The sequence below is a fragment of the Mytilus californianus genome, unplaced genomic scaffold (assembly GCF_021869535.1).
Source record: "Mytilus californianus isolate M0D057914Y unplaced genomic scaffold, xbMytCali1.0.p SCAF_1, whole genome shotgun sequence".
Lineage (NCBI taxonomy): Eukaryota > Metazoa > Mollusca > Bivalvia > Mytilida > Mytilidae > Mytilus > Mytilus californianus.
Genome location: NW_026262581.1, coordinates 64,978,546 through 65,096,379, shown reverse-complemented (window position 1 = coordinate 65,096,379; position 117,834 = coordinate 64,978,546). Strand labels below are relative to the sequence as shown.

Sequence of the window (117,834 nt, the reverse complement as noted above, 5' to 3'; positions counted from 1 at the left end):
ACCACCTATTCAGTTTCAATTTATTGAAACTTTCTCACAGCCTTAACCATACAATGCTATTATGCACCTCCTGCGTTTTTTGTTCTAACATTTAGATACAGTCTAGGGTAAAAGTTTTTACACCAATAACTTTGTCAAATCTTCATTGAATTTTACAAAGCATTGACAAAATCTTCTTCATAGTCAAGAGATAGCAACATGAGCAAAACATTCAAATTTTATATTAATCATTTTTACTGGGTTTTACAAAGGAAAAAATCCAGTTATTAAAATATTGAAGTATGGCGGTAGGGCAGGGTGTGGGCGAGGTGCGACAGCCAACAGCTTCTGTGCTAATTTACGTACAGTGTTACCAATGCCTTTCAAATTTCAATAGATTATTACTGATGCCAACATAGAGGTCAAGATTGCTTTTGACAATTTTCACTTTTATGGTTGAGAAGTTATGGCACTTGATAGATTGGAAATGACACTTGATGTCGTTTTCATGCAATGACTTGTGAACTGTTCAACCAATGATTTACATAGTTAGACTTCTATATAAACCCTTGGTTCAAACAATGGATTTCACATTCCAATATGTTGTTATGGATGACAAAATAGAGGTCACGTTTGATATTGGCGATTTTCACTTTTGCTATTCAGGAGTTTTAGTCCTTGATAGATTGGAAAATTACACTTTCTGTCATTTCTGTGCAATAACTTATTACCCATTTAACCAATGTTTTTTTTTCAAATTTGAATATGTTTTTACTGGTGACAAAATGGAAGTCAAGTTCAATATTGACAATTTCATTTTTCCTGTTTAGGAGTTATGGTCCTTGATAGATTGGAAAATTGCACTTTGTGTAATATCCGTGCAATAATTTATAAACTCTTTAGCCAATGCTTTCAAATGTTGATATGTTCTTACTGATGACATAATGGAGGTCAAGTTTGATATTGACTATTTTCACTTTTATCGTTCAGAACATATGGTTTTTGATAGAAAATAATGGAAAATAGGCACAGAACGTAGCAGGTCAAACAATCATAAAAGCACCAGACATAACAATACATCAATTTCATTGGTACTCGTTGCCCTCTTAAGTTTAAGAATGGATACCTTCAAAATACAGAAAACCTGGTTTGCTGTCAATGACGGCTCTTTTCTTGTTCTGTAATAGTGAATTCATTTTTTTCCATCCATAGAGTAGAAAATATATATGTCTCATGATTTTGTTATTACTTCACTCATCTTTAATGCTGTAGGGCATTCTAAGGGAAAATCTTTTAAGCAAGCACAACTAACATTTTTTTAAGTAGCCCCTGTTAGTTAACATTTACATGTGCCAAGGCACTAATCATATTTAAGTGAAAGGGAAAACCGAGAACCTTGACTCTTTTTGAAAATTTAGTGGATTTAGACATATTTTTATACGACCGCAAAAAATTTTTGCGGTCGTATATTGGTATGACGTTGGCGTCGTCGTCGCCTGAAGACACATTGGTTTTCGCACTCTAACTTTAGTTTAAGTGAATGGATCTTTAAAATTTACCATAAGGTTCAATACCACAAAAGGAAGGTTGGGATTGGTTTTGGGGGTTATAGCATCAACAGTTAAGGAATTAGGGGCCAAAAAGGGGCCAAAAATAAGCATTTTTGTAACTTCCAGACATAACTTGTGTGTTAGTATATGGATCTCTCTGACTTTGTACCACAAGGTTCCATATCACAAAGGGAATGCTGGGATTGATTTTGGGGGTAATTGCCTCAAAATTTTAGGAATTGGGGGCCAAAAAAACAAGCATTTTTCTAGTTTCATGACAATAACTTGTGTGTACGTGCATGGATCTTTCTTAAATTGTACTACAAGTTTCCATATCACAAAGGGAAAGCTGGAATTTAGTTTGGAGGTAATTGCCCTAAACTTTTAGGAATAAGGGGCCAAAAATAAGCATTTTTCTAGTTTCCAGACATTCACTTGTGTTCAAGTGTATGGATCTTTCTCTGAAATTGTACTGCAAGGTACCATACCACAAATGGAAGGCTGGGATTGATTTTTGGGGTAATTGCTTCAAAATTGTAGGAATTAGGGGCCAAAAATGGGCAAAAAACAAGCATTTTTCTAGTTTCATGACAATAACTTGTGTGTACGTCTATGGATCTTTCTTAAATTGTACTACAAGCTTCCATATCACAAAGGGAAAGCTAGGTTTGAGTTTGGGGGTAATTGCCCTAAACGTTTAGGAATTTGGGGCCAAAAAGGGGCAAAAAAAACCAAGCATTTTTCTAGTTTCCAGACAATAACTTCTGTTCAAGTGTATGGATCTCTCTGAAATTGTACTGAAAGGTACCATACCACAAAGGGAAGGCTGGGATTGAGTTTGGGGGTGATGAATCATAAGGGGGTTCAAAAAATGGGGGGGGAGGGTTTCCTTTTTTTTTCTTTAAAATTTTCCATTTTAAATTGGTTATTTCTGATTTATATATAAAAGCAAATAATAATTATATTGTTTGAATAGGTAAATTAAAATTTTTTAAGTTCTTAGACCTCATTCATTCTGTGTCAGAAACCTATGCTGTGTCAAATATTTAATCACAATCCAAATTCAGTGCTGTATCAAGCTTGAATGTTGTGTCCATACTTGCCCCAACTGTTCAGGGTTCGACCTCTGCGGTCGTATCAAGCTGCGCCCAGCGGAGCATTTTATTATCAGTCATAGAGAAGAAGAATTATTTAGTCTCAACCTTTATCAGTATATAATGCAGTTCTATAACAAACTTATATTTTCATACTTTGGTTTGCAACTTTTATAAGATTACACATACAAATTCGTTAATGAATAAATAAAAAAATTTAAAAATTCAATACTTGTTAAACAATGATTATGAATAAAATAAAAAATAAAATGCATGTACATCAAACTAAATATCACTTAACAAAAACTATCTCACATTCAATTAATGATAAACGAGACAGATTTCCTTTAAATTTTGGCAAAAGTAATACATTTTCCTGACGCTAGACTCTACTGAACTTGATGCAACCAGTACTGACTTGACCACAAGTACGGAGTTTCTGATTTGAACATTGAATATTTTAACAAGACCGAACGATTCTTAAACCGCTGCAGTCGCATAGCACGCGTATGTTTACTTAACACGCACTGAACGACTGAAAAGGGTCTGTATCAGTTTTGCTCGCTGTCAGTTCAAGGATTAAAGAGTTGTTAACATTAAAGTGACCGTTTTCAGTATTGGAAGTCGTTACTAGTGTATATGACCAAAAGGGACTTTAATAGAATAGCCAAAACCATATTAGTTTAACTTTTCCTGAGTGGGTTTAAGAGATATGTGTTATAAATCTAGTCAGAGGTGATGCACATATTACTGGTCTGATGTTACCCCGCGAGTTAACAGTTCACCGGCAGTAGTATTATCCCAATGCTAGATAATAAGAATATCACTTGGTGCATCCGAACGCTTTTCTGGATTTACGTTCATCAAGCTCAAAACAAAAAATGTAAAACGCGGTATACATGAATACTTAAGCGTTATGAACAAAGAGGGTTTGAATAGATTGGCCATGTAAAAGATGGTGTTTTTTCGCCATACAAATGCTCAATAACTTTTTTAAAACTGTCTAAATAGAGAATATGAGAAACTTAATTGCCAAATGGATTTCTTTGAAAGCTCAATTACCCACATACTACAACACGAAAGGTTTTGTTTCTGCAAACGAATGGTAATCGCATGATTTTTTGGAGAACTGATATCATAATAAAATAATCATTATTCATAGTTGAAATTTTTTTTTATTTCAAAATGGTAAAAGATAATTGTTTTTTTTTCAAATTGATTGCTTAATTATGCAACTTTGTAGAATCAAGATAAGTTCTTTTCCCACATACTAATTGCATGGTGCTATACGAGAAAGGAAGCTATTTTGATCAATATAAATTTTATCTTTCTTATTCCAAAATTTGGTCGCCTATGAAGTGATGTTTTTTTGGGGGGGGTTTTCTCCAATGTTTTTTAATGGTCGCATTGTTCATTAAAGGAAATTTTAGTGGAGTGAATCGTTCATCATCAGGAAATGTTCTTTATTTAGCAATACCGGATACCATTTTGTACTGAATAATGCACTGACAGAATGTGTTTACATTTATTTGTTTACACATGTTATCATAGATTTGATATTGATATATAACAACTTTATATTAAACATATATAATATTATGTCAAAGTTCAGTATGTTAGTATGATGGCTATGAAACAAAATGTCCAAATACAGAAAGGTATTTACATAATTTATATTTTATTGGGTTGAAATTTACAATAGATATAGGAAGATGTGGTATGAGTGCCAATGAGACAACTCTCCATCCAAGTTACAATTTATAAAAGTAAACCATTAGATTAGTATGAAGATATTTACATATATTCATGCAATTCAAATAAAATTTACAACATGACATTTATGCAAATATACTGGAAAGAATGTTTTTTTATGCTCCGTACTAGGATTCAGAATTTCTGCGGACTTTTTTGTTGAGTTTAGTTTGTCTTTTCGTCTTAATACTTTTGGCCACGAAGTTCTTTTTCCTTCTGCGGGTTATGATTTCCCATCTATATTTCTTGTATTTTTCAAAGAGATTATAATCTTTATTTTGTTGCAACTTTAATTTACGAAAAAAACCGGTGAGTTAGTCATATTTTTTTATTTTAGTTTTGTCATTTTCTCATTCTTCAACAGGTTTCGATTATAAATTTAACTTATTTTGGTGAACTTGATTTCTATCTGACAATGAATTATACGGTTCCTTGTTGATCATATTAAGGATTGGTTATCGCTCACGAGAATGATTATCATCAATTGTCTATTTTTGAGTTGTGAAATGACAAGTTTCCAACAAAATTAATATTTCATATTTGATAACAAAAAAATTAAGCAATTTTGGCGAATTTAAAAGTTTTGAATACATGACTAAATATTTTTAACTTAAAGTAATAATACATAAAACAGTTTTTCAAAATATTTCTGTGTGCAATTTCATAATAGTAACTGAGAAATACACTAAAGCTTAGTCATTACACCAAGAAATCATGTGGCACTGATTAATAAGTAACTTCCAAAGAAAAAGAAAAATAACAATGGCAAAAAAAATAATAATATAACGTTTTTGATACGAGTCTTTGAAACTGTTAACGACATCTTTAAAACTGCAATTTGCTTTATTAGAATTAAACACAAAATATTCAACTGTACAGGATAGTGATTATTTTTCGGTGATAATCTTCTTTCCAATATTATCAATATAAACAAATGGAAACATCTAAACCTGAAGAAGATATTAAAAACCCCAATACAAGACAATGTATATTTACATGCAGAGCCAAGATGGGGACGATGCATTGGTTGTCCTGATACAAGATGATAATGTTATCGAATATCGACTTCCAGTGTGGAGGAAAATATGCTTCGCCATAGGTGGAGTACCATACCAAATGACAAACGCTGTTGTTAGCTTCTTTTTCAGTATCTTTCTCCTGGAAGTAGCAGAGGTATGTTGTGTAGTGAGATTTAATAAGGCATACACTACTATCACTATGGCAGATTCAAAAGAATCTGTGTTTTCAATTTACATAAAAAAAAAAATATTTTCCTATCGTGTGCAGTAGATTTGTAAACATTGCCAAACATCGCTGAATCAGGTTCAGTTGAAGCGGCTCTAAGCAATAAGAAATAAAAAATGTTTCCAGAACCATCTATCAAATTGTCCATCAATTGGTCAATTTACAATTAGGAGGGAACACTAATTGAAAATCCGATTTAATTTCAGATATATCTTAACTCGCTTACTAGGCTCTTATGGACATAGCGAAATCGCGTACATATATTTTAATTAAATTGCTATAATTGACAGTTTGATATTTTAGATGGCATCCATACTTTTTAAAATGGATGTAATGTATATAATAGTAATAATAATATATATTATATAATGAATAAAATGGATATACATGCCATTTCTTTCTAAAGATTAGGCCAACTTATGCTTCAATCATCGTCTTTGGAGGAAGAGTCTGGGATGCTTTTACTGATCCTATGTGTGGCTTTCTTGTTAGCAAAACGAACACTCGTTTTGGAAAATTTAGACCCTGGTGAGTTAAAAATACTACATACAGTTCTACATGTACCAGAGGTGGATCATACTTTTAACATAGAACTGTGATAATACAGTTCTTCATATCGTACTGCAGCCCCAAAAATCAGAACCGGACTGAGGGAGAGCTACTATAAGAATCTATTTGACAAACATAGTCGAGAAAGAATTATTGTTCAGTTTAAAAAATGTACTTACGATTTGAGCAATAAAATCAAATGAATTATAAAAAAATAAAGCACAGTAAATGAATAGAATGATTACAGTGATTAAAGTACATTTAAACAAAAACATGTATATACATTTAAACAAAGTAATATATTAACAATGTCATTGACAATTATGTAACATATGATGTATGCAGTTTTCGTCCCTTTTGGTCCCAAACGACACAAAAGGCTTTTATCAGTTTCAAAAAAAATTTAATAAAATGGGGAATGCAAAATAATACAGTTCTAAGAATGGAAAAAATTTTAGAGCTAAAAAGGTCAAATTTCTAGGATAAAGATTCCCCATTTCCATTCTCAATTTTAAGTATACATAAAAGAGAGGCGAAATATCCCAAAAGGACAATCAAACTCAAAAGTCGAAAACGAACTGACAATGTCATGACAAGAAACAAAAAAAGAAGATCAATGACAACCATGAGTATACAAAACACAACATAGAAAAGTACAGACTGAGCAACACGAACCATACAAAAAACCGGGCGTGATCTCAGGTGTTAACCGTACATGCATCTAATGGCGATTCACTTAATACTTGACATATATTACAACGGTAGGTAAAATGACATTTACCAGATGGGAATATGTGCAAAACTTATAATATGATCGCTGTTGAAACAAAGGAATTAAGAAGATACCAAGATGTCAATCAAAAATCATAAATGAAAAGAAACTTCCGGCCTAAGAGACTTGTCAACCCAAGTTAAGTCATGCACTGCAAACAAAGAAAAGTCTGGAATAACTTGAATTTTGACTGTACTGTTTACTTCATTATTTACAGGATATTGTTTACTGCACCATTTGCCTGTATTTCCTACTTCTTACTGTGGTACGTACCAGACTTTTCAGAGGAGGGCAAGCTTGGATGGTACTTTGTTTTCTATTGTTTATTCCAGTGTCTAATGTCCGTAAGTACTTTTGATTTTTTTTTATAAAAAAATCTATGATATTCAGATTCAGCAATTTACCAAGTGGTAAGAGTTCCATATGGCACCCCACCATACTAAAAGAACACAATAATGTATTACAGTTTATTTCGTGGGGTGCCATATGGAACTCTTTCCCGACTTTTTAACACTATGCTAATCCATAGAAAACATGAACCCAAATTGATTACAAGTTTAACATATCACCTGTTCTTTTGTTACCCGTATAATACTGATATCAGCTTATAATTTTCTGATTTCAGGGTCTTCATGTACCATACACATCACTGACCATGGTGATCAGTAATAATCAAAAAGACAGAGACTCGGCTACAGCTTACAGCAAGTACATTTCATTTGTAGCTTCAACGTATTATTTCTTTTTGAAATGCTTTAGAATCGGAATAACAACTTACTGTAGTTGAACACTGAGTTGCCGCCAGTAAAACTGTCATTTGACGGCGACAACTCTTCAACTACAGTACTGTTATTCTTTCTTTATCGCGTTTAGTCTAAAAACGTTGCGGTCAAATGGTTAATTATACGAACCGAAAATTTGATTTACACCGGTTGTAAAAAACTCTGATATTTTTTTGGATATTCGAACGGCAAAGCCGGGATATTTTTTGCTTTTATTTCCCAAGAAATAAATCATTCCATTGTACAACGATGTTGCAAACGTAAATTACACGGACCAGAGGTAACCAAAAGAAATTCCATTTTTATAGTAAAAATAATTTGCATAATTAGTTCCAAAAGGTTGGGCTAACTACATTCGGGTCTTAATGGAATTCTTCATTGTGTTCTTCGTAACTGATTAACAGAAAAATAGTCCGGGTATTGTTAATATGTTAGTATACATTTCTTATAACAATTGTATGTGACATGTTGGGAGAAATTGCATGTTTTTACGTCTGAAATTTTTTTTTTATATCGAGACAATCGATTCTACATTTTATTCCTCAAGTCATTTTGAGGTAGAAATTATCTTTCATACATTTTACGCTTTCAGAACCATTTTGAGCTTCTGTCATGTGCAAGAAGAATGTTTTTGTTCATGATGATTTTTTTATTAAAAAAAAATGAAATAGCTTAAACAAATTTAAGTCTATTTTTTTTCTACATCCGTTCATTTAGAGATATAAATAAACTTTCAAACTTGCGTTATCAAAGCCTTCATTTTTTTTTAAATTTAAATAATGTATATTTTTACAAAAACATTTTAAATTGTGAAGGAATGGGAGCTGAAGCCATAGGTGTATTAGCTGCCTCTGTCATACAAGGTTTGTTTGTGAACAAGTATCGCATAGCTGGTGAATGTGATGAGAACAGCAAAATAACTGCCGAAGAACTTAAAAACCAAGTAAGACTTATTACAACACCTTATTTGGTATCATTATCACGACTTATTTAAGGATGTATTCTTCTTCGTTCAGTATCGTTGAAATCTCGTTCTGGGATTATTTCCAAAACATGTGATTCAAGTGGAAATTATCAATGAATTTAAAAAAATATTATAATCAAACTTAACTCTATGCAAAAATTGTGTATTTACAATAAGTAGTTTTTGAGTAATGACATTTTTAAATTTTATAACCAATCAAGTCAGTCAATCTAGCCAAAATGTCGAGAAAACGGGTGAGGGGTATAAGAAATTATTTTAGCAATGTATTGTGGAATAACACATAGTCATAACAAATAATATCAATAAAAGAAAGTTCGCCTTTGTCAATTGCGTCGACTAGGTCGTTTAATTATAGATTGTTTAACACCCCCATTATTGCCCAGAGCACAACTATAATTGGCGCAGTGTATATTATAACCAATCAATCCTATTGTAGAAATAATCTTACAACATTGGCGCAGTGTATAGTATAACTAATCAAGTCTTACACTATTGGCGCAGTGTATCGTATAATTAATCAACCCTTTTGTAGAAATGGTCTTCCATCATGGGCACAGCGTATAGAATAACTTATCAATCCTATTATAGAAATGGTCTTAACACATTGGCGCAGTGTATATTATAACTAATCAATCCTATTGTAGAAATGGTCTTACCACATTGGCGCAGTGTATAGTATAACTAATCAATCCTATTGTAGAAATGGTCTTACACCATTGGCGCAGTGTATAGAATAACTAATCGGGTCTCACACTATTGGCGCAGTGTATGGAATAACCAATCAATCTTATTGTAAAAATTTTCTTACAACATTGGCGCAGTGTATAGCATAACTCATCAATCCTATTGTAGAAATGGTCTTACAACATTGGCGCAGTGTAGATTATATCAAATTAATCCTGTTGTAGAAATGGTCTTACACCATTGGCGTAGTGTATATTATAACTAATCAGGTCTTACACCATTGGCGCAGTGTATGTTATAACTAATCAATCCTATTGTAGAAATGGTCTTACATCTTTGGCGCAGTGTATCGTATAATTAATCAATCCTATTGTAGACATGGTCTTACAACATGGGCGCAGTGTATAGTATAATTAATCAATCCTAGGGTAGAAATGGTCTTACACCTTTGGCACAGTGTATAATATAATTAATCAATCCTATTGTAGTAATGGTCTTACACCTATGGCGCAGTGTTTAGTATAACTAATCAGGTCTTACACCTTTGACAAAGTGTATATTATAACCCTATTGAAGATATGGTCTTACACCTTTGGCGCAGTGTATAGTATAATTAATCAATCCTATTGTAGAAATGGTCTTACAACATGGGAGCAGTTGTTATAATTAGTGTTTATATGTTGTCATCTATCATTGTGTTCTTTGGTACCAAGGAGAGAATAGGTAAACCTTATAGTATTTTGATAAATAATCAGTATGCAATATAGTACTATATTCCATAAAAGGAATTCAATAAACAAATTATATCACGTACGAGGTAAAATAATTCTCAAAACAGTATGAACTATTGCTTAAATAAATCGGGTTTGAATGTCTAATGCAATTTTTATTTGTGAAATCTTGAACAAATCGTACAGGGAGGTATACTTCTCCCCTAAGTTACCAGTTCTATAGACACTAGGTCATACTTATTTTTTTCAGGTGTAATCAGTGAAAGCCATGGAGGATTTATGAGAGGCCTAAAATTGACTCTTTCTTTTAGACCATATAAACTTTTATCGTTTTCTTTCTTGTTCTTATCATTAGGAATCGCAGTAAGTTGTATATAATATGTAAAACACTTATATACATATGATTAAAGAAGACGTGGGATATACGCCAATGATACAGAAACCAAACTCCAAAGATAACTAAAAGACATCTTAAGGGTAGCATAGATCAGTCTTCAACAATACACAAGTGTTACGGTATTACCATATGTCACTGAAGCTCTTAACCGTCAATAGTCTATAAAAATTGTGAATAAATTAAACAGAATTAACAACAGAATTGCCATTTGCACCCGATTTCCTAAAATAACAAAAAACATTAAGATATAAATGTTTACCACTTTTAGCTTTGTAAAGATGTATTTTATTGTAGCATCTTTCTAATGAAAGTTTGTCAGAAACATAACGATTCTTTTTTCGATTGATTTGCATGAGATCTTTTTCGTATGTATGTCAATGAGACAGCAAACCAAAGACATATAATTAAAAGACATTTAAACGGCAACATACAGGCTTCAACAATAGACAGATGGCCATGCAATATGACCAACTATAAATCACTACGAATATAAATCAAATTGAATAAATTAAACAAAAACGACCACTAATCTGCCGTCAACACTTCATTAACTAACATAACAACAAAAAAAAAACCATAACGATATTAATATTTCCACAATTAAATCTGTAAAGATGATTTTAACTTGCTATAGATATTTTAAAAGTACGACAAGCAAGGAATATGGTTTCAAAATTGCTAAAGTTGATATGAAATTTAAAATCTATGGTTGAATTAAGAGCTACCTTTGTGTACAATCATCATTGGCTTTATTTGGATTTTAGTGCTCTTGTTGTAGTTCATCATGAGAAACGCTTCAAGCACTGTATACCGGTATTTGTTTAATGTACTTATACTATCTATTTTTATAGATTGTGCAAGGGAATCTCGCTCTGTTCTGCACACATAGTTTAGATTTAGGAGAACACTTCTCAACATTCATCACCATATTATTGGTAGGTAAAACTCTAAATGACGATTTCTTTTTATGAATATTCCGTGAAAAAATCTGAACACCTCGCTATTATAAACCCGTATTTATATCCTCCGTGTTTCTTAGGACGGTTTGTTACTGATCGTTTAAACAAGTCCATAATACGGCGTGTTACTGATCGGTTGAACAAGTCAACAATAAGGATTGTTACTGATCGGTTTAACAATTCATAAGTACGAGTTGTTACTGATCAGTTGAACAAGTCAAAAGTATGGTTTGTTACTGATCGATTAAACAAGTCAAAAGTACGGTTTGTTACTTATCGGTTAAACAAGTCAAAAGTACGGTTTGTTACTGATCAGTTAAACAAGTCAAAAGTACGGTTTGTTACTGATCGATTAAACAAATCAAAAGTACGGATTGGTTACTAATCGGTTAAACAAGTCAAAAGTAAGGTTTGTTAACTTACTGATCGATTTAACACGTCAACAGTACGGTTTGTTACTGATCGGTTAAACAAGTCAAAAATATGGGTTGTTACTGGTCGGTTAAACAAGTTAATAATACGGTTTGTTACTGATCCGTTTAACAAGCAAGTTAAACAGTTTGTTACTTGTCGGTTCAACTTGTCAGTCGTACGGGTCGTACTGATCTGTCAAACAAGTCAAGAAATATTTGAGAGGAAATCATATCAAAATTACCCTTTGCAGATTCATTGCCAAACATGAGTTATAAGAGACACGTATATATATGATCATCTACAGTAATATTTAACTTTGATGAACATATCAGTAGGAAGCAGTCTAATAATTTGAAATTTCCAACATTTGTCCCAGAGATATGTGTTTTATTTGTCTAAGATATACTTGTATTTGCCGCTTGATAACTTTATATTAACTGTATCTACATTGAAATAATTGAATTATTGAAGTATAAGTATTTTGAAGATGTATCACAAAATGTAATAGATTCTCTATGCATCAGAATTTTTACCATAGATGGGTGTACTTGCATCCGCAGGGTTAAATCCCCCACAGTCTGTCAAGTGAATCTGCCTGGGGTTCTCATTCTAAGGAATACACATATCTTGCATAAATACATGTACATGTAGAAAGAAATGTATGCAAAATTTAGTTAGAAGACCCATTACTACATTGATGATACCCAACAAAAATCACATTTACATTTTTAATTTAAATTCATGTAAGCATACAAAAGGATTTAAAACACTCATGTGCCGGTAGAAGTTTAAACAAATAAGAACGGACAGGCTCTATCATAGATGAGCGTCGTGAAAAAATTCTTTTTCAATGGAAAATGTGAAAATAACTAAAATGAAATGTTTTTCTCCTTTTTTGAGCTCCTTTGTCATTTTAAATTTCAAACCCTCGTTAAACGGCTGAATCGTGCTTCAGCCATTTGTTTTACAAATTTTGCAAATTTTACACAAGTTCAGATGTATATAAACGTACAAATGCAGAACTTACATCGATCAACTATAAATGGGATTTGTTTATTTCATGCAAGAAATTATACCACAGTTAGTGTTGTTATACCTGCACGTTTCCTATGGACTTAAAGTCGTATGAAACGAGTTTCTTGTAATTTTTATGTTATCGAAATTATTGAACCAATGCATGCATATATACTAAATAATCCTGTATGCACGTTTTTTTAATACTTATCATGAATCTATAACGTACTGATTATCGACAAATGATATTTCATTCAGTGATTGTTGATCGCAAGCTTATTAATTTTCGAGTTTGTTGCTGAAGTGTACCGGATCGTGACATTGATAAACAATCATCACAGTACGTGACAAATAAGGGAATTGATAGAGCCATGATATTCATTTTATTTTTTTCCAGGCGTTCCCATTTGTTAATTAAACTTTCTTTAGTTGTTGTTACATGATTGGTTGTGTTAAATTTGTTCTTTAAGACTCAGTTATTACTATTTACCTTCCAGTGCTCGTTAATTTACATTCTTTCATCACGCCTTTTTACACAAATGTGCATCTATTTTGAAAAAAAATATAATTGAGTAATATTTCAGAAAATAAAACAGATAAATGCATTTTTTTTCGATTTTCAGTTATAGTTCAACGAGCCAAAGTTGTATGCATCTGTAGCCCATTTTCTGTACCTTGACCTGAACGACCGAAATTTATATCTTTAATGTAATTTTTAATGAATTAGTGTTTATACATTCCAGGTTTCTGCAATATTATTCATTCCCATTTGGCAAGTTGTATTAATAAAAATTGGCAAAAAGAAATCTTTTGCAATAGGAATGATTGTAAGTGTATTTCATTTTATTCATAGTACTAACATTCAATGTAGACATGCCAGTAGATTGTTACTATTGACGTGTACTGTTTTGCTCCCCGTGCATCATGGTGACAATAAAATAATGATTCACTTTTTCGAATGAATCAAAGGGGAGGAAATACAAAGGAGATAGTAAAACCATAAATGGAAGTGAAACAGATACCACTATGGCAAAAGACGAACCGACAAAAGAACATTTCACTAAAAATTACACATAAAACTAAAGGTTAAGCAACGCAAACCTGACCAAAACTGTACAGTATTAATTGTAACTTGTTTTCATTTATACAAATGTTTAAAATTTGCATGATGAAAGAAGGTTAATAGCTTATATTTTTCCATACATATCAAATTAGTCAGTACTTCTCTTTAAATGTTGCTTCCAAATGTGATATGTGACTGTATTAATTCTCAAAATGTGTACTTAATCTTTCGATTGATTAAAACCATAAAGCTTTATTTCTGTTTTACAACTACTGAGTTATATATACGAACAAAAAGAGATGCGAGGTATACGTCAGTGAGACAGCAACCCAAATGCCTTAAAGACCGTGAATGTTCAACATAGGATGTCGGCTCTATTCATAAACCAAGTTGCCAAATAACTAAAATTTCCTTGCTTGGTCTCTTTTTTTGTGTCTGAAAATTTTAATCAAAAGCAAGTTTCTCATGCGATTTTGACATTTGCACTTTTGTTATAGAACTTCATATACCGGTAAAAAGTGTTTCACCATTTGAAAATTCCGCTATATATTTCATATAGTAACACATTTTCAATAAATATTCTTCTTAAGATATTTCTTTTCCGAATTGAATGAAATATTTCCACTAAATACAAAAAATTCTCCAGTTTCTTGCTAAATATACTACGAGCACACAAGGTTGCCAATAGGTTTTTCAGAGCTTACATAAAACAACTACACGTAATCATTTGGCTAATTTTTGAAGTAGAAAACTGTGTAAGGAATAACCAAAATAAAAAAAAACAACACCAACATGTCATTCATATTCCTCTGATATGAGAGTTCATAAAGTATCCAAAACTGATTTTTTTATAGAAATATATGAAATGTTGTTACAATTTTGCTTGTCTTGTATTTAGAAGGCCCTTTTCGCGAATTAAACTTGTATATCAAGTCGCTTATCACTTTTATAGTTGTGATTTATGTTGACAGATATTCATTCCAGTTTTGATATCTCAACTGTATATACCAGGGAATGTGTATGCATACTATCCTATACTTGTACTGGCTGGTATTAGTATCGCTGTTGCTTTATTACTTCCATGGTAAGACCATTTGTGTTTTACTGATATAAATGTGTTGAACTGTGCCATTTGTATCTACTAATCTTAAAAGAATATTTGATCAACACTGAAATTTGAAATCGTCTTACATAAATTTAGGAATAGGGAACGACATGATATAGAGATGGATGCATGCGAAACAATAACCTCATGAAATACTAAATAAGAAGTTTACATTGGAGTATCAACGCTCAATTTGCTCTTCTTTAACTTGACAGTTGTTGGAAAAGTCTTAATTTATGAGCACATATAACACACATGAAAATCAAGACGAACATTGGGGTATAGTCAAACAAACAGCAACCAAACGACACAACAACCAGAAGACATCTTTGTCATCTATTTGGTACGGTTTGATATTCACTAGTAAGTTTTTTTTTTGCCTTAGAAGTCTCAATGAACTAAATGTCTAAATAAAAATTGAGTTTCTGCTTAGCTTCCATGTAGAAAACTGTAGATGATCATATCTGCATTTTTTATGTTTATTTTCGGATTCTGCAATTAAGATTATGAATGTCCATCTTTCCTAGGTCAATGTTGCCAGACGTATTAGATGAATTCATGCTTCAGACAGGAACCAGACAGGACGCCATATTTTATTCTTTTTATGTATTCTTTAATAAATTAGCTGTAGGAGTAGGTCTAGGATTATCTCAGCTCGCATTAGGGTTAGTAAAGTATAACATTATATGTGGGTACGAAACCTCATCACATAACATAAATTTCTTGGAATACTTTATGATTACAACTTAATATGTGTAAATTAATAAAAAATGTTGCAAAATATTTAAACTACGTTCAAACATTACATACAACAATATTTTCAATGACAAGCTTTTTAAAAAAAAAGAAACTAGAAAGATTTTAATCGTTTCCTAACAGAAGACGCCATTGCCATTCAGTATTATCTAATTTAAAACTGTTTAAAAAACTTTGAAATGTTCGAAATACAACAGTAAGGCAAAACCTTTCGAAATTTTGGGTCCTAAATGCTCTTCAACGTCGTACTTATTTACCCTTTTAACTTTTTTGATTCGAGCGTCACTGATGAGTATTTTGTAGACGAAGCGCGCGTCTAGCGTACAAAATTATAAGCCTGCTATCTTTGATGACTTTTTTTATTCGGATTCTCCGTAATCTTTACCTTTTCGAATAATGTTTTTACTGCTTTTTCATACTTCAGTATAGGAGGCTACAAAACGGGGGAATGTGATCAACCAGCATCAGTAGGACTGGCTTTACGTTACTTAGTAGTACCGGGTCCTGTTATATTCACGCTTATAGCCTTGTTGATTCTATGGCGCTACCCTATTGATGAAAACAGAAGAAAACAAATTAAAAAAGAGCTTGAACAATTAAAGTAAGAAGTACTTTTTATTTTTTGTTTTATTTTCTCGCAATCATTAATATTATTATATTGTATTACATCCGTTTGTACCTACAGAATTTTCCGATCTGCATTTTAATTAATAAGTCTAAATTATCGAGAAAGAGAGAGATATTACAAAAGAACAATGTGCGCAAATTTTTGTATGTTATATTTTCAAGTCTGCAGAATGATTCGAATTTTAAACTTCAAAAGTATTCAATCTTACATTCGTGATGTACAGTCGAACCTCGCTGTGTCGAAGTAGGTTGTTGTCGAAAACTCGGATGAGTCGAAGTAATTTCTCAGTCCCGGTAAAATTCCCGTTTGATCAATGCATAATTACCTTTGATGAGTCGAACTCGGTTGATTCGAATACTCGATTAAGTCGAGTTAATTTTATAGTCCCATCGATGTAAAATTAATGTAAATTGATCCCGATGTCTCGAAGTTCGAAAGTAAGAATTTGTATGTCAAAACTTTCGCTAATGAATGCTTTCGTGGAAAACAATATTTCTGTTTTTTTAGCATTTAAATTTAGTACCAGAAATGGAAAATTGTCATAAAAAAGATTTTATATATGACTAAATGAAACTTGGAGTAAATGTCATTGAGCAACTCAACAAATGAAAACAATTAAAAGACATGCATTAAAGAGAAGAGATTGCACATCATCCAAGCATACTTATGTTAAGGCTACAAATTCGGAAATCATAACTTTCAGACTTAATACAAAATATTCACTCAAGCATGCTCATGATAATTTATGAATATAATGGGAGGAAAACTCACCACGACGCCATTTTTTATTTCGTTATGTCTTACTTATAATCGATTTTCTATAACTTGCTATCTAAATTTCTACATCGAAGTCAATATGGTTAAATTAAGCCTCCTTTTAAGCGAACAAATAATCCTGACTTGCTTGGTTCATATATTCTTTTTTTCAGAGCAGATCGAAAACCTAGTTCTAAAGAAGTGGATCAAGTAGAAGATCCTCCCCCGCCAGATGAGATGTATCAATCATCACGTAGTTATCAAACTACTGGAGAAAATCTCACCACTGATAGTTGATCTTCACATCTTGAATATCCAGAAACTTTTACTTGAAGGTGTACTCTGAACTTTTTTTTATATAATTGTGGATTATTCAATTGATGCGGCTCAGTCTTATTGTAAAAATAATTTTCCGTTATGAATTATAGGTATTTTTTGCACATATCTTTAAAGGAAAGTTTTGACCTCTAATAAGCAAATTTAACCTTAAATTAACATTGCATGATAAGATTTATTATTAATATTTTGACTGGAGAAACTTCTGGGTTTTGGGAAAAGGAAGGCTATATTGTTTGGACAGAGACATACACAAATTAAATTTTAAAAGTTATGACATTACTAACCTCAGATATAGATTATTGAATATTGTTTAAGAATAAAGCACATATATCATAAACTAATTTCACTCTTTGTTTTTATAATGTATATGTGTCATACTTGTAATCTAGAGTTTGTGTTTATGGTATTCTTCAAGTTTAGTTTATGAACCTTCTTTCTTTGATGTATTAGAAAAGTTTCACTTACAAGCGTCGTTAGTATTTACATTTATAGTAAATCATAAAATTTAATAAATTACATTAATGAAATGTACAAAAAACTGTTGAGTCATTTATTTTCAATTTTATGAGAAGTTACAAAAATGAGATATAGCTAGATTTATTGTATATTTTATTTCAGATGATCAAAGACACGAATGTTTCTCAAAATCTAATATTGCAATGTTGCTTTGAAGAATGACACAATATGATACGAATATATGGTTTAATATGAAAACATGACTATTTTCTGAGTGTTTCTTTTATGAACTTAGGAAAACAGCAAATGATTAGCGTTGTTATCAAAATATACGTTATTAGCACCTGCTAATAATTCATGTTGTGACCTACATTCTGAAATTTCGAGACGGCACTCATCCCTGGTTAATTACGTGAAACTGTGACATAACTACGTTTAGCATGTTCAAGAAAAGAAGTTTGTGAAGCTATACTCTTAAAATTTAGTCGTGTATCAAAACCAAAAACACATATTTAAAGTATTATCTTCGTCGTCTTTTGTAGATTCAATAGATTGTATGATTTTACAATAAACAAATTATCATTAAAATCATGTCGGTATCGAAGAACTGTCTAACTAAGAATGTTGTACCCTCTAAGACAGACAATCCACCTGCAGAAACCCTACAGGTTGACTGGGGTATATGGTCATTCCTGCAATTCTCCCGTCGGGGAGTAAACCAATGCTCCAGTGATGCGTCCGTTTTGCTCTAAGGATGTATAAATACGCAGCCATGTCCGTTAGGAAAGGAGACATTAAATTCGATGCCCCGGGTGAAGTGTGAGTGCGACGTTCTCTGAAAGTTAAAAGAACCTTTGCTTCATGTCTATGAGGGGTTCGAAGATGACCTGTTGTAAAGCATCCTCTACCCATTCTCAGTTTCAAGAGGTAGATCAACATTCCGCCCTCCATCCCGGTCGACCTACTTTGCAGAACTATATACTAGTATTTTTTTGTAAATTTGTTTTCATGCATGAAATATTTGCCACTGCATGTTAATAAACAACAATTCATCAACCTGAAGCAGAACCCACCAAATGGTAGTATGTATAAAGCTAAAGAAGCGTTTTCTATATTGTCGAATCGAATGATCAAAGGCAATCGCGCAGATAAACATTTGCAGACAATTTTTGCTGTTGGAAGTCTTAACTGAAATATTCTTCCGTTGTGAAAACAGTCAACATTTTTTTTTCTTGAACTCGGCTAATAAACATGTCATTGTTATACACAGATTTTTATTGGAAAAGGAATACCATTCTATAATTACACAAACACATAGAAAACACACTCATAAAATGAGAACTACGCCTAGTTCATCTCTTTCGGGTTTATTAAAAACCAAACTACAGTGCAAAATTGTATACCTACACGATAGTGCTGTGTGTATTTAACTTGTCCACCCTCATATCGTTATTTCTTCACATGTGGCTTAGTCAGTTCAGGGAATAAAAAAAACAAGAAGTTCTTCGTCCAAATGTATCTGATGATAGTTACTTACGAAAGTACGCAAAAATGAAGAACGGTCTTTCGTCAAACAAATAGACGAGTTGATTCCATTTGCTCCATCATGTGTTTGAAATTACATATCAATTTTTAACATATCAAGTCGCCCCCTAACAGTGTGTCTTTTTATGAGGTAATGTTATACCACTCTTTCAGGTTAGGGTGAAGGTTGGCGCCTGATAAAATGTTTAAACCCGCTGCATTTTTATGCACCTGTCTTAAGTCAGGAGCCTGTTGTTCAGTGGTTGTCGTTTGTTGGTGTGGTTCATAAGTGTTTTTCGTTTCTCGTTTTTTTATATAGGTAAGACCGTTGGTTTTCCTATTTGAATTGTTTTACACTAGTCTTTTTGGTGCCCTTTATAGCTTGCTGTTCGGTGCGAGCCAAGGCTCCGTGTTGAAGCCGTACTTTGACCTACAATTGTTTATTTTTTGCACGTTGTGTCTTGAATGGATAGTTGCCTCTTTGGCACTCATACCACATCTTCATATTTATATTACAAAACTAATCAGATTTGGTAAGATTGCCACCGAAACAACTACCCCGGCATAGATCAAAGGACAAAGATGTGAACAATTACAGGTCACTTTACGCCTTCAACAACCAGCAGCAAGCATACCGTTTAGTAAGTTATAAAAGCCCCGGTAATACAAAATGCGGAACAATTCAAAAGTGAAAACAACGGCCTAATTTATACTCATCAATGAACAACTAAAGACAAAAAGGTCAAGACAACAACAAACGGCAAAATCTTTACATGGATTTGGCTATTTATTAGGTCCTTTTTGGTTTATAGTTCTTCAACGTTTTCGGTCCTTATGCATCCTTGGCTTTCAAATATTCGTCTTTGAGCGTTCCTGATGAAGGTAAATCCAGAAAAGAGCTTCGGACGAATGAAATTTATAACGTGTTGTTTTAATTTTTTACAGGTTCGTGTATAGGGACTGGCACACAAATAATGCGATGGAGTTTAACATGTTTGTTAGCGCTCAACAACACAACATTAGAATAGAGCAAACTGGGAGTTGACTCATCAGATTGATTTGTTAAAACCTGGAAAACAATTCATGCTTAGTCATGGAAAATTATTAGAAATAAAGTCACTATGAGAACCGATAAAGACAATATTTAAAGATCTTACTAAAATGCCAAACATGACATCATTTAAGAATGAGTTTACTCAAAGTAACATAAGTATGCTAGGGTTGATATCTTTACTTACGAGCTCTATGAACAACATCCAGACAGAAATTAGGTACGTGAAAATTGTTCGTTTGTCATACGTATTAATGGATATATGCTATCTTCTTCGGGCGTATGACATTTACACCAATTTTGAAAATAAAAGTTTTCTTCATTTGCGCCAATTATTATTTTTTCATTTGCGCCAATTTAATTTGAACAGGTAAGATCTGATACTTATTAGATAATGTTGATCTCATTGATTTATGATAAGATAGGTCTTTTCACACAGAAATAAATCGGAGAAATAAGTCGATAATCTTTGATGGACATTCTTATACCCAATCAACCTTCAAAACAGAGATTTAAAGAATGCTTCATTAGCTATCTACTGGGAGAGCCGTAAATATACCCTAATTTGCCCAAGACTAGATAGAATGCACACACAGCCATCAGCTTGATGACCATCAAAACTAATAATTGGCGCTAATGAAGTGCAGATTGGCGCAAATGCAAAACGCCGTCTTCTTCAGGATTATTTATTAGGGAATATATATTTCGCACCTTAATGTATTCTTATAGTTTTGGCTTTACTTTGATTCCCGGTGTATATATACTTGCAAGTTGTTTGAAGCCCAGAATGTACTACTCACATAACCTTCGAGTATTCCATGTACATTAAAACAAATTCCACTACCCCTCTTTTCCGACAAATTTAAGAAAAACATTTATATAAAATCAGGGGTTCTATAATATTTAGTTAACTCTCAGTAATGGGCTATTTGAACTCTGGTGGATAGTTGTTTAATTGGAAATCATTCCATTTTAAATAACTGTTCTAAATTTTGGACAAAAGTTAAAGTTTAAATTTCAGGACGACATATATTTTTATGTTCAATGTTTACAACATTCGATGATCGTCATTGGATATAACACTCCTACTTACTGTATACGTAATGAAGTAAATACTCTATCACCTACAACTTCCTAATTTTCAGAGGCCATTCAGTTCCTTCAGTAAATACTAAAAATGTAAGTTAAAATATACTATTATTAATTCCTATTTGATTTCACACACAAAAAATCAGACCGTTATATTTATTCATTATTTTGTCGAAGTCAGACGGTTGTTTATTATTCCTGAAGATCCGATGCCGTGTTGATGTAATTACGTAGATGACATGTTATAATTCTATTTTATAGACAATAGACACTATTTATTTGCACGAACACATTACAGCCATTACAATAGACAAAATAAACAATAATATGTAACTACTAATCATAGTTTATTATCAAAACAAAGTGATGTGAAATTTTACAATACATTATATTATGAAACAATATTTTGTAGACAAATTAACGGAAGTAGTATCTTATTATTGCAGAAATTTTCAGTAAATATGGAAAACAGAAAAAAGTCTCAAGATGGAGCAATTGTTATGACATCTTTAGAACTGGATGGGTTTGTTTTGTTTATTTCAAATCTCACTACAAATAATGATCTTATGAAGTTTTCAGAAACTATATCTTCTAATCCTCTTCATCTTTATGCAAAATTACAAAAGATAAAAAATTCAATGGAGGCTGAAACAATACTTGTTGATACCATTTTGTCAAAACTAAGATTTTCGGAGATTGTTGCGACACTGTACAATAGTGAATATAGCTATATTGCAGAGATATTGTTCTGTTGTTATCTACACTGTCAACGGAAAGCATCTATTATTCGTATGAACAAGACACAAACAGAAAACCGAAGAAAAATAAGTTTATATTTCAGAGATATCAAGAAACTTGTACATGATATAGCATTCAAAAATCCACATGCAGATGTAAACAGACTCAGTAATATAATGAAACAGAACATTGAAACAGAAACAAATCCCGTCCGAAAGATGTATCTCTGTGACAAATATACTGCTCTTAAAGCAGCTGAAATGGATGCTCTAATCAATATCAGGGGTCGTGTATCTCCTGATCATGAAGGTTATGTTGAAATGGAGTCTTACATAACCAGTACATCTACTCCATCTATTTCCCAAGTTATACTGTATGGTCGTAAAGCAGACGTTCTTTCAACGGATGGTCGTTTTACAGAGGGAGAGGATTTACTTAGAGCAGCATACGTAGCCGCCGATAACAGTCTTCCATGTGTCGAAATCACGGACATGATATATAAAAATGTTGTTTTTAAGCTGTCTCAGTTTGAACAATCTCCAACTGAAGAACTTCAAAAATCTTTATTTTTAGAAGCCAGTCGGGGTATTTGGTCTTTAAACGAGGAATCAGATGACATGAGAGTATTTTGGAAACGTTTGTTTATTCTGAGAATGTCATTCTGTCTGTTAGGAATAGGCAAACTTTGTGAAATGATTAGTAGCTATGTGCCAACTGCTAAATCTATTACAGAGGCAGAACGGCTTTTAGAATCTGAAGATTTAAAAGATATGGAGCATAGACGAATGATGTTTTATTATATAGCCAAATCTCGACTCAATCAATTTAAGACTGATGTTAAGGAGTCACGAAAATGTCTCCAAATGGCACGGATAATAGCAAAAGAAGGAAATTACGCCGAAGACAAAGCGCTAGAAAAATATCAAGAGAAAATAGGATGTTTCCAAGAAAGATCGTATTCATCTAATTGCAGTTCTTTTGATTCTGTTTCTGAGACATCACCAATTGTTGACCATGTTCCATCAGTTTCAATAAGCTTTAATTCGTTGGAATTTATTGATGATTAATCATAAATTTTATCTATAGTCTATACGAATGGTAAATATAAAAAAGTTAATTTGTTAAAGGTTTATAAAGTAAGCGTTTCATATAATAAATGAAGTATGCGAATGCATATACGTTTCAAAAAATTATAAAGGCATGATCCAAGTTATCAAACGAGATAACAGACATCCTACAGCTACAAAGAAATAGGAATAAGAGATAAATATCCATTTGATTAATAAGTTAAATAATTTAATTCTTCGTGATACCGTCATAAGAAACTAGCTATATAAATATAATAGGATGTGGAATAATTGCCAATGAGACAACTCTCCACAAGAGAACAAATGACATAGAAATTAACAACATTACTTGTATTATAGGTCGACGTACGGCCTACAACAATGAGCAAAACCCATTCCGCATAGTCGGCTATAAAAAGCCCCGAAATGACAAATGTCAAAAAATTCAAACGAGAAAACTAACGGCCTAATTCATATACAAAATAATGAACGAAAAACAAATAGGATACACATAATGTATATATAGAAAACAGTAGTTTAACCGATGTTCAAAATTCATAAATCGATATAAAAAAAGAGAAAAGCCAAGATAACAAACATGCGTCCGTGTCGTATAGTTTTCTTTTCCCATGTTTGATATCTGATTCCTTGCCCGTATTTGGCTTTACTCTGGGTTTCATCAACTCTTTCAGGTTTGTATTAAATTTTAGACTTTCAAATATTTTGGCCTCGAACATCACTGTAGAGACAATGATTGTCGAAATGCGTATCTGGTGCAATTACATTAGTACCGTTAAGGATATTTGCTAAGTTCGTTTTTCATATACTGTCCTCTTAATGGTGTACTTAAGTGAAATAAAAAAAATCTAGAATCTAAATTTGATACTTTAAGTCGGAAGAGCATTAGTTAAGGAACAAAATAAGCTAAAAATATTGATAGGTTATGGAGCTCTTTTCGAGATATTTATTTTTTTAATGGCGAGACTTGGATTTTTAGGTTATATTTGCATTGATATTATTTGGGTCTCAAATCGAAAGAAAAAAAATCTAGAATCTGCTAAAATTTTGTAAATGACATTTTATGAGCTATTGAAGTCTTATATAAAAAGAAAAATGGGTGTTATGGGGCAAAATATTTCAACCTGTATCGTAAGGAAAAAACAAGGTGTTCGAACATCTGACACAAATTCCTAAACCTAACCTAAGTACACCCTTAATAGATAAGAAGCACACGCACTTGTCTCAGGAAAAAAATCCTATATACCTTAATATAACACAAGGTACTTAACTCGCATTTTTGAAAAATGTCACCCGGTCGAGAACTTCCGTTATATTTCGATTTCACGATTGTCAACCCCACTAAAACTTATTATGCCGTAAATCTAAATTGATTTATCTGCACAATGGTGTATAACACGTCTACCTTTGTTGTCGGAATCATTCGTAGCAGGCCTCCCAAAGTATGTCAACCGTAATTATTTCGTCTACCAACAACCGATTGGAAATATAAGACTCGCAGTAAATGGTTAATTATAAAAAGTGTTTCCAAAAAACCTGTTAGTTTTTGTCTGAATAGAAATTATCATCCAGATAGTAAATTTGTAAAAGATTCCGTGAAAAAAAATCTAATTAGTGTTATATGAGGTATGTCTAATGAGTTACGAGTTTCTATTTTAAGACTCAAATTTTCCCATTCCATCATTCCATCAATGTCATTCAGACTCTCTATGGACTTTACATATAAAATGAGATAACTTCAAGAAACATTTATTTTTAGCAATAGACCTTTCCATAAATTTTGACCAATCGGAAACCAAGATATATATAAGAGAGGGGTAAGATACCAAAAGGACAATTATAATTAACCATTTACTGCGGGTCTCAGTATATCCGAAACTCAGTACATCCGGAAGTACTGAGTGTCGAATTCATTCAACACATTGGAAGAAAAGCTGATGAAGGTAAGACTAGAAAAGCACGTACTTCTGCTGGTAGACTGCTAGCCCCGACCGTCATCAGCTCAGTAGTCATTGCTTCGTAACTGACACGATTTAAAACAGACTTTTCTTATTTTCTCCGTTTATGAAATGAATTAAGACATTATCAATAATATAAGGTTCCAACTCCCTTAGGAAAAATTTACTCTAGAAGAATTTTACTAGTCCTCATAGGTTTGGTCAAGTTGTCAGGTATTTTTGTAAATTGTCAGGTCTGTGCGTTTCTGTTGAATTCAGACCAAGAAAAACACTTCTGACGCATAGAAGTGTAGTGCTGTATTCATTTGGAGAATACCAAAAAGAGAACAGACAATAACAAGTATCAAACACAAAATACTTGTATTAATATTTTATATGGTTTTACTAAAGCTATACAACCGAAATGGCTAAAATAACCTTGATTATTAAGAAAATGAGGTACAAATATCGTTTTTGCAAGTACAAAATGAAAACAACACTTTATAAATTCCATGCGTCCGAATCGCTGTTCTTGATTTACCTTCACCAGGATCGCTCGATGCCGAATATTTGAAAGGCAAAGATGTATAAGATAAGTAAATCTGAAAAATAAGTCCAGCATTGTAAGGATATACATGTAATAAACTACTATTGATTCTAGTTTACGCATATAGTTAATAAATTCAACCTATTGTTTTTGAAACGATATGAAAAATATACCCTGGTTAAATTTGGCGTCTGCAAAGATGTTTAACTCCGCCCCATTCTATATGTGCATGTCCCGTGTCAGGAGTTTGTACATTAATCAGGCCGTTAGTTTTCTTGTTTGAACTATTTTACATTTATCATATCGGGTCTGTTATAGCTTGTTACGCAGTATGGGTGTTGCTCATTGTTGAAGGACGAACGGTAACCTATAGTTACTTACTTCTACGTGATTTGGTTTCTGGTGGAGAGCTGTCACATTTGCAATCATACCACATCTCCTTCATCTTCGCTAGCCAAGGGTTACGATCCACTTCCCTCCTCTCCACCCTTGGCAGATTGAGATAGAATTTCGGAGACACAAGGTAATGATTTTCATTGGTTGCAGTCGAAACTCGCTGCATCCAATCAAAAAGCGCCTATAACATGATCACGTGTAAATGTAGAAAGTGTATGTAAACAATTGCCACGTGCTTATTGTTCAACAAGTCTTTACATCCCTAAACATACGACTATATTTAGTGACAATTTGAATGTTTTTAATCAACTAATAGAAGTTCCTGTGTATGCTTCTTGTACAAATGCATGAATGTCAACGTATATTTTCGTTTCCTGCTTTACCAAGCGTGTAGAATCTAGACGCTACCGTGTTTTACCTCCAAATTGAAGAGTTCAAGTGTTACCATTGGTCAAGAATAATGTATTCGGAATGGGCGTGACTTTAATTTTCCGACAGATGACGCAACATTGTTATCACAAATGTTGGCTTAATCTGCCAAGGTTGGAGAGGAGGGAAGTGGATCGTAACCCTTGGCTAGCGAAGATGCATCTCCTTATAAAATAATAAACAATTTGTTTAAAAATTCAATTTAAAATCACATGATTCCCATAATGTTTACGTTTGCAATTGTGTTTATAGGATGTTTCGCGTTGTTTTTACAAATAAGATGTATACAGGTGTTCCAATGAAAAATATGAATCATCGTCTGAAGATGTTTCGTATTGGCTGAATACCTCATATGAATTTCGATCAACATTTTCAAATCTTGCATGTCGTGCGCCCGTTTCAACCGATGATGGTTCCGAAACAATTTAATCTAAAGAGAGTGGGCCGAAATTTTCCAAACTGTCACTTGTGGGTTTATTCGAGACAATTGATCCGAAATCATTAAGTAATAGAGACTGTGGTTCGAGATGCTTTAAACTTCTGTTTAATGGTGTATCACTTACAGTCCTTATAATTTGCAAATGCACATTTCTGCTTGATATACATTGGTTGTCGTTGCTTGAGGAAAAATAAGTTTTCGGATCAGTTAAATCGTCTATTGGCATTGACAAAGTTGAAGACTCTGAATCCAAACAAGACTGGTTCGTTCTTCTATTCCATGTTTGTGTCTGTGACACTGATAAATATATGTTTGCCATGAATTCTTTTTAAGGAGGATTTCGTAATCTGCAAGTGCTCTATCTCCGGCATACTTTTCCTCTTTGGCAAGTTTCCTGGCTTTCTGTATATATTTCAGTGCAGCTTCATTATTACCTTTCCAATCTTCCAGCCTAGATCTGGAAACTGCAAGGATCATTTGTCTCCGATGTTCAAGATCTTTAAGGGTATCAAGTTGTAGAATTTTTTTTGTTTCAACAGTAGAATGCATATTTGGTATATAATTCTGTACAATATCGCAAAACTTTCCGATACCGAGATGAGCAAATGTCATTTGTAAAAGACATAGTTTCATCCAAAATATGCGCAAGTCATCAGATTCGTCCTGTAATGTCCAAATTCCGCGATTGTCTTCAAACAAAATCGAATTGATTAGCCCCTCGTCATGGGGATCTTTCTCAAATTTCGAAAGTTTCACAGACATATTTTTATAAATCATATCTGTCACTTCTACACATGGACCAATGTTATCTGCACTTACTAATGCTTGTCTAATTAAATCTTCCGCTTGTTGAAAGTCGCCAATTGTTGAAAGAACATCCGATTGTCTTCCATACAGAATGACCTCTGAAAGTGCCTCTGATGTGCCGGGTTAGATGTTCTTGAAACATATCGCTCAATTTCCAAAAAACTTGGATGATCCTTGCTAATTATTCCATCAATGTTTGTCAGCTCATCTATTTCTGCAGCTTTCAAAGCAACAAATTTATCACATTTATTCATTTTCTCCACGGGATCATCAGTATTGGAGATTCGCTGCTTCATTATTTCTCCTATTCTGTGAACATCAAAATAAGCATCATTGAAAGCCATTGCATCAACAAGTTGTTTGATATGCTTAAAAAAACAACTTTCCAATCTTACGCCTATTGCTAGTGTCTAGTCGATGAACACGACAAATAGGCACTTCAATTGTACTTTCTTTGTAACAAAGGAATAATTCTTTGGCAAGATCTCTGAGTCCATTAAAATATAACACTTTTATAAGCTCAGGAGTGTTACAGTTATTTGTTGTCTCATCAACTAGTGCTTCGCAAACAACTCTATGGGGAGCATGATTTCTTTGCATCTGAAAAATTTCATCGTAAAATTGTTTGTTGATTATGCAGGTTTTTGTAAGAACATTAATTAATTCGGTCTACAAATTTTCTACCAAATTTCCTTACAACATCCGCTTCTAGTCTGGTCATCTTCATAGGCTACCACCCATACGGCGTTTAGACTGCATTGTAGTTGTCTGAAAAAGTAACATGGATTGCTGTGTGTTTGTCCTCTATATAAATAACCCCATCTTCTCTATGTTTGATTTTTAACGTCTGACATTCCCAATATAACAATTATTGCTAATAGAAAACATTACGGGTTTAAAAATAGCAATGTAATTTGAATTAACCAGGTATAAGGACATTGTTTTTCTGATTTTTTTTCGGTTTGATTTATTTATTTGTTCACTTGCTTAAAAGAAGATTGAATAATTGAAATGACAAGAGTCATATAACATGTGCGCAGGATATCTTAGCCAATATTTTTTACTGCGAGTGGACATTAAACTGAAACATGATAGGAGATTGTCTCAAGAGAAATGTATTAGTAAAATAGGGATTTTTTGTCATGGGTAACAATTTCATAACTGTAACAGTTTGACAATTTAAATGAACAATTAAGCAATGTAAGTAAATGAATTTGCTAAGTAAAAACTGACATAATTAAATGTTATTGCTATTTTAAACTAATTTCTAGTGGTTCAAAAGTTTTTTTTTTTTTTTTTATAGATGCACATGTACTATTGTTCTCGTTTGTTTTGGTGTTATGTTTGTTTATTTTCTCTCAGATTATTATCTGAAAGAAGTAAAGAAATGCACAGATACAAGAGATGTAGAATGTTTGTTAACTTTGTAAAATTCTTAAGCCTCCTTGTACATGTAGTCATGTTTTTAGTTTATGATTTTTCAACGTTTGATATTTTTTGTATTCCCAAAATAAAAATAAGGAGATGTGGTATGATTATCAATGAGACAACTCTCGACCAGAGACCAAATGACGTAGACCTTAAAAGCTATAGGTCACAGCCTTCAACAATGAGTAAAAAAATACCGCACAGTAAGCTATAAAAGGCATCGAAATGACAAATGTAAACAATTAACACAAGAAAAATGTCTTTGGTTGAAGGTATGGTTGAGCGCTGACAAATATTTTCAACCCCACCGCATTCTTTTTGTGCCTGACCCATTTTTTCTTAAAATGTCCTGTACCAAGTCAGGAATATGGCAGTTGTTATCAAATCGTCCATTTCTATGTATGTTGGCGTTTGTTTTTGTAGCAGTTCAGTGTTTCTGTTGTTCCGTTGTTTTCCTCTTATAGTCGATGTGTTTTCCTCGGTATTGGTTTGTGACCCGAATTTGTTTTCGCTTAATCGATTTATGACTATTGAACAGCGGAATACTACTGTTGCCTTTATTTATTTACCCAAGTAGTACAGTGGTTGTTGTCGATTCATATCTGTCATATTTGTTTCGTGTAAATTGTTTCACAATTTTCATGTTGAAGCCTTTTATAGCTGACTACTTTGGTTTTTATTATTATTTCTTGTATACTAGTTTTCGTGGATTTCGTGGGTATAGATCAACCACGAATTTAAATGTCCAACAAATAAAACATTTCTATAGGCCTGTTTGTGGACTATGGCAAACCACGAAATCAAATATCCACGAAAATGTATTGTTTCCTCAATTCATGAAAATTGGTACTAGTATCCACGAACATAAATGAATCCACGGTTACGGTATTGGTTGTTATCGTTGTTGAAGAACGAACGGTAGCCTATAATTCAGAACAGATTGTATAACAGATTTGAGAGTACTCACAGTTACAGAAAACACAAGTTGAAAGCCCATAACAACTAATAAAAATATAGTATCTAAGACTAGAATATCAATCAGTTCATATCCAACATCCAATGGATTTAGTGAAATGAACCTGCACATCTTTAGCTCAGATGGATAGACATTCATTTGTCTACGAACATGCAGTTAGACATACAGAACATTCCCCCTTGAGATGAAGATAGACATATACTAGTCGATGGACAAACAGTAAGACATACAGAACATTCTCCCTTGAGATGAAGATATAAACATATCTACTGACGGACTTACATTTAGGCAAACAGAACATTCTCCCTTGAGATGAAGATAGATACATATTTGCCGATGGACAAACATTTAGGCATACAGAACATTCCTCTTGGGAGTGAAAAAAGACATATTTTTGTCGATGAACATGCAGTTGGGCATACAGAACATTCCTCTTGAGAAGAAGATAGACATACATATATTTACTGAAGGACATACATTTAGGCAAACATAACATTCTCCCTTCAGATGATAGACACTCATATTAATAAAATAATTTGTTCGAAATACAATGAGACAACAACCCATGGAAACAAAAACCAAAATTTATTCAGAAATCGCATACCAGTACCGGTATTAAACGTTGTAACAATAGATAAGTGTCTATACATAATATTAAGCTCTAAATTTGGCAGAGTCTAGATAAGTTGAGACTAAGAGACAAGCATATATCTGTCTTTTATATCAAATTCCCTACTGGGCCATAATTACACTATCATATTAAAAAAGACAACCACTGCCAAGGTTCCAATAATTTTCGGGATTAGTATAAAGTGATCGGTATTAACATAATATTTGCACAATATCTGTGTGTGATTATTTGTCATACTTTTAATGGATACTCACCAAGTCCGTTATCTATAATTTCCTCATTATCAGAATCTGGAAACTATTAACAGAATGTGACATCGCCGTCTTTAAGTAATGATGTATTCATTTCGCCACATTGTAAGCAATCCACATAGTCAAGGAAGTATATTATACTGGCATTTCGATTTATGTTTGGATACATAGTATATTTATCAAATGACCTTGTTTTAATAAAAAAAAATTGAAATAAAGCCAACAGATATGGTAGAATATTTGAAGTGACATGTGACAAACATTATATTTTCCAGCTTTATTTATTTCTGCCTTTAGATATGATAGAAGCTGAAATATGTCATTAGGTCCTTGGCTATCAAATGTTTGGGTTTGACAGGTCATGATGAAAGTTAATCCAGAAAAGCGCTTCGGAAGCACGAAATTAATAAGTGTTATTTTCAGTTATACCGTAAAAAATGTGCTTCGTGTTTTTCTCTGACTGTTAATGACGTCTTTATACTAAACAATTGGATGTTGGATGTATACTGATAGATATTTTAGTCTTTCGTTTTCTTTATGTTTGTTGTTATTGGCGTTGAACTAGCTAGATGTCAGTAACTGCGAGTACTCTCAGATCTGTATTTAGTTTCCTTTTTGTTATGGGGATTTATAAGTACCCTGCCACGTCTGGTATGTGTTTCTGTTAGATGTATTTTTCCATTGTAATGATTTGATGTATTAAGCCTTTTCAACTGATTTTTAAAGTTTGTTCTTATGTTGTACTGTTACACCACTGTCCCAGGTTAGGGGGAGGGATAGCGCCTTCAAACTAGTTTAATCCCGTCACATTCTGTACGTGCCTGTCCCAAGTCAGGAGCCAGTAATTAAGTGGTTGTCGTTTGTTGCTGTATATCATATTTGTTTTTCGTTCATTATTTTGTACATAAATCAGGCCGTTAGTTTTTCTCGTTTGAATTGTTTTACATTTGTCATTTCGGCTGACTATGCAGTGTGGATATAACTCATTTTTGAAGGCCGTACGGTGACCTATAGTTGTTAGTTTATGTGTCATTTTGGTCCCTTGTGGAGAGTTCTCTCATTGGTATCATACCACATCTTCTTTTTTTCACATAAAGTAGCGTTTCATTTATAAAATGAGTATGCGACTGCGTTTACACTACAGAAAAATGAAAAGGGCGTGATCCAAAAATATCGAATGAAAAAAAAACCCAGAGTCATAATTTTCATTTAAAATAGGTTATATTCAGCAAACTATTTTCCTAAAGCAATCGAAATGTCATCGAAAAGTAATCGATGATTACATGATAATTTTTGCTGTAATCGGTTAAACAATTACATGTAATCGAATATGTCTTCGATTACAGATAACTGTCGATTACTGGAAAAAATGTAATCACAAATACAAATTACGATTACCCCATCCCTGACCCAGACAACCTATACATTCAGCAGATGTAAGAAAAATAGATACATAACACTTGGAATAAGAGTTCCATTAATATAAAATTGATTGAGAAGTTAAAAAATTTCTGTCTGCATACTACTTTCACAAGAAACTGGGTGTGAATATGCGTCAGATGTGTACAGTTTTTATTCAACCATGTTTAATAAGTTCGTTATTCATATACTATCCCCTTAATTCGTAGATAATATAGTTTAAAGTTTTCAAACATCAATGGTACCAGTTTGATTGCACCAGATGCGCAATGTATGTCTTTTCAGATATGTAAACTTCTTCGTGAATGGTGTCATCACAAAGCATTGAATTCGGAACTTATTTAACATATTGGAAGTTAAGGTGATAGATGTAAAACGGAAAAGCGTTTTCATTATCGATTTAAACTGGTTAAGGGTGGCCGTCTACCATACTGATTCGTTTGAATTATATTAATTTATAGTGTTATCATTGTGATTATAGGACGGTAATGATTTACGTTTGAGCTGCGGAGTGGGGTGGTGGGTTGGGGTAATGGGGTGGGGGATATTGGCTGAAAAGCCAAAATGGCTACTCGCATAAGCGAAGAAAAAACTATAGCCAGAACCAGAAAAGAAACCCAACAAAAATTATCATAATAAAAAAAAAGAAAGTACAAATTTATCTTATTTTCGAAAAAAATACAAAGAAAAACTGAAAAATTCATGCCCAAATACAAAAATCAGGAGAAGATCATAATCTCAATGTCATTCCCGTAAACGACCAACTAATATAAAGTACCAAAGGGCAAAGCATTCCAATCGATCTAGATCACAAAATCTTAATTTCCTTTTTTAGGAGTATGTTTAAATAAACGATGAATCAACACCATTTTACACAGAAAAGGTGATGAGACGGATGCATCTATTGTACGGAATAAATCAACGATCAAGCCAAAGTCGTCAAAAACCTTTATGTATACCGTTATATTGAATAAACTTTAAAGGTTCCACTTCTCACTAAAAATATGGATACAGTAAAACAAAACATTCCCAAATCACAACAACGAGCTTAGTTTATATATCCCTTTGGTTTCTTCCGCCTCTTGTTTTAATACACTACAAAAAGACGAAACCATTATTACGAAAAGAGGCGCAATTGTTATAATTGACACATAATATTATGAAAACAAGATCTGGGATCAATTACAATGACAGTATGTATTATAAAGAAAGAGAGGTAAATATTGACCATCTACCATACTGGTTCATTTGAAGTATATTCATTTATAGTGTAATTATTATGATTATAGGACGGTAATGATAAATTTACGTTAGAGCTGCGGGGTGGGTGGGGGTTTGGGGGTAATAGAAAAGGGCGATATTGCAAGTATGCTCTCTATTTTTACTTGCTGTGTTATTTGAACTCATCTAAAGGTTAAAACGTTCTCGTCAGCAATTTAGCAAACACAAAATGCAATATAAAAACACGATAAAACAATATTCGAGAGAATTACTTGATATTGGGTTTATTAGAAAAAGAAGAAAATACTGAACAATATGAATTGTTATATTAGACTTACACTGTTGGTGGTTATTTCTATAACCATTGAAAACCATTTTAGAGACACTTTCGGTACGATATGGAAAATAGAAAAGCAATCTATTAATACACAGTAAGAAAAATTATAAAGTTTTGTTTTTGCACACCACCTTATATTTCACGGGAAACATGCTTAAAGTTGTTTCGAGACCTTTTCTAAATCGCCAAAAAATCCTTTTGAACATGGTAATAGAAGAAACAAAATATTTCACCATCCATCAAAAAATGTTTCAATACTTCCTTTATGACATTATTAAGATTGCTATGTATAATATGTTATTCTAAAAGTATTGATTGTTTTGATTTGCTTACAAAGAGGGTGTTTTAAACTATTTATAATACTTTTATTTAATTTTGCAATTTCAAAATTCGACATATTTTGAAAATTACACATATTATAGAACGGTTTTGAAAATGGGAAATTATAGTGTCAAAATATTACCTCCACTGTAAAAAAAAGTTTGAACAATTTAAGTTTTTTGTGATAATTGGCAATTAAGTGTAAATGTAAATAAAACTAAAACTACGATTATAAAGCAATATTATTAAAATATCCTTCTAGTATCTTTCACCTCTCTTTTTTATGTTAAAAGGTCCGTCGCTATAGTTTTAAAATTCGAAAATTAAAAATACCAAGTACATAAACATAAAACAAAGGATTCTTTCACGAGACGATAATTATACTTGCATTATATGACACCAATCCAAAAAATCTGACCTCAAGTGAAAGCACAGTTTTTGGTGGGGTTCGTGTTGCTCATTCTTTAGTTTTCTATGTTGTGTTTTGTGTACTATTGTTTGTCTATTGGTCTTTTTCGTTTTTAGCCATGGCGTTGTCAGTTTTTTTCGACTGATGAGTTTAAATATCCCTCTAGTATCTTTCGCCTCTCTTTTTTAAGTTAAAAGGTCCGTCGCTATAGTTTTAACATTCGAAAATTAAAAATACCAAGTACATAAACATAAAACATAGGATTCTCTCACGAGAGGATAAATGTCATCAGAATATAATCTAATAAGATACAATATAGATTGAAAATTAGTATTTAGTTCCAGAGGAAGTCTCCCCTGATCAGCTTCTGCGCCTAAATTTGATGAAGTTTTTCTTATACCCAGTGTATATTTACAAAACTGTAGATGTAACTTTTCTAAAGGTGTTTTATCAGTCAAATAAAAAGGGTCCATATGTTTTCCAGAATTATTTGCTCTTTTTTGTCTCTAAAATATGTTATATAGGAATCCCAAAATGTTACTTCTGAATTATATGGAGCTATAGGTTTAACTAATGAATCAAAGAGATTATTTACGACTTAAACTGGTATATTATTCAATGAACTAATATATGACTTCATAGCAAATAGAACTTTTTTTTAGATTTTTTGGTTAGATCTATAGTACTGTGAGAAAATTTTCCATTATTTTTTATCAACACTCCTAAAAATTTATACTCATTTGTGTCTGATATTGGAATATCTTTGTATGTTACAAATGAGTAAGCTGTTTTGGAACAGTTTTGCTTTATAATCGTAGTTTTAGTTTTATTTACATTTACGCTTAATTGCCAATTATCACAAAACACTCAAATTGTTTAAACTATTTTCACGGTGGAAGTAATATTTTGACACTATAACTTCCCACTCCACTGAACTGCCATTTCTTGATATAGTGATAACTAAACGCAACGGAGAAATCTCAACAGACATTTACTACAATTGACTGGTGTATACGATAATAAGTAATACAGAAAAAGATAGCAACACTTAAAGGAACTATCATACTTTTTAGGGTGACAGATTTATCTAAAACATTTAGTATTACGTGGTATTGAAAAGGCCAAGACTATACAACTTTCGGAATTAAGGAAACCAGTAGGAAAAGATGAGGATAAGTATATACCACATAGTCAGTCAACTCTAACATGTACACAGTAATATAAATACATTTGCCTATACTACACAAAAAGGAAAATATACAGTAACGTTTTGCTACAAGTCAGTGCTTAAAAGTAAAAGACACCCTCGAAATCTTAAGAGCATGAGCACGATTTGATAGGGGGAAATGTGTAAAAATGGATATTCCGCAAAACAGTGCAATGCTGAAAGGTGTGGTTTGTGCAAGTATAATCATGTTAGTTCCAAAACTAGAATTATCAAATGGAAAAAAAAATAACGTCAAACAGAAATCTAAACTGTGGTTCAGAAAACCTCATATGTAGTTTGCAACAAATACAAAGATTGAATATTGGACAAACGGGAATGCATAGCGCGAACGAGTCAGAGTGCATAAACAACAAACAAAGGATACTAGCACAAGAATGATCATGCTAAGCGACTATGTAGAAATGTTTATTAACGGACAATATTCAGTGTAAATGTCTTACAAAATGAGTTTAACAAATGAATTCTAAAGACTTGCTAAGGAATCTCGTTTCATTAATATGTTTAAACCAAAACTAAACAGTACTGCTTAGTTTTCAATGTATTCAATATTATTAAGAATGCAAATTACTGCACTCTTTTAATTATCATAACGTCATTATCAGTCATAAATCATAAGTCAAAGTAGTGATCTGATCTTCTCTATTTTTTTTTACTATTTTTACATTTCCCAACCGATTGTAAAAAATGTGTTCTCCTCACTAGTGAAATAACTGTTCTCGGCTAAAGTTTGGTCGAAATTTAATTATGACGTCAAATTTTCTTGGTTTCTTCTGAATTTCCTATTGTCACGTCATGAAAAAAGGCGACCATTCGTGATGACGTCACATATAAAGAACACAACTCTCAACAGTTTAATTTTGACCATTTAAAAAGCTCGGTAAGCCTCGCGCTTTAAATATTAAAATTTTACTGTCTCGATTGGAGAAATATCGTAACACACTTGTTGCAGTGGTGGAATCTATATATAACTCATTGTTTTATCACATTTTAAAAAGGACCGACACTGATGAAGGTCATTTATTGTGCCAAAATATCTATTGATACGATTTCGTTTCATATTGTTCGTAAAGTTTAATCTTTTATCAGCTCATCAGCATCGTTGCACACATTATATTGAAAAATAGTATCACCCGCTATGCACAAAATAATATATACTGACGGACTTTAGAAACGCAACACACATTTTGGTATTTTTTTTAACCAAATCATGATTGATCCTCATAGAACTACTATTCATGCTTACCATACTTCTTTATGCTTAGAAAAATTCAATATCTGACTTACCTGAGGTTATTGAATATACCGGATTATTGAAATCGCACGAATTTCTTAAAGTAAACATTTTAAACCCATAAATGATTTTATAAGGATTTTTTTTTCGTGAAACAATTCTTTCAATCTATACCACACTTGAATCATTAAAAAAATTGCACCTCCATTTTGCCGAGACTAAGCAATGAAAATCTGAATCAGGCCATAAGAATATTGCTGGCAGGAATACGTGAACTTGCTGTTTTCAGACAATTTCACGTCAGAAACACCTTTTACTGTCCTTACAACAACGGTACAGGCAGACGGGATTTGTTGATGACCATCCATGGCCAGATCAATATGTAGTGACAACGCAACATGAATAAAATTTGATTATGCAACGTCATTTGCGAGACATGTTTACGGCCGCAACGTCAACTGCTAATCAAGTCGACGAATGCAATGGCAGACAGATTCATGTCAAAAATGTTTCCAATATACTAAAATGCCAAAGAATCGACTACAGAAAAACATTTGAAGCAATAAAGTTTAAACCACTTAATTGCTAAAAAGTAAAATAACAAAAATACCGACTCCGAGGAAAATTTTAAACGGAAAGTCCATAAACAAATGGCCAAAATAAAAAAAACACACTGTAATGCATGGGACAGAGGCAAAATCAGAAGGTACAAAACAGAACTCAAAACATGCCCAACAGAATTGGATGACCTTTCTGACAATCATTTTGGAGTTGGTTCCATTTATAGAATGTGAAAATTTTGAATTTATTGTGTTCACATAGTAACTGTTCAAGTTCTTCACTCACGCTATTTGTCGCGTACTTTTTTCATGATTACGTTGCTTGTGGATTCCTACTCTCTCACGAAGGTAAATTTCTGTATCTTTAATATATATATACAATAATAATAGGCCCCTGTTAATCGTTTCTTTTTGTTGCTAGGTTGATGTCGACTATGGATAATACGATTTTCTTTTAAGACATTTTCACTTTCACTTCGAAACAAAATTGGAAAATTTTCCTTTGTTGCAATATAAATTTACGTTATTCTTGGGTCATGCGTAGTAACACACGGCATTAGAAGATACTCTCTATACTTCCGCATGTTGTACAGAGTTGTGATAGTGTCTCAGGATAATGTATCTTGTGAAGCTTGTATAATGCCGTTTTCTAATAATTTAGTGAGATATTTTTTTCTTGTTAAACGAATTGTTCTTCATTCACAACAATGCCAGACAATAAGGAATGCTCAGCTTTGTATGCGACGGATGATATGAGTGGAAATATAAATATTGGTGTATGTCTGTTTTCTTATAGTTTTATCTTGCACTTTACTACTTGGTCGACTATTAGGAATGCACAGTTATCACACATTAGAATACTGACATTCCATCTACTCGACAAATACGTTTTCGATCGAAGTCTAGCAATTTCATGATATAATAAATAATAAATTGATTGATGAGATTTGAACATCGGTAAGCTAATATTGTCTCGAATTTACGAATAAATTTATAAATTCTACCTCTTGTTGGTAAACGCATATTTTGAAGTACGACAATCTGCAATGTCTGAATAATAATTATATTTGAATATACATTTTTTTCAGTTCATTAATCTGTAATGTCTGAAAAACAAACATATACATCTTAATAATAAAACTTTAGTGGTAAAGTGTAATTTTTTGGTAGTGATAGCAGTTATTCCACAGTCGGAGACAGAAAAAAGAATACAGTAACAAATTAGTTGGAACTCAGTTTGAAGTTACACGACGTTTAAGCAAGCAATTCTTGTTTATAAGATGATTCATTTTAGCTTTCAAATGAAGATGTATGTAAATGTTCCAAAGAAGGATAAGAATCATCGTGGGAGTCTAAAGATGTCTCAGATTGGCTGGATACCACATTCGAAGTTGGACAAAAATTCTCATATATTTCATGTGGTGCTCCTGTATTACCCAATGATGGTTGAGAATAATTTGCCTGCATAGAGATTGGATCGAGATGTTCCAAACTCTCATTTGTAGAAATATTAGAGAAAACTGATTCAACATTATTTGCTAACGGAGACTGGGGATCAAGATGCTCTAGACTTCTTGTTAAGGTTGTAACACTAACAGTCCTTTCAGTTTCTAATTGTATTCTTCTTCTTGATTGACATTGGCTGTCGTTGTTTGTGGTGAAATAATTCTTTTGATCAGTTGAATCGTCTATTGATGAAGGCGAAATAATAGATTTCAAATTCGAAACAAGGCCGTATTGTTCTTCTATTCCATAGTCGTGTCTATTGTGTTGATTGGGATATGTTTCACTTTGATTCTTTTTAAGAAGGATATCATAAACTGCAAGTGCTCGGTCTTCAGCATAATTTCCCTCTTTCGCCAGTTCCCTTGCTCTCTGTAAATGATTCATAGCAGCTTCCATATCATATTTTCATTCTTCCAACCTAGCTCTAGCAACAGCAATGAACATTTGTCTACGATGTTCTAGATCTTTTAGTTCATCAAGTTGTAGAATTCGTTCAGCTTCTATAATAGACTCCCTGCTTGGAACATAATTCTGCACAATATCACAAAACTTTCCGATACCGAGATGGGCAAACACCATTCGCAAAAGAAATAATTTCGTCCAAAATATTCGCAAATCGTCTGATTCGCCCTCTAATGTCCAAAGTCCGCGGTCAGCTTCTAACAGAATTGATTTTCTTAGTTCTTCGTCATATGGATGTTTTTCAAATTTCGATAGTTTTACAACCACATTTTTATAAATCATATCTGTTACTTCTACACATGAACAACTGGTATCAGCACTTACTAATGCTTGTCGCATAAAATCTTCTGCTTCTTGAAACTCGCCGATAGTAGAAAGAACATCCGATTGTCTTCCATAAAGAATTACCTCTGAAAGTGCGGGGTTAGTTGTACTTGAAATATATCGTCCCATTTCCAAATAACCAGGGTGATTTTTGCTTACTATTCCTGCAATATTTGTCAGTGCATCCATTTCTGCAGCTTTCAATGCAACAAATTTATCGCATTTAATCATTCTTTCCACAGGATCATCGGTATTGGAGATTCGTTTTTTAATTGTTTCTCCCATTTCCTGAACATCAGAATAAGCATCATTGAATGCCATTGCATGAACAAGCTGTTTGATATGCTTAAAAAAATTACCAATTTTACGCCTATTACTAGTGTCTGCTCGATTAAAACGGTAAACGGCCACTTCGTTTCTACTTTCTTGGTAACAAAGGAATAATTCTTTTGCAAGATCCTTGAATCCGTTATAATATAATACTTGTATAAGCTGAGTAAGGTTACAGTTCTTTGTTGTCTCATTAACTAGTGTTTCGCACACATATCTACGGGGAGCATGATTACTTTGCATCTGAAGAATTTCTCGGTAAAATGGTTCGTCGATTATGCAGTTTTTTCTAAGAACATTTGCCATTGGAATAGGATAAATGTTGTCTACAAACTTCGCACCAAATTTCCTTACAGCATTTATCTCTGCTATATCCATCTCCATACGCTCTACACCCATGTGTCGTTGAGATTGCATGACGGTTGTCTGAAATAATAACATAATGAACCGCGTCTTTTCTTTATATCATGTTAAACAACAGACATAAGTAATATATTGAAATCACAAACAAGTATGAAGATTGTATTGTAATTTAAAATGGTAAATTGTCAGGCAAGGGTGTGCATGTTTTATCTGCTTACCCCCTGTGGATCACATGGGAGCACCCGAGATTTTAGTGGAGTTTTCATAGCTCACTCGTCAGTTTTCTACAGAGAAGTTATTGGACATATTTTATTTCTTTGTGAGCTTTGGGATGTGTTTTGTACAAATACACCGAAGACGAGATCATCAAAATACTAGACCTTTTGATCGACATCATTTTAGTTGGAGTTGATGGATTGATATTTCAGCACACTGTCGGTATTCCAATGGGTACTAATTGTGCAACCCTACTGGCCGACTTGTTTCAAAGCAGAATTCATACAAAACCTTTTCAAAGACAAAAGGACCAAAATCCAGCAACGATTTGAAATGTGTTACATTTGTTTAATTCTAAGCTCGTTTTCTATTACATAATTTGTCGTCCTATTTGTGTTAATGGCTTTTCAATGTATGATATTCTCTGACATGTGTATATTCCGTATAAAATTAACTTTTGTATTTGGCAATTAATTGTAAGTTATACATTGTATAGTTGTAGGAGAATATTAAAAGTGTCTGAGCAGAAAGTTGATGAAGCAGGTTTATGTCAATGAACGTCTTGTCCTTTTTCTAAAAATGTTCATCGTTAGATACCAAGACCTTGTTGATAAATATTCCGTATTAACTTCACAAATAATACACGATGGTCTTGAAGTATAGATTCTAGGTACTGACGTTGTTTATCATCTAAAATACGTGTTATAGTGTTATTTTATTCGTCTGTGAAAATTATTACTTTACTGTTTAGTCTATTTTTGGTGATGTCCATTTGAAGTGGCTCGGTACTTATACATCCCGTCATTGTGTAATTGTGCTATGGTACATTTTTGTGTTCTTGTCTTCCGTTTTTGCTGGTGTGCTTTGTCTACATGCCTTTTTGTTTTTCTGTGTTTATATATTTGTTTGATTTTATAGTGATTAAGATTATAACACAATGTTGACTGTTGTACCCCTATTTTGACATTTTTACCTATTATGTCTGTTTATTTTGTTCACACATTGTTGTCAATATAATGGAATTTTATGCGACTGTCATACAAGTGAGAGGCTTAGCTAGCTATAAAACCAGGTTTAATCCACCATTTTCTACATCAGAAAATGCCTGTACCATTCGTTTGAAGTGTTTGAGCTTTTGATTTTGCCATTTGATTATGGACTTTCCGTTTTGAATTTTCCTCGGAGTTCGGTATTTTTGTTATTTTACTTTTTCCATAGGATCACAAAGAAGAAAAACAAGGAAAAGCAAAACAAAACAAAGCGCCTGACCTAATTGACTCATGAATCTCCTTCAAATCAAAAGTGAACTACTTCAGGTCAATAACCCTGTTTTTTTTCTCTCTCGCACAGATGGGTAGATATATCTGCCAATGAACATATAGTTAGGTGTACAGAATATTCTACTTAGAGAAAGATTTGTGAAAATATACAAAAAAAAAGATATTGCGTAGGTATAATTCAGTGAAAAATCATCAGATAATAGGCTTATGATTTAGTACGCTAGATGCGAGTTTCGTCTGCATATAAGACTCATCAGTGAAATAGTTGAAAGGCCAAATCAAATACGAGCATGAGCAATGAGGTGGTAACTCAACAACATAAAACACAATATATCTCGAAGTCAATATATACTCTCTTCAACAATAAACACATATCTATACAATGTGTCAAGCACTTGTCGCCCCTAGAGTAGAAAAGTAATAAACACATTTAATAGAGACTATAACAGATCTGCCACCAAAACAAAATTCCCTAAACACAAAATACACTATGATACAACTTCAGACAACCAGTATTTACCAAGTGATCGTTAGTATCTTTGTGCGCAGTATCTGTGGGTGCGTTAAATCATGATACTTACCAAGTCGTTTTTTATACTTCCATATATTAGTCAATGTGTAAATTATATATCCTCATGTTATATATGTTTAAGTATTGCAAAATTCATTCAGTCACAATGAAGAGTAATGTACATGGTCTTTTAAAGGAGGTAATTTCTACTGGCATTCAATTCATTTTTGGATAAACATTGTTTTGATTAAATGGCCTTGTTGTTATCAGTTTATATTTTTAAATAAAGTCAGCACACACGGTCAAACAGTCACATGTCATAAAGTTACATAATACTTATTCGTGTAATGTATTTCCTTTACCGTGAGTTTAAGTGAAGTTGAAAATGACAAACACAAAGATATGATCTCTATATAGGGAGCAAAGAATACATCACCAGGAAATAAATACACTTTGAATCAATGAACCTAACATTATATAATAATTTCATATAAATTCAAATTATAAAATATTCATGTTGCTTGAAGGTAACATCAATTTTGTAGTCAGGGCTTCGGTACTGACACGATTTGTTAACATATTTTTCTAAAATTCAAAGTCAAAATACACCTCAGCTGAATTTATCTATTCTTTAAGGTCACTTTCAGTGATATGGCTCCTTATGTTTCTACATACTTATACCTCCGTGGCTTTCAAATGTTTGGGTTTGAGAGTTCCTGGTGAACTTCAATGCAGAAAAGCGTTCCAAGAGATCCAAATGGTGAAGTTGAGATCATCCCTTTTTGAAAATTTGGCGGACGCTATCACAAGTTGGTTGACTGTTATGGAATATTTGTTTCACAGATGACGACAGATATGTTCCAATTCTTGTTACCACAATTCCGTCCACTTTACCTCGAATGTGACCTACCGAATTAGACTTATCACCGGGTTTGTTGTTACATGAGCAACGCTACATGTGGAGCAGGATCTGCTTACTCTTCCGGAGCATTTGCGATCACCCCAGACTTTTGGTAGGGTTCTTGTTGCTTAGTCTTTAGTTTTCTATGTAGTATTTTGTGTTTTCTTTCGTAGTTTTTCGTTTTTTGCCATGGCATTGTCAGTTTGTTTTCGAATTATCGGTTTGAATATCCCTTTAGTATTTATTGCCTTTTTCATTTACTAGCACTGTGTTGATATTATTGCTGGTGGAATGTTTGTCCCCGAGGGTAAAACAGCTCAGTAGTCAGTGATTTAGTGCTAACATGATTTTTCTTAAATTCTCAGTTCATGAATTAGAAATTGGTATGAAACTAAGATTCCAACTCCCTCAGGCAAAGATGACCTTAGCTGATTTTGGCTATTCTTTTAGATCCCTTTCGGCCATAGAGCTCTTAAAGTATCTACGTTTTTATACATCCCTGGCTTTCAAATGTTTGGCTTTGAGCTTTCCTGGTGAAATATGTTGAGAAAACCGATTGGAAAGTATTATTTTCATTTGCCACCTAACGGGTCTTGTAATAAATGAGTTCTGAAATTGTCTTTATGTCTAGATACTTTTTTTAAAATTAATACAGATGGACAATTCAAAACAAAAATCTATGACAAGCTCAATGATTTCAGTTTTTCAATTTTCATCTTCCTATTATTGAGTAGTTGAATACTGTCTGTTTCCACAATTTTCAAAATCAGATAGCAATTCAAATAAGTACATAGATTGTTTAACGTACGCACAAAAAATAGATTAAGGCCGAGAAGATGAATCTAACAAATATATAATCACATCGGTATTCATCAATCTCTTAACTTTTAACAATTATTTATAACGATACGAAAAAAAATGGATTCAATAAAAACAGGGGTGGTCTAAAGTTATCCGGAAAGGTAAGCAGATCCTGCTCTACAACCTAACCCTCACACACAAATAAAATAAGTCCACAAAATACTATATAGACAAACTAAAAACTGAGCTTGAAAAACCCCACCCAAACTAGGGTGATCTCAGAAACTAATCAACTACGGTTATTCCCGGAAGAGGTTGGTGGAATCATAATAGACAGTTTATGGTTGCAATGACCGGTGAAAAATGAAAACAACACGTCATAACTTTCATGCGTCCGAAGCGCTTTTCTGGATTTACCTTCATCAGGAACGCTCAATGCCAAATATTTGAAAGCCAAGGATGTATAAAAACCGAAACAGTTGAAGAGCTATACGACCAAAAAGGACCTAAGAAAATTAAATCATACATCAATACAAAGCATTATCCATTCCGAGAACGATATGTTTACCCTTCCTGATAACACTGTAGGTTTTTATAGGTTTGTTAAAGTTTTTGAACAGCGGTATACTATTGTTGCCTTTATTTACCATGTCTGCAATGCGTAAAAAATTTGAAATTTAGATAAATTCCTGTCGCCATGTTGTTTCAGCAGAATTAGCATCGTCTAAGATTTGTGATTTTTTTTAAACGGAACAAAAATACTGTCAACATTATAAAATCAATTGAAAAAAAAAATGTTGTTAATCCCTAGCAGCGTCTTTTCTCCTTACATCAGATCTTGATGAAGAGGAGAAAAAGGAAACCTATTAAGGCATTCTTTTTGTAGTCTTCTGATTGATAATAATATAAAGGACATTCGATACAGTTACAAGGGAAGTAATAACGTCGGTAACTTAATATGTTACTTTTCGCGACGTCAAAATGTGACATATTGGGGAAAGTTGTATTTTCTCACCGATTTTAATCATAAGCTTGGAAATGAATACTAGTACATGGACCTCTGCTTTTTAGAATGGCACTTGACATAATTATGTAAGATTAGGTGAACCAATTTTTCATCGAAAAAATCCCCCTTGAATTGATTTTCAAATTAGATAAAAATGCAGCAAAAATCCGGTTTTTTCCTTACTTAAATCATTAAAATTTGATAGATATGAAGCATACAAATTTAGAGCATACTTATGCCAACAAAATATTCCAAAGTTATACTTGCACGTTCAGATATATTGATGATGTTTTGTTACTTAATTAACCAAATTTCAGCGAGTGCTCGCATTTCATATATCCCGATGAACTTGAAACTGGAATATAACGAAACTAAGTTCTGCTTCGTATTTAGATCTTTTTCTTGAAATTGAAACAGATTGACGATATATTATGACAAACGAGACGATTTACGATTTTCCATTTTCAACTTAGAATATCTCATTAGTAACATAACCTCTTTCCCATCGTATGGTGTTTACATCGCAAGTGATACGTTTCGCGAGTGCATGTTCTCATTATACAGACAATTCATTTACGCAAAAAAAAAATCCCCAAGCAAGGCTACCTATGATGAGGAATACATGAAATCGCCACTATATAAGTTTTACGGTCACTTCGCGAATTGGTTAACCGTTACAATTGAATGTGTTTGTCTGAACTCACAAACGGTACGTTTTAGAAGTCTCAAATCTTAAGAACGTCATTCTGTTAAAGTCCAGATTCGCATTGCGAGTGGTGCATTCATATGAGGATATTTTTGTCTCGTCGAAGTATCCCGTTTCGTTTGGAGTACATGCTAATCTCTCACCATTTTTCTCTTGGTTTGTTCATTCAAAATGGATTTCCAGGTGTTAAACATCGGCAAATCACTGTTGCCTCTCAAAGACTTGTATGCTCCAATCATCTCTTTTACCTTATTTTGTCATCTCAATCGATTTGTGAGATTTGAACATTGCTAAACTACTGTCGCCTATACCACACTACTTGAAAACCATTGCAGGATCGATGACTTCTAAACCTGATTGTACTTATGTATGTTCCCAATTTATATATAATCCGACTGGTTGCGTTATCACGAGTGACTTCTAGATTGTCATTCTTTTAAACAAAATTCGTTTTATTAAGTCTGTTAAATTATCTACGAATATTCTTTCAAACATAATTACATATATTCTATTAGCAATAAAATTCAGGTCTCAGAGTTAATGTAAAGTTACCTAATTTAAGGGTAATGTGTATTAGATGTTGGTACTATCTGTCAGAGTACATAAAACCAAGTATTACGTACCTTGTGTGTCATATATGTGTGTCACATAGTATTCATTGAATAATAATACATTGCTACTATTTTGTTGAGTGTATTTTCTGTATTATATTATTCTATTTTATTGTTTTTATAACACAGGTTACATATCTATTGTCTGTGTATTGCATATGTTATTGTTTATGTATGCTATATGCCCTCCTGGGGCCCTAATTTGGTAAATAAAAATATTCTATTCTATATTCTATTCTATATGAAAATATTTCACTTTCACGCCTTTCGCACGAATAGTCCTCATTATCAACAATCATACCACACCTGTTTTTTTCTTATTATTAGAGGCAACTCTGTTATATAAACATAAAAGACCAATGTAGATACAAATATTTTGTTTGAGGAAGGAAAAAATGATACTTTGTAATTATATTATGTTCTAACAAACCGTCAGATTTCCAAACCAGTAAAAAGTTTGAAATCTATATTAAAATCAAACAAATCAATTGTTATTTGGAGATGTATTAGTGAAATTTTCTACAATTTATGTTGCAAATGAAAGATGAAAACCTAGGCCAGTAGAATAGACAAAATATGTTATAAGTAGATTGTTGTAAAATTTAACCATCTATAATGCTCTCTACCGATCATCAATGTGTTTTCCTTACTTTTAGAACAGGTGTTCCTGAAAGGGGAAAGGGATATTGAAAGATTAACTTTATTTTTGTAAAAGATGAAAAATACCAAAATCTAATCAATAATCGTACCCTTATGAATAAAAAAAATATTGTCTGTCAAATATTGTATAGGAATAAGAGAGGTAATAAAGTATAGTGTTAAAATACAACAAAGGCAAACAGAGAGCTAGGTCCTGAACTTGAAAAAAAAACTGGAAGAGTGACATAGGTTAAGATCTTGGAGAACATGATTTAGTCATTAGTTGTTATTGGCTTTGAACTAGACTTCGGTCACTGCTAGTACTCTGAGATGGGCACTTTCCGTCTTTTTGTTGATTGTTTAACTTTTTTGTTGTGTAATATGCCGATCGGACGAGTATTTAATCCATTTCAAGCAGATTTTCAGTTTGTTCAAATGTTGTGCTGTTACACCACTGTGCCAGGTTAAGGGGATATTTGATCAATTACAAGCATGTTTAACCTACCACATTTTATATGTGCTTATCCCAAGTCAGGAGCCTGTTATTCAGTGGTTTTCGTTGCTTGCTGTCTGTCATATTTGTTTTTGTTTGTTTATTGTTTTTCATAAATTAGGTCTCTGCTTTTTTAGTTTTAATTGTTTCTCAGCTTTGGTCATGTCGAGGCCTTTTATATCTGATTATACGGTGTGAAAAAAAATTAAATAATAACAAAAATACCGAACTCCAAGGAAAATTCAAAACAGAAAGTCCCTTATCAAATGGCAAAATCAAAAGTTCGATACCCCAAAGAATGTCTTGGGTATAGAAATATGATCGAGATGTATAAATACGAAGACACGTTCAGTTGGAATATGAATCTGATGCCTCGTGCACAGAGAATTCCAAGCTCTGCACGTATAAGAACCCTTGCAATAACGGTTTAGGGTCCACAAGTGAACAGTTGCATGGATAAATCTCTGTCTGCATCTAACATACATTTGTACTTTTTTTTTATCCAGTGGCAGTGGATTTACAGAACCAACTTATTTGCTTTATTGCTAATGTGTCATCGTTCTAAATATGCATGAAATATTCGGATGTTAAGCAAACAAAAATCAAGTTAACAATCTATGAATAAACCCAAATTTACCAGCGAAAATATCAATGACTTGAACAAATGGCCAATAGACGTCACATTCATGATTGGCTATATGCAGTAACCTGTGGCACATACTATAGTAATGTGTACCTTAGATTTTGTTGTGTTGTTTGTTTAAAAGAGGACGTATTTACCACTGGTCATGTTTCTCCTTATATGTGATACAATATTGCATGCTTACAATTTTCCATATATCAAAATTGTATTTAGTTTTGTGTCCTTGTATCCTCATGTTATGACAGTCTTTAAAAGTCTGATTACTATGAAATCACCCAGTCTGTTTCAGTTCCTTCGGTGTTATTTTTATGAGGAATCAATTCGAAGTGCTGTCTTTTTCTAGTATCTAATAGTAATGTTCTAATTTTTTAACAACGTTGGATGACCTTTTATTAGTTTAACGGTATTGTATTTGTGTGTGTATGAAAGGTCATAATAAACATCAAATTCCAATCAAACTCTTCTTATGAAAATTTATGCCATTCCTGTGATCAGATAGTGGTATGTATAGGATATGTTTTTTTTTCTTATATATATAAAAAGTTAAGTAGAATCCGTATGCTGGTAACACACAAGAAAATTAATAAAAGATAATAACGGTTTCAATTCATCACTTTTACTTGATGAATTGAAACCGTTATTATCTTTTATTAATTTTCTTATATATATATATATATTACAAGTATTTTTTCTTTTAGTTTTTTAAACTGATGCCTGTTAAAGAGCAGCAACATATTTTTAGCTTAATAATTATGTATACTATTTGACTGCATTGTATACTTTCCATGTATACGCTGTATTGCTTTCTGTACCCCTTATATACTTTCTTATAACTTGTAAACCCATCTTTGAATTGCCATTTTCTAATAAGGAAGAAGGGTTGAATCAGCACTTCATTATATTTACCATGCTCAATGCAAGTTGAGAACCTTCTAAAAACTCTTCCAAGGGATCTGTAGGTGAACTGTTGCAAGGCTTAATTTCTGCCACCATCCTAAATACCCTTTTTCAACTGGCAATCAAACTGTTGGACCACATTGCACTATCTACTGGTTTGATTTCTAGTTAATTTGTTCTCATCCTGAATATACATGAAATATTTTCCACTGACCGTTTAGTGAACTGCAATTAATCAATCTTTTTATCTGTGGTTACCATCATTAAATGTTGATTGTTAACATGTCTCAGTTTACTACAGAGTAGAGACAAGTCTGATGATAGATAACCACAGATATGTTCCACTTGTCGTAGCTTCTTTCCCGCTTTTCATCGAGTGTGACTAATCACCAGGCTTTTATTTGCAGTGAGCAACAATAATGAAGCAGGAACTACTAACCTTCCAGATAACATGAGTTCAACCCGAGTTTTGTTTTAAGTGGTTCATGTTACATAAGTGTTGTATTTTGTGCTATTTTACTTTTCAATGTCCTTCTTGATTCTACCAGTAACAGTCTACCGTACACTTTGTTTTCATTCAAACTGTCTCAACTTTTAAGGTTAGAGAATAAACAAATAACAATAGTTTAAGGCTTTGGAAATGTCTAAGGGTTAGACACATTAAGTGATCTGCTATTGTATGATGTCAAAGCTGTCACTGGATGTGACTGAAATGTACATGTATTTTAACAGGAATAACACAGCAGGTTTTGCTGACTTGACAAATCCAAAATGATTATTACAGTCCTGATTAGATACTGGAACTTTCTACCGGAAGTGGTATATGTATGTGAAACAAGATTTAAGGTGCAAAACCTCCTAAAAGATCTTTGATAGAACAGAAACAAATATAAAGATTCAACAATACTTTATTTTTTATGAAATTAAATGAACACTTGACTTTTCTTTGATGAAGAGTGCAAGTTTCTTTCATGTCATGAATTGCAAATTTCTTAATTTGGCAAAACAAAAGATAACAGCATTAAATGCTAAAATACTGATACAGAGGTTAAATAACAATAATTTGAGTTGTTCTGACCATAATTTAGAGACACGCAATTTATATTCTCTTAATGCAGAATATATTTCTATGAGTAAATAAAGTTTCAACCAAACAGCTACATGTATTTGTAAAGGTTCAAATAGGTTTTTTGGGGGGAAACACTTTAATGTGTTATTTAATGCATTAACTTACAATAATGGGATATAGTAGGTTTTTTTTTTTAAAAATGGGGAAATTGCATCTGAAATATATCTATTTTTAGATAACACGTCACTGACATCAAATTTTCCCAATTTATGGATAATTATGTTTTTCAAGAATTGAAATAATTATTTTTAATGCAAATTTTAATCTCAATAATTGTCAATCCTTATAACAATGAATGTCACTTATTATTTAGAAATCAAATTGAAACTTCAAAAATATCTGAAATAAAATATTTGTACTTACTTCAAACAAGTTTTACAAAAAAGTAGAATTATACATCCTAGATTTTAAAACAAGTCTGTGACATGTGATAAAAAAATGAAAAAATCCACATGAATTTGTTTTTGGACTGGATCTTACAACAGCTTGTATTGAAGTATACTGCAAATCATTATGGGTGTAACAAAAAAAAAAGTATAAAAATAAGAAAGAATAATAAATAAACAGAAACATAACACAAATTACTGTAACTATAGCACCTTTGGTTAGGAGAAAACTTTTAGTTTCCCTTTGATTATAGTCTTTTACAACATTATAACAAAACATTTACACATTCATGATTGTAACGACACATATGTAATTTGATTATTTACATTATTTTGAAAGCCCTTTTCAATCATATTATTTATGGTTCACAACATTACTAAACAAATGCAAAATGAAGCTACAATGAGCACAAAGTGTCCATGTTATCCGTTTCAAAAATTATCTTACTCTTTCCAAAAACAGTTACTTCCCTTTCTCTCAGAGAAATCTTGAACTTAATATAAAGTAATTGATACAGATAAAGCTCTTCAGTTAAACATCTTTGGCTTACAACAAAATGAAAAAACGAAAATTGCAAAAGATGTGAAAAAAAGCTATCTGAAGTTTGGCAAATAAATTGAAATACATAACACTACAGTGTTTGTCTCACTTCTTTCAGAAAAGTATTGTCTTGATCAAAATATGTTGTAATTTTCTTTCTTTCATAAAAATAACTTTTCACTTAGTAGGAATAAAATCATATTTTTTTTCTAATACAACTGTAGACAGCTTTCTGCTTTCAAATTGGAATATTTCCTAAATGATTAAAATAAAAAAGATGGCATTATTTTTTACCCTTGTTGTTGGTACAGGAATTCTAATCAAAATAATTTCTAGAGATGTTGAGACAAACAGTAGTAAATAAAAAGAATTTCAATCAAATATGGCAAAGTAAAAATTATGTAAAAAAAAAAGAAATAAATCAGGTCAATCAAAATAACTGTTCTGTTTTCCAGCCATTCTCCCTTAACATTTAAAACTGATTATCCTAAATTTCCCTTTTTTTTTTAAGTTTTACCAGCAATTCTACTTTAAAATAAAAAAGAGATTATAATTTTCTCTTTTAATGTTAGTTTGTCTTAAAAATGCTCCAAATCTATAACCAGTAAAACTGAATTATGGACAGATGATAGTCTTTTTGTTAAGATCTTTCTGAATTAAACTAAATTAAAAAATTCTAAAAATTGCCAATAATCATTGTTACTTGCTTATCATCCAGTGGCAAATATTTCAAGCATATTCAGAATAAGGACAAATTTAATAGAAAATCAATGAGACAGATTCTGTAAAATGATTTTCTTGAATAAACAGTAATTAATTTGACAGCCACTGGTGGGCATGTTACATGTACCTGATAGACAATTTTCTTTGCATAAGATCCTCTACAGATTCTAGAGTTATTGCAAGGGATTTTTTTTCATGCAGGGAGTGTAGCATTCTCCCAGATAAGACCTTGAAAACAGAACATTTATTCTAATGACCTTCAGTGCTATTGAAAAACCTTTCACGATAACCAAGCAAAAAAAAAGTATTGCTAGTTTTGTACTGTCAACAAGTATTTGAAAACAGTACTAAAAAATGTGAAAACTACTGTTTCTAAAAAGCTACAAAGGAATGCAAGTCTGGAATTTATAAGGTTAATAATTGGATCATGGTATGTACTACACATTTATATGCATTGCTCAGTTTACTGGAGTCATATTCTCAAAAATGTGTAAGTATACCTTCATTACCTTGGATGTAATGTCCTTTTACAATAATATCGCTTACATATGACTTTAGTGATCAGATTTTTTAGAAGATGGAAAATGTATCCCATAATGCAATTGGTTGTCATTTCATCAAATGTTATGCATGAACAAAAAGATACTATTTGTTTTGCAGTCTCGCATGTTCTGTATTAATGAATGGTATTTCTTTTTACAGAACTGCTGATGGCTATAAACACACAGAACAATGATATACAACAAAATCTATATACTGGTCAAAACTTGAGCTTCATAGGCTTATCACAGATAGACAGAGGTCAAATGTCAACACAGTAAATCCACCTCTAGAATACACATAATTTATTATGCACCAATATTCAGCCAGTCCACAAGTATACACATAAATCTAAAGCTATTCTCGGCAATCATGGTTCGGCACCTTGCTTAATGACAACTATAAATAATGTTGACAATTAGAACCGGATTAATATGACTATGGTTTGGTACCAACCATTAAGCTATTATCAGCTACGGTATGGTTCAGCACCAACTGTAACACCGTGTCCACTACGACCACATGTCATATTGGTCACTTCTGTCCATTCATTTTTATCTGGATCAAAACATTCTACGGTTGATAAAAAGTCATTACCATCATAACCTCCTGTAAAGAAAATAAAACAGAATAAGAATTGAAGAATAAATCTAAACATGGTTAGCATAGACTTAGGAATATATTTAACTGTTTATCATTTCATTTGTATAATTGTGTGTGTAAGTGTGCTGTAAATTCTACAAGTGTTGCAATGTCTATACAAATACAAAATACATTTGAATTTATAAACAGGTGCATTTGTTTTTCATTTACATTTTTTTGTTATTTCAATGATAGTTATTTTATAATCTCAACTAATTTTGTAAACATTTTCTGTTGAGACCTAAATGTGTTTTTTTTTCCAATAAGTTGAATAATTTTCAAATTGGTTTCCAGCCATTTTTACCTATTTACACTCTATTATAGAATAATTCCTGCAAGTCATCCGATGACATTTACTGAGGAAATGATGATTAGAACTTAGCAAGGATTATTATCACATTGACGTCAATTGGAATTATTTCAAAAGTAGAGTAAAACATATTATATTAATTGTGATATATCGCCAAACAGCAAAAAAATAATGTTGCCTTTCAGATCGATTTTTCTTTTTGTTATTTTTTTATAAATTTAACTGGGTTGATTTTGAAGTTTTATATTGTACGTTTCCTGCAAAATGTTTGTAGAAAATTAATTCAGTTTATTTCTTACACTTTTGGTGCTGACAGATAAAATACACGTACTGAAAGTATTAATTAAATATGTTGCGTTTATCAAAGAAGGAAAACACAAAAAAAATATCTCCTTGCTTATCTATTTTATAATTCATCAAACAAGTATTTTACTCTCAACACATAGGCCTCTGTTATTAGTTAGTGTAATTTTGTTTTGGACCGGAAGAAAATTTGACTAATTATTCTTGATTTTTTTTCTATTTGATTTCTTTCAATATATTAGGCTGATATATAGATATGAAAGAGAAATGTGAAATCAAAGACATATTAATCTGTTCCCTGGTTTATATACTTTTTTTAAATACCACAAATGTTCTCGACAATTTTTTTTAGATAAAGTAGTTAAAGTTTGGCTTAATACCTGTATGGAAAGTATGTTGTCAGTTTAGAAAGAAACCGATCTGATTTTACAGGAACATGCCAGGGTTGTTCATTATGCAATGAAAACATACAAGATAAAAACCATATCTTACCTAAAACATAAAGCTTCCCACTTAATACACAAACACTTAAAGCACTTCTGGGGCTCCTCATAGGGGCTACAAATTCCCAAGTTTTTGTACAAGTATTATATCGTTCTACTGATTTTAATTGACAACTGCTGTCATAACCACCAACTGCATAAATATAATTGTCCATTCCAACAACCCCTGAAAAATAAATATATTTGTTATTATTTCCAATAATCTCATTAGAAGACATATTTCTTTGCATCTAATACATGTATTGTCTCTTGTAAATATCTTATTTTCATTTCTGTGTTTTGACAACATGCAACTTTACATGATTTGGAAACAAATTTTTAGCAAGTGAAAGTAACAATTCAATGTTCTGTACACATTTGAATATTTAAATGTATCTTTGACCATGTATACATGTAAATAATGTAAGTCTAAGACTGCACATTATTGAGATTTGTTTACCATTTTGTCAAGTGCTACAGCAGTTATATCAAATGTTTTGAAGAATGTTGTAACAGGTGGATAACTGTGTCATTATTGTTTATCATCATTATTATTTAAATTACCATAAGTAGCCTCAGTCCAACATTTCAGCCGCAGTCCTTTTTAAAGAATTGTCACCATAAAAAATTACATCTTGCTTCACTTTGTTGCTATTTCAATGACAGTAACATTGTTAGGAATTCCTTTTGGAATAATGACGTAAAAATGGAAAGCACTTTGTCAAAATTTTACTTGAATTTGTAATTGAATGCAGCATTTTGACACTCTACAATAGAGGAACTGATGGACATTTCTACCAAATATAAAGGACAAGAGAAAATTTGATGCATTGTATGTATTCTACTATTGCAAGCTTTTTGTTTTTATGTAAATTACCTGCACCACTTCTTGTTGTATTCATAGGAGGTATAGGAGACCATTCGTTAACTTCTGGATCGTAACATTCAGCACTCCGTAATCTATTAGAACCATCGTAGCCACCGACAGCATATAATAAACGGTTTAAAGATGCAACACCAACACCAATTCTTTTAGTTTTCATAGGAGAAACATTAGTCCAAATATCACAGTCAGGATCATACCTGAAAATTAATACAAAAATTATACTCACTTGCAAAATGTATGAAGTAAAAAAAAATTGAAATTCTTTGTCAGAAAAGTCTAATTTTTAGTTTTGAAGACTTTTGTTCCTTGTATGTTTTTGGATAAAATTGGGTAAGTGTTCTTTTTTAAGATTTAAAAAAAAAAAAAAATCATCGGAATAAAAGGCCCTGACAGACTATAGCGGTCATATCAATAGACTAAAATATCATACAAATATGACAAAATATTTCATTCATGTTTCTTTTTTAACATTTATTAATATTATATAAATATTTGTTTTTTTTCTCACAATCCTATATTTAGTACTAGGTACTACTATGTGGAAGTGGTTACTTTACTGATTAGTATCAAAAAGTGACCTTTAAAATGACCGCCTTTATTGTCAACAAAAGATTACCACAAACAATGACATGCCTAAATATTTGTGACAATTTTCCAGTACCAAAAAACCAAAAGAATATACAGTTAATGAATTATTTATTTGTTGAACTTATTAAATCATCACGATCAAAGATAAATCTGTCAAGTTTACACAAGAAACTGTTGATAGACTAATTTTAACCTAGATCCCCTGGTGGGAAGAGACAATATCTAGATCTACAAATGTATACATTGCATTTAATAAGATCATGGTGACCATGATAATGCTCTTTTTGTAATGAAAAAGTGGGCTATGATTTGTCCTATTTTTAGAAGACACTATTGTTAATTTAATTTACCAACCATTTTAGGATTGTTCCGATATTATCATTGAACAATTTAATTAATCTCAAATTAAACTGGTACGAGACAGAAGCTATGTATACTTTGTAATGGTTATGTAGAAAATGTCTCACAAATACTTGGAATCACATAGAGCAATCTGACAACTAACAAGATAATTTTAAATTATTTTCATTTTAAAAACGAATCAAGGCAGGCTCCTTCACCTATAAACTTCTATCTACATATAAGGAACACAGATTAAAATAGAGCATGAGATAAAAGAAAATTTTGATAATTGATTAAAAAAGATAAGAGTTGAAGTTAAAGGTCAGACAGAACAAATGTAATTTTGTACATTAAATATTCATTTAAAGTTTCACCTGGATGATGATGTTGCAAAATACCCACAATTAAAATCCACCCGGTTTTTCATTGAAATGGATAGACCCATATTTCTGAGTCATTTATACTAAATGTTAAAAGTACTTGCTTTCAAAAGCCATTGTGAGATGTTATATACTTCTGGGTTGTCTAAATACACTGCAATACATATACAATGTGCATGCCTTCATGATAAGAAGAAATCAGTATTAATTCCATGTCATGGCAAGGTCTTGATATGTATTGTTGATGAATTTAGAATTGGTAATAGTTTACATGACCTATATATACATGTATACAAATGAATTTTCTTCCTGTACTACTGGTAAATTCCCACCCACAAATCTAGAATTTGTACTAAATGTCTAATTATTTTAAGTACTAAAATTGTATATAAAAGACGTAAAAAAAAAACCTAAACAATGAAATAAATGGTACCAATAAGATAAATGTTTTATAACACCCCTTTTTTGAAGCCAAGGATTTGAATGCCAAATATTTATCAGGAACTACAAATTGGCTAAAAAAGAAAGCTCACCAGTTGAACATATTTCCTAAGCAAAATTGCCAACTGGGGCAGCCACTTATCAGTATCATACATTTCAAACTCACCCACGTTCAAGATTTAAATGTTTAATATTATTGGGAAAGACATTTTGATTTATATACAAAAATAAGAAAAAAGTCAAACATTTAATAGCCTGATGACGTGAAAAAACAATGAAAAGAACCAACACCACCCTATAATAGCATTCAAACATTCACAAACAAGTTTCCATATGAACCCTGCACTCCCAATCAAAATAAAAAAATAGAACCCAAATAAAGCAGCCTAAACTGTATTGGCCATGGTTATACAATTATTACTGAAAAAAGTTCGTTTAGTTTTGAATATTGTTAGTGATGATAATTGTATACAAATTTATCAAATGCACAAAATATTTTTGACAGAATTCTTGACTTTAGAGATACATGTATATGAGATAATCATAAAAAAAAAGTTTGAAAGTGAGAAAATCAATAACATTGCCAAGCTGTTGCTCTCAATGTATAGCAATACAAAAAAAATATTCAAAAAAATGACCAAGAAAGGCCTTATTTACAAGAAAAATTGATGTTAATAATGTTATTATACCGAATTGTGTACAACCAGTAACTTATGTCTTTTGATTGGTTATAATTAAACCAATTATGTAAAACAATACAATAAATATGCTCTAATTCCCACTACTAAGAACACAACACACAACTATAAAATACTCCATGAATCAATCACAAACAATATGTTGCCAATGTGTTCTAGGCATAATCTGATAATCAAAGCAACCTTCAGCAAATTCAAGCTGTGTATTGCACCAGCTTTTTCTAAATGGTTGTCCTACTTTTATTTATCTCCAAAACTTGTAAAAGAGAAATTTTCAAAAAAAAACTCACCTTTCTACAGTACAATGATGTTGCTGGCCTTGTGAGCCACCAACTGCATAAATCATATTATCTATAACTCCCACTCCTACACGATTTCTGGGCACTGACATAGGACACTTTGTCACCCATTGTTTCCTTAAAGTATCATACATTTCTAAAGAATTACAGTCCATATTGCCATCAGGAGAATTGTTTCTACCTCCTACCACATAAAAAGCACCTTTTACAATACATGCACTTAAACCACTTCTCGGTTTTGGTAAATCTGGCAAGCGATTCCACTGTTTTGTACATGTGTTATAATATTCAAAATTACTAAGGGACTGTCTAAGGTAACCACCAGCAGTGTATATAACTAGAGGTGAACACGGTTTTCTTGGTTTTTCAGGTATTGACTGATGTAATTTTAGTCCTTGAAAAATTTTAGTCAAGTATTCCTGACATTGAGGCATATTCTTTAAAACTTTACAACTGTTTAATTGTTTTTCTAAGAAATGAGGGGCTAAAAAATGACAACGAACGGCATAAAGTAATCCCTCTAGTTTACACGCACGCTTCTCTAAGTCATGTTGTACCCATCTTATCACAGCATCAAACACTTCAGATTCACAACGAATATTTAATTCATCATGTTTTATGAAACTTATTAACTGGCAAGGATTTAACGTCAAAAACTCATCACACCGCACAACTTCTGAAAAATTTTTGAAAATAAATTCCCGAGCTTTTGTTTCTAGTTCATGGCACCCATGTTCACTGGCAAAATCTGCTATTCCAATACAGTTACTTGGGTCTAACTGATGTTCTAAAAAAACACTACATGCTTCCACAACATGGTTCATTTGAAACATTGTAGCAGCTGGTAATAAGTAGCACACATTCCTTTCATTTACACGAACTTCTGCAGTGTATGCAAACTCTATTAACACCGCAAGTGTACATGCTGTTATTCCATGAAGGGGAATCGTGGTCATGCCTTCCTCCTTCATACCACCCGTAAACATTGCACGGAAATAGGGACTAGCTGCAGCCAACACAATTTTATGAGCTAAATATTTGTCTTCACCGACAACTAATGTCACATCACATAATTTAGTTAATAGTCTTAAAGTACTCATAACATCCAATGCTTCTTTTGGATGTTTCATTATGGTAAAGTTCATGCTACCATCAGCAGGTTTTTCTGTTGTCAGTGGTTGTATCCTATAACAGGAAGAACTGTCTGTTTTCATCTTCGATTCATAAACTTCCTCGGCAGACATTTTGGATGTATTTGTTGTCAACACTATACTGGATCCAACATACTAATATCAGAATATTTATATTTAGAAAATGTCTTGTAATAGAATTGACAGAACCTGAAAATAGACAAAAAAAGTATTAATTTAATTTTCTACATACAAACGTTTTTAAGCTGCATCCTAATCACTTTAGAAGAATACTCCTACCTTGACTGACCTGTTACATTCAGTGGCAAATATTACATACATATAAGGCAAAAAAACAAAAACGTTGTGATATGAATATAAACCCTGCTTTGTACAAAACTGACATCCTGAGCTAGATTTTTAGCCATGCTAGTCGATCAGCATCATTCATTTCTTTAATAGCTGTTACTGAAATAAAAATACAACTGACCAGATGCAAGAAAATATTATTTTAAATATGAATGAGGTTGGAGTTTTTCTTCTTAAAAAAAAATCAACAATTTGTAATTCATTAAAAAACACTGTAATAAATCATCATTTGTTATACATTTTATATCAAAGACAAAATGACTTTACTGTTTCACATATGAAATGAAAAGTACATTAAAAAAAACAACAACAAAAAACCCATAAAGGGTATTTTCATACAAGCTTATTTACCTCAGTGAATAAAAACTAATTTTCTTTAAGACTGATTGAAAGACATGAAAAAGTTTTTCACCTTCTGACTTTCAAATGACAATGCAGAAAAAAATAATCAATAATATTTAAAATTCCTTAAATAAAACATGAAAAGTCAGCGTTAATTAATATGTTTCAGCTGAGACAACAACACTTATCAATATTGTCCTGAAAACTCTTCTTAAAAATTTATATATATAAATCCTTACTTATATCATTTAAGGAATGTTTCCTTACAATGATCCTAATTGACAATGTTTACAGAGAATAATCCACCTACATTATAGCATAAAAACCAATGCTGATGATGCTGTCAGGGAGAACTGTACTCTTACAGAAATCCTTAGTCATTCCATGGAAGTATTATATTGACAGGACCTTAATTATTATCATTATTGATTTCTGCAGGTATGTATCATTATATTAATATCTATCTATATTATTAAATTTTCCCATATTCACGTGTTATGATTATTTCATGACGTTAATCATTATCTGCAGTTCTTAACTGCAAGTCATCGGCAAATAGGTAATTAGGGACACATGCCAATGTTGCTTTCAACTTCAATCAATCAATCACATAAATAAAAACAGAGATGAAGTATATAGAAAAGGTTTGCTTGAAGAATGAAAAAAACAAAGGAGTCTTACATGTAAATTAGATACAAGTCATTACTGAAAATGTGGTACTGAGTAAAGATCATTGAAACAGCAATCCTATAATATAAAAAGCGAACCAAACAAACAAAACTGAAAGGTATATTAAGCATGGTTTACCAACATAATTTTGTGTCATGAGTCATTGAAAATTTCAACAGAGAACTGATCCATGCCTTTTAATCTTACAAAATATCATTATTCTATGATATTTTTTTGATCTACATGTATTTAAAAATTGAATGTATTGTAAACAACATAACATTCCAGCCCTGACCAAATTCACAGTGTTCTGATTAAGAACTGAACTATTGTTCAATAGTGACTTGAAGTCTCATGAACTTTTTGGCACACCAAAAAAATTTAATAAAGTATTGTTGGGTAGCTGTCTCATTGACATATACCCTACCTCTTTTATTCATTATAAATTTCATTAGAGTATCATATCACATTTAAATCTATAGACAAACACAAACTTAATTACTATGTAGAAATTCTCATACTGACAATATCTAAGACCTTTAATTGGCATTGTTTTCTATCCAAATTATTACAATGTATATAATGTGGTTATTTTTATCTATCATAACTATTTGAATATTAAATTTTTTAAGTTGGAAATAAAATATTGTGAGCTTTTAAAAAATAGCTGACTCACTGCAATGTTTTAATTTGATCACCAAATAAAAATGTCACAAATGTATCTTTTACATTGAAATAATTTCAATATTTATATAGAGGACAGAAATTAATTTAATTCAGAAATTTATTCAAGAACACTTTTATAAATTATAAGTTCAGTGTAACATTGGCCAATTTACTGTTGTACTTTACATGGGGGAGATCATGTACTCTTTGTAGACAGATTCTGTCATTAATTTCATTACAACTAATAACCTAGAACTCAGCTACAACAAAGTTTAACCATAATAGTTATTCCCAGTGAGGATAACAAATTTTCAAAAGTATTCTTCATATAGTTTTAATTTAAACCGTGCATCAAATTAATTTTTATCAGGAACTAATTGTAAGACACAATCAATAAATATTGATGAATTTTTAGTTAATGTTTGTGAGTTATATATTCAAAATTAAATGACGTTTGATTCCATGCACATCATAACAAAAATAACACTGTTGATTCAGAGTACTATGGTACAAAAACAATTTGCTGCTGAAATATCATTAATATGATACTTCAAATTATTACTTTTTTCCTCAATAGTGTTTGCACAAAGCAATCTATTTCAGCCGAAATAGATAAATCATCTGGGTTTTTTCCAATCTGAATTTCTCTACCTCTTGAAATGAATGCAGTCATTCCCATATCCAATTTTACTTAGTAACTAGAAATTGCTTAACTCATTTTATCAAGTATTGAAGAAGACACAGCCCAAGTTAATCTTGAATTTTTTTTTAATTTCACTATTCTTTAGTAAAAGTATGGCTTCTTTTTACAATGATTGTTTTAAAGGAGTGGATGTTTCCCTTACCTAGAATTCCTATTCATAATTATCAAATGTACATGGAAATATATACAACTTCAATAAAATGTAAAAATTTAAACAAACTTCAATAAAAATCTTATCAAATGTTATATAACTGATACACATCCTAAAACTATAGTTTAAGAAAATTTAATAACTAAAATTTTCTAGCTCAGATCAATTCATAATAAAAATAATTCGCCTAAGCTTCCAATTCAGTAAATATGTCACAACAAAATTAGTTTCATACTTAATTACCTTTTAAGTGAATAAAATCCATTTCTGTTTTCCAGAGAAATATAAAATTTCTCTTTGCACCTGAATATCCATGTTATCACAAATATAACAACTCTTATTATAGATTAAAACCATTTTTAGTTAATTCGGAAAAAGTCTTGACACTCACTAGTAGTATAATCTTGCTGAAAATCGCTACCCGTAAAGTTGATATCACATGATCATTTAAATGTCCTACGTATTGTATTGAATGAAATAGCATTTTTTTTCCAAGAGTGGTAATTGTAACAGGTAGTGCTTGGTAGAGTTGCAAGAGATTCAGACTGCCATGTTTTACTATGGGGATTATCTCTGAATAGCTCATTAAAATTAAGCTTATTGGATTAGTAACACTACTGAGTTTTTCTGATGGCCTTTTATGTATATCCTTACTGTTCATATTTTTGCTACCTGGTCAGTATCGAACCCACAATATAATTCGGTCAAATCTGGCTAAAGGACAACTGACCAAAAAAATATGAAAACAGACTGAAAGAGGACAATGATAGGTGAATGTATGAAATAAACTAATCCTAACTTATTTCAAAACATTAAATGAACTATACATGCTACTGAAAGAAGTACAAGATCATTGCAGAATATTCATCTGTCAAAGTATACTCAAGTTCAGTTCAACAATTCATTGAAGCAACAACTCCTTTTAACAAAATACATTTTATCAAATATAAATTCAGGTATGCTCTTTAGTGACTCTACCTTCACTTCACCACAAAGGTGTTGGTTCAGCAGCTTTTTATTTTTATTTTTTTTTATTTTATTTTTATTTTTATTTTATTTTTATTAAATTCAGGTTGAGTTACACATTTCATCTTAGAAAGCTATGGTCATTTATATATAATCAATGTTTTAAAATTAAAAGTTAACCCTATATTTTTAAAGTAAATTGATCTTACTGTGTGTTTTCGGCATGATGTTGAGATGTCACTTCCATGCATGCTCACATCCAAAATAAAACAAAACATGCTAAATGTGTCCTCCAACAAAAAGTGCATGTCATTTATATGCATGATTGAACAGTTCAATAAGAATGGTCAAATTTTAAATGGTTTTGCTGAGTCACAAAGGTAAACTGGACAGAGGTGATACAATAGTATATAATCTCCAGTCAACATTATAAAGCAAATTTACCTGGGAAAATTACATAGTTAATCAGGTAATCAAACAGATGGTCTATCCAAAGTCAACAATGACTCAGCAAAAATCATTATTGTCCACTAATAATTTATTCCTAATATTCTTCAAGTTAAAATGTTCATTATAATTCATTCTTCTATCTCTATCTATTACATCTATTATATTAAACTGAAAATCAGTACTAAATTTTTGTCAGCAGTTCATTTGTTTTTTTTCTTGAGTTGAAGTACAAAGGAATTAGCATATAATTTAATTTGTATATTAACTTAATTTATCAGTCTTTGCCTTGTCATCTTACAAAGAATGGTAAGAAATTAGACAGAGAATACACATGTGTAGAATATTTCCATCAAAGAAAGGGTTCTTTTAGTAGGTGCTACTGTAATAAATCTACAGGTGAGGACGACCTCAATTTTGCATTTATTCACTTATTAAGATTTTATTTACCGGTATGTACATATTAACTGCAAAATGAAAATAACACTTTCTAAATTTGGTCTGAAGCACTTTTTCTAGATGTGCCTTCATTGGGAACTCTCAAACCAATAAATTTGAAAGCCGAGGATGTATAAGTACTTGGATACGTCAAAAGCTAAAACATGACAAAGAGGGACATAACATAAAAAGAATAGCCAAATCCATCTAAGATCAACTTTGTCTGAGGGAGTTATAATATTAAAAATTAGCAAGAAAGAAACCTCTCCACTGACAACAAAGTACTATCAAAAAATTAGACAGGACATTGAACCTTAGACAAACAATTAACAAGGAACAATCTGTTTAGTAAAATTTGCACATAGATGATGGATGACGAGGCATAAAAGCATTGCCTGACATCAATATTGAACAAATGGTATTGATTGAATCAAATTTGCATCATCATCAAACACATTTACCTGTTCACAGGTATAGCAAATCATAAGAAATCATCAAGCTACAATCCATTAAAACTCTTGTCATTTTGTTTTTAAAAGATCAATTTCGTGAACAATACAGAAATGACAAGATTAATTCTATAGAAATTGTGATGATCTCTTTAAGATAGTAATCAAAGAACAATGGCAGTAGATTAGATTTCCAAAGAAATCGTCAAATGATGACTCAGCAGTTCTTAACAGTAGCATTTCTTCCTTTTATGGTGGTTATTTTCACATGGCTATCTTTAAGTTAGATTTATGACAAAAATTTGATACAAGTTTCAGTGATGGTTCACACTGATAGGTAGAATTATATCAAATGTTAAATAGCTTTTATATATAATTAATTGTTCTGGCTCAATTTTGATTCAAAAATGTACATCCAGACATATTACAACGAGACCTTCAGGGCAAACTATTATTTTTCAAAAACAACTTGTAAATAAACTGTTTAAACATAGATTTGTACCAGATATATTTGTCATTGATAGCGGATGTCTTTATGTTTTTTTAGTATTACATGGCCAATATAAAACACATTAATCTTATAAGTCAATTTAAAAAAAATGTTTACCTTCAAAGAGACTGAGGATATATATCTTTAATATCCAATATAATGATAAGGATTGCAGACTTCAATATTTTGTGGATGAAAAAATACCAGGTTTATATTTTATTTTTATGCAATTTCATATTTCTATATAAAATGCAACAACTATTACAACCCATGAACCCAAATGTAAACAAATTTACAATAACGATTTTAGTCCTTTTCAATATTTCTGCAGCATAAATCTATTAAAACTTTCAAAATCAATTTTAGAAGATTTTTTAATCTGTATGTAATGCAACTATCGATCTTTAAGGTAAAAGTTTGTTTATTTGACTTCCTATTGACGATTACCTATGTGAACGTGACTACAGACGTTTAAAGAATGTTGTACAATTACAGGTATGAGGTCAGCAAACCACAAAAATAAAAGTATTATAAGTGGGTCATAATAGATATACATTTTCATTTTGCTGAGTAACACGCATGCCCAGTTGAAGGTAAACGTGAGAGAGAATTTCTACCTGAGTAATCACCATTCACTACAATCCAGACTTTTATAGTATATCATAGGTGAAATTAATCAATGAAAAGTACTACAATTAAAATGAACTCAATGACAATTTCTCTACGTAAATATAACAATAATCAATCTATTTCTTTCGTTAAACCTTTTAATATTAAAGGTTATCTTTCAAATAATCACAATATCAGCATTATATTGAAAAACAGCTGACAAATATTGAAAAAAAAACAAATATTTATTTTCAATCTGGTTTGTTAATTATTAAAAACTCATAATTTTTCAAAGTCAGATAAATTTATATTGATCTAAACAAACACAAATGCTGGACAAAACATTCACATGAATGAAAAGACCTTTAATAGGACTTGTATAAAGATAAAGCCCTGAGGCTTGAAACAACCGAATAACATTTACATCATAAAATTATACATGTACTATTTTTCAAGTGAAAGGATGCATTTTATCTCTCTGTCCTTGACAGGTACAAACTTACAAAACTGCACCATAATTCTTATTATTTTTATGTACCTGTCATAACCACCATGACAAAGCTAAATATATTTATATTACTCAGTGCAATGCATAAAAGCTTGTATCCTTTTTAATTCAATTTCAAAACTGAACTTTCTGTACTTCAAGCTAATTTATAAAAGTGACGATCACTAGTCTTATTATTCTTGTGAAAAATACACTTTTTGAAAACATGTATAAACTCAAATCAATTATTAGTGAATTAGCCCAAAGTATTTGTAATTTCTATAAAATGCACTTAAAATGGCAAAAAACTGATATGAGGACTAAAGTTCATGCAAATGTTTAAATAATAAATGATTGCCACTTTTATTGATAAAAAATACAAAAGGTATATTAAATATACCGGTAATGTAATTTTTTTTACAAAAAATGCTACCAAAAGTAGGTGGTTCTGTCTGCATCATTCTCCAGGCCTTGGGGTCATAAAATTTTCGAGCACGATTATCGTACTCAGACTCAGAAATCAATCAATCAAGTTAATGGATTTTGTGTTTCGAGTACAAATCTTGTACTCTGGAGTCAATTTCACAAAAAAACTTACTACTAAGATTGATCGTAAAGTCATGAACAATTCAGTATACTTACGATCAATCTTAGTAATAAGTTTTTTTGTGAAACCGACTCCTGAGTACTGAGTAAAGTTTTATGATTGAGAGCCCAGACCTACATCAATAAAAACTGGCAGCCATGATATAGCCAAGAGTCCTGAAAGTGGCAATAAACACCAACTATTAAAAAATCACAAAAAATGCTGAGCCTAATGAATATTTTTAACATGATTTCTGTTTGTTATTCTAGGAATTCTATTTTGAAACTAAAAATTCGTAAGGGTTCCGCGGAACCCGGTGTCTCGCCTACTTTTGCTGTTAGTCGCAGGCTCAACAAAAATGAGGAAAAAAATTAATAAAAATATTCCTCTCATACTATCTTTTGATTGTAAGTAGCTTCTGTCCAAGTTTGGTAAAAATCCAGGATAGTTTATGAATCTAATAAATGTTTTAAAAACTTAAACTGCAGACTGTATGTAATGTTAACTGGAAGAAAAGCTAAGTCCATTTATAAGTAAAATACGGAAAAAAAGGAACAAAATTTTAACAAATTTCCTTCTAGATACTAGCTTTTAATCATTAACAAGCTTCTGTCCAAGTTTGGTAGAAATCCAGGATAGTTTATGAAAGTTATTAAAATTTCAAAAACTTTAACCACAGAGTGAATGTAATGTTTCCTGGCAGAAAAACTAAGTCAATTTATAAGTAAAATACGGAAAAAATGGAATTTTTTTTTTACTAAATTTACTTTTGGATATTATCTTATGATCATAAACAAGCTTCTGTCCAAGTTTGGTAGAAATCCAGGATAGTTTAAGAAAGTTATTAAAATTTCAAAAACTTTAACCACAGAGTGAATATTTGTGGACGCCGCCGCCGACGGAATGTAGGATCGCTATGTCTCGCTTTTTCGACAAAAGTCGAAGGCTCGACAATAAAAATTCAAGAAATTTCAATGTGCAGGGGTCCATACTTATACTAGTCTGCTTTTAGTCCTGTGCTAACCAAGGGGCCTCAGTGGCCGAGTGGTCTAAGCTGTCGAACTACTGTATCACTAGCCTGTCAACTCTGAGGTTGTGAGTTCGAATCCTGGACAGGGCAGGTGCACTCGATCCAATCTTAATTGACTATAGGATTGTCAGTTTTCCTACCGAAGGTCGGTGGTTTTCTCCGGCTTCCTCCACCAATTAAAATTGACCACAACGAAGAGCACAATATTGTTGAAAGCAGCATTAACAACCAATCAATCAATCCTGTGATTGTGCTAACCTTTTTTCAAATTCTATTTTTGTTTTAATTTTTTATTTCGGGGAGGGTTGGAGGGAGACAATAAATTAAATTACTTTTGAAACCAGCCTTTTTGACTCCATTGGACCAAGAATAACTTAAGACTTAAGCACCATTTACATTTATAAAGAACTCCTAAATTTCGATTGTACTTAACCATGTTGAAAAAATTAATATCAATCTGGAATAAAGTTTAAAATAATTCAGACTAAGGAAATTTATATAATCTTTCTTATATTGGCAGAGGGCCAAGGTATTTAACCTGAAAATCTCATCATTAAAAAAACTCAACCAGAGCAGCACATCAATACAATTAAATCCAATCATAAAAAAATGTTTGATCAAATGGTATGAACACAAACTGGTGATGCAAAAATTATACATCTCATAAGGCTATAAAACACTCTTACATAATTACTAATTAATATATATCTCTATTAAATTCATTGAAGAGTGACTTGTTGCGGTTGACTTGCATATTTAAATGTAAGTCTTACATTCCAAAGACTCTGTCACTCACGTTCACCTTCATGACTCGACAATTCATCTTCTCTCAGCTTTTTCATGTACCGGTATATCATAAAACATTCTCATTGATGATATTACATATTATACTTCCTCCAAAGAAATCATAATAATCTAGTCATATATTCTATTATCTAGACTAGTTATTTTTACATTTATGGACATTAACTTTTTTTTACATCTATAAATACAATGATTTACTTGATATAGATAAGTATTCTTACATGAATAAGAGGAGTTTTTACTAAGGATATATGTAAATAAGACAGCAACACAACACAAATAACCAAAAGATATATTCTGTTTGTATGAATTTCTAAAATCATTACAATCCTCACTTTGATATGTTAAAAAAAAAAAAGAAAGATAAATTAAATTTCCTCCCATTGAATTCCCTTTTGGTGTTTAAATATATCAAAAACTAATATCCCCCCCAATGTACATCATACAAAGAATCTACATTTCAAAGTTTCCTTCCTTTTGTTAAAGCCATCTACATGATACCTGATAGCCTTAATATCAAAACAGAAGCACATATGTTTATGTAGCCTATAGCTGCAAGTATAATATGCAACACCTGATGTCTGTACATGATTTACATTTAAAATATTAGGCTATTTCACAAAATAATTAACATATATAAAGTTCAAACAAAACAAACGTAACAACAATTGCAGCATGATGCAACAACAACCCCGTCAACAACGGACTTCGCTGGGGCTTATTTTTCTAATAAGCTATAAATAGAAAATCTATTGTTTGCATTATTCTGTACAGATCTTGCTAAGAGGAATTCATTCCGATTGGATGAAAAAACAAGTTATAATACATTTTACGCAATATTTATGGTGCCCTCTAAATGACTTTACAAATGTATTTACATACTTATGTTGTTGGGTTGTCGCAGTGCAGTATACTGATCAGTTGTTTAGTATGTAACATGCTATGAGTGTAATACATGCAAAATAGAATTTAAAATGGTTAAAAAACTGTAACTGTGATAAACATGTGTATGTTGCTAGCCAAATTTAGCTTGACATGATGACATTTCTAAGTATATACTTAGATACATGATGCATAATTAGTATATATAGTTCAAGGTCAAATACACGCACTTTTTGGATTGCAAAATGCAAGCCTTGCCTTATATAAATGAATCAATATCCCTTTATTTGTAATTGTATAAAATAAAGTTTCCTACCTCTCATTCTTATAATGGGCAATTATCAGCATGCAAGTCACTCAAAATACTGCATATAAAGCGATGATCAAACATAAAATGGTAAGATCTTCTGGTTAATGTTAGACTTTGAAACAGTTTATATTTAATCAACTTTTAAGATTATGATTAGAAAGGAATTATATTTGTGAACGTGATGGAAAAAATAAGAATGCTACATCATTTCATGTTAGAGATTTTTACACGGAACTGCAAACGTGACAAATGCAAATACAAATTAGATGCTTCATCATATTTAAATTTCACTTTGATTAAATCAATCAGCTGTGAATATGATGAGCTGTATAAAAAGGGTTTATAATTAGTTTGTTTTGTTACAATGAGGCTTATCTTATGTGAACGTGATCAGGGTTTTCTGAGTGCTTAATCATTGTTTCCCTACGCATATATGTTTGTAGACGTGATCCAATGATTTCTCCTGCTTTATCATTCTGTTTTTAAAGGTTTTTCTGTAGTACCATTGAGAGAGAGGAACTCGCTAATCATTAAACATTCTTTAACGGTCGTCACTCACGTTCACACCGATGATGGGACACTTTTATCGGAGCTACTCAACACAATATTATAATCTTTATACCTTTATATCCTTATTGATTATTTTTTACAAGATTTACCTATAAAATACAGGTAACAAAAAATAAAACAGAATTTGGAAATATTTAAAGAACACTTCATTTTTATAAAATTAGCAGAGTCATGTATGCTGTTTATTTACAATAGTTGTGAATGAATTATAACTATGAATTTATAATATGCATAAATCATACTTTTGACTCTTCTTAATAATGTTTATGTTAATAGGTATTTTACAGTGGTCATAATAAAATAATTATCTTTTAAAAGTCAGTTAAGTGAATAAATTAATAGCAATTTTTAAACATGTACGATGATATAACTGTCACTTAGTTAAGATTTCTTAGGGATGGTTTATTGTTGTAAAACTTTATTTTATAGGGAAAACAATGTATAAAATGCAAGAAGAAGAAATTTGACAAAAAAACCTAACAAAAATAAGGACCATTTCAGTTCTTGGTTTTACAAATGTACAAAAAAGTCAGTCCCAAGTGAGGAGCCTGTAATTCAGTGGTTGTTATTTGTTGATGTATATCATACTTGTTTTTCATTTATTGTTCTGTACATAAATTAAATCAGGCCATAGTTTTCTAGTTTGAATTGTTTTGCATTTGGTCATGTTTGGGGCTTTTTATAGCTTGCATTGCAGTATGGGTTATGCTCATTGTTGAAGGCTTTATGGTTATTATCTACTACATCATTTGGTCTCTGGTGTATAGTTGTCTCATTGGCAATCATACCATATCTGCATCTGCTTAATTTTATAAGAAAAGCACATACTGTTGTTTACAAACTTATTATCTTCAACTTGGAATTCTTTTTGAATCATTATTTTCTGATTGAGCTTTCTTAGTAATGAATTATGGAGACAAAACTAAATAAACTTGTAATTGAGTTCCATAAGGGACATGATTATGAAAAGATTGGTGAGTAACTAAAAAAAAAAATGGGGAATGTGTCCATGGGACACAGATGATGCCCCCGCTTGCATATCATATAAAGTTATAAAGGGACATAACTGAAGAACGGTAAAAATGACACTACCCAAATTTGTACTTGATCTGAGTTTTGTGGTAATAAGTATTGTGTATACGTTTCAGCAATTTTTCCATCTGTAAAGGGGCATAACTCTGGAACAGTAAAAGTGACACCACCAAAATTCAAACTTGATCTGTATTACGTGGTAATAAGCATTGTGTATAAGTTTCATAACATTTCGTTGAGGCAAACTAAAAGTAAGAGAACGGAAACTTAAAATTTAGCAATTTTTCCATTTATAAAGGGGCATAACTCTAGAACGGTTAAAGTGACGCCACCAAAATTCAAACTTGATCTGTTTTGTGGTAATAAGCATTGTGTATCAGTTTCATAACATTTGGAAGAGGCAACTAAAGTTAGAGAATGGAAACCAACTTTTGAACGTACGGACGTACAGACGAACAAGGGTAAAACTTAATGCTTCCTCCGCTGCGGCGGGGGCATAAAAACAAACTGCAATTGGCATACCTTCAATGCATGATGGTGAAAATCAGATTAAATATGCATTGAAGAATCAATATAACACAAAACAGACTCTTTCATCCTTCACATGCCTGTAAATGCTTTGTGGATGTAAACCACACAGATTTTTCTGTTACATTTGAGTTAACCTAGGGACACATAGGCTTGTTTTTGAGACATTTGTATTAATTTGATGGTTAAACTTTGACAGTCTACTTTAAAACTTTAAACTGTAAAAGATTTATCTCAATATTGATGTTATATTCACATACAAAAAAAAATAACATATTACTTTGATGGTGACTAAAATCAAATAAGTTGAAATTCCATAAAAAGTTTTGACGACTTTGCCACAACAACATGACATCATATATATCAACACATTTCTAAAGAGTAAAGCTTTAACTTCATTTTTGGCTTAGGATAAAATCTGAAAAAACACAGCTTTTAATGTAGGCGTCTTATCTGTTTTTGTACTATTTAATACTTATCATGTTTTTGAATTCATGAATTCAATTTTCCTTAAAAGAAGATCATTAGTTTTGATAAACAGACTGAGAATTTACACAGAATGTTAACCAATCAAATCCAGTTACATAGCAGAATAGCATAAAAATACAATTGTTCTTAGTTTTCAAGCTTTTGTTTTACCATGAGCCAAATAAAAATGCAGATGTACAGCACATTTCATTAAGTTTTTAATGTTATGTTCTACAAATGCAAGGGAAAAAACCAGGACCTACAATTAAAACATGTGATGTTTTCCTAAAATAATTGTGCCACCATATCAAAATAATTTTTAAGAGAAACATCTAATTTACCTTAAATAAATAGGTGAACAGATGATTCCACTTTATATTAACAACAGTACATGTACAATGTATGTCTTGATTTCTGGCAAGTTTGCCAAAAAATACATGTAATACTGGTGTGCACTTTTAAGAAACTAAGAATAGCATTGCATACAATAGTCATGTTTCCAGTTCATACATTTATTTGTTGTGTCAAAACACTTTTTACAATAATCTATCTACATCTTCCTCTATTATTTGTATAGATATTAACAAGTATATATTTTGCTATAGAAAACCACAAAAATCGTTCTGATACAAAAAAATTCTAATTTAGTGGTACACATTGTCATATTTACTGAAGGTTTATAGAAAGTTTTATTGATTGATTGATTAATTGTTGGTGTTAAACCCCGCTTTTAGAACTCTTGGCTATATCATGGCAGCTAGGTTTTATTTGTAGAAGAAGCTGGAGTGCCCAGGGAGAACCACAGAACTATGATAGGAAAATTGGCAATCTTAGTGAATTAAGATTAGAGTCGAAAGCACCTGCTAAGTGCAGGGTTTGAACTCACAACCTCAGTCATGACAAGCTAGTTAAACTGTAGACAAACTATTTAGACCACTCTGCCACAGAGGACCTTGGAAGTTTTATTGATACCTATTCACTGTTAAGATGGTCAACTATAAACCTCAGCTTGGTTACTCTGGGAGCATAATTATGACTTAAATACAAAACTTATGGTAACCTGTCATGTCACAACTTTTTAAGACTGATACATTAAGAAAAAATATAAATACTATAAATTCAATCATGTCATAAAATATTACACAGTTTCTAGCTTGGTTTTACTAGGATCTTTTGTTTCAGACGAAAAGATTTTTCAAAAAATAAATGTGGAATGTGTCCATGGGACACAGATGATGCCCCCGCTTGCATATCATATAAAATTATAAACAGACATAACAGAAGAACGGTAAAAGTGACTCTACCGAAATTTGAACTTGATCTGAGTTTTGTGGTAATAAGTATTGTGTATAAGTTTCATAAAATTTGGTTGAGGCAAACTTAAGTTAGAGAACGGAAACGAAAAAATTTGGCAATTTTTCCAATTGTAAAGGGGCATAACTCTAGAACGGTTAAAGTGACACCACCAAAAATTCAAACTTGATCTGTATTTTGTGGTAATATGCATTGTGTATAAGTTTCATAGCATTTGGTTTTTGGCAAACTAAAGTTAGAGAACGGAAACGAAAAATTCAGCAATTTTTCATTTGTAAAGGGGCATAGCTCTAGAACGGTTAAAGTGACGCCACCAAAATTCAAACTTGATCTGTGTTTTGTGGTACATGTAATAAGCATTGTGTATAAGTTTCATAACATTTGGTTGAGGCAAACTAAAGTTAGATAACGGAAACCAACTTTGGGACATACGGACGGACGTATGGACGTACGTACAAGGGTAAAACTTAATGCCACCTCCGCTACGGCGGGGGCATAAAAATTGACAGTGAAAGACAACCCACAAGTAATGAGAAAAACCCACACTGATGCTTTTGGATAGCTAAAAAGGATGTTTTACATCAAACAATTTAAATAAAAAGATGCCATTACAATTCAATTTTCAAGTCTACCTATTGTACCTATAACTTTTGAATAATTTCTTATAGATTATATGATATTGATTATAATCATGATAGCGTAGAACATAATTTTTAAAAAGCTAAAAAGAAACTGTCACAAACAGGATGTGTCAAGTCATCATGAATTCCTAACATTTAACAGGAAACTAAGTAAGTCTGGGTATTCTTCAAATAAAAAAGGCCAACAAAACTTTATTATCAGATTTTCTTTTACCTCACAAACCAGTATAAATCTGGTAGACAAAAGAATTATTCTACATTTGTAATTCTTATTGTAATTTATTTCGACCTATAGGACAATGACTGTCAGTCATACATTTCTACTGTTTTAATCAGTTACTTAATGAAGGGTCTCTCATATTGACTGCACCAAATTTGGGCTTCTTTTGAACCCAATAAAGTGGAGAGCTGCCTTATATTTTTTACAGTTTTTGTGGAATATTTTGTTCAGCAAAACCAAATTGATTTAGATAAAAGCATAAATATCAGAATTAAAGTTGTATGTACGGTACAACTATTGTCAATTGCATAAAATATCAAACCTATTTTTCCTATAACAAAAAGGGCAACAATAACAATCCTATTTGCCCTTCTATTGTACAGAGGCAAATCTATATCTATTGTCAAGCATGGCCAATATTAACAAGCCTATTTGCCCTCCTATTGTACAGAGGCAAATCTACATCTATTCTCAAGAATGGTCAACATTAACAAGCCTTTTTGCCCGCCTATTGTACAGAGGCAAATCTATATATATTGTCAAGAATGGCGAACATTAACAAGCCTTTTTGCCCTCCTATTGTACAGAGGCAAATCTACATCTATTCTCAAGAATGGCCAACATTAACAAGCCTTTTTGCCCTCCTATTGTACAGAGGCAAATCTATATATATTGTCAAGAATGGCCAACATTAACAAGCCTATTTGCCCTCCTATTGTACAGAGGCAAATCTAAATCTATTCTCAAGAATGGTCAACATTAACAAGCCTTTTTGCCCTCCTATTGTACAGCAGAAAATCTATATATATTGTCAAGAATGGCCAACATTAACAAGCCTATTTGCCCTCCTATTGTACAGAGGCAAATCTATATCTATTCTCAAGAATGGTCAACATTAACAAGCCTTTTTGCCCTCCTATTGTACAGCAGAAAATCTATATATATTGTCAAGAATGGCCAACATTAACAAGCCTATTTGCCCTTCTATTGTACAGAGGCAAATCTAAATCTATTGTCAAGAATGGCCAACATTAACAAGCCTATTTGCCCTTCTATTGTACAGAGGCAAATCTATATATATTGTCAAGAATGGCCAACATTAACAAGCCTATTTGCCCTTCTATTGTACAGAGGCAAATCTATATATATTGTCAAGAATGGCCAACATTAACAAGCCTATTTGCCCTTCTATTGTACAGAGGCAAATCTATATCTATTCTCAGAAATGGTCAACATTAACAAGCCTTTTTGCCTTCCTATTGTACAGCAGAAAATCTATATATATTGTCAAGAATGGCCAACATTAACAAGCCTATTTGCCCTTCTATTGTACAGAGGCAAATCTAAATCTATTGTCAAGAATGGCCAACATTAACAAGCCTATTTGCCCTGCTTTTGTTCATGGGCAAATCTACATCTATTGTCAAGAATTTTAACAATAACAAGCCTACTTGTCCTCCTTATAAACAGCAATATCTACAGCTTTTGTCAAGAAGGTTAACAATAACAAGCTTACTTGCCCACCTTATATACAGCGGCATATCTACAGCTATTGTCAAGAATGTTAACAATTACAAGCCTACTTGCCCTCCTTATGTTCAGTAGCAAATCTAAATTTACACCTATTGTCAAGCACGGCCAACATTATCAAGACTTTATGCCATTCTAATGCTCAGCAGCATATCTACACCTCTTGCGAAGAATGTTGGTACAGTCAAACCTTGCATATCTATTTACAAAAATCCATTATGAATTTTAAGGATGAAAGTGCTTGAACCATGTATTGTCCTTATTTTGCCTGGTACTGTTTGGCACTTCCCTCAATATTTCATCAGTGGTCAAAACTTTTAAAGGTGATCCCAATTTTATTATTTTTCAAAGGTCTGGAATACAATTTTGCCTAAACAGGATTTTTAATTAACTTTTTAGAGTTCATTCCTCCCCTTTAACATGTTTAACATTGGTTTTGTCAGATTTATGTGTAATAATGTTGAAGACCCTTCATTATAATTAAGGTCAAGTTTGATATTAATTTGTTAGGCTCTAATTCAATATTACCAGTTTGCTTTGTACTTCAGCTTTTAACAATTATTTTCATTCAAAAGTAATATGGTATTTAGTAAAGCCATAATTTTACTTAAATGAACATGCCACTTGAAAACGGAAAATATTTACAAGTAAACTTATAGAAGGACGAACTGAAAACGAGGACTTTTCAAAATGCTAAAATGGTCAGACAGCAGGGAAAGTCATCTTTCTTTTCCCTTTTAAATGTATAGATAATTACATATATATCTAAACTTGTTTCAAGTCAGAAAAAAATACTATTGCTATTTTATTCCCTGTTTCATATGGTAAAGGTGTTGCACTACCACCATGACCACAGGCATATAACCTTAATTTTACTCAATTCAAATAATTGTTTTCAAAGATTTCCGATGCACATCATCAGTTCAGTTCAATTTCGTTGGATTCATTAAAATCTCAAAGGTAGTCAGGTTTAAGAAGGGGATTTTTTTTTGTTATTTTGAAGATTTGTCATTTAATATCATTAAATGACCTGAAAAGTGCAATTAATTGACATATAAAATTCATGATATAAGTACTATGTCCACAAAATACTTTAAAAAAATGGTAACCTTGCTAGTCATAAATACTAAATGTTAATTCTGAAATTTTCAGACGAAGAGATATGAGAACATGCATGCATGTTTCTTTTATAAGTTTTTATCAGCAATAAATTTTGAAAACAGTAAAAACCAAATTATGCAATATAAAGTTTAATAATGTCTTGTATACATGTACTTTAAAATATTTAATGACGAAAGCTAGCACTCAAAATCGTGTTAACCAATATAAACCTAACCATAGTCATATTTAATTTTCATACTTAAGGATTTCAATGGATGGAGGGAATAATTTATTATTGAATAAATATAGGTGCAAAAAAATATTTTGTAAGAGCATATATTTCATTTATAAACTGTTTAGCAATTCTTATTTTTAGAAAACATTGACAGTCTTTGAAAATGATAAATAAACTTACTGTTGCATTATATATATATAATTACATAATCTTTTACAAAAAAGTAAATCTAAAAAAAAAATTAAAGATTTAAAATTCTGACGTAAAAAATTACCTGTACAATCCATTAAAGATCAATTACAAGCTGATATGTTGTTTGAGCATCAATTAGATCTGTTGGAAATAATCAGGTAATTGACGTCGTTAGTAATTCCAGGTGAGCGGTCTCTTACGTTAAAACAGATGTAAACATAGGTAAAAACTTGCATACCACACCTTACTGGCAAAAATACGTTTGTAGATAAACGACAATGACTTTGCAAAAAATATGTATGGCATTGTTTCAAAACTCAAGAGTCTAATTTGTAAAGACCATTAATATTCTTTATCAAATGTTCATTTAAATATATCTTGTAACATAATTACAATACAAATATCATGCAAGATTTACAAACATATCATTAACAATGTCTATAATCCTCCTAAACACTTTATTTGATTATCAATTTATATTATAAATTTAAAACACAATAAATTACTAAGTCATACCTCAGAATTCATTACTAAAAACAATACATTCCATAATCATGATAATATGATAAATTTGTTAATTGAAAAGAGTTGTGTCTTGAAAGGACAATAATTCCAAAGGATTGCCCAATATCATCACAATGAAATATACAATGTCTATATTTCAACACATAGTATAACATACACTAAAGCTGAACATACTGGGAAATTTCAGCCTACAGGTAGTCTTTACAAACAAAAATATAATCTTTCTAAAAGAAGCAATTAAATAAAAGACATTATTAATAATTTTTACAACCTTAAAATAAATTCCTATGTAAACTGTGACAGAAAATGCAAGTAGATTAAATGTATCAAAAGGTGTTTCAATTCTAACACAATATATATTCACTTTACACAGATAATTATGAAAACATGTACAGGTACAGACCAACTTTGGTCCAAATTGAAAACATTCTTATGCATAGATATATATTTACACTACATACATGACATAGGTACTTGTATAGAAATGTGTATAGATCTTCTTACAGATGTGCCTTAAAAAGATTAAAAATCATGCATTATAACAGAAAATACATTACATGTACAAAAAATCTCTGTATATGTATGCTGTCCTTCAAAGACTTTTCAAAAATAAAAATTAGTAAACTTTTGTCTTAATTCTGTCCAACAAAAAAAACAAAAATCTTTTGTTAATATGACTGATGATTATCACAGATCTTTCATTCATAATGCTTTTAATAATTAAAACAAAACAGAACAACAACTTACAGTTTGGTTAATAATTTTCCATGAAGGGTTAAATTCAATGCTTGAAATATTTGATACACCGGATGTATCAAAATGATAAGAAAATTCAATACTGTAATTAGACATATACACGTCTGCTGAAATTTCTACACTATATTAAACAATGTAGGTATCAGATAGTCATATACTTTGCACCAATATTCAAATTGATAGATGATAGGTTGTATTGTACAGTCACGAAAAATGTAATAAGCAAAGTCTCCAAAGTGGCCACTGATGGTTTACACAGAAATTTGACACTAACAAGTATGTCTCCCTGGCTCCCTCCTATCCAAGTTACAAAAGAACAGGATTACGAAATAATGTCAAATTTGAACACTTAATATATTCACATGTATTCTATTAATCAAACCTATTAAGTTTCAATACATTTCAATACATTTCAATCATTTACATCAATTACATGTAGGTAAATGTAAAACATTGTCAAGCTTCACCTTACATGGAAATAAATTCTGAATGTGTCCATAGGACACAGATGATGCCCCTGCTTGCATTTAACATTATAAAAGGACATAACTCAAGAACGGTAAAAGTGACGCCACCCAAATTCAACTTGATCTGAGTTTTGTGGTAATAAGCATTGTGTATAAGTTTCATAACATTTGGTTGAGTTAGAGAACGGAAACAAAATTCAGCAATTTTTCCATTTGTAAAGGGGCATACATGTTCTTGTAGAACACAAAAAGTGACATACTAAAGTTAGAGAACGGAAACCAATTTTGGGACATACGGACGGATGGAGGGACAAGTGTAACACTTAATGGCCTTAATCACCAAAAATTTAAAATTGTTCTAAGACCTTATACTTTTTGTGCATTTGTTGAGCATAAAAAAACATTTTGCTAGGAAAGACTGAATAATGAGGGTAGGAATGGCTTTTCACATCAAGCTTCAAGCAGTGTCTTCCCTAGAAAATTTTTCATGCATGGTGGGTCCATGGTAAATTTGCGCGTGCGACGCTTCTTTTTCAGAAATAGTTACACTACATAATTTATATGTTTAAAGCCATATACCAATCTAACTGTTTTATTATAGGTTTATAGGTACAGCAATTCATATAATTCATTAAAGTATTCATTACAGATGAGAGGAATTAATGAAAGACCTTATAAACAACAATAAAAATAATCCAGTCTGCAATAGTTATTTACAAATTAATGTCATGTACACATTATTTTGTTGATATCTTCCTCTGTTTCAACTTTCCAAAGGTCACCACACAGATTTCAAAATCAAAATCTTCCTCCTTTGGTCCTTCAATTGATATATGCATTAAAGAATTCATCACTTTTTGGCATTGTCTGTTTCTCAAAGGTGTTTTAACTCAGTTTAAACATGAAAAACACCTTTCACAATCAGCTGTTGAAACTGGCAAAATAAGACCAATTGCTGCATACTTAGATAGACAAGGATACAAAGTTCCAAGACTGGCAACTTTGTTCATTGTCTGCCTAAATGTCATGTCTTTACATTCTTTCACTAACAGTGTCCTCAGTTTGCTGATAAAATGGTTTCAGCATCAACAGCAAGTTGTTAAATAAAACTTTGAATGTCATCATTGATTCACAGAGATTTTACAGGAAACAATAAAAATAAATGGAGAATGTGTCCCCATGGACACAGATGATGCTCCCGCTTGCATACAACATTATAAAGGGACATAACTCAAGAACAATAAAAGTGACGCTACCCATATTTGTACTTGATCTGAGTTTTGTGGTAATAAGTATTATGTAAAGGTTTCATAATGTTTGATTGGGGCAAACTTAAGTTACAGAACAGAAACTAAAAATTTTGCAATTTTTCGATTTATAAAGGGGCATAACTCGATACTGATTAAAGTGACGCCACCAAAATTCAACTTGATCTATGTTTTGTGGTAAAAAGAATTGTGTATATATAAGTTTCATAACATTTGGTTGAGGCAACTTAAGTTAGAGAACAGAAACTAAAAATTTTGGATTTTTTTCCATTTATAAAGGGGCATACCTCGAGAATGGTTAAAGTGACCCCACCAAAATTCAAACTTGATCTTTATTTTGTGGTAATAAGCATTGTGTATAAGTTTCATAATATTTGGTTGAGACAAACTTAAGTTAAAGAACAGATACTAAACATATTGCAATTTTTCCATTTATAAAGGGGCATAACTCTAGAACAGTTAAAGTGACGCCACCAAAATTCAAAGTGATCTGTGTTTTGTGGTAACAAGCATTGTGTATAAGTTTCATAACATTTGGTTGAGGCAAACTTAAGTTAGAGAAAGGAAACTAAAAATTTTGTAATTTTTCATTTATAAAGGGGCACAACTCTAGAACAGTTTGAGTGACGTTACCAAAATTCAAACCTGATCTGTATTTTGTGGTAATAAGCATTGTGTATAAGTTTCATAACATTTGGTTGAGGCAATCTCAAGTTAGAGAACAGAAACCAATTTTGGGACGTACGTACAGACGGACAAGAGTAAAACTTAATGCCCCATCCGCTACGGCTGGGGCATAAAAAGTTTATTTGCGTAAATTTCAGAAGTTGTCAATGAAGAATACCTGACATATGGACATACGGATGACATATTTGGCAATTACCTGTTTGGAAGCTAAGCTGAAATTTTATTTCATGACAATTAACTATTTTTTTTAAATACATCCCTGTCTGATTTATTTATTATGCTTCATAATTGTAAAAATCCTGTCTTGCCGAGGTGAACGAAATTTAGCCCCACTTGTGTAAAAAACGTCAAATGAATCCGCTACACTTAAGCTTGTAACCCATTGAAATAAAAAATAGAACTACACAAGTTTAATAAAAACAATATTTCCGAAAATAACTATGTATGTTTTGAAAGTTTTTCTATCAAATCTTTTAAATATTTCATAAGACATGTCTTTTTCTCGGCCTGTTGGCGGTGATGTGTATTCTTTGATATAAATCAATCAACCGCGACTAATCTAAAAATAACTGATTGTTGTGACCAATCAAAAAATAATTCATCGATATAAATATAGCTGATGAAAAACTGTGAACGTTTATTAAAAAAAAAGTTTTGTCCAATCTCGGTGAAATTGTGTTAGTTTTATTTTATAATACCAAATTTTAAATTTCTACTTTTAAAAGATCACAGTAAAATAACGATGTCAAACACCCGTTATAAGGTGAAATTTAAAATGGAAAAGGTTAAACTTTTTATTTAGCACAGAAAGATATGCATAGGAGATTTATCCGACTATTTATTTATCAGCTAACTGGCAACTTTTATTATGTAACCGAAGTCTCGATGTATAACCAACTAATCAAGAATTTTGTATAATCCCGGCACGCGCGACGTGATGCATCCAATTATTAGTTTGATGAGTTTAAAACACCTGTGGAGTGTTGTCACTTGTCATTTCACTTTCAAAATATCGATAATAAATATTTTACACAGTTATAATTTTCACACATAGCGGGATGCATTGCAGCAATGATGAAAGCATGGCGGTCGAAATTTATGTATAGCGGTACTGCAATGCTTGAATAGCCTAAGGAAAACACTGTTCAAGTGCCCTTTTTTCCTCTACTGTTAGCATCAGATGACCCTAAAGTATCATTAGCATCAAATAGTATTAACTATTTATTTTTTACGCTATTCTAAGCATAATTTATACATGAATGATAATGTCTTGTAGGGTACCCCTTTTCCAACCTCAATACATGACCTTCCAATTGCTGCTATTTCTGGAAAAATTTAATGACATAAAGCAATTATTTTAACGTTGTCCTATTATTTCCCTTAATGATCCCAGGTCCAACGGGGCAGTTAATTTATAATATCAAATGGAATCTCCTTCTTCATGTTCTTACACCAATCTTGAGTTGTTTTTTAGAGAATTAGTCCACAGGACAATAATGTAAATGACGTCATTGAACAATCGGTTATATTGTGACGTAATAAGCATTGTGACATAGGAAATGTAACGGAAAGTGCAGATTTTCAATAGTTGTCTAACATGTGTATTAGTACTATTACAAATTCTGAGATTCGAGCAAAATATACCAATCAAGGACATTGACCTAGAAAGCTGAAGGATACAGGGATCCATTTTACCCATTAAATGAGTATATGAAATCAAAAATCAGTATAGTTAAATATTTTGTTCTGGTTATTGCAAATATATATGAATCAAGCGTATAATTAAACTATAGTTACCATCCCTTTGGCTTTAGAAGTTTAGTGCTGTAGCCAGTGTAGGAGTTTTAAGTGGTTTGGATGGTGAAAAATCTAATTTTTCAAAAGACAATATGAGATTCAATATCTTACCACATATTTATATAGATTTTCAGTCCATTTTCTCTCTAATTGTTTTTCTATTTTAAGAAAATCCAGAAAACTTCGATATGTTCTATGTTGCTGATCTAAAATTCTACACCGGAAGTTGATATCTGTGTCAGCATTCAAGGTTCCAAATACGTTTCAAATATAGTATTTATCATTCAAGCGCCTCTATGACTATTTTTAAGGCTTTTAAAAAAAAAATCAGAAAAAGTGACTGTCATAAAGTGATAGATTTACATTAAGTCAGCTGCTGTGCCTTAGAAATGGAATCTGTTGATATTTATGGTATTGCTATTTTAGATTTGAAATTGATAACACTAAACTGACAAACATTGAAATTTCAACCAAAGATGAAGAACTGGATCTTCCATCACTGTATTGGATACCTAAACTACATAAGTGTCCTTCCAAGTGCTCCACGAAACCTCTTTCTAAATTAATAACATCTATTTTAACAGCAATCAAAGCCGGGCTCCAAAGTTATTGTGAAACTGCCTATTCTAGAGTAGAGGTGGTGTGAATCAGATGTGGATACTAAAAAATTCCAAAGATCTTTTAGAATACATACAATCTAAGACTCTCTCATCTTGCAATAGTATTAAAACATTTGACTTTTCTACTCTTTACACAAGTATTCCCCATTCCAAACTAAAAGACAAATTGAAAGAGTTGGTATTATTTTGTTTCATGAAAAAGAATGACGAACGTAAATACAAGTATCTTGTCTTGGGGAGGGATAAATCCTACTTTGTAAAGAATCACTCTGATTCAAACAAAAAATTCTCTGATACTGACATAATCAAGATGCTTAATTTCTTGATTGACAACATATTTGTTATGTTTGGAGGACATGTTTTTCAACAGACTGTCGGAATTCCAATGGGAACCAATTGTGCCCCTCTTCTTGCAGACTTGTTTCTTTATTATTATGAGGCTGACTTCATACAGGAACTTCTTAGGAAGAAAGATAAGAAGTTAGCAATATCCTTTAACTCTACGTTCCACTATATAGATGATGTTCTCTCACTAAATAATACAAAATTTGGTGACTATGTTGAACGAATCTATCCCATTGAATTATAGATAAAGGATACTACAGATACAGTTAAGTCTGCCTCATATAAATTGACAATGAGGGTCGGTTGAAAACAAAACTTTACGACAAAAGAGATGATTTCAGCTTCCCAATTGTGAACTTTCCATTTCTATGTAGCAACATTCCAGCAGCGCCTGCATACAGAGTATATATCTCCCAATTGATACGAAATTCCAGGGCTTGTGTTTCCTATCATGATTTCCTTGATAGAGGACTGCTGCTCACAAGGAAGCTATTAAACCAAGAGTTCCAAATGGTGAAGTTGAAGTCATCCCTTCGTAAGTTTTATGGACGCCATCACGAGTTGGTTGACCGTTATGGAATAACCGTTTCACAGATGATATCGGATATGTTCCTTATGTCGTAACAACAATACCCTCCCTTTTCACGAATGTGACTTACCGAATTAGACTATTTACCGGATTTGTAATAACATAAGCAACACGACGGGTGCCACATGTGGAGCAGGATCTGCTTACCCTTCCGGAGCACCTGAGATCACTCCCAGTTTTTGGTGGGGTTCGTGTTGCTTAGTCTTTGGTTTTCTATGTTGTGTCATCTGTACTATTATTTGTCTGTTTGTCTTTTTATTTTTGGCCATGGCATTGTCAGTTTGTTTTCGATCTATGAGTTTGACTGTCCCTCTGGTATCTTTCGTCTCTCTTTTGAAACAAGAAAAAGAATAGTCCAAAACTTGTAGACCCTTACATGTAAAAATTTAATGATTGTGTACTGCTTAACAAGTTACCTTTAACTGAGTATTAGAATAAATTTAGTAACATTTTAATTCAATAAAAAAAATCATGAACTTGTCTATTGGGAAGATTATTGAGTTGTATTTTTTACCAGAACAAAATTCTCTCACTTGGAAGAGGGGTTTCGGTGGCTGACTGGTCTGAGTCGTCAAACTAATGTATCATTAGCATGTCAACACTGAGGTTGTGAGTTTGAATCCTGCATGTGGCAGATGCACTGGACTCCAATCTTAATTGACAAGGATTGTGTTTTCCTATTGAAGGTTGGTGGTTTTCTCCATGCACTCCGTCTTTCTCCACTAATAAAAACTGACTGCCAGGAATTCGAAGTAGCATAATAGTGGTGAAAGTGGCATTAAACAACAATCAATCCTTTACAAATGGAAAAATTGCTGAATTTTTTCGTTTCCGTTCTCTAACTTACATGACTTAAATTGAAACTTATAGCCGATATAATCTAACCTTGACCTCAACTTATAGTTTGAATTTGGGTTGTGTCACTTTTACCATTCTTGAGTTATGTCCCTTTATAACATTACATGCAAGCTAGGGCATCATCTGTGTCCCATGGACACATTCTCCATTTAACAAGGAATTATTTGAATCTGGAATAATTTTGAATTCTGGAATCTAAAGAGGGTTAGCTATGCACGCATGGCTAAGGTTAATTTTTCTTTCACTTATATTTAAACATGAACAATATAAACCCCCTTAACCATGCATGGATGGATAATCCTCCTAAATTGGGTTAGTTTTCAGCATACATTATCAATTTTCCAGAATTCAAAATTATTCAAGATTCAAATAATTGCTTGTTATTTAGTTTTTTTTAGATTACCTCGATTATTCATGAGGACCTAGCATGGCCGTCTACCTAACTGGAACATATCTTTATCATTTTTTTATTGAATTTGATATCTACAACTGTATAAATGAAAAAATATTTAGAATTCGAATGGATTTGTTTTTAAACAACCGATGAAATAACAAATAACTTTTTATAGTGAAGGACACATTTTACCATTTTTAAAATATGAACATAATTCGGCGCTTATGAAATGGACATATTTCAGAGTCCTACACCATCTAGTCATGAATTGGCATTTAGTGATGTCATATTGGCATGTTTTGGGGATTGGACATTATTGAGGGAAGGACACATACCTGAGTGTTGCATTTATATTCAGTTGAAGTACCATACATCATTGTTTTCATGAAATAGGCCTAAACAGTGGCAGATCCAGAACTTTTCATAAGGGGGCCCACTGACTGACCTAAGGGGGGGGGCCGCTTCAGTCATGCTTCAGTGATTCCCTATATAATCCCCCCCCCCATGGATCCGCCTATGCTAAACAATAAAATAATCTTGTTTACCAAAACAATTATGAATTCCTTGCACAATTTCTAATAAAATAAAAAGTAAGCTGAAATATGAAAATGATCAGGATGTTGGTCATACTGTTTATAGGCATTTTATTAATGATGTTTGTTTTTATGTAAACAAAGGAATGCATTTTTAAATTTCAGGTAGCATCTTTGTCTTGCCTGCGACGAAAGTCACTGTATGCCAGTCATCTTAGGCCCGAGAACACAGTTATTTCTTAGTGCATTTCTTTTAGACAATAAATTCAAATTAAAAAAATTGTACCTGCTCTATCTCAAAAAGATTTTTACAGTGTAGTGTACTACTATTGGGACAAATAATATCAAAATTATAGAAAAGTCTAAAGATTCAGCACCCAAATTTTTTTAACATGTAATTTCATCCCCTTACTTAATATTTCATGCATGAAATATCAAGAAATAAATTGGGAAAGTATATGAAAAAAAATTGCAAGTTATACACTGTTTACACTAGGGACTATATTCATAGACACCGAAAACCAAAGGACGATAACTGTGTCCTTGGACCATAGGGATTACTAACTGGCGTCAGTGTAAACTATTTGTATGAAGCTTTATATTTCAGAAGGTAGAAGACCTGGATGCTTTGTCATGCAATAGAAGTTCCTTCATAATATAAGTTCCAAGTGTCAGAAATATTCTGTATTATTATTTCAACTGGGACAAATATTACAGTATTTGTTCTTAACAGAATAACGATATAGAATATTTGTTCTAACAGGAACAGATATTACAGCATTGTTTATAACAAAGTTCCCAGGGGAACTTCTGTTAGTCAGAACAAATATAAGTTGACAGCTTTATACCTTGTAAACAGATATCTTATGTTATGAAGGTTCTGGCTGTCATATGTCCATTGTCCTTGACCTCATTTACATGGTTCAGTGACTGCTTGAATAAAATTATAGTTATAATTTTGTCATGTCAATTTCTCACTTGTTATGAGTACTAGGATAACTAATCTATATTTGGTATATTGGTTCCTTGCAACATCTTCATGTCTGTCAGACAGGATTCACCTGAACTCGACCTCATGTCATGGATCAATTATCAAGGTTATATATAATTAAAGTTCAAAGTGATTAGGTCAGTTTCTCAGATATTATAAGCTGTAGATCAAATTTATGTGGTAAATGGAATGATTGTAAGGGGTACATGTCATTCTGGCATATTTCGTCTGACCTTGACCTAATTTTCATGGTTTACTGATCAATGTTAAGTTTTTATATGTCCGTTTATGGGACGTATTATGGTATACCGTTTACTATTTGTCCGTCTGTCTCATTTGTCTGTCCGTCCGTCTGTTTGTCCGTCCGTCGTCAACATGTCGGACATTAACTCAAAAAACCTTTAACCGATATGAATGAAACTTTGGTGAATTGTTTATATTTATTGACGTGAGCTCCCTTTCGTTTTTTATAAATTTCAGATTTACTGTTTCCGAGTTTTGGGGTTTTATTCATTAAAAAAGGGGGATTTTCCTGTTTTCCGACAATAACTCAAGAATGCTTTCACCAACTTGCAAGAAATCTTGGTGAATTGTTTATATCTATTGACATGAGCTCCCTTTCGATTTTTATAAATTTTAGATTTTTCGTTTCCAAGTTACAGTGTTTTATTCATAAAAAAAGGGGGATTTTCCTGTTTTCCGACAATAACTCAAGAATGCTTTCACCAACTTGCAAGAAATCTTGGTGAATTGTTTATATCTGTTGATGTAAGCTCCCTTTAGAATTTTATAAATTTTAGATTTTACATTTCTGAGTTTTATTCATTAAAAAAGGGGGATTTTCCAGTTTTTGGACAATAACTCAAAAATGCTTTCAGCAGTTCTCATGAAACTTTGATGAATTATTTATAGCTATTGATGTAATCTCCCTATTGATTTTCATAAATTTCAAATATGACATTGAGAAGAAATTGAACTTTATTTGTTTATAGTCTGATTTACTAAGTATTGCACAACAGCACAGTGTATTGCACAACAGGAAGAAATCTTTAATTGAATATAAATTCAATTCATAAAACCAATTTCAAGTTCTTTGACTACATTTATTCAAAAACCTATAATATGTCAAATATTTAATTACAATCCAAATTCAGACCTGTATCAAGCTTGAATATTGTGTCCATTTTTGCCCCAACTGTTCAAGGTTGGACCTCTGCGGGCATATCCAGCTGCCCTTAGCGAAGCAGTTTATTGGTGTTTGGAATAATTGTCAAGTGAACATGTTTGTCTGGCAGGTATCATCTGACCTTGACTTCATTTTCATGGTTCATTGATCAATGTTAAGTTTTTATGTTTTGGTCTGTTTTTCAATTACCATAAGCAATAGGTCAACTTTATTTGGTGTATGGATTAATTGTAAGGTGTACATGGGTGTCTGACAGGTGACAGGATCTATCTGACCTTTACCTCATTGTAATGGATCTGTAAAAATGTTGAGTTTTTGTGATACTTGTGGTAAAACCTTTATTTTTAAGACTTTCAAGATAAAATCCATGGTCAGTAAAGCAGCTGAAAAATTTCAGCGTTTGCACTTGTATTATTTAATGAAAAATCTTTCAATAAATCTAATTATTTTAAATGAAAGAAGTAGATATACATGTTGGTATTTTATTAATCTGTGTTTACAAAATTCTTTATTATTTCAAATGTTATCAGGTGAGATTTCCCTGAAAAATTATTTTGTTATTAAATATGGATTTTGTTTGGTAATTGTATGGCTGTATAGATTTAAAATTTTTGGATTTTAAAAACATTTATCTACATGAACTTTGATCATTATTGTACTTATTTTTAATGAAATGGCAGTTTATCCCCAGCCTGTTATGCTTATTTTGTTTTTGTTTACAGAAAGAATTGTGGATGGTTGGGAGAGAACAGAGACAAAAACTAGTGTTCCATACTATATCTGGTAATATTATGGGCTTTTATTTAAAGTCAGAAAGTATCATCAAATGTTTTAGCACGGAAATGACATTTTGTCAATTCTTCATTTGTCATTGCTAATTGAATTAAGGTACAGGTCAGGAAAAAATAATTTATTGTTAGGTACAAAAATAATCTGAAGAGCAATATAGTATAATATATTGTTACAATCTTTTTTCTCCAGAATTGCCTAAGTAAACAATCTTCATATATGGATCATAAATATGATGAGTGCATTTCTATTCTAGGGAACTGCAAACACTTCAGTCGTCAGAGAGTTTGTTTTTGACATTGCCTTAGATTTATAATTATTATAATGGGATGGCACTAAATGTAACTTCTGTTTTACCACAATAACCCTGTTTTGACCAACTTTTTAGATGTGGGATATATATAGGGGTTAAAAAAAAGTCAGGATGTGGGATATATGGGATTAAAAAAGTGGGATGTGAGAAAAAGAAGGGAAAAAAGTGGGATCTGAGAAAAAGAAGGGAAAAAAGTGGAAAGTTAGAAAAATTTACAAAAAAAGCGAGATTGAGGAAATGAGGGCCCTGTGTCACCACCCTCTACTTTGTTTGGCATATTTTAGTACATGCGTTGTAGATTACTGACTGTTTTATAATCATGTGTCTTATTTTTTTACAGTCACAAATTACAAAGAACAACATGGGATCATCCATACTTATTGAAGACAATGGACGAATTGGGTAAAGTTTATAAAGAACATATCATGATCAATGAACTCACACCATTTTTTTTCAGCAAATTGTCCATAAGTGTTCATTGCTTAAAATAGAAAACAAACAGAAATATGGTCGTCAGTATACTTTTATTAAACTGCAAACATCCTCCTTCACCACATCATTTAATCTGCCAAATTAACAGGATAATCATTATTAATACAACAAATAATTTTATGAACCTTGGAGGGAAGATTGATTATTATTACAATATAAACAAGATGATGTTGTATAAGTGCCAATGAGACAACTCTCCAAGTCACAATGTGTAAAAAGTTAACAATTATAGGTCAAAGTATGGCCTTCAACATATAAAGGGCCCCAAAATGACTAGTGTAAAACAATTCAAACAGGAAAACCAACAGGCTTATCTATATTAAAACTGAGAAACCAGAAACACCTATGAACCACACCAATAAATGACAACCACTGAACAACATGCTCCTGACTTAGGATAGGTACATAAAAATGCAGTGGGTTTTAACAGGCGCCAACCTTCACCCTAACCTGAGACAGTAGTGTAACATTACAACATAAAAAGACACACTATAAAACATCAATTGAAATGGCTTATCTCGATCAAAAAGACATTTAAACAAAAACAAGTAAACATACACTAAACGAATAAGTTTGATCTATGACACAATATAAATACAATATTAAAACGTAGGTGCCTATTTAACATAGACGTTACAGGTAGTAATAGAAAGGATGTAGGAAGAGTGTATCCACAACAAAATTTTGAAAAAAAAACATTTTTCATTTTTCCATATTACTAATGTATATTGATAAGTGGATTCGTTTGTCATTGCTATGAACATTTACATAGAGTCTCTGATAACATTTTTAGACATCAATTAATTTCTTGAACCTTCATGGAATGTTTTGAATCTTGGAAGTGAGCTTCAAGATCAAGGAATAGCATCTGAGTGAAAAAATTTAAATTTAAAAAAAATTTCCCTTAATTTTACTTAAAAATGAATAAGTTTTTTGTAATCAACATAACACTTTTACACTGACCTCAGCAATCACAGGTGGGACACATGGTTCCACATTTTTTTTTATTATATTGATTGATTGAAATTAGATATGCTATAGAGCATACTGAAATGTTTTATAGGAGATTACAGTCGTATAAAGTATGCTGCATACAGAACAGCTTTCAAAATCAGACATTTACAGAAAAAATTCAAATGTAAGTATGAAATATTATTATAAATTATGACTATCAGAATTATTTTGTAGATTTTCATCCCAAAACTGTTCCTAAAGATTGATCTTAAGGGCTATTCCATTAAAATGTATGTGGGAGGGTAGGAAGGGACTTTCAAAATATCCCTACAACCAAGAACCATTTTTGTCGAGCCTTCGACTTTTGTCGAAAAAGCGAGACATAGCGATCCTACATTCCGTCGGCGTCGTCGGCGGCGTCCACAAATATTCACTCTGTGGTTAAAGTTTTTGAAATTTTAATAACTTTCTTAAACTATCCTGGATTTCTACCAAACTTGGACAGAAGCTTGTTTATGATCATAAGATAATATTCAAAAGTAAATTTTGTAAAAAAAAAATTCCAATTTTTCCGTATTTTACTTATAAACGGACTTAGTTTTGTCAAGAAATATAACATTCACTCTGTGGTTAAAGTTTTTGAAATTTTAATAACTTTCTTAAACTATCCTGGATTTCTACCAAACTTGGACAGAAGCTTGTTTATGATCATAAGATAATATTCAAAAGTAAATTTTGTAAAAAAAAAAAATCCATTTTTTCCGTATTTTACTTATAAATGGACTTAGTTTTTCTGCCAAGAAACATTACATTCACTCTGTGGTTAAAGTTTTTGAAATTTTAATAACTTTCTTAAACTATCCTGGATTTCTACCAAACTTGGAAAGAAGCTTGTTTATGATCAAAAGATAGTATCCAGAAGTAAATTTTGTAAAAAAAAAATTCCATTTTTTCTGTATTTTACTTATAAATGGACTTAGTTTTTCTGCCATGAAACATTACATTCACTCTGTGGTTAAAGTTTTTGAAATTTTAATAACTTTCTTAAACTATCCTGGATTTCTACCAAACTTGGAAAGAATTCGAACCTTGTTTATGATCAAAAGATAGTATCCAGAAGTAAATTTTGTAAAAAAGTAAAAAATAAATTCCATTTTTTCCGTATTTTACTTGTAAATGGACTTAGTTTTTCTTCCAGTTAACATTACATACAGTCTGCACTTTAAGTTTTTAAAGCATTTATTAGATTGATAAACTATCCTGGATTTTTACCAAACTTGGACAGGAGCTACTTACAATCAAAAGATAGTATAGAGAGGAATATTTTTATTAATTTTTTTCCTCATTTTTGTTGAGCCTGCGATTAACAGCAAAAGTAGGCGAGACACTGGGTTCCGCGGAACCCTTACGAATTTTTTAGATAATTTCGCATAATTGTAATAGACGCATACTGAAAAAAGACCCATGACCCACATTCAATAATTAAACTTCCCTTCCTACCCTCCCACATACATTATAATGGAATAGCCCTAACTAATTTTTATGATATATGGTTTATAAATTTTGTAAGTAAGCAAAAGGCCAAAATAAAATATATGTGTGTTTCCTATTACATACCCAAACAAAATGACATAGGGTAGGTAGGTAGGAAAAACATTTAATTTGAAAAATTATTTTCTTGTTATTCCGAAAAATGGTATAAGTATTCACTCTCCTGTGTTTTTTAGCGCTATGAAGAAGCTAAGACGTAAAAAAAACTTCACCCTTTTGGGCATTTGTCAAGTTTTTAATATACAGAGTCAAAATAAAGTATTTATTTAGAGATTGATACTTTGAAAATTATGTCATCTAAATCGTTCTTTAATTGAACTCAATGTTATTTAATTAGACAAAAATTTGGAAAAGCTGATAAAACTAAGAAGGACCAAAAGTAAACCCTACAAGGAATTAGAGCTATGCATGAAGGAGATGCATTCCTAATCTTAAATACTTTCTACATTTTATAACAGCTAATTTCAATAAAAAAGTATTCATATTATTTTTCAGTACTTCTTATTAAATCATGTTTTGGTGAACTCCTTTGAAATTATCACGCAAAATGCATTAGATTTTGAAATGGTGAATAACCAAATTGACCTAGATTAAAACATAAATAATACATAGTTGTGCAAAATTGATTTAACATGGTGGTCTTAAAAAGTCTTCCTCATAGAAAAAGTAAACCATTCTGTGAATTGGGAACAAGATTCTAGGTTTTATTCTGAGGTTGTTTTCAAGTTATAGTTTTATATAATTTTAAAATTAGAATTATCCTTTATTATGAATATACACATGTATTTGTCATGAAAGTTATATAGTGTAAATTCTAACCTGTAGATATTTTTATCTTTATAAAAAAAATCATTTAATGATAGATGACTTGCTGTTTATATCATATTACAAGTTTATATTACTTTCTGGGTTAACAGTCAAGTTGTATACTTGAGAAGTCAGATGAATCATAACTATATGTCTGCAGCTGTATTAAAACAGCAGTAAAACCTATTTCCTCATAATTATATTAGGTAGATGTCTTTCTGTGGCCTTAGATTTAAAGTCTTTCAACTTTTTTTTATTCCATATTGAGATAGAATTGTTTTATGTGTGGAAATCATTTAAAGAATTGAATTAAAATTGAAATTCAAGACTCAAAAGCCAGTCCAAAAAGTTGGATTTTTACTCAAAAATATGAATTATGTTTTACTGTGAATCTTATGATGTGGTGCAATATTAATAACTCTAAAACCAAGTTCGAAGTAAGAAAAGTTGACTTTTTTTACAGGGGGCCATTTTGAAAAAAAAATCGGTTTTTGGACCTATCAGGATGGATTTCAATGGGATGATTAAATTTTAGGTCTACATCTTTATAGATTTCCTTACTGTCAAACACAGTTTAACTGTTATGTAAACAAATGTCTGATAAATTGATACATTGACTTTAACATTGACCTTGTTGACTTGTCCTTAAAGTGCTTTGAACTACATTTGGACAAGTTTATTTCTCGTGTGGTGCATTGACCTTGAACAATGTATTAACAGTTTATATGAATTTAAATCAATAATGTTGAGTTTCAGATATAAATTTATACAAAAATAATAACAGAAATTGCAGATTTCTTTATAAGCCTAATTTTAGAATTATTCATCTTTGGTTCGAAATTTTGAACTCTTATCAATATTTTAAGTTGTAAAACCTTGTTTCACATCAACAGACGATAAACAACCATTCTATACAGGAAACTTAACCCAAATCAAAGGATTAAGAAGTGCATGCACAAGCCTATTAATCAAATTTGTCCTAATTTGATCTGTTTCATACTCATGCTTAGGAAAAAAACTTGGATGCCATTTCAACTTTGGTAATACATGTAATAGTAAAATGTGTATCATTGTCTACTATGACAATTCCCGTCTGTTTTAATTAAGGGGTCGTCATTTATCATCTGAAAATTAACAAGTTTTAGAAAATCAAGGGCTATAACTCTTGAGAATTTACAAGGATGTTGATATAAATCAAATTTAAATTGTATATCAGTGTTTATGACATGTATAACATTTCATTAAAATGTTCAGTCAGTTGGGTTGATGATGCACTTTTTAGCCTTGACTTTAGCTGAGATAAAATCAAATCAATATACACCTACAGATTGTATGCATTATTTCTTTCAAATGATGAAATAAAGAAGAAAAAAGTAAAATCACAAAAATACTGAACTCCGAGGAAAATTCAAAACGGAAAGTCCCTAATCAAATGTCAAAATCAAATGATAAAACACATCAAATGAATGGACAACAACTGTCATAACAAGAAAGTGCATTTGATAGATTAAGTACATTTGATTTAGTACAGTGTTGATATCATTGTGGTATCAAAGATGCAATTTTAATTCTTTTTTCAAATGTAGATGAAAATAGGCTACAGCATGTACTGGTAACCTAAACCTCTTTGTCATTTTAGCCACAAAAAATTGTGTAATAACAAAATATAAATAAACTAGTTTCAAGGTTAAAAAAATAAATGTATAGGATTACAAATTTCTTTTTGTGATTTTTCAGTGGACCAAATATGTATAGCAACAGTAAAGGATACGTTTGATCGTCATGGTTATCCAGATGGATATGATGAAATGATAAGTTGTACAGAACTTTTTGCTGTGTTGAATGACCTTTACCTTTGTTTAGATAAAGGAATCTCCCTAACTAGGGAAGAAGCAGAAATACTTGGAGAATTGTTACAGAACTTCATGATGAACCTGTTTGATGTGTAATGTATTTCATTTTTAGTAGAAAACTACAAAAGTAAAATATCCCAACTCTTTTCCTGACTGATACACTCTACTTCTATGTTTGTTTATCTTAAAATTTTACTTTTCCAAGTTCATGAGGAGTGCTTTTAAAGCCACATTGAATTTCAAATAAATTCCATTTTTTACATCAACACATATTAGATGGTGAAAGATACATCTGGATAACATCCACTTGAAAAGAAGTATTTTTTTTATGAATATATAAATAGATTGGAAAAAGGTATTGTTGATCTATTGATATCACAACAGAGTGAAAACTTCATTATATTGATACAAGAAATGCTCTTTATGAAGTGCACTCTGCAGTTCTAGAGAATGGGGATGAATGGAGAATTTTACAAGCACTGACAACACTGCACCAACCACAATCACACACATACACAAATCACAGCATCAATTTAACATAATTACTTAATATAGAATGCATTCTTTATTTACTTACAGGGCAAATAACTTCCATGAAATACAATGTAATAATTTACTTTTATCTGTTTTACATGTACAGGAACAGAACTGGTTGTATAAAGGTTATGTCTGTCAAGGTCATGTTGATTACAATGTGTGCAGCCAGACTGGCAGAGAAATACAAAGGTTTGTCTATTGTAGCATTTATGTTGAATGAAAACTGCATGTCAACATAAGATGTTTAATGAAAACCCTTTATGTTTGCATGATTTATTGTTTCACTTGAATTGAAAGATGTGACAAGATGAGGTGATCTTACATGTACTGTAATAATTGACATAAATGCTAGCAATTACTGTAACAAGTGATATAAACATTAGTTTTTGCAATAAAGTGTTTGAAATACTTATCATTCTGCACAAAATGTTTGGACAGTGAGATGATCTGAAACTGTGATGATCAGAGACAATTTTTTACAGACCAAATTTCATTCTTTATTACAATCGAATAAATACAATGTTGAAGAAATTTTATACATGAATATCCTCATAAAAATTTGCATATAAAGTACACGGTAATGTGACATTTTCAAGTGATATTGCACTGCCTCCAGTACTGGGGAATATTCCTGATAACCTTTGTAACTTTCTCTACAAAATGTTATGTCGTTATACAATAAAATCAGAGGTTTCCTTTTTTTCATGAATTTAATGAAGGTTCTGAGTTTTCCATACAAACTAAACAGTCGTACCATGGATCCACAATACTTTAAAGTGGTCTATTTTAATGATTACCTGGGCCAAGCCTTCAATTTGTTTTATTTTCTAGTTTTTCTGGTCCCTGATTCCAATTGTTTTTAAAGATCAAATTTTATATGAGGGGATATTTTCCTAATTTATATTCATCAGAAAAGGAACTAAAATTCATCATTTTATGGTTGTTGTTTGTATTGGCAGAATTTTCATCAGAAAGATGTTCTTTAAAGTCTATTGGCAAGGGACTTGGAAAATCAGATTGGCAAATCTTTTATTTTTTTCTGTTGAAGCTCTTGTTTTCTTAACTAAAAAACTATGAAGTATAGAAATATAGTTTGCATGTTAAAAGGAATATCAGATAACAATTTCAATCAATCTTTGACAATCCAATGAAAATAACTTACTTATTTCATGATAAAACACATACATTCTGACAGGAAATAGGAATTGATAGAAATATTTTATTTTGCAAAATTAATTTTCTTTATAAGCATGGCATTTAGATATATTTTAGAATAAAGTTATAATTTTTTCAGGTTGACCACTGATTACTAGGTACTGATTATTATAAATATATCCTTGTACTCTCCTGTAACTAAATCACAGCAATCTGTCACTAACATACATTACAATATGCATCCCATATGATAGAACATATTTAGCTGTACATGTATTTGCCGAAAGCAAAGAAAATATGAACCATTTGAAAAAAACTTTTTTTGAAGATGATAAACACTTTTTCTTCACATGCTTTGAACATTAAGCTGTCTTTTACTTCAGCACAATATACGATTAACTCAATCTTCACTCTATATTTCTTTATGCTGTATTTAATCACTGATCTGTCAGTGTGCTGTTCACTGTCATCTTTGGGTAGTTTATTTTGTTTGATACCAGTCTGTTTTGCTTTTCAGTTTTGAAATTTCTTCTTAATAATTTTTTCTTAATCATTATACTAATTTTAACTGTATTGATCTGAAAAACAGTTGCAAGCTATAAAAGTTATAAAAAACTTGTATACACAAATCATCTATAATAACTAGATGTTTGACAATAGATACTCAATAACAAGTGTAGTGAGCATTTGGGTAGAGGGGATGCATATATATATTCAGGTTATTGCCATAAGAAGATTTATAGTTGGTTCTGGTTACCTGTCTAACATTATTTTTGTCATCTATCATAAAGTTATTATGGAGTTTGTAGCAAGTATTTTTAGAGCAAAGAATTATTTAAAGTAGTTTAAGTGTCTCAGGAAAATTGAATATTTTACCTACCGTCCTACCTACCTGCCCTTATTTTTTTACGTTACTAGCCAGAAATGCGCATATATTTTTTGTCCTAAGAATATTTTTATAGAAATGTTTAATCATTATTGAAGGACTCCCAAAATAATATCTGGCCTACAAAGCATCATCAGAGAAAAAATGACATGAGAAGAACAAATAAGATTACTATACAGTGGAAACATTTACTTGTATGTGTATGCTTTTCCTAGTTTGAAAAAGAGAGGCTTAATATACCAAAGGGAAGTCCAAACACACAAGTCGAGAACAAACTGACAATGCCATTGCAAAAAACAAAACAAAAACGAAAAGACACACAGCAGTTTTCAAAACACAACATAGAAAACTAAAGACTTAGCAACACAAACCCCACCAAAAACCAGGGGTTGATCTCAGGTTCTCCGGAAAGGTAAGCAGATGCTGCTCCACATGCGGCACCTGTCATGAGAAACTATTACTGTTTTGATGATATATAATTTTGTGATTTAGTCATTGTTCTTGTGAAAACACATTTTTTGTATTACCTTAATTCATAGCTTGACCCTACCCAAGATATCCCCAAAGATAAATGCAGCACAAATGATTATAATATTGCATTGATTTTTGGTCAGAAAATATAATGCATCTGTTGGAACTCAAAACCAATAGATATATGATTATTGTTTTCTTCAATGGTAATTTTTTCTTTAGGAAAAGTAAAGCATAAATTCTGTTCATTTTATATTTATTCATGCACTATGAATCTGTCATTTCTTAGATATAGTGACTAAGTCCTATAAAAATTTTATCATTCTTATGTATATTGGTTTCTTTATATCTCAGTGATAAAACTTTATTTTATTATGATGATAATAGAATGTACAAAGAGTCCCGAATTTTGTTTTGACTTGATTGGTATACTTTATTATAGCAAGAGAGAGACAGAGAAATTTTTACCCTCTCCTTTTCTCAACCATCATCTTAGAAAATAAAAACAAAGTATGGAAGTGATATATTATACAATATTTTGTAAATAAGAGAATTTTTCAAACATGTATCTTCTGGCATCTGTTCATTAAGTTTAATGCTTCACCAAAAAAGATGCAAGTTAAGGTCAAGGAATAGTAAATGAGCTATTTCACAGATTTTGGTAAAATTTTGCATTCAACTTTGGCTCGTTGTTCTAATTGAAAATCGAAAAAAAATATTGAATTTATCTCTTTTATTTTCTGAAATATTACGGATTGAATTATTAATCATCAAATCTCCAATTTCCAATACATAGATTTTTCTAAAAAAAACTATATGTTGTTGATAAATAAATTATAATAAACTGAAATTAATGTCTCAAAAACATATAGTTTTTGTCGAGCCTGCGACTTTTGTTGAAGAAAGCTCGACATAGGGATAGTGATCCGGTGGCGGCGGTGTTAGCTAACTTCTTAAAAGCTTTATATTTTAAAAGCTAGAAGACCTGGATGCTTCATACTTTGTATATAGATGCCTTATGTTACGAAGTTTCTGTCTGTCATATGTCCAATGTCCTTGACCTCATTTTCATGGTTCAGTGACTACTTGAAAAAAAAGTCAATATTTTTTGTAATGTTAATTTCTTTCTTATTATGAGTAATAGGATAACTATATTTAGTATGTGCGTACCTTGCAAGGTCCTCATGCCCATCAGACAATTTTCATTTGACCTCGACCTCATTTCATGGATCAGTGAACCAGGTTAAGTTTTCGTGGTCAAGTCCATATATCAGATACTATAAGCAGTAGGTCTACTATATTTGGTATATGGAATGATTGTAAGGTGTACATGTCCAACTGGTAGGTGTCATGTGACCTTGACCTCATTTTCATGGTTCAGTGGTCAAAGTTAAGTTTTTGAGTTTTGGTCTTTTTTTCTAATACTGTATGCAATAGGTCAACTATAAATGGCGTATGGAATGATTGTAAGGTGTACATGTCTAGCTGGCAGGTGTCATCTGACCTTGACCTCATTTTCATGGTTCAGTGGTCAAAGTTAAGTTTTTGAGTTTTGGTCTTTTTTTCTAATACTATATGCAATAGTTCAACTATATTTGGTGTATGGAAATATTTTATGATCTAGATGTCAGTCATGCAGGTTTTATTTGACCTTGACCTCATTTTCAAGGTTCATTGCTCAGTGTTAAGTTTTTGTGTTTTGGTCTGTTTTTCTTATACTGTATGCAATAGGTCTACTATATTTGGTGTAAGGAATGATTGTAAGGTGTACATGTGTAGCTGGCAGGTGTCATCTGACCTTGACCTCATTTTCATGGATCAGTGGTCAAAGTTAAGTTTTTGAGTTTTGGTCTTTTTTTCTAATACTATATGCAATAGTTCAACTATATTTGGTGTATGGAAATATTTTATGATCTATATGTCAGTCACGCAGGTTTTATTTGACCTGGACCTCATTTTCAAGGTTCATTGCTCAGTGTTAATTTTTTGTGTTTTGGTCTGTTTTTCTTAAACTATAAGCAATAGGTCAACTATATTTGTTGTATGGAAGAATTGTTAGCTATACATGCCTGCCTAGCATGGTTCATCTGACCTTGACCTCATTTTCATGGTTCATTGGTCAATGTTTAGTTTACTTGGTTAATGTTAAGTTTATGTGACAGTTGTAATAAAGCTTTATATTTAGGACTATCAACATAATATCAATGATTAATAAAGAAGGCGAGACATTTCAGCGTGTGCACTCTTGTTTTAGAAAAATCTATGTATTGGAAATTGGAGATTTGATGATTTTAAGACATATTTAAGAACGTTTTTCACCAATATTATGTTCTTTCTATACAAATGTTCACTTTTTTTGAAATAATTCAATCAATAATATTTCAGAAAATAAAAGAGATATATTCATTTTTTTTTTCAATTTTCAGTTAGAGTCGAAGTTGTATGCAAAATTTTACCAAAATCTGTGACATAGCCCATTTACTTTAACTTGACCATAGTATAATTCTTTGAATTATATCAAAATGTCTTTAATACATGTATATATGACATATTTAAAAAAAGTATTGATGGAACATGTTGTCCGTTCCAATCACCTAACTGATAATAGGAAAACAAATTTTTGGATTTCAATGCATTTTAAATTGACAGTGTTTAATGATAACAAATTTTAATGCATTTTGTCTTTAATGAATGCAATTTGCCTGAATAACTTTGTGTTCTAATGACAACCACTGCATTAAACTGCAGAATTTTTTTCAAGCTATGTTTCTAAATTTAATTTCAGCTTATTACAATGAAATCCATGATCCTAGTACATTCATTAGCAGTACCAACTTTGCCTTGTTCTTAGAAGACTTAATACAGGTAAAACCAAATTAAGTTTTGTAAGTTTTACAACAAGATCCAAATAATATATAAATATACTGCTGTGATCCATAATTAAGTAAAATGATATAAATAATATTACTCAACAAGAAATTCTAATAGGCACCCATTTTAAGTTTTTAGCAGCAATATGTTTTGTCATATTTACTTAACCCCCTCGGTGATCTAGTGATAGCATGTTCGCCTCTACTTCGGGAGGTTGTGGGTTGGAACCCTGGCTGGGTCAAACCAAAGACTTTAAACTTGGTATTTGCTGCTTATCCTCTATGCACATAACATTTAGGAGTAAGAGTAAAGACTGGTTGGCTGGGAGTCAGAATAATATGTCCAAGTAAAGTGACATGTCTTCCTGCGGACTGTTACCTTGTGAATTAGCACATTAAAAATCTGGTTCAGTGTGTCAGTTGGTACAAAGCAGGGTTAATATTCATATTATATTTACATGTTCTGGTCCTGAATATGCATTGAATTTGCCTCAGCATGTTAAACAGCCGTCCATCATCATCATTGTATTTACTTTTTCAGTTGCCAGATATTTTACATGAAGCTGGAGCTTTTGGAAAGGATGTATCCCCTGCAGTTACCAACTGTATACAGATGGTAAGTATAGATTATCATTTTCTGCACATTGATGTCGTAAAACATCAGCCGCGAGCCACAATTTGAACCTTTTTGGTGAGTGAGCATAGCGAACGAGCAAAAAGCTTCACATTTTGTTGAGCCGCTGATTTTTTACTGTATCTATACACAAAAAACCTGATAATCTGTTGATTGTGTTTTTTTCTGGTCATTTCCCCACCATTTTACATATTTATGCATGACAAAAGTAAGCATGATAATGTCTCCTCACGAATTGTGTCATCATTAATAACTTGTGACCCTGCTAATAATGTCTGCTTGAGTCTCAAATCCGTGAAACGAAAATTATGGAGCGACTGAGCAGGGTGATATAGGCAAAGGGAAGGACAATAAGTTTTATTATATATTATAGTTCTATAATGAATGCTACAGGTATGAAAAGGTCTGACAGCAGTAATTATGTTTATTAACATTTGCTTAATTTCTTTTGGATGATTGATATTTTTAATGTTACATAAGATAGAAAATTGATAAAGTGTTCTGGTGTCATTACAAAAGAAACACCTCCTTTTTTTAAACTTCAGAATTTTATGACAACATATTGCTATAAACTCTTAAGAATGCCAAAATGTTGGTCCTATCATGGTTGTTTTCTTTCAATCCAAACAGAATGAATTTTAAGGACACTCTTCAAGACATTCTTATTGTCTGTCCTATGCTCTCTGAAGTTGGAAAGGCTAGTTATTTTTTTCTGAAAATTCTTTAATGAAGGTAAAAACCAATTTTAAATTCAATATTTTTATAGGATGATGCTGATTTCTTATGGAATTACTTACATAAGAATGTAATTTTAGTTTCTTACAGGATGCCAAAGGAATCTTTACTAAGAATCCTCTGTTTTATTTCAGAACAGCAGTGGTGTAGGAATATCAGAAGATGTTTTCTTTCGATGGCTGTTAAAGGAACCCCAAACACTTGTATGGTTACCAACGTTTCATAGAGTAGCTGCTTCGGAATCAAGTATGTTTACATGTTTTACAATATATACACTCAATAATATTTATCTTTAGGTGGTTGAAAGGTTGAACATTATTATTACTTTTCAAGAGTAGCTGGCGGCTGTCAACAGTTTCCGTGCAATAAATTAAGAACCGTTCCACCAATGCTTTTCAAATTTTGAAATGCTATAACTGATGGCAAATTGGAGGTCATGTTCGATGTTGACGATTTTCACTTTTGCATATCAGGAGTTATGGTCCTTTATAAATTGGAAAATGGCACTTTATGTTATATTCGTGCAGTAACTTATAAATTGTTCTGCCAATGCTTGTCAAATTTTAATATGCTATTACTGATGACAAAAATTTGATATTGACAATTTTCACTATTGAAATTCAGGGCATATGATCCTTGATAGATTAGAAAAAAGGCACAGAACATGCCAGGTCAAACAAGCCTGAAAGAATACAATCAATTGTTTTTACAATCTCTTTAATTTGTACTAGCTGCCTGCTTAATTTTAACAATGGTCACCTTCAAAATACATAAAAACCTGATTTTTTTGTCAATTTGATAGCTCATTTCTTGTTAGAAATTATACTAGTTACAACACTAGTTGCAAAAGGTAGTTTATGATCACTGCGGTTTATCAATCTCTGTTTGATCTACCAAAAATAATAATTGACAATGGGAGATAACTCATTTCAAAATATTGCCTATATACATGTATGTTCCTTTGCTAAATACTATGCAATGTCTGATTTTAAGTTAACAACGCAAGAATAATAGCATAACTGATTAATGGTTAAAACACATGATTGGAAATATAAACATATTCTTTATGAAACATATTGTTTGAAATTAAAGATTCCAAGATCACTGCAGGAAAAATGGGTCAGTCTCTTTAATTCACATAGGTTTTTTAAACTGTCTCATCATCAAAAGTTTTATAGACAATTTATTTTAACATGATATCTGATGAATCATTATATTCATCATATTCCTTTCTTCTGTCTCTTTTTTGTTTTAATACTTTGTACTTTTAAATTTGAAATTGTCTTAAAGCATGCTTCAAGGTTATAGCCTCTAAATGTCACTGTTATATGAGCAGATTATATTTCCAGTTACAAATATAAATGAAAAGTACTCCATATCTCTTTCATTGCAGTAAAACATGAGGCCAAATGTAACATTTGTAAAAGTTGTCCTATTGTTGGATTCAGGTGAGACCAGTGTTATTTTTACTTATGTTAAATACTTGGATAGAAAGTGCAGAAAGTTAAATTCGGGATCATGTGACAATTTAAAGATCATTCATGTGTCATAATATATTTTCTTACCGGTAAGGAGAAAATTTTCATTAGAAAGTTTCTTTTAAATTGCTACAAACACTTTTTATACAACCACAAAAATTAAAAATTTTTTGGTCGTATATTGGTATGACGTTGGCGTCGTCGTCGTCGTCGTCCGAAGACACATTGGTTTTCGCACTCTAACTTTAGTTTAAGTGAATGGATCTCCATGAAATTTTACCATAAGGTTCAATTCCACGAAAGGAAGGTTGGGATTGATTTTGGGAGTTATGGTACCAACAGTTAAGGAATTAGGGGCCAAAAGGGGCCAAAAATAAGCATTTTTGTAACTTTCAGACAATAACTCCAAATCGGGGTCCAAAATTAAACTTTGTTTGATTTCAACAAAAATTGAATATATGGGGTTCTTTGATATGCTGAATCTAACCAAGTATTTAGATTTTTGGGCCCCGTTATCAACTTTGTCCACATTGAGGTCAAAAGGGTCCAATATTAAACTTTGTTTGATTTCATCAAAAATTGAATTCTTGGGGTTCTTTGATATGCTGAATGTAACCATGTATTTAGATTTTGGATATTGGACCATGATAGGTGAATGTCCAATTTAAAAATTTTAAGTTCTTAGACCACATTCATTCTGTGTCAGAAACCTATGCTGTGTCAAATATTTAATCACAATCCAAATTCAGAGCTGTATCAAGCTTGAATGTTGTGTCCATACTTGCCCCAACTGTTCAGGGTTCGACCTCTGCGGTCGTATCAAGCTGTGCCCTGCGGAGCATTTTATTCAATATGAAATAGTCAACAATACAAAATTGTAAGAAAGCAATGTGGTAAAATTTAATTAAGTTCATTAGAAAACAGCTTTACCCAAAAAGATATTTTACTCATATCAACTTTTTCGTATAATTCATCTTTTATCATTACATCTTTAAGGGGAAAGCTGTTGCAAATATATTAAATTGACAGATTTTGTATTTTTTAATGCAATAAGTTTGAGGGTCTAAAACTTGTATTAAAACCTCCAAATATTGATATTTGACAGACTTATGTCTTTTGAACATTTGTAGAGTGTTTTTTTTTTATAGTTTTGTAATACGTTTTGATTTTAGAATTCATTGGACCAAAAATTGGCCCAAGCATATCTTCTCCTTCATTTAGTATTAGTAGTATGTTCATTTATATGTCTGATCATAACACCCCTGAATCCATCACTGAGACGATGGTCAAAAACCAGAAGTCTAAGAAAGACATATAGACAACACCTTACCAAAAGAATAAAGACCAAACAAAAATAAACAAAATAGTGTATGCACTACTTAATGAAATCTTCATTGATTGATGAATTAAGTACCTGTATCTATATTTAATACATGGATGTTATGAGCGATAATCAAAATATCTTTGTTGTCATCCTATCTACATTATTATGTACTGCATAATTCATGACAGAATGGTTTAGGGAGCAGCAAAGAAGAGGAAAATTTTTAAGATATATCTTCTGTTGTAGATATAAATGTCTGAAGTGCTTCAACTTTGACATGTGTCAGAATTGTTTTTACACTGGAAGGACAAAGAAAACCCATAAACTAAAACATCCAATACAAGAGTACTGTATGGCTGTAAGTATGTTTTGTAAGTGAAATTGCTTCATTGTCCACAAATTCTTAACAATTTCAAAGCTTACATATATAAACTCATTGGAAATTAACCCAGTAAAATTAAGAATAAAATTACTAACACAAATGTAGAATACATTTTTGTAATTGCAAGTGGATAATTACTAAATTTAGATATACAAATTTCCCAAAGTGAAGGTAAATTGTACGTAAAATGATACCTTCTTTTTTAATTAAGTTTGAAAAAAACTATCTTCATAAATGTAGATACGGTTGAAAATAATATATACATTTATAGCATGCACTTATTTTAAGATAACCCTTAGTGCTATAACTTTGGAAAGGTTATAATTGCCAACAGAGGTAAATTAGCAAATAACAAGTAGGGTTCTTTTCTTAAAGAGTTCAGGTTGGTGTCAAATAACTTTCTTTCAAGATAGTTTGACCTGATTTGTCATCAAAATCAACTGCTACAATAAGTTACCTTTATATAATTTATTATTATATTTAGATCCAAAATTTATTTGCTAACATATTTATTATACTTTGTAGACAACAACAAAAGAAGACACAAAAGCATTTTTGACAACAGTTCGTAATAATTTGAGTAAGAAATACAGACAGAAGTCTAAACTAAAGTATTTGCCTATCATGTCAGAAAACCAGTACTATCCTCATACATGGTAGGTTCTTTATATATGGTAACTTCCTTGAAGCATGAAGAGTCTAGCTCTAGGCATTTACGTTATACTCCACAACAAAATGTTATGGAGGCATATATATTTATCTTTAACCATTCATCCCGATGTTTTTAAATTGTGTGTTTAAGTTCATTTTTAGAAATGCTTAATTGTATACTGTAATTTCAGAAATATTGTGTGCATTTATTATTGCGATTTATTAAGAATGGACAAAAATGTAAGATTAATTATTGCGATTTCAGGAAAATCGTCATACAGATATATGTATCAGATAAGAGAATGAGAGTTCTTATTATTGCAATACTCATACAGTCGCATTATTCACATTGATATAAACCTCGCAATAATTTTTGAATTTACAGTATCAATAGCTCAAAATGAGTATTAGTAATGAACTAAAAAGTAATTGAAAATGTTAAAATGCTATGAAAATCATTACAAAAATCTGAAAATAGCAGTTTTATGATGTAGTGGAATAATCATTTATAATTTCAAATAATTTTTCCTTTGAATTTGAAAAAAAATGTTGACTCATAATTATTCGTGTGGTAGAAAGTTAGTTACATATTCAAGTATTCCCCGAAATGCAAATTTCCTATAGGATTGCATTCAGAATTTGTCCAAACTTTGAATTCAAATATCCACAAAAACAAACTTTTTATCAATCCACTAAAATTGAGACCCACGAAAATAAGTGAATCCATAGTAATCTCAAAATCAAATTTTATTAAGAAAAACTTTCTTTTCATTATTTTTACTTTGACAATTAATTTTCATAAGTTGTTAAGATGATGTTATTAGAAAGTGATTATGGATTTCTGCAACTATGTTCCAAAATTTAAAACTATTCTTTTCTCATATTGCAACATATGATCTTGTCATGCAGAGAAAATCATAACCCAAACATGTCTGTGACAAGAATATTATAGTACTCTTTTGAGTAGAAGATTGTGTAATTTGTGTTTCTCTTTTTTTTACAGGAATAACAGAATTGAACCTCCTGTGCCGAATATTCACTCAGCCATGACAAACAATGCTCACAAACTCACTCAAGCAGAAAGACATCCAAGTACATATGACTTGACACAAGAAGTTGGTACACCAAATGATGAAAATAAGGTAAGTTTAGCTTTGTCAAATATACCATGATATATAAAAAGGATATAAACTGTTCCATACCATGCATTACTTTTCAGTTTACTAATGTATAGGATGCACGTAAATATGGTACAAAAATTTAATAATTTGACTTTAAATGGCCTTTTTCTACAAAAACCTGACGTACAAATTTTCTTTAAAAAGGATATGTTACTGTCACTTAAATTTCTGTATTTCTGTATTGTACATGTGCAAAATATATGTTTCATAAAAAAAATTGGGGTCACCAATTTCGTTTACAATTATGCTACATATGATATTTACAAGATTTTGATTTTGTTCCATTTTCCCCAAAATGCTAGATTTTTTAACATTCTTAAATTTTTGTAAAATTTCCCAATCTGTTACACACAGTTTGTCCCCCTAACTACTTTCAAACCTTTGAAATAAAGCCATTTACTTGTACAGAATATTCTCACATATGCTGAATGTGTGCATATTATAAGAATTTCAAAATGTAATTGAACAATTCTAAATTTCTTGTGAAATTTTAGCATATAAATAAACCATTGAAATACATATTTAAATTCAAGTATGCTAGAACACACAAGGAAATCATATGTATCCTGCAGAACAGAAACGGTATTGGTAATTAAAATACTGTTTTGGCATCCATCTCCTTTGTTCCAGTTGTATACACAGTCATACTTCAGTAAAGTGTATTGGATAAGTTTGAGAAGTAAATATTTCTTGGCAAATGAGTTTATTCTAATTTAATATAAATATCTTGGTCACATATTAGGGAATTAATTATCCTGATGTTTCTATTTCTAGGAAAACATGACTTTTACTGTTCAAGTTCACGCTGAAGATAAAAAGAGAAGAATTTCTGATACCAAAACAGAAGATTCAGATTCATTGATACAACAACGAAAGGAATTGGAAAAATTTATCAAACAGCTGGAGGATGAAAACAGGTATTGTATAAAATAAAAAGCAAAAAAGCTTGCTATTACAGATAATAACTTCATTGTTATGTCATGAAAATATAAAGATATACATGTATTGATGATGATAGGTTTTATAAAGAATGAGAATTGTATATTACTTGATGTCAGCTCGAGTTACATAATTTCATTATGATTATTGAAATTGTATAACAAGTTTATTCTTAGTTTTGAAATTAAATAACTAGAGTTGATATCAAGTGATATCCTATTCTCATGAGTTGTTAAAACTATTTCTGATATGTTAAAAATTCCGATTTTGCTAAATAAAATTCTTCAAAATGTTCTTATCTTTAGTACCTAAACATTTTCATGTGATAGTTCTACTTCCAGCGTTAAACGTTAACATCAAACATTTTTAAGCTTTTTTTATGCTTCATAATGGAATTGGCTTTGTCAAAGAGAATACTCAGGTGAAAATGTGAGTGTTTTGTATATTGTCATTGCAGAAGTTACATATCTCCTTTACCAGGGAAGAAAATTATTCTGTTGTGACCTTTGAAAGTCATTATTGACCTAACAAATAGCCAATAGAAATGTCACAATTTGGTTTCACATTGCAGGATAGGCCAACCTAATTATTGCATTTCTGAATCACTTTTCCTCACACTTCTTTCTGCTTGATTTGAGAAATATCTCTTCATGCAGGAAAGATAACAGTACACAAACATAAGATAATGTTCACTTTATTTTACTTGTCAGTTGATTTGCACCTCAAAATTATGCAGATTAACATGAACCAGAGAATTTACCAGTATTCCACAAAAAAACTTACGAAAACCATTTTTTTTTTTTAATAAAGATAGTAATGTTTATTTTTAGACAGTTGCATCAGCAGTTGGCAGAATTTAGAGAATCTTCTGATACAGAGAGTAACTTGTCAGGTGGTGAACCTAGAAAAAAGGTACATAATGATTACTTTGAAATAAGGGTTGAGATCTCACAAAACATGTTTAATCCCCCTGCTTTTTGTGCCTGTCCCAAGTCAGGAGCCTCCGGCCTTTGTTAGTCTTGTATGTTTTTGTCGAGCCTGCGACTTTTGTCGCAGAAAGCTCGACATAGGGATAGCGATCCGGCGGTGGCGGCGGCGGCTACGGCGGCGGCGGCGGCGGCGGCGTTAGTTAACTTCTTAAAAGCTTTATATTTTAGAAGATGGAAGACCTGGATGCTTCATACTTTGTATATGGATGCCTCATGTTATGAAGTTTCCGTCAGTCACATGTCCAATGTCCTTGACCTCATTTTCATGGTTCAGTGACTACTTGAAAAAAAAGTTCAGATTTTTTGTAATGTTAAATTCTCTCTTATTATAAGTAATAGGATAACTATATTTGGTATGTGCGTACCTTGCAAGGTCCTCATGCCCGTCAGACAGTTTTCACTTGACCTCGACCTCATTTCATGGATCAGTGAACAAGGTTAAGTTTTCGTGGTCAAGTCCATATCTCAGATACTATAAGCAATAGGTCTAGTATATTCGGTGTATGGAAGGACTGTAAGGTGTACATGTCCAACTGGCAGGTGTCATGTGACCTTGACCTCATTTTCATGGTTCAGTGGTTATAGTTAAGTTTTTGTGTTTTGGTCTGTTTTTCTTATACTGTATGCAATAGGTCTACTATATTTGGTGTATGGAATGATTGTAAGGTGTACATGTCTAGCTGGCAGGTGTCATCTGACCTTGACCTCATTTTCATGGTTCAGTGGTCAAAGTTAAGTTTTTGAGATTTGGTCTTTTTTTCTAATACTGCATGCAATAGGTCAGCTATATTTGGTGTATGGAATGATTGTAAGGTGTACATGTCTAGTTGGCAGGTGTCATCTTACCTTGACCTCATTTTCAAGGTTCATTGCTCAGTGTTAAGTTTTTGTGTTTTCGTCTGTTTTTCTTAAACTATAAGCAATAGGTCAACTATATTTGTTGTATGGAAGAATTGTTAGCTGTACATGCCTGCCTAGCATGGTTCATCTGACCTTGACCTCATTTTCATGGTTCATTGGTCAATGTTTAGTTTACTTGGTTAATGTTAAGTTTATGTGACAGTTGTAATAAAGCTTTATATTTAGGACTATCAACATAATATCAATGATTAGTAAAGAAGGCGAGACATTTCAGCGTGTGCACTCTTGTTTTAATTTTAGTTCATTTATTTGTTTTGGAGTTTAGTGTGACGTCCATTTTCACTGAACTAGCACACAATTTTATTAAGGGGCCAGCTGAGGACCACCTCCGGGTGCGGGATTTTCTCGCTGCATTGAAGACCCATTGGTGGCTTTGGGCTGTTGTCTGCTCTTTGGTCAGGTTGTTGTCTCTTTGACATATTCCCCATATCCATTCTCAATTTTATTGAATATTATAGATTATTTAGTTTAATTGTGTTTCAGAAAAAGACATGGTAAAGATTTTTTTAAGGTTAATAATCATGTTTTATTATTGTATTTTAGAATCTTCCATTAGCACCATTAGAGAATACTTATTCAGTTGGATTAAACAGTTATGAGCCTGCTAAGCCAAGTCCAATTAAGGCTGAAATCACTCATGGTTATCTTCAACATCGCAGTCATACTCCACAGTAGGTTAAACGTATTCTGTAATATTCTTATACATCATTTATTACATTCATCTCATGTAATTGTTGTTTGTTGAAGATTGAAATTCTGAATTAACAATAGTTTGGGTTATCATCTCGGCCATTTTTTGGATGTTCTCCATGTGAATTAATAAAACAATGTCCATTGTTAGTTGGGAGAAAAAAAGGCTGGTTTTAATCTAGCCTACAACAAAAGAATTGACAGTCAGTGAGACTAAGGCATGCTGTTTCCAAAGTCCTTGGAATCAACAGTTGTGAAAGTTTGTGATGAGGTCACACAGGCATGACATTTCCCTCTGTTAACTGTTTATGTAATGTATACTTGCTATGAACTAAAGTGATATTTAATAACAGAGAAATTTAGATAAGGATGAGAATAATGTAATCAGTGCAGAAGAATGTTGTTGATACTTAGGTATTTACACTGAGCATAACATTTGATGTTATGTTATATATAATTATTGATCTTGGAAAACAAAGCTAAAATTGAGAATTGATTCTGTAAATTCAGAAATTTTAGCGATGTTTTTTCTAATGCCAAAAATAAGACTGGGTAAGTATCGCAATAATTTGAACTTGCATTCTGATAGCTGATACATATATCTGTATGCAGCTTTTCCTGAAATCCTGGTTGGTCATGTCAAAAAAATAAATGATCCCAGTAATTTCTGAATTTACAGTACTTATATCCTTAACATACAAGTAAGCAATCTCACACTGATAAAAATCAATGGTAGTTTGTAAAGATTTAGAGGCAGATGAGAAAAGAAATGATGTGGTATAAATGTACATGGTTCCGCAATCTCATGAAATACTGTAAAATAAACATTGTGCACTTTCAGAATCTTAAGGGTTGTGTGTCATTTCAGTATGCTGCCAAGTGCTTTTCAGGGTACCCCATCCTCCACCAATAAAAACTTGCAAAACCTCAAAATAACTTATAGTGCTGAAAGTAGAGTTAAACACCAAATTCAATCAATCAATCATTTCAGTATTTGTACAACAAAATGAAAGAAACAGAACAGCTTTGAGGATATATACAGAAATGAAAAAGCAGTAAGCTAAACGAATTGATTTTTTCAAAATTTTACAGATATAGTCCACTTTCGTCTCCCGATGATCCAGACAAATTATCGAGATCCAAGATATCTGCCATACATCGATACTCAGACAGCTTTGTGACAGAACCATGTAGTGACAGCAGAAATAGAATGTCTTACGATAGTTTAGATTACATAGATGTTAGTCCGTCACATTTTACACTACCAAGCTATGCACACAGTAGAGCTTACATTGACGAGGAAGCAGAGATGGATAACCTTGTTCACAAAATGGAGCAAGTTTTCCCAAGTAACCTATCTTACTCAGGTATTGTTTATACATAAAATGGAGCAGGTTTTCCTGAGTAACCTATCTTACTCAGGTATTTTTTATACATAAAATGGAGCAGGTTTTCCTGAGAAACCTATCTTACTCAGGTATTGTTTATACATAAAATGGAGCAGGTTTTCCTGAGTAACTGATCTTACTCAGGTGTTTTTCCTACAAAAAATGGAAAAGGTTTTCCAAAATTACTTATCTTATGCAGGTACTTTATAAACAGAAAATGGAGCAGGTTTTCCTGAGTAACTGATCTTACTCAGGTGTTTTTGTCGAGCCTGCGACTTTTGTCGCAGAAAGCTCGACATAGGGATAGTGATCCGGCGGCGGCGGCGTTAGCTAACTTCTTAAAAGCTTTATATTTTAGAAGGTGGAAGGTCTGGATGCTTCATACTTTGTATATGGATGCCTCATGTTACGAAGTTTCCGTCAGTCACATGTCCAATGTCCTTGACCTCATTTTCATGGTTCAGTGACTACTTGAAAAAAAAGTTCAGATTTTTTGTAATGTTAGATTCTCTCTTATTATAAGTAATAGGATAACTATATTTGGTATGTGCGTACCTTGCAAGGTCCTCATGCACGTCAGACAGTTTTCACTTGACCTCGACCTCATTTCATGGATAAGTGAACAAGGTTAAGTTTTGGTGGTCAAGTCCATATCTCAGATACTATAAGCAATAGGTCTAGTATATTTGGTGTATGGAAGGACTGTAAGGTGAACATGTCCAACTGGCAGGTGTCATCTGACCTTGACCTCATTTTCATGGTTCAGTGGTTATAGTTAAGTTTTTGTGTTTTGATCTGTTTTTCTTATACTGTATGCCATAGGTCTATTATATTTGGTGTATGGAATGATTGTAAGGTGTACATGTCTAGCGGGCAGGTGTCATCTGACTTTGACCTCATTTTCATGGTTCAGTGGTCAAAGTTAAGTTTTTGAGTTTTGGTCTTATTTCTAATACTATATGTAATAGTTCAACTATATTTGGTATGTGCGTACCTTGCAAGGTCCTCATGCCCGTCTCACAGTTTTCACTTGACCTCGACCTCATTTCATGGATCAGTGAACAAGATTAAGTTTTGGTGGTCAAGTCCATATCTCAGATACTATAAGCAATAGGTCTAGTATATTCGGTGTATGAAAGGACTGTAAGGTGTACATGTCCAACTGGCAGGTGTCATCTGACCTTGACCTCATTTTCATGGTTCAGTGGTTATAGTTAAGTTTTTGTGTTTTGGTCTGTTTTTCTTATACTGTATGCCATAGGTCTACTATATTTGGTGTATGGAATGATTGTAAGGTGTACATGTCTAGCGGGCAGGTGTCTTCTGACCTTGACCTCATTTTCATGGTTCAGTGGTCAAAGTTAAGTTTTTGAGTTTTAGTCTTTTTTTCTAATACTTTATGCAATAGGTCATCTATATTTGGTGTATGGAAATATTTTATGATGTACCTGTCAGTCTTGCAGGTTTTATTTGACCTTGACCTCATTTTCACGGTTCATTGCTCAGTGTTAAGTTTTTGTGTTTTGGTCTGTTTTTCTAATACTATAAGCAATAGGTCAACTATATTTGTTGTATGGAAGGATTGCAAGCTGTAGTACATGTCTGCCTGGCATTGTTCATCTGACCTTGACCTCATTTTCTTGGTTCATTGGTCAATGTTTAGTTTTCTTGGTTAAGTCTGTATCTTAGAAACTATAAACAATAGGTCAACTATATTTAGTGTATTGAATGATTGTAAGGTGTACATGTATTTCTTGTTTGGTTTATATGACCTTGACCTCATTTTCTTGGATCATGTTAAGTGTATGTGATAGTTGTAGTAAAGCTTTATATTTAGGATTATCAACATAATATCAATGATTTGTAAAGAAGGCGAGACATTTCAGGGTGTGCACTCTTGTTCCTACAAAAAATGGAAAAGGTTTTCCAAAATTACTTATCTTATGCAGGTACTTTATAAACAGAAAATGGAGCAGTTTTTCTAAGTAACCTTTCTTAATCAGGTATTGCTTACAGAAAGTAGAATAGGTTTTCCAAAGTAACCTATCTTAATCAGGTATCTTTTCATACAGAAAATGGAATAGGTTTTCCTAAATAACCTATTTTACTCGGGTATTCTTCATACAGAAAATTGAGCAGGTATTCCCAAGTAACCTATCTTATTCAGGTGTTGCTTAAACAGAAAATGGTTTAATAATGTCTGAATTAAAAAAAAAAAAATTTAAATTATTTTTTGTAAAAACAATATCCGAGAAACCTGTTCTGTATAAATAATACATATAAGTAAAATAGGTTAGATGTATTATTTATACAGAAAATGGAACAGGTTTCTCGGATATTGTTTTTACAAAAAATAATTTAATTTTTTTTTTTTTTTTTATTCTGACATTATTAAATTTAGATTTCAGCATAGATTGAATATTATAAAAAAGTAATTCCTCTAACATTAAGCCAAAATCAAATTTGTGTGGTGGTTATCATTACAAATGACTGAACTAATAAAAAAAAAGTATAAAAAATGAGATTTTTAACATTCATATAATAGACTTATAATCACAAAAGACAATATCAAAAGTCTGATCAGCCCTCTTGTAGCATTATTTCAATAATCATATATTGTTTTATAATTTCAGCTTACTCTACAACAGCCAATGATGAAATGTTACAAGCAGCATCTACAATAGGAGCAGCAATGTCAGACTATGTTAGTGAAGCTATTCATACTTATTACTAGCAGAGCTTCCATTAATGTGCAAGATTTTTATCCTTGGGCTATCTATAGATATTAAGCATCAAAGGATAACCAATGTATGAAAAGAAATGTCAGATTTTGTGACTGAAGCTATTCATAGTTGGTTATACATATATGCCAAGTTAAAGTTATTTTTTTAAGTATAGTTTCCAAATGAAGCTTTTTCAGTGGTATTGTATGAAGATATCATGATTTTTCTTTCACTGTCATTGAAGGTTTAATGCCTTGTTTTTGTGTCGCTTGCATAGTTGAGCAAAACACTTTTCGTCGACACTTCACACTTTTGTTAATCTGTAACTAAACTCCAAGGAAATCAAACAAAGTTGAAGTTGTGCACATCTTATTATTTTTTATCACATTGATTCAAGAAGTTTAATTAGCCACATAAGGACGTCATCACTTTAAAGTGTGCCATTTAGTGAATACCAATGACAGACAAAATGTTCAGAATGTTGAGCTCTACCAATTGTTCCTATGTGTCAAAACTGTCAGACGACTTCTTATAGTTGTTGTCCTTAAATGACAAATTTTACCATTTTATTCATCTTTGCCTATTATCTAGAAAACTATAAAAGATAGAGCGAAACTTTAAACTGCAAAAATTATCAGCAAGACAAGTTTTACAAATAAGTCTGCATGGTCGAAATCGTCAGTCGACTCCTCATTAGAGCTTTTGCCCTTTGATGACGATTTTTACCAATTTTTTGCATTTTTGCCTTATATCTTAAAAATTGTAATAGATAAGATCTAAAATTAAGACAGTATGGATTTTTTGCCGTTTAATGAAGATTTTACCATTTTTTTTGCGTATTGCCTTATATGATAAAAATTATAATAGATAAATAGACACTTAAAATCACAAAAATGATCAGCAAGGCAAGATCTACTAACAAGTCAAATTTTGCCGATATAGTTAGTAGACTGTCACTCTTTATACGAGTGATTACCCTTAAATGAGGATTTTTTTTTTACCCTCTTTTGTGATTTGAGAAAAAAACTAAAGAAGATAGAGAAACTAAACAGATTAAATGATCAGCAACACATGATAACAAAACAGATTTTTGTCATGAGTTCTATTCTCGTCTACAATGTTGGAGAGTGTCCTTTGTTGAATATGCACATAGACCTACGTGAGCAACACAGGTTCTTTAGAGCCTCTAGTTTTTAACAAAGACCAATTAATCTTACAACAAGAACATCAGTATCTGTACATGCTACAGTCTATATATCAGATTTAAAAATAGAAATGCTTCTACAGGTGTTTTTAAAGGAACTTCACCACCCATGATAGTCTTGCACCATTTGTAAATAAAGATAGTTTAAAAACTTGTATAACCCAAGTAAGTACCCTTATTTTTTCATACTTTCTGTTGTGAATAGATATAGAAAGGTTTGTAGGGATAGTGTTGTGACAGTATTTACTCACATTTTGTGCAATATTTTTTGTATTTATATTGATTTGTACAGCTTTTATAGGGCATCTATTTATATGCAATAATGTTTTGATAGATTTTTCCTTTAATTAAAAGAACCCATGGCAAAACTCAACTATACTCATAAATTACTAGAAATAATAATCCCTATCATTGTTTACAATAAATGTATATCATTAAAGACAAGGTACGGTTTGGGGCCACATTTGCCCTGAAATTAAATATATTTCAAACTGTCTCAGATTTTAAGAATTAAATGTTAAATGTATGTACAAATGTACTTTTTAAAAAAACAATGTTATTTTGAGTTGTACAGCCAGGCAATTACGTTAATCAGTAAAATGGTTTAAAATATGCAAAATATTGATTTTATTACAATTAATATTGAACAAAATTGTTGCCCATAAAGACATTTAAGTGAGGGTATTTTGTGTTAATCTATTTGCTGGCAAAAAATATTTTGAGCGACACTTGCGCTTTTTATACGCCCGTCAATTTTTTGACGGGACGTATTATGGTATACAAATGTCCGGCGTCCGTCCGTCTGTCTGTCCGTCTGTCTGTCCGGCGTAAACATGTCGCAATGTAACTTGAGAATGACTTATCCAAATTTCATGAAACTTAATATAGTTGTTTCTTATGATGGTCAAACGATCTGTATACTTTTTGGTGAAAATAAGATTAAAACTTTTTGAGTTACGGGACTTAGTAACTAAAACAGGTGTGTGTTTTTTTTCACATGTCGCGTTGTATCTCAAAAACGATTTATGATTATTGCTTAAAACTTTACACACTTCTTAGTTATATTAATCTTAAGATCTGTATACTTTTTGGTGATGAT

The 117,834-nt window shown here is 31.7% G+C and overlaps 5 protein-coding genes and 1 long non-coding RNA gene across 11 annotated transcripts; 4 read left to right on the top strand and 2 right to left on the bottom strand.

The window, feature by feature from the left end:
* The first annotated feature begins 5,371 nt into the window (after nt 1–5,371).
* Nucleotides 5,372–18,093, top strand: LOC127725297 (sodium-dependent lysophosphatidylcholine symporter 1-like). The gene is made up of 13 exons (XM_052232257.1): nt 5,372–5,548; nt 6,027–6,148; nt 7,159–7,285; nt 7,567–7,645; nt 8,539–8,666; nt 10,025–10,115; nt 10,374–10,486; nt 11,372–11,455; nt 13,651–13,734; nt 14,942–15,054; nt 15,603–15,740; nt 16,256–16,432; nt 17,389–18,093. The coding sequence occupies exons 1-13, from the start codon at nt 5,372–5,374 to the stop codon at nt 17,510–17,512; spliced, it is 1,557 nt and encodes a 518-aa protein (XP_052088217.1). The 3' UTR covers nt 17,513–18,093.
* A 3,553-nt stretch (nt 18,094–21,646) lies between these two features.
* LOC127706284 (uncharacterized) lies at nt 21,647–23,586 on the top strand. Its single transcript, XM_052210799.1, has 2 exons — nt 21,647–21,764; nt 22,121–23,586. The coding sequence occupies exon 2, from the start codon at nt 22,136–22,138 to the stop codon at nt 23,477–23,479; it is 1,344 nt and encodes a 447-aa protein (XP_052066759.1). The 5' UTR covers nt 21,647–21,764; nt 22,121–22,135; the 3' UTR covers nt 23,480–23,586.
* Nucleotides 23,587–38,286: 14,700 nt separating this feature from the next.
* LOC127706343 (uncharacterized) lies at nt 38,287–43,311 on the bottom strand. Its single transcript, XM_052210898.1, has 2 exons — nt 43,127–43,311; nt 38,287–41,112 (listed from the first exon to the last, which is right to left on the bottom strand). Exon 2 carries the CDS (start codon nt 41,101–41,103, stop codon nt 39,976–39,978), a length of 1,128 nt encoding a protein of 375 aa, XP_052066858.1. The 5' UTR covers nt 41,104–41,112; nt 43,127–43,311; the 3' UTR covers nt 38,287–39,975.
* A 7,334-nt stretch (nt 43,312–50,645) lies between these two features.
* LOC127706168 (kelch-like ECH-associated protein 1) lies at nt 50,646–83,542 on the bottom strand. Of its 5 annotated transcripts, none has more exons than XM_052210635.1 (5): nt 83,414–83,542; nt 58,435–59,783; nt 55,687–55,892; nt 54,820–54,996; nt 50,646–53,681 (listed from the first exon to the last, which is right to left on the bottom strand). In XM_052210635.1, exons 2-5 carry the CDS (start codon nt 59,685–59,687, stop codon nt 53,542–53,544), a joined length of 1,776 nt encoding a protein of 591 aa, XP_052066595.1. In that variant the 5' UTR covers nt 59,688–59,783; nt 83,414–83,542; the 3' UTR covers nt 50,646–53,541. The 5 variants fall into 5 exon arrangements, with proteins under 5 accessions (XP_052066595.1, XP_052066585.1, XP_052066606.1 ...); XM_052210625.1 differs by lacking the exon at nt 83,414–83,542 and adding an exon at nt 77,885–78,045; XM_052210646.1 differs by lacking the exon at nt 83,414–83,542 and adding an exon at nt 69,978–70,075.
* Nucleotides 83,543–83,635: 93 nt separating this feature from the next.
* Nucleotides 83,636–115,879, top strand: LOC127706134 (dystrophin-like). 2 transcript variants are annotated; one of them, XM_052210585.1, is made up of 18 exons: nt 83,636–83,713; nt 89,541–89,601; nt 90,261–90,322; nt 91,476–91,550; nt 95,462–95,669; nt 96,218–96,303; nt 101,412–101,491; nt 102,038–102,112; nt 103,000–103,111; nt 104,259–104,313; nt 105,914–106,025; nt 106,575–106,705; nt 107,704–107,842; nt 108,656–108,798; nt 109,651–109,732; nt 111,274–111,401; nt 112,513–112,787; nt 115,442–115,879. In XM_052210585.1, the coding sequence occupies exons 1-18, from the start codon at nt 83,692–83,694 to the stop codon at nt 115,540–115,542; spliced, it is 1,947 nt and encodes a 648-aa protein (XP_052066545.1). In that variant the 5' UTR covers nt 83,636–83,691; the 3' UTR covers nt 115,543–115,879. The 2 variants fall into 2 exon arrangements, with proteins under 2 accessions (XP_052066545.1, XP_052066551.1); XM_052210591.1 differs by lacking the exon at nt 115,442–115,879 and adding an exon at nt 112,898–113,025 and having other exon boundaries at nt 83,642–83,713; nt 112,513–112,842.
* Nucleotides 99,578–100,734, top strand: LOC127706544 (uncharacterized). Its single transcript, XR_007984537.1, has 2 exons — nt 99,578–100,295; nt 100,590–100,734. It is a non-coding gene; the product is annotated as an uncharacterized LOC127706544 (long non-coding RNA).
* Nucleotides 115,880–117,834: the final 1,955 nt, after the last annotated feature.

Coding starts and splice junctions, on each gene's coding strand:
- LOC127725297 (XM_052232257.1), top strand. CDS start 5,372: ATGCAGAGCCAAGATGGGGACGATGCATTGGTTGTCCTGATACAAGAT. Junction 10,487..11,371: donor TCTTATCATTAGGAATCGCA/GTAAGTTGTATA, acceptor CTATTTTTATAG/ATTGTGCAAGGGAATCTCGC. Junction 13,735..14,941: donor CTTTTGCAATAGGAATGATT/GTAAGTGTATTT, acceptor TTATGTTGACAG/ATATTCATTCCAGTTTTGAT.
- LOC127706284 (XM_052210799.1), top strand. CDS start 22,136: ATGGAAAACAGAAAAAAGTCTCAAGATGGAGCAATTGTTATGACATCT.
- LOC127706343 (XM_052210898.1), bottom strand. CDS start 41,103: ATGCAATCTCAACGACACATGGGTGTAGAGCGTATGGAGATGGATATA.
- LOC127706168 (XM_052210635.1), bottom strand. CDS start 59,687: ATGTCTGCCGAGGAAGTTTATGAATCGAAGATGAAAACAGACAGTTCT. Junction 55,893..58,434: donor CATCATTGTACTGTAGAAAG/GTGAGTTTTTTT, acceptor ATTAATTTTCAG/GTATGATCCTGACTGTGATA. Junction 54,997..55,686: donor TACAACAAGAAGTGGTGCAG/GTAATTTACATA, acceptor TTTATTTTTCAG/GGGTTGTTGGAATGGACAAT.
- LOC127706134 (XM_052210585.1), top strand. CDS start 83,692: ATGGAATCTGTTGATATTTATG. Junction 83,714..89,540: donor GGAATCTGTTGATATTTATG/GTATTGCTATTT, acceptor TTTTGTTTACAG/AAAGAATTGTGGATGGTTGG. Junction 106,026..106,574: donor TACAAGAGTACTGTATGGCT/GTAAGTATGTTT, acceptor TATACTTTGTAG/ACAACAACAAAAGAAGACAC.